A 121896-nucleotide genomic window follows, 5' to 3' on the forward strand; every position below is an offset into this window, starting at 1 on the left:
GAAATCCAAGGTTTCGAGGATAAATTATCTTTTTAAGAAATACCTTCTGGTACAGGAAAAGGAGTATATGGTGAACTATCTCTGGCTTGATTAAATTATAAAAATTTTACCTGGTAAAACAAAAACATGTTTAGATTTAGTAAGAATGCAATACAGTTGGGAAAATGCTCACAGTAGAGTTTCCTATTAATAAAAATTGACCTTGGCAGGAAAGCAGCAGGTCTGAAACTTGCCTGAACAGGATTTTTTGTAAAAACAAAGAGGGAGGTCATGTTTATTTTAAAGCATTGAATAGCTAATATGGGACTCTTACATTTTGACTATGTTTTTGATAGCCTGGATTTAAGTGAAAATAATTGGATCTATAATTGTAGACTCAGAAGTTTGCTATGAACCTTCTAGCATATTTAATTCAATATGACTTTGTTAATTGTTAAACCACATCTATACATGGAATAAAGCCAACCTACTGTGGAGGATGTTTTTAATGTTGAAATGGAAGTATATATTAAACCCAGGTTGGAATAATTCAACAGAGTAGGTGTCATAGATTAAAACACATCTCTCTATATGATTTATTTATGTCTATAAATACTTGTATTGTATTCACTTAGATGCTGTATTGAGGAACTACCAAAAGAGAATAACAGCAGTTGAAAAGTTCACATCACATATTTTGGAAATGTAGGGGAGGTGGACTATGGGATGATGGGCAATTAATCTTATAGAAAGAACTACTGGATGTATTTGAAAATGTTATTCATTTGACAGGAGCTGTCAAGGCATATTAATGTATAAGATTTAATTAAGACTACTGACATAAGAGGCGAAGCGAAAACTCTATAAAAAGCAAAGTAAAATCCTATTGCTCAACTTGATAAAGTTAAGAACATAAGAACATAATAAAGTTTACAAACCTACTACCACATGGTAGACCATTTAGTAGCTTATTGAGCCCACATTCTCATTAAGCAGCTTCTTGAAGGATCCCAGAGTGTCGTCTTCAACAACATTACTGGGGAGTTGGTTCCAGACTCCGATTCTCTGTGTAAAAAAGTGGTTCCTATTTTCTGTTCTGAATGCCTCTTTATCTTATCTCCACTTGTGACCCCTGGTCCTTGTTTCTTTTTCAGGTCAAAAAAGTCCCATGGGTCAACATTGTCAATACCTTTTAGAATTTTGAATGTTTGAATCAGATCACCACACAGTATTCTTTGTTCAAGACTGAATAGCTTCAATTCTTGTAGCCTGTCTTCATATGACATGTCTTTTAAACCCAGAATAATTCTGGTCGCTCTTCTTTGCACTATTTCTAGAGCAGCAATGTCCTTTTGTAGCAAGGTGACTAGAACTGAACACAATATTCTAGATGAGGTCTTACTAATGCATTGTAAAGTTTTAACATTACTTGATTTAAATTCACCACTTTTCACTAATATATCAGAGCATCTTGTTGGTCTTTTTTATAGCTTCCCCACATTGTCTAGATGAAGACATAAACTCCTTAATCTTTTTCATAGATTCCTTCTTCAATTTCAGTATCTCCCATATGGTATTTATAATTTACATTTGCAGTGCCTGCGTGCAGTACCTTACACTTTTTTCCATTAAATGTCATTTGCCATGTGTCTGTCCAGTTCTGAATGCTGTCTAGATCATTTTGAATGACCTTTGCTGCAGCATCAGTGTTTTGCCACTCCTATTTTTGTGCTGTCTGCAAATGTAACAAGTTTGCTTACTATACCAGAATCTAAGTCGTTAATGTAGATTAGGAAGAGCAGAGGACCTAATACTGATCCGTGTGGTACACCACTGGTTACCTTGCTCCGTTTTGAGGTTTCTTCTCTAATCAGTACTTTCTGTTTTCTACATGTTAACCACTCCCTAATCCATGTACATGTGTTTCATGATGATTGCAGCAGTTTAAGTATTCTGTAACTATTTTGTCTAACAGTTAAAAAGTACAACGCTTTAATGGGGCATTTCCTTGAATCTCTACTGGGTTCAGTTTAAGAATTAATCTTATGCAGGAATCTGTCAAAAGCTTCCTAGAAATCTAAATAAACCGTGTCATATGCTTTGCAATTATCCATTGTCAATGTTGCATCCTCAAAAAAATCAAGCAGGTTAGTTAGACACAATCTCCCTTTCCTAAAACCATGCTGACTGTCTCCCAGGATACTGTTACCATATAGGTAATTTTCCATTTTTGAATCTTATTATAGTTTCCATAAGTTTCCATATAATAGAAGTCAGGCTTATGGGGCTGTAGTTACCTGGTTTGGTTTTGTTTCCCTTTGAGTACTATTGGGAGGATCTCATGTGTGGTCCATGCTCTGAAGATCTCTGATCAAGCTGATTGCTGTTATTTTCAGAATGTTTTGCCTTTGAAGACAGTTCCTGTCTTTACATTATATTCTATGCTTCCATATATATTTTGGAAGGTAAGAACTATTTTGAATTTATATCTCTTTTGCATTGATGCATTGCTATAAGGTATAGGATTTATGTTTTAGCTTTGGAGAGTGATATATTGGATGCTTTAGGATTTAGAGGTGGGCGTTTTTAGCTTTTTGCATGCATGGCCTAAGGGCAAAAGTATTGAACTGCTAATGCTATTACACCTGTGAAGGCACTGGAACGCCCAGATTGCCTGTCAGCAGGGATTCAAAGTAGTCTGTGAACTACTGAATACATTACTGAGCATTTAATAAACCGAAGGGGTACTGATTCTACTCTGATTCGTTTAAACTTCAAATCGAATAAGTGTGTGTGATTGTTTAAAAGTCATCTGGAATTGAAATTGAATTGGTTGGTTGTGCAGACCACCGTAAATCCCAAGTAATAAGCAGTCCAGCTGATCTGGTGCCTTTACAAGTTTAACAGCATTAGTACCTCAATATAGTAAGTTAGTTAAGCTAATACACCCACAGCTACATTCTAAAATGTTCAATATATCACTCTCTACAGCTAAAATAAAATTCCAATACCTTATAGCAATGCATCCAATATAAAAGAGATATTAAATTCAAATATATGCTTACCTTAAAGTATATGTAGGAGTGTAGGATATATGAAAAATAAGAACTGTCTTCAAAAGGCAGAGACTTCTGAACAGCAGTCAGTTTTTCAGAGATCCTCAGAGCACGGACCACGTCAGCTTGCAAGTTCAAGATCAATGGTATCAAATGAGGTCTTTCCCTCCATTGAGTACATCAGGAGTCCCAATTAAATCTGATCATCAATCTGCCTTGACAGTTCCTATCTTTGAGTTCACAAGGTGTGAGCTGGGGGTAGAGATAGGGCAGAAGAAGTAGAAGGGGGCGGTTAGTAGGACAGAGTGCCAGCTAGAAAGGACCGGACCTAGGATAGAAGAGCAGGCGAGGCCCACTCTAGTAGCAGACCAGCGAAGGTGGACATGGAAGCTAGGACAGAAAGTGGTCACTGACTGAGGGCGGCGATGCCGACACGAACGCAGGGGCGAAGGACCCAGCAACCGAAGACAGGATACAGAAAGTGGTCACTGACTGAGGGCGGCGATGCCGACACAAGCTCAGGGCCGAAGGCCTAGCAACCGGAAATGGGATACAAAAGTGGTCACTGACTGAGGGCGGTGATGCCGACATGAGCTCAGGGCCGACAGACCTAGCAACCGAAAACATATATGAGGATTATGACTCGGGGAGCCGCCCCTCAGAGGAAGATGGTCCCGGAAGACTGGGACACGAAAGGAGATAGAGAGGGAGAGGTACCCAGCATCTGAGACTTCTGTAAAGGAGCGCTCGTTAGACCCCCAATTGGCCGAGACTTCACGCTGCCTGGGACCTGAGATAAGAACAAGGCATAGAGGTTAGTATGGGACTCAAGCATGAGTAGCCATGTCCCGAACTGAGACAGAGTATAGAACAGCCTTGAGTGAGGCAAGATAAGCGCAGGAGCTGCGAAAGGACAGAGTGTGGCCGGGGGTCCGCTCTGACTCACACAGTGAGAACCCCCCTGAAGGTCAAGGGTTAACTGAAGCCATGCCCTGAGGTCAGGGAAGTGAGATCACTTGCCCCCCAAAAGGATGGACCCCCGGCACTCCACCAAATCACCCACACCGTGAGACAAACAAAAGAGCACATGCCAGCACATAACATAAACAAAAGACTAGAAGGACAAACGGGACAAACAGGAGGATGGTTAGTAAATTTAGTAGGATATGACTATGTGTATACCTGCTGCTCAGTGGAGAGGAAAAAAACCCTTGAAGCTAATTAGAGGGAAACCTCTAGTGGCTCTGGCACACAGGTAGCCCCCACTTCAGGCATACTAGCAATTTTGGAATGGGCTGCAACTATGTCAGAGGGAGACGAATGAACATAAGAATCCACTGCAGAACAGGACCGTGCTCCATGGTCAGAGGCAAGTAACGATGGATCTGGAAGAATTGAAGAAGAGGGTCTGGGAGGGGGGGGCAGGGTTTCCTGCATGAGAGATACCTTGACATTGCTGAAAAGGGCAGAGAGCACACTTGGTCCTTGAAAGCTGAATGAATTGACCGTGCCGGAGTTGGTCTGTCTTTGAAGTGCGCAGCCGAATAGGAAAATAGGAATTGGAAATAGAAGAGAGGTCACATAAACGAATACCCACCGAGGGGAAGCAAGAAGCTGAGGGAACTGATCTCCATGAGTAGATCCTCGTAGGGGGAGAAGCAGCCTTTCCGAAGAGTAGAGATAATTCTAGCATTTTTAGAAGGAGCAGCAACTATATCAGGGAAGGGTGAACGAATGTAGGAATCTACTACAGAGGAGGACCAGTTCCCCCACATTCGTGATCAGGCGGGGGGGTAGGGGAGAGTCAAGGGGGGGAGAGGGTGGAGAGGAGGAGAGGGTGAAGAGGAGGGAGGTTTGCTTGGAGGAGAGGGTGGAGAGGAGGGAGCCATGCAAGGAGGCAAGGGTGGAGTTGAGGAGGGAGGCCTACTCATGAGGCGAGGGTGGACAGGAAGGAGGTCTGCTTGGGGGCAAGGGCGGAGGAATGGAGGGAGGTCTGCTCGAGATGAGGCGAGTAATGATAGGAGTGAGAGGAATCAATGAACAGATGGTCTGAGGAGAGGAGTGGGGGGGGTTTCCTGCTGTGGAGATACCTTGAAAAGGGAGAAAGGGAACTTGATACTTGACGTGTGAGTGGACCGACCGCACTGAATTGATCCGTCCTGAGGTATGCAGCCAAGTGATGGAGTAAGCATGGAAGGTGGCCGAGAGGCAACTGATCTCCATGGGTAAATCACTGTAGGGGGAGAAGCGGCTTTTCAGAAGAGTGGAAATTAGCAAATGGAGTCTGACTTTTGATGAAGCTGGTAGGACTGGAGGAGCAGCACCAGATGAGGAAACACGAATCTGGGAACAGGAATAAGTCACAGGAATGGATATGTGATGCAGGAAAGCAGGACATTACTATGATGGTAGATACTGAGCATCTCAAACAGCTGACTAAGGTTGCTTCATGACCAGGTCCTTGAAGAGGGGAACTGTTGAAATTGGAGAATGTCAGTTGCTACAAAAGGTTGAGGAGGAGTTCTCCTGTAAATCCCTCAGAATGACAACAAACTGCGGGGATGTGTAGAAAAGCTGGAGCATGTGAGCGTCACGGTGATAGCAAACCAGCTTAGAGACTGTATAGAATTTGTGGTGTTACACTGCCATCTAGCGGTTGTGATTAGAATTAACCATTGGCTTGAGTGAAGCCGGGTAGAATTTGGTTATTGTGATTAAAATCCTTGTCGGTGTAGAACAACAAGTGCGTACTCTTTTAGATTTTAATATCTTCGTTTCATGTTTTAGGACAGTCAGTCATGTATATGAATACGTTAACGCAGTATTAGATGTCACAATTCGGAGAGTTGAACGAGCCCTCGCAAGTTGTAAGAGCCCACCAGCAAGCAAGCCAGAAAATTGCAGTACTGAGGTACGGAGCTCGCAGTGCAGATTAAGCTGCATGGTCACCATGGTTACTTACCACTCCCCGCAGTCACGCAACGAGGGCGTTGCGTGGTAGCCACGACCTGAGAAGCGCTGGTGGAAAAGTTGCAAAACAACAGTGTTGTTGAATCTTGTTGTGACGAGTCGAAAGCACAAGCCGCCACAAGGCGAAACGGAGCATGAAACTGAATAGACAGGTCCCTAAAACGTTGAACGTAGCCAATAGAAGTTCAGGGCAGGATCCCAAGAAGGAACGGTAATTTTGCTGGCTCTGGGAGCGGAGTTAGGGTGCTTGATTGCAAGCGAAGAGTGAAGGAATGTTCAGCTGACAGATCTTTATGGTGGATTAAATAGGAGCAATGGCAAGGCAAACGCTGACGACGGGAATGTTGATGTCTTGTTGAAGGAGCTTTAGAGATTTTAGTGGAGGGCCAGTTTGTCTAATGAAGACGCGGACGAGATGAGCTGCGGTTTGAACGGTGCTGTTGCTGGGCTGGAGGCTGGAAAGAGCAGGAAAGACTAACGCTGGAGCTCCTGCAGCCGAATGGAGAAGCTGAATGAGAAACAGTACCGGAGCAGATAGGAAAATATTTGATAATATCTTGGGAGCGCTGCGCAGAGAATTGACCTCCGGTGAAAGGCAACGAAGTGTAGATTAGCGGAGAAACACGAAAAGACGGCGTCTGAGCGTGTGCTACAAAAACGAAACACTAGACAGCAAAGGTGCAAGTGATCAGGGCTTAAATAGTAAATAGGAACTAATTGACAGGAAATTGGAAAGCCCCTGCTACACGCCTCCTGAACTTACTTTATGCAAGCTAACATTTAATGATACATTCTAGAAGGATCCGGTCAACTCCTTTTAAAACTACAAAAAACTACTTTTCAATACTCTTTATTTCAAACCAATATTCAACTTAATGTTTTAACACATCCTACTCTTTCCATTCCCATCTCTTCCTGCCAGGTTCTAATTCATTTATGTTATATATAGAAAATGATTATTGTAAGATAAACAGCTATTTTCTGTTATCCGATAGGTATTTCCTATCATTAATATTAATGAGAGCGCTCATTATAGAGAGGATCTTGGCTGTTAAATCGCTGATCATCTGAAAAAATCCCACTTCATCAGCCAACACCAATGAGTCATCTCCAACACTGCCTGTACCACAAAGGTGGGAATCAAGGTTACAACATTAGCTTGTATTTCTTTAGTAAGTTTACTGTTAGAGTTAGAGTTTATACTATTTTTATTTTATTGTCTTGTTTTTTTAAATACAACATTCTAATAGCTGTATTATTGAAATCTAAATAGAAGACTTACTTCTAACTCAGGGGCTCCTTTTATATCAAATATTAATATTTTTTTCAAATAAGATACATGACTGCCAGTCATTTAAACTATGCATTTGTTTAGCTCCCAGAAGTATAGCGGCAGTTCTGAGACTTTAAATTGTTGATTCAATTATTCTGTTTTCATCACTGTAGAACACTTGCTTTTAAATCAGAGACTGTCTTTAAATCAGACTCACTCCTTTCTTTAAAAAGAGACCTGACTATAAGTCTGCTCTTTTAACCGGTTACCCTGTACACTCATTTTCTAAGTCTTTTTAGTTTTTCCATTACAAGATTTGTATTATTTTTCTACATTAAACATCTGCACTAACAGAACATGCATATATTTATTTCACAGTATGTTATTCCTTTTTTTACTCAGCTCAGCAGCTTTCTCCAGAAAGTTAGCTCCCGGGGTAGCCGAGGTAGTCTGCCAAGAGCTGGTCAGCCCACCCTTCCTCTGCATGCTTTTACACAGACTGTACGTAACAGCTACGTAATATTTTCTACCTATTTGAAACAGAGTACATACAGAATTACCATGATTATTGACTAAGAGTATATCATATTATTTAAATCAATACATGTTGATTTAGACCATCCAATTCATGTCTAACAAATCAGCCTGTTCCAAGCAAGATTCGAACTCTGTGCTAGGCTCAGCTCGGACTGGTTCTGCAAACACTGCAACAGGCCTTTTCATCCAATTCTTCACATCGCAGGTGTGAGCCACCAGGGTCTTCACTTGATACCTGCAAAGCACTTGTACACGTTTGGCAGGAACACCCTCCTCGCATTCTAGCTTACCCAAATGAGCCCATGCCACTGGATGACCACTGTCACAACCCACACATTCAATTCTCTCTACATTCCGTGGGTCTACATTCAACTGTGAAAATGACATCCCTTCAGGACTATTACATTCAAACAGAATCCAGCAGTGTCTGACTAAGTGACTACAGGCTGTGTAAGACTTGGACCTAGTCAGGGGTCATTCACCTCTGCCCTTATCACATCTGCACTGGTCACATCCACACTTTAGAAAAGGATTGCGTTCAGCTGCTGTTCAAAGTCAGCTCTGTACCACGAACAAAGGTCCTGTCTATATAACTGTTCTCTTGATACATTTCATGTTGCTCACAGAGGGTAATTTTAGGAGGAACTCTCTCCATCCAAAATACAGGAGTGGGCTAGAATTTACTAATTTTCAGCAGTTGGTTTCCAGCCTAGGTTCTCTTGCACATCATTAGTGGGCAGACTCATTCTAACTGAATCTGGGTCCATTAAAGAACCATTTACTTTGGCAAGGGTCCCAGTGATTTATAGCACAAAAATCTATGCCAAAGCTAGGTGTGACAGTCCAAAACATCTTTATGTCCTCCTTAAACGTCTCCCGAGTTTAAGAGTGTGCTTAGAGTATATATATATATATATATATATATATATATATATATATATATATATATATATATATATATATATATATATATACACAGCTCTGGAAAAAATTAAGAGACCACTGCAAAATTATCAGTTTCTCTGGTTTTACTATTTATAGGTATGTGTTTGGGTAAAATGAACATTTTTGTTTTATTCTATAAACTACTGACAACATTTTTCCCAAATTCCAAATAAAAATATTGTCATTTAGAGCATTTATTTGCAGAAAATGACAACTGGTCAAAATAACAAAAAAGATGCAGTGTTGTCAGACCTCGAATAATGCAAAGAAAATAAGTTCATATTCATTTTTAACAACACAATACTAATGTTTTAACTTAGGAAGAGTTCAGAAATCAATATTTGGTGGAATAACCCTGATTTTCAATCACAGCTTTCATGTGTCTTGGCATGCTCTCCACCAGTCTTTCACATTGATGTTGGGTGACTTTATGCCACTCCTGGCGCAAAAATTCAAGCAGCTCGGCTTTGTTTGATGGCTTGTGACCATCCATCTTCCTCTTGATCACATTCCAGAGGTTTTCAATGGGGTTCAGGTCTGGAGATTGGACTGGCCATGACAGGGTCTTGATCTGGTGGTCCTCCATCCACACCTTGATTGACCTGGCTGTGTGGCATGGAGCATTGTCCTGCTGGAAAAACCAATCCTCAGAGTTGGGGAACATTGTCAGAGCAGAAGGAAGCAAGTTTTCTTCCAGGACAACCTTGTACTTGGCTTGATTCATGCATCCTTCACAAAGACAAATCTGCCCGATTCCAGCCTTGCTGAAGCACCCCCAGATCATCACCGATCCTCCACCACATTTCACAGTGGGTGCGAGACACTGTGGCTTGTAGGCCTCTCCAGGTCTCCGTCTAATCATTAGACGACCAGGTGTTGGGCAAAGCTGAAAATTGGACTCATCAGAGAAGATGACCTTACTCCAGTCCTCTACGGTCCAATCCTTATGGTCTTTTGCAAACCTCAGCCTGGATCTTTGTTGCTTCTCATTGATGAAGGGCTTTTTTCTAGCTTTGCACAACTTCAGCCCTGCCCCTAGGAGCCTGTTTCGAACCGTCCTCGCCATGCACTTCACCCCAGCTGCCGTTTGCCATTCTTTTTGTAGGTCACTTGATGTCATCCTACGGTTGCTGAGTGACATTCGAATGAGTTGGCGGTCATCCCGATCAGCGGAGAGTCATTTTTGCCCTCTGCCGGTCTGTAGCTTTGTTGTCCCCAATGTGCGCTGCTTGACCTTGTTCTTATGAACCGCCATCTTTGAAATTTTAAGAATGGAAGCAACTGTATCCCTCTGCCAGTAAAGCCAGAATTGAACCCTTCTTTTCCTCACTCAAAACTATCCTTTTCAACTCTTTGGGCATGGTCAATAGCTATTTTTTTATTCCAATTACTTTTGAGGTACTACTAGCACTGTTTTGCCATCCAGCTGGTCCTATTGCAAGAGGATAGTGATGACCACAGGAGTGGTTTTTATACTTTTCCTCGTTAAATAAGATTTGGTTCAGGTGATCCCCTAATCAGTACCTCATTCAGTAGAATGAGGTGTGCCTGTGTTGGAATTCAACAGACACTGGAATGGAATGGCTGCCATACATGTAGAGATGCTGATTTAAGAAAAATTTGCAGTGGTCTCTTAATTTTTTCCAGAGCCGTATATATGAGTACCAGTCAAAAGAGTACACCTGCTTTAAACCAGATTTTTCATGATTATCTATGCTTTTAACTGTATAAACTTGTCTATAAACACTTAATGTTTCATTATATGATACGTGTACTTATATAAGTTGATAATCATAAGTGAATTGCATTCAAAAATGTAATTTTTAAATGAAAATGTAAATCTTGTCAATTTCAATGAAATGGTCACCCAAAGCAAGGGGATTTCAGTCTGAAACCCAAGTCAGTTAAAAGTCTGAAATGTGTAAAACACGGTGTTAGAACACTGGCCTAAGTATAAAAGTGTCTTTGTTAGATGTTCTCTGAGTTAACCAGCATGTTACCTAATTAACATTTTGTCACCAATTATTGTTAACAGGTGAGGGTCCATGATTACTATAAATATAGGTAGCATAGGTACAAGTTTGTCATTCCTGAATGTAAGGGAGCAGAAAATGGCAAAATATGCTCAGTTAAGCAAAGAAAAAAGAGTCTGTAATTACTTAAAGAAATGAAGGTCAATCTTTAAGACAAATCGCAATAACTTTGCAAGTGTCTGTAACTGCTGTGGCCAAGACCATCAAACAATTTGAAGAAACTGGCACTCATGAGGACCAAACAAGGTCAGGCAGGCCAAGGGTGACCTCAGAATCAGAGAACAAGTTCATTCTAGTCACAAGTCTGCGAAACCAGCGATTAACTGCCCCTGAAATACAAGCTCAGCTAAATGCTACTAGAAGTACAGATGTTTCAACATCAACTGTTCAGAGGAGATTGCGTGAAGCTGGCCTAACTGGAAGAATTGTTGCAAAGAAATAATTGTCGCAGAGAGGGTGAGCGCATGAGTTCTGCATGTGTGGTTCCCACTGTCAAGCATGGAGGAGGCAGTGTCATGGTCTGGGGTTGCTTTGCTGGTGACAGAGTTGGTGATCTTTACCAAGTCCATGGCAAGCTCAACCTGCATGGCTATCATAGCATACTTCAGAGGCATGCCATTCCATCAGGATTACGGCTAGTTGGGCAGGCCTTCATTCTTCAGCAAGATAATGACCCGAAACACACCTCAAAGTTGTGCAAGAACTATCTGGAGAAGAAGGAAAGTGAAGGACAACTCAACCTAATGACCTGGCCTGTCCAGTCTCCAGACCTCAATCCCATACAGCTTGTATGGGACGAACTGGACAGAAGAGTCAAAGCAAAGCTACCTGCAAGTGCCCTAAATCTCTGAGAATTACTGCAGAAGAGCTGGGAAGACATGTCGGGTGATTTTCTGCTGAAACTTGTTAACCGAATGCCTCGTGTTTGTGAGGCTGTTATTAAGGCAAAAGGTAGCTATTTTGAGGAATCCAAGATTTAGAGACAATTTTCAATTTTCTTGAACATTGCTTTGATACTCCTTATGTTTTGTTTTGTATATTGTAACACGTGTTTTCATTTTCAAGTATTTACAGAAACTTATACGACGTAAAACATTGTCAGTTATGAAAAAAACCTAGTTTCCAGCAAGTGTACTCAAACTTTTGACTGGTTATATATATATATATATATATATATATATAAAGAGTACATGCAAATGTTACACCATTTCCCATCTTTATTTGGGCCCTCGTGCCTTATTGGTTTGTGGTTGTTTTGTCCCACTGTGGGATTAATAAACGTGTGCTCTAGTGCTTAAACTGCAGCTTTCCAGCTTCTGAGTCTCCTATTGCTATCCCGGTACAGTGCCCATATTCACAATACACAATAGTGAGGAATTTACTGTAGGAGAAACCTTGGCATAGAAACTATACATTCAGCAATTATTTTATTCATATGCAGTACTTATAATTAACCAGGGCCAGTATTTACGACTGCTTGACTGATTTCTAACGCGCTGGTATGTGCCAGCTAAGCAGACCCTAGATCCTCAAAACAACATTTCTGAATGCATGCTCAGCAGTGCAGGTTGAGGGGCAAAGTCTAACTTATTCAGCAAAATGTCAAAATAACATATAAAACTTAGGCTGATATAAGAATGCAGGCACTGTATTATTCACTTATTAACAGATGATAGCAATTTAATGTTTTCTGTTCATCCAAAGGTAAGCCACCCATAATGACAATATCACACAGCTGGGTATCGTAGAATCCTTAAAAGATGACTTCCAGTTTTAACTGCACCCAAAACCTGGAAACCTTGAGAAACCATGTTTGTCTTGTGGGTGTGATTTGAATACCCATTTTGTTTTGCTGGACAGCTGTCTTAGTCTGGCATCTTCAAAGAGTTTCTCTTCTTCTGTAGCTGGAGAGGTAAAAAAACATAAGTAGCATGTCAAATCTTAAGAGAGGTTAAACTGTAACTGGGTCATTCCAGGTGAAGTGGACCAAGGGAAGTTGCTCGGCCTCTTATATCAGTGAGTTGTGCAGAACGTGGTCTCAAAATGGATTAGCAATTCATATATAGGAGCTGGGAGGCAGCTCCAGGGTTAGCATTAGTTGGTTAATTACTTAGCTTTTTATTAATAACTGCTGCCACCAAGTGTGGAAGGGTTGTATTGCAGCCATGGCTGGCTGGTGGCGAGAATAGAAGAAGCAAGAGTCAGGAGATTGCAGTTTGAACATTTAATTGCCAATCCAGCACATATTTTTTTTGGCTCAATTGGAGGTGGGTATACAAAGTAATTATCTAGTAGAGATGGGTTTCCAAACCCAGTCTACCAAAACAACAGACAATATTAACAATAGTTTTGACTCTCTCCTGCCACAGGCTTTTGTTTTGTAAATTGTATACACTGTCACCATGTGGGACTCTTGTAAGAATATAGGATTTATAATCCATATTACAGGGGGCTGGGCCCATTTGTCTCTCAGCTTTTGTAGAGAATATATGTCTGTTTTGCAGAGCATGGCATTTACTTGTACATTACAGGATAGCAAGTTAATGATTCTGGGCATATTGTCAAAGAGGGGTTATCTTATCATCTTGACCATATAGAATTTGCAAGCGAGGGGCCTAGTTTGGACAATGGTGGGGTGTCTGTTAAGAAACACATGTTTGCTGTGGGTATATAAGGACTATGTTTTGGTAGATAAGGACAGTTAGTTTGATCCTGCTAAGGTTCACAGTACTACTCTGTAATGTTATATCCTAATCTGCTTCAATAAGGAATATGTTATTAAAGCTGCGTGTTCTGGTGTGAAAGACTCCTTACACTCTCCATTACAGGTGATTTATACATCAAGCACTTACTCCATAGTGGAAAGGTATATGTAAATTGGGCTAATGACATAGATCTGTTTCAGTATTCTGTGATAATGGGAATAGCAGTGATTGAAAAAATGTGTTCTAGTTTTGCAACAAAATCGGCTTGTTAGTGTATGCTTTACTTCAACAGTGACCTACAATTGGGCCAGCAACTGTATTTAATACAGACAGTTTCTGAATCTCTTACCTTGTACAGGCGGAGTGCTGCACTTTATGGATTTAACATGTCTCAGAGAAGACACATTAAACAGTTCCACCTGAAGGAACAAAGGAGACCTGCTTTCCTTGATTCTCACCCCAATCATGAAGGACTTTGTGATCAGGGCAAGTTCCCAAGGATTATAACTAAGAAAACAAAATTTAAAGAATGTTAGCATGCGTGTCTTACACCAATAAAAACAACAACAATACCATATTTACAGCTGCCAATAGTTGATTATCTGTGTGGTATTCACAAATGGGCTTAACAGTGCCTCTATGGGCATTTTTGTTACATCATCATGTTCCCCATGCCTGTGCCAGGACAAAACATTCAGCAATCTGGATGAGCTACAGTAAATAAGCCACATCATGTGTGCCAGGCTGTACCACCTACAGTGTTGACCAATGCTTACATTTTATGAAAGTTGGCAGCAGTCAATACTCTTCTTGGGACAATGTGCATCTTGGACTCCATGGTGTTAATATTTAATAGCATGGCAGTTACTTATCCACATAGACCGTTGTTGGTTTCTTGAAGTTTACTTCTCATGCAGTATGTTACCTAGAATTATATATATATATATATATATATAGAGAGAGATATAGAGAGAGAGAGAGAGAGAGAGAGAGAGAGAGAGAGAGAGAAACCAACCAATTGAATGAAGTATTTTCTATATTAATACACAGCAACAACAACTGTATTTTGTTCAGGCATCCAACAAGAGTTCTAACAGCCTCTGTTTGCAAAGTAGGTATGTTAAACATATCCCAACATGACTGTAAACAAAAAAGTATCAACTTGACCACACAACATGTAAAAATGTGACATACCTACACTATACATAGGTGCTCCCATATGCCCCCATATAATGTCCTTCATATGTTTAATCAGTATTGAAAAAGACTTCTAATTTAAAGTTTGTTTTAGTAATAATATACTTACTACCATTGTTTTATAGTTATGGATGAAATAGGTTTGATATGGCCAGTCTACTGAGATCCAACCTAAAATCATCCTGGGGGGTCAGCTGAGAGTTGGAAGAGTTGGAAAGGGTGTTGTGAGATTTGGAAAGGGTGTGGGGAGAGTTGGAAAAGGTGTGGGGGAGAGTTGGAAAGGGTGCGGGGGAGCGTTGGAAAGGGTGCGGATAATCAATGAAAGCAATTCTATTCAGTTCTAATCTATTCAGTGCAGATCTGATAGGACATTAGAAACACTGGGGCAATGACAGTCTTTTCACAACAGATTCACGTGACATACTGGTATTTCATACAAGCAAGAGAAGTATGCCATCGCCATAAATGTATACATCCCCCAGTTCAGGTAATAATATGAAATTGGTACCCCTTGAGTTTACATAACTCAGTTGTATGAACAGTGAACATGACGTGTATAAAACGTTTTACAGTCAATATGACCTCACAGAAGCCATGTCACTAAAAAGTTTTTTTATTATTTATTTATTTGATTTTTTTTTACTTTTTAGGTCACACTATTACTGTGGTAATATTCTTAACATATCCTCCTAATTTAACAACTGGTATCATTTCTAATTTCCAAACAGAAATTACTTTTCCTTATATAAATTTGACTTTTAAGGCAGGCTCTGATTTTGGTTTGTTCCCAAAACACATTAGGCTATAATTAACGTGTTTTAAACTGCCTCAGCTGTGAGCAAGTCGGGTAAAATATATTTTTATCGTCTCTCGAGAACACCACAAATGTAAACTGGGCTATTAATTATTATTCAAATAAGATCACTAACCTTAAAAAATCGCACGTAAACCGGAATATGAATCGATGACTGTCGCGGTTCTGTTGGTGAGGGTGATTCAGTAGTTATTTCTATCTTGAGAGGTGTTCTGAAGATTAAGGAATGGATGGTATGCCGCAGAGCAGGAGTGTTCAGCGCAAAAACCAAGGGCAAAAGCATAGCCTACGTCTAACGTGAAGCACAAGGGTGTGCACATCACAGGAGTGACTTAATAAAGAGTCAACATTGTTTGCTTTGTTTTTTTTTAAATACTCAATACATACCTTTGTAGTGTGTGTGTGTGTGTGTGTGTGTGTGTGTGTGTGTGTGTGTGTGTGTGTGTGTGTGTGTGTGTGTGTGTGTGTGTGTGTGTGTGTGTGTGTGTGTGTGTGTGTGTGTGTGTGTGTACACTGTCTGGTTATATCAATACATGTATTGTGGCGTTGCTGGGTTCAACAAAAAATGGAATCAAACATGGTTGGTAGTTTAAGGCATGAGCCCGTATTTATTTATACAACAAAATAAATATAAGCAAGGGACGGGTACTGCGCGCAAACACAAAATAAAGTGGTGATTCGATATGTCTTTCTTTTCGTTCTTTATTTTCTTTTGGTCTTTAATCTTCACTTTCCACATTCAGCCTTTCTCTAACCTAGCACTTCTACCATTCGCGTTAAGAACGGGGGTCGATGGCAATGCGCCCCCGGTTTATGCCCTCGCTCGACCACTGTCCCCTTCCAATCACTTGCATCTATTTCTCCCTACGCCCCGCCTCCCGCTCCTTTCAAGTATTCACTCAACCACTCACACACGCACACAAGTTAACCCCTGAGGGACCCGCACCCTCCCGGTGATCCTCACAGTATTGTTTCGTTGTGGAAATGAAAAATAAAAATGACCCAAATCAAATATATACACATAACTACAGTATATAGTTCTAGTATAAGTATACATGTATATAGTTAATTTTGGTCATTTTTATTTTGACTCCTTTGCATTTCAACTCTGTATTTTGCTATGCAGTACGTTTGTACAGTTAGAGTTTATATTAGCAAATTGTTATGTTGGTTAAATGAGTTAGCTTTAGCCACTTAACAATACTATAAACAAGTTATAAACATACTGTTTCAGCAAGGCAAAAAGACGTTATTTTATCTGAAAACAAGTAGATATTTGCCATATAATGCCAGACCCTACCATTTACAATACACACAAATATTATATTTAATTTGTACTTTAACTCTGATTCCCATTTAATAAATGTCAAACTTAGTTCCACGTGAAAAAACGTTACAGATTTCCTAAATTCTGAATCGGTTTACAGAGATATTCATTATTTTGACTGTGACGCGGTTTTCTTCCACTACAGAATGGTAAAGCAACATTGTGCCAGTAGATGGTGCTATAGTGTATGTTAATACAGTAGCGATCGGGACTATCTGTGTTATGTGTTATGTGGTTTTGTGCTGCTGTTCCGTTTTGCCAATGTTCTGAGTACCTGTGCATGTGAACGAGTGCACCTGTGGGAAGGGTGGGGGTAACGTGATCGAGTCGTGGTCCCCAGTGTGGTTGTGAATGTTGTCCAATAAGGTGTCTAAATGTTACATGCTTTCGCAGGGTTTTGGGGTGTAAAGGGGCAGCTTGTACAATGCTGTGGGCTGTGTTGTGGTGTGCTGACCTTGTAAATAAAACCTAAATGAGATCTTGCTGCAGTTGTCTGCCTCGCTTTTTACCCCGGAACGCTATATGAATGCCTCCCTGACCAACTGTAACTCTAGTTACACAAGATTGTACTATGTGATAAATAATATTCACAGGGTGATGGTGAGTGGTAAGTGTAGTGCTTCATGACAGCTCGGAGAGCACCATGATACTTAAAGGGAGTTAAGTGGGCCCACTGGAGTGCGTTTTTTTTTTTCCCCATAATTTTTCATATTTACACTCCTCACATCGACACATTTGTTAGTAGGCCTATTAGAAATTTATTACACAATTACACAGTAAATAAACAGAACGAATACATATTAATTGTTATATTTTGTCATAGCGAAAGGATTTGACAAAAATAACAGGTAATCAATAAACAACGATCAGGATCAACAACACGTCCCAAAAAAAAAAATGAGAGAGAGAGAGAGAGAGAGAGAGAGAGAGAGAGAGATCATATCCGGGTAAACACTAGGTGGTGGTGAAGGCAGTGAGGAAAATGTAGTTAAATATATTTCACTGATATTTTCACTAACACCTGATTGAGTAGAAGAATTAAATCAGAATCGGAATTCAAAATAATTTCGAGTACTGCTTTCCCACAGAGCATTTCTCAACGTTTTCCAGGCATTGTTGACGCAGCTGAGTGATTTGGGAATGGAGCTACCTACTGGGACCAAATGGACCACGAAGGAGAGCCTTGAAAAGGAAAGGGACTCTGGATCATGGCACAAAGATTACAAGAGTCCTGGAGCTAGAAAGAAAGAAGTAGAGAGGTTAAAAATAGATAGAAGGGCTGCAAGGCAGACTTTGCTTTGACAGCTGAGAAGGAGAGAGAGAGACTCCACAAAATAGCATAGGGAAAGCACACAAGCTGCGACAGGATAGAAAGTGTGGCCGGGGGTCCCCTGTAGCCCAACGCAGAACATCCAGCTTGAAGGGCGTAGTCCAGGGAGGCTGGAGAAAGTGAGCCTCACTAACCCCCCAAAAATGGCCCCCCAGCCCCCCCGCAGAACCACACCTGTGAGGATAGAAAAGAAAAGGTTGCAGCCACTGCACAATATAGACTTAAGTGGGAAAGAGAGGTTAGTAATGACGACCTAAAGGAAAGCCATCCACACTGGAGAGGAAAAAAAAACTTTTTTAATAGGAGGAGAGGGCAAACCCGCTCAGGGCAAGCTAGCTAGAGACTGGTGGGCAGTTACGATGACTGCTGGGGTGGTTCTGAGATTGACTGCTGATGATTCCCAGCGAACGAGGACTTTGATGGTGTGTTGGCTGAACCTGGCTCTTGCTGTGGATGTCGCTGCTCTTATTCTACAAGAATAGGGTGTGTAGAACAGGCAGGGCAGGCCTGCCTTGGTGACAGGGGAGGAGAGATGAGAGGTGAACCAATACATAATGAAATGTTACTGGATAGGAGGGAGAAGAGTGGTTCAGAGGATGAAGGTTTCCTGGTTGATAGGCGCTTCTGCAGAGATGTGTAAGGGCAGAGAGGAGAGTTGATGTCTGAGAGCTGGATACAGTGCACGGAAGAAAGCTGGTTGGTTTTAAGGATCGGAGAAAAAGAAGGAATAGGATAGGATGGATGGTCTTGTGAATTCTGCACATGATATAATGAAGTGAGAACTCGTGATGCGGGGCTAAGGCGATGATGTTCATGGGTGAGGAAGCTAAAAGGAGCTGCATATGTGGATAGTAGCAGCCTTTGACCAGACAGGCTCCAGTATTAAAATTATTGCAGATCTGCTTGGCACCTGAGAATTTAATAGAGCGGCCGTATTTATCCTGGGAGTGAGATGCTGATGGAGATGCTGAACTGTGAATAGGATTGACGGAAGAGACGTGATGGGTGGAGGGTGGAGGAAAGGGAGGCAGCGGGGTGCGAGAGTTGTAGGAAGCTGCTCTGGGGCACAGAGATGAATGATGGGCTGTAGAAGCATAGATCCCGCAGGCATGGGCTCACAGCCTGCTGAAAATCCAATTGAATAAATCCATATCCGGAATGGCTCAGTTGATGATGATGTTGTCGGCTTCGAGGATTGCAGCGATTGTGGCGGCGAAAGCTTTATGGTAATCATAAAATATGGTACCCCCGTATCTAATGGACAGCTCGGATACATGCAGATATTGATCCAGCTCCTGGCGTCTGTGAGGGTAGGCTGCGCTGAGGAAAAACTCGGTATGCTGAAAAAGCGATGACAAACTCTGAGGGTGAGACTTTTTAGAAGCTGTGGATCGCGAGACTAAGGGTGACGGAGAGGTCACCGCAATACAGTACCCGATGGTCGAGGTACTCGGAAGCTGCAATGAGGATGGATACGAGGTTGACGTCCTTACCCTGGATGATTAGACATCGGAGATAAGAGGAGAGGTTTGCTACTATCATGTCTGCTGGGTTTCACAACTCCAGTCATTTTCCTCATAGTGGAACTCCTTAACTCATAATCAAGACAGATTTCCAGTCTCATACCACGTATCTCACAATGTATTAATGCTGTAATATTTGAGAGGATGAGCTGACATATAAATAGATTGCTGAGGAAGTCAAGTGCCCCGTACTTTGATTAGATGGGGATTAGCGATAGCCTTAGTTGCAGAAATGCTGCCAAAATCTGGGTATTGGAGGAAAGCTGGAGCATTGGAAGCTCTGGATAAGTGCAGATGCAGATTTAAACAGTAAACTAAAGCAATTTTTGCATGCTGCAGAAGTGAGCAGATATGAAGAGGGAGCAGAGATCTGCTGTGTGAGGTGCGAATAACAGTAGAGGGAGGGATCTGTCCAACAGATCAGGAGCAGGAGGTCTGAGGAAGTAAACGATGGAGTGTTGTCAGTAGTGTGCAGTGGTCTGCTGCAGAAAGTAAGGAATCTGCTGAATGTGGTGGATATTGGTTTTTGAGTGTTAAGGCAGATTTAGGAGCCGGAGATGGGGCTGCCTTTGGGCAGAGATGAGACTGCTGCAGAACCTGAGAGGACGAAGAATGTGTTGCTCTGAGGCTTCTGCAAACCTATTGATTCGGTCGTGAGCAGTGTATGAGTCTATTTGGGGTAGGAGGACATTGACTGAAACGTTGATAATCGTAGGACATGGTTCTGTATCTGGCTGGCATCTCGTGATGATGAAATGATGAGTTTGAAAGTTGAATAAAGCGATGAAACTGACTCTGTGAGAGGCTGCAGAAGGCCGTTGATGTCTGAAAATTTCTCTATGGAGCATGGATAGGCTGGCTGCATATTTGTCTGCTGCTGCAGGCTCGTGCTCATCAGCAGCTGCAGGCTTGTCTGTAGGCTGATCCATGAGAAGGTTAGGGGAGAGAGAGAGTTTGGCTGGATTGCACCGAGAAAGTAACTGGCACTGAGATTGAAAGTGCTGGGATAAAGCTGAAAAGCTGGCACAGCTGCAGTGGCTAGAGTTGCTGCTGATGCTGTGGACTGTGCAGCTGAGCGGGGATGTGCCTTGAAAGAGGAAGGACAGGCTCTTGACCCTACTGGGATAGGAAAGACGGATTAGCTGACTGGGACTTGCGCAGGAGGAGAAACACTGCTTTTCTTTTGGTACGTGCTGGTATAGATATTCCAAGATCAAATAATGATTTAAGTAACTTGTTAGTTGGCCAGTCTTTGAAGAAGAGGCTGCTTAGAGATGGATTAGACTAAGCAAATCTTTTACTGTGGCTGGGTGGAAGAATGGTGGCAGCTGCTGCTGAAACTGGAGCAGAGGAGACGTCTGGAAACCATGAATGACCCGGGCTGTCACTGAAATCCAGTGGAGGAGAGGTAATGGACGGAATAGCCATGCTTGATTGAAGAAATAGTTGCTAGTTGCAGTAGGAGGTAGTTTGCGCTCCTTTTTTTTTTTTAATACCTTTGGCTAAGAGTTTACTTCTATTTTTTTTTTTGAAAAGTAGACGCACAGACTATGAATAGATTGGTAGCGTATCGGCTCATACGAAAAAATAAATAACGCTAGAGAGGGCGGAAGAGGAAACAAGAGACTTATATAGAAGTGGGAGAGTAATTGACAGGAGATTAGAGATAGGGAAAGGATAGACGTGACTCACCAGCACCACCCGAAACTCAACCAAAAGGTTTACTCTTAGTATGATTGTATCGCCACTAGAGTGTTTAATTTTTTATTTGTATTTTTTTTTTTTACCATGTTCTTTCACCTGTGACTACTGACAGTAAAATATTGCACCAATTCTGACATTAAAACTCATTAAGTCATAGTGAGACTAACTAATCCTACCTTTTAAAATAATAAGTGTGTTTATAATTTTATTAAATTATTCCTCCTTCGAATCCACTTTGTTACTATTTCCAAAATATATTTGAATACATTTTAAAGAGATAGCAAACAATGAGAAAAAAAAAAACTTGATCCTGAAACCATGACTGCTTCACCTCCCTGTGACTAGTATCATGTCATATTTTAGTTGAGTGCATGGGTGACTCGTATTCCTTGGGCTACATTTTTCGGAACATGATTCTGGTAATTGGTGTGTACAATTTATTTTATTTTATTTTTTTTCCGTTTGGATGCCATGTGGATTATTTATTTATTTATTTGTTTGTTTATTTTTACAAGCAGCGCCATCCGCTTAGAGCCTCTGTCCTCCCATTTGTGGCATGCATACGTTACGTGATCTAGCTAAAGAGCTTTCATTTGGCAAAATGAAATCAAACTAAACAGTCTGTATTGACTCATCTACCAGCACACGTTGAACGTGCTGGCAGTCTTACACAGGTACATTTTTCAAAGCCTTCGCCACGGTGGCGAACTTCGGGAAAAATAGTTGAGCTATAAGGGAAAGCGTTTCGCTTGTGGTGAGCGGCTAGCGGGAACGTAGCACAACAAGCTGGGTTAAATAAATAAATCGTTCAGGCGAAGAACAGTAATGTGTATTCCAAACAGTTCTGAGATAGGCAATCTTTTTTTTTTTCAAGGTCTTCAGAAAAAAAATCTAAAGTTCCACAATTTTACAATAATCCTTTTGTATGACTTCAGTTTCCCACAGATAGATCTTCATATAGTATGTAGGTTTTAAAATATGAAGTTTGGGACACAGTACATGTCCGGTTTTACTTATGATAAGTGGAAAAAAGTCTATGTTGTATATTCCTTAACTATGGAACAACAGTGACAAATACGTTTTCCACTTATTCTTGCAAGCACGTGTGATCAAGTGTAAGTTACGACAACAAAAGCAAAACTCCTCAATCACATGATCACAGTAAAGTTTATTAAAATATTTAAAATGTGAGATGATGCACGTTGTTATAGCTTTTTTTAGTAATCAATAAGTAGCCTATATTATTTTAACTACAAATAATACAATACAACTCACATGCAGAAACTACTACTATGCAGTAGGCTACAATTGAGAAAAAAACAAATTTATTTATGCTATTTTTGAAAGAAGAATAAAAACAGCACTAATTACATCCACTTAAGCGTAGGCCATTTTAATGTTTTGAAAGGTAAAAACAGGTTACTCAGTCGGACAGAAATGATAACACTATGGCAAAAATCTAGTTTCCCCTCCATGGAATGGCGTCCATGTGTTGCTAGGGATTACGTCATCCTATGACGCAGACTCTGCATCTACCTACTGACAACCATAGATATAGAATATTAACCTGAAACTACTTCCACAAAGCGTAAGCATATGCAGGACTTGTCCTGCCTTTCCTGCAGGGGGTTGCAAGGATCTTGTTTTTTTCCCTGGCCCGGCCCCAGCCCCGCTCTAGCTCCCGCCCCCCACTACCACATGGTGAAAAATTCCTAGTGAGAACCCTGGTCCAGGGCACGCCTCCGGAGCACCAGCCACCAATCCCAAGCAAGCACGGCTTCCCGCTCTGGATCCCCTGATGGTTGCAACATCTCCTCCCTTGGTTTTGTCAACGATGTTGCAACTGGGTACACTCAGATGGCAAACCGAGCCCGATTAGTGGCAATGCTCCCGTCTCTGGCCTCCTCGAACACCTGCTACATTGAACTGTTGACCCTGGGTCACAGAACCTTCCCTAACACAGTTACAGCAGACAGAGTTACACAATATATGCACATGTGCTGGCTTCATTCAGATTTCCGTTTGGTTTTGAGCGGAGAGCACTGGGCATCTATCCCACAATATTTATTTGAATGAAGGCAATGATTTACTATAGCCTCAAATCATACATATTTATTTATTTTAAATTGGCGACAATGACTCAGGCATTCATTCTAACACCAAAGTCTGGTCAGTTTTTTGTTTATCAATTTTTAATTAATGTAGGCCTACACGTTTTATGTTGTTAATTGTGTATTATAATATGGAAGAGCCCAAAATTGCAAGTTTTTTTTAATTCTCTCATGGCCCTAGGACTCTTCAATACTCTTCCATATTATACAGCGAACTCTGAAGGTAATGACTTAAAATAGGTGTATAAAGTTTAAATTAAATTTACATTTAAATTAAATTTGTTTTGTTTTCAAGAAAGGAGGAGGGTAATTAGCAGATGTTGCAGGTGTCACAGCCTAATTCTCACCCCCCGGCTACTTTCACCCCCGTAAATTTTCGCCTATAACTCTCCCCACTGTGAATCTTAGCTTAGGGTGAGAATTAGCCTAGGCTATAATTCGTAGGCGTGAAAGTGAGCATTAGGCTGTGGCACTGGCCACGTACCTTAGAACTCAGAGTATGATGATGACACAAGAAGGTTTGCTCAACAGACAAACTGTTTAAAATCTTTGTGTGGATCTGGAGGCACAGGCATTAGGGCTCTTTCATTATTGCCGTTTTCCACATTATGCTAGCGTTCATTTTCTTATTAGATTAACAATCTAATTAACAAGCTTTGTGCTAACTATGAACTTTAATTATCTCACGTGTACTTAATGTAAATATGTGCCATGCCCTACTTTCATGATTGATTCTTTATTTAAGTTGCTCTAATATACTACTATTTTACAAACTAAATATATATTGTATTTGTAAACCACCACTTAATTGCCGCTATGCCTGTCACTTTGTTTACAGGCATTTGACTGATATTTTGCTAAGCTGAAAAGGGGCAGCGACTCATTGCTATTACACTGAACGATAAGGAACAATAACTGAGGCAGACGAAGAATCTTTAGACAAAGAATATATTTTATAACACCAGATGAAGAGATAAAAACAGAGGGTCAGAATGATTTAAAATAAACAAAAACAAAAATAACAAACCCACATACTTCTCTGGCGTGTTATTTATTCAGACATCCTTCCACAATGCATCCCAGGAAAATACTTTTAAGAGAGTCAGTGGAGTGCACATATTTGTTAGAGAGTTAATCATGTTCTCAAACTGATTTCTGTGATTGGATATGTGTGTTACTTTCAGACAGTGTGGATTCGATGGTTCTATGTGTCATACCATTTTTCATTGTTAGCTAGGAATTTCTAGCATCATGGTGCACTCCAGTAGTTCTAATAAATATGGACATGATGCATAGCGTCACATAGTCCGGTAGTACGCTAGGTTAAAGAAAACTCTGTTTAAAAGCCATGCTTTTTAACTGTCTTGTACTTAATGGGTCATTTCACCTGGAGATTGAAATTGTCCTGTCTGTTTAGTGGCTTCTTTTGTCAATAACCAATATTATTTTTATCCAGAAGACATTGCTTAGGTAAAATGACCTAAAGAGTTCAAGTGCAGACAGATAACCCAAGAATAAAGCATAGAAGCTGTTAGTTTCCTTCTATGGTACCAGATATCATGTGGGCTATAACCAGTGGGGTATCTAGGGGGGTGGTTTTCAAAAAAAAAAACTCCATCCATCCCCGTAACAAAATACTGGCTATAACGTGTATGACATATGTCAATCTGCAAGGATCATTGAGCCTTAGCTATTTCAAAAACATTGCATGCAATAGTCTAAGCATGTTCGATTATGCAACAGGAAATATCAAAATAAAACATTAGCAAAAATGTATATATTTTTTTAGTTACACAAGCAGATTCCACTGTAGGCACATTATTGGTATGCACCCAGTAATTGGTGTAATTTATTTACAAACTTTACAAGATTCACTAGAATCTTACAAAAGTAAGAGACGAGAACAGGTGAAGAAAATTTGTGCTCGCTGCATAAAACTTTCTTTAATAAAGCTAGATGTAAAATCCCACCCCAAGTATCTGAAATCCCCTCACCCACTGTATGCAAAAAACAAAAAAACAAGAGTTACCCTTAAAAAAAGCTCTTTTTTTTTTTAATAAACTTGCAAAACATTTGACTGCAATAAAATACATAAAGAAGTATTAAAATATAAAAAAATACAACATTTCCTAAAACAATCATTTAAATGAGGTGGACAGTAACCAATCAATATTGACTTCAAGTGTTTTGTTTTTTTGTTGTTGTTGTTGTTTTTTTTTTACAACTGTTCCTAGGGAAAACAAATCACTTATCAGACACACTTCCTGAAAATACAAATAAAATAGAAACTTAAACTGTAAAAGTGTTATAATTTAACCTATACTTGTACTTCCAAGGCTTGTGCTTATTCTTTTGAATTCCAACCACAAGATGTTCCTCTGATCGGGGCTCAACGTGAAGAATTAAAGGCATCCGAGTTGAAGAGTGCAGATTAAATGTTAAGAAATCAAACTCAATGCTATACTGAACATCAAAACAGACATTACTTATTGCTAAGACAACCCCAGAAGGATACTTCCGTGTCAGCAGGTAGAGACATGGTTCATGAATTACACTAGTAGTAGTGTCCTGCCACAGAACTGACCGGTTCAGATATTCATTTGAATCAGCTTCTTGAAGATCACAGATACAAAGCCTGAGATCCACAGCAGTATTTGAACACTTCCGATAAATACTATAGGATGTAATGCGGTCAAACCCCAAAAACAACATCACCTCAACATTTTCTTGGCTGCTGAAGTGAATGCTCACTGTGAATCGCTCTTCAGTGTGGCCAGTAGATTTTGGTGCTCTGACATACAGGTCAAGATTGACCTGTATCTCATTTTCAGACACCTCTTTTACTTTCACATCATCAAACCTGGTAGCTACCAGTCTCTGACAGGCTTGTATGGAATTTTGCTGCTCCTGAGCAATTTGCCGGTTCATGTGAGCCAAAGCAAACTCTGCAAACAAGGCATGATAGGAGTCGTTCAGCTGCGGTGTGTAGTAATTCTGGCAAATGCACAAGTTGGGCTGAATTCTAGGAATGTCCTGGCATGTCCTGTTAGGTGAAACAGGGCTCAGGAGCCCATCCCTGTTCACATTGTATAAAGACACTTTGGTGTCTGTGAGGTGGCTTGCTGATGGCAGCAAGCTCTTAACAGTGTGATGGACGTCAATGAGGCTCACCAGCCTGTGTTGGTTGGTAAGCAGGGACCTCATCTTGTCCTTGCCCAGCAGAATGGCCGCTTGATCTGGGACAATGACAAACAGGTGAGTATGGAACAACTCCACCTGAGATTCTCGGGAGGCAGCCACAAAGCGGCCGTAGTTGTTGCCATGATCTGAGAGAATGAAAGTAACAGTGTTTTGCTGATTAGCCAGAAAGGTGACGTGTCTGGCCAGGTCCTCATCTAGTTGCTTCAGCCTGATCCCAGTGTCTTCATGAGCTGTATCCAGGATAAGAAAAGAAAATGCAGGCTTTTGCAAATAGGAAAAACGTGCTAGGAAATACTCCATGTACTGAAGGAGATAAGTATGCTGATGTACTCCATTGTAGCAAATGGCATCAGGTCCATGGAACATATCTTTAAACCCGTTTTCCTGAAGTATTTCACAGCTGCTGTAGGAGACATCTGTCCTGTCAATTCCAGCCCTTTTGGTTGCTTCTACAAAAAGTTTCATCCTTGTAGAACGTGGCGCGGAAAGATTGAGAGCCCTCTGCTCTTTAACAAGACCCCACTCCCACTCCCAGCACATATCCTCAACATAGAGAGTCTCATACCCAAAGGCTTTGAATTTGCCCAAGGTTTCGTTGAGATCCACTGTCTTCAGGCGAAGAGCATCGGAATCAAAAGCCTTGCCAGCAAACAGGGCCTGAAGAGATTCAAAAGTTCTGCTTTTGATTCCCTGAACCAGTTCGAAATCAAACACCCGACCTGTTTTGAAGGCATCTTCATTTAATGTCCTAAATGTACCAACTGTTTTCTGAAGAATGCGAAAGAAATGGTGTCTGGAGACTGAATCCAGCAGCAAAATGTTGACATTAAGTCGAGCTTGCTTTGGAGCAGCAGTCCTCTTGGCTTCTTCTGTTGAGTGCAAAACTGGAGGGAGAATAAGAAGCTGCTTTACCAGCCTCCCTTTCTGATTTCTGCACTTGAGTAAGCAGTATCCATGATGATAGACCATATAATCCACTAGTAGTTTTGCGTTAATAAAAGCTGTAAGCAGGTCTGCTGAGTTAAATGATTCCCACTGGTAATCTCCTGTGTCTTCTTGGTATAAGCCTAAAAACAAAGGTCCTGTGCACAGGTTGCTGTGACATGTAACTCTGGGGTTACTTGGATTGTATTTCTGAATGAAAAAAAAAACAAAGACAAAAATGTTTTTTGCACAGAGGACTGAACTGACTCAATGAAGTTTAGATTTTTGTTAGGTACCATTTATAAATGAAGTACTGTACAGTACTCTCTCAATATACCACCCTGTTCTGTTTCTAAATAAAAAGGATATGTTTACGACATCAACACATACAGTATAGATTGCAAGATATTACAGACTATAATATAGTACAAAGTATCCATTTAAGACCACTGATACAGTCTCTTTAGTGACCATAATAGAGATAGTACAGTACCAGCACTTTACAACACTTTGAGACTTACTTTAATGGCACAAATAATGTCAGGGTATTTTTGAGAACAGTTTGCAGGCCTGTCAATGAATAGTTTCTTCATCAAGTGGCAAGACCCCGGTATGAAGTCTGCTCTGCGACACTTCACTGCTTCTTTGTCAGGTGCATTGTTGTTGGGGTCCAATTTAAAAACAGGGCAAGTGTCAAAGTGGGCTTCATTCCTGGTTCCTGTTCTGTCCAATACAACTTTATTCTATTAAACACATATGCATATATGTTAGTATGGAAGAGTTAATATGTTTTTTTCTATTTTTTAAATGTTCTCTTACCAGCTTCGAATACCAAACTTGCATGTCATCTCACTGTTGCAACCTATGAACCAGCTGAAATTCAATGGATTGTTACTGTCTAGCTAATGACCTGTTTTCACTCTGTGAAGCTAAACGGTGCATACTGATCCCTGGAGGTGAAAACACAGCACATGGCCTTGTCTGGTGTCTGACCAGGGGTGGCTGTGGCACCGTGAGGCAAACCAACCCTTTATAAACAAGGAGAGTCAATCTTCAATATTAAATACATAATTTTTTTTTTTTTTTTGCTTGACTCACATTGTACAATGCACTGCAGAAAAATGACTTACACTTGTCCAAAAGCAGGTGATTCAAGTCACTTAACTGGGAGGAAATACTTTAAGTAGCTGGTGGAACAGCTTTCTTTACATCATTTAATTAAATACATTAAACCAACACTATATTTACCTTATAAACTTGCACAGGGATCACAATCCTATCTTCAATTAGCCATACATAGATCTGAAAAAAATATATACATAGTTAGTTATTAACAATTTGGATTATTAGATAATTATTTGAAAAGTTTCATTGCTGTATTTTCCACAAATTGGATTGAAAAAGTAAATAACCTCCATTAGCAAATATTTAGCTTCAGTTTTGTTTTGTTCCCATGCTGCCACCTTCTGGTGCACTTTTGTAATACAGTATTTTTTGTTACCCTTTACAGGTTTTAATGTATTTCAGCAAAAACCACAAAACCTGTGCACAGGAACCACAGCCTCTTTCGAAACCTTGAAATTCACACTTTTTTGTGGTAATACTTGTCGTATTTTATTATTATTATTATTATTATTATTATTATTAATTATTTATGTATATATATTTTTAGCTATAACCAAGTAAAATACAAGTCAGATCAGTTCTAACCTAGATTTATTTGGTACAGGTGAAAGTGTATTACAGCAATTTGCAGTCAAAAAACTATTTTTGCAAGTTATTATTTTCATTGTTATGGGTGTTATTTGTTTGTTTGTTTAACGTTTAGATCAGAGTGGAAGGCCATGGAAATGTATAAAGCTGATTTAAAATAAAACAATCTAATATGTTTAGCTGCTGTCCTGTAACATAGCATTTAAATTCTTTAAAATACCGCAGACCAAAGAAACTAAACACAAGCTGATAAAGGTAACTTACACTCTGTGGATCTGCAAATATCTATATTTGTAATGTGAAACAATTATGGTATATATGCATTTATATTAATGTCGGCATATCGCCAGGGTCTTTAATAATGTATGCAATTGGCTAATCAGCAATAAATAATAATGGCATTATTAATTCAAGTTAAAAAAAAAATAATAATTTAACACTACTTATAAGTACAGTCGGCCTATCGCATACACAGTCAGTGTATCTTATACGCCTGTGCTGTTGCACCTGAGCGCAGACATTCCGATTCCAATTCCCTTCCTCTGCTTCCTTGCATCTGTTAAAAATCACAACATACCTAACAGTCATTAACACTGCAAATATATTTTTTGTTACTGGTCTTTGTACCGGTAACAATGTAGCCATAACTTACCAATGGTGAGATAAATGAAAGAAGAAACAGTATCAACAACACGATTTTGACTTGTAAAACGCTTCCGAATTGTCGCATTGTCCAAACAATTTGTTTTCTAGTAATACGCTACTAGGATGGACTTTATTTAAAATGGCATTTTATTTTTATTTAATATAGCACTGTAGGTCGAATTAGTAGGCGGTTTAAATTATTATTATTTTCTTGTTTTCATTATCTCACAAAGCACACGCCTAAACTCTGCTCTACTTTTTCGTTCATTGAAAGAATCCGAACAGGAAGGTAAGCCTCAAAGGTGCTTTCAGATTGTTTCTGCGCAGTTCAACTGCGCAGCTCGCACCAAGATTGGCGTCCCCAAGCTGGCAGTTCTGTGAATCAAACTCGGTTGCAGTTTATATGAGGAATGTATAGTGGTCTGTGCGCGCGTACATACAGCATTTCAAAGACTTCCACCTCCTTTTCTAGTCTGTTGTTCAGACTTGATTACAGTGTCGGAATCCTTGTAAACACGAAACCATGAATAACATTAGAGATGCTTTGTTCTGTTTAATTCAGTATTGCTGAAAACCAAATGAAATATAAACGCTTTTCTAAATCAAAATCATATATATATATATATATATATATATATATATATATATATAGAGAGAGAGAGAGAGAGAGAGAGAGAGAGAGAGAGAGAGAGAGAGAGAGAGAGACACTGATACATAGACAACAATATTTCATATAGTCCAAATCACACTGTTGGTCACGTTACGACAAGGTATACGTTATTTCACAGGACTATTCCCTATTAAACATATACAAAATAGACGCGACAAGTACTCTACTAGCCAGCATCTTCCGTAACTTGTGTGAATGAAATGTGATACATAATGTTACTACGTGCAAATCTCGCACAGCCAGACAAGCAATATAGTTAAGTTCCCATATATTATGTCAACACAAAGCTACTGCGTGTAAATACTGTAATTGTTACACAGTACTGCATTATCATTATATTACTAATGCTGTACATTATAAATATATTACTGTATTCTATTTGCAAATACTATACAGTATTATTATTATTATTATTATTATTATTATTATTATTATTATTATTATTATTATTATTATTATTATTATTGTCTGTGTCGTCATCATACCAAACTAATACTGTAAAATAAATAATAATGCATATACCAGGCACATATAGAACACGATAACATATTAATAGTTTCTGGTTTGATTGAAAAGAGCCTTTGAAGCTGTAGGTCAACTTTTGTCAACCGCAAACAAATATATAATTATATGATGTAAATTATTGTTATTTTTTTTGTCTGATTTCCAAACAGAGGAACAGAAACCCCTCCTAGTCCATTCTTTTGCACTGTAACCTGTGTTTTTTCTTTCTTCTAGATAATAAACAATTGTTTTATTTATTTATTAAATATAATTGTAAATATATAAATTGGTTTTCAATTATCAATGCGAAAATGTTTCAACAAATAGACCTATATGTTCGGTATATGTGATCCTGTATCCTGTACATCAATCAAGAAAACATACCTTTTTACCGCTATCATTTGTTTTGTTTTTTAAATAAGATTTTTTTAAAACGCTTGTTTTAAAAAAAAAAAAAAAAAAAACATCACAACACAGAAAAGGTTGTTTTATATATTTGTTTTATTAGTTAATAATGTAGTACCACCTAAGTTCCTTTTTTAAAAAAAAAAATTTAAAAAAAGGATGTTTTTGTATAAGACAATATCGTGCTAAAATTTAGAGCTGTAAGTTGGATTTGACAAACGTATTAGAGAAACATAGGTTTGTGGGGTCCTATCTCCTGAAAATCACAATTTCGTCTCGAACCACAGTATAAAGCTGTATACAGCTGAATTACCAATTTCTCATAGAAGTACAGATTGTTACACTTAATCACTGGTTGTCATGTGCTGTGTCGATGTGCACGTAGTTGGTCATTGGATTTTCAAAGTGTACTCTCCTATTGCTGCAGTTACCCTTATAAATGTCTCCCACAGTACAACATAGTTTAAAGTATATTTTAAAATAAATAAATAAATACATACACGGAAACCCATTGCAATGTAGGTAAGGCATTTGGTAAACTTTTACAGCTTGACGTTTTAACAGACACATAGCAATCTCAGCACATAACAGGCAGAGGAAGTGAAACGAGGAGCAAGCAAGACTGGGCAAGCGAAACAATAGAGTAACAGGTGCAGCTGATTCAAGAGAATTTACATAGTAACTACTGCCCAACAGTACAAGATACAGCAATTGCATGCAAACATACATCAAACTGCCCTGTGCTCTTAGAAATGTCGTTATGATAGGGTGAGATTTTTCTACTTTCCACTTAAAAAAAGACCCCCTGCAAGGCCTACGTTTTTGGTTCACATAGTTCGTCCATTTCCGTAAACTATCGGCTCCTTTTCGGGTATTTCCCAGGTGTGAGTGCAGCCAGCAAGCGGAGTGAGAGAGAGCAATTGACTGTGGTATCTGTAAATGGAGGAGCGAGCTTGATAGTAAATGAATCAGTTTGAGTCGGTGAATGGTCTCGCGTGCACATCGAAACCTGCTTGACTGTAACAGTACCCGTATTCACTAAGAGAAAACATGAAGCGCGCTTGCTGGTAAGTTTTACACGGTAACAGTTTGGAAAAATTTAAAAATATATATCGTCGTGAGTTTTTAAACATAAGTGAAGGAAAGTTTTTGATCTGGGTAGGTTAAGGATATCTGTAAATGCTGTTGTTCATCATCACTGTTGAAATGACAAAACACGTATCGTGATATACGATTGTATTGTTATTTATTTATTTATTTTTTAAATAGCAGCACACTTTATCCTTGTATGTATTTATTGTTTAATGTAGTATACAAAGTATTTTTAAGATGCTTCATCTTATGTATAGTTAAAACAAACATCTCTGGTGCATTTTAATAAAAACAAACCAGTTCACATTTACGTAGCAAACATTCCCTGCAAAATGCAGTGTTTTAAAATGAACACAGTACAGCAATTTCTTAATTAACTACGCCTGTTTGTAGAATATAACAATAACACAAACTGTTTAACGCGTTTTTCTTGTGCTCGAAGTATTATATAAACAAGCGTACCTGTTAAAATACCTTAAATGCTAATGTTGCGGAAGTGTACCATTGACATCCATCACTCCACCATTGTTCATATCCTAACTCCCTCCCTTCCCCTCATTAATCTACAAATTTGGCTAGAAGGCGACATGATCGTGAAATCTGCATATGACTGGAGACATGCATATATAGTCTCTCACTCTCTCTCTACTAATTAACTAAGATCTTATAGACCATAATTTATGATCTAAAATGTCATGTATTATAGACCCTGATGTTTCTATTATACAGGCATCTTTTTAACGTCTTTAATGAAAATGAGCTACATTGATTAATTTTATATACCAAATATGTGTGTGTGTGTAATATATATATATATATATATATATATATATATATATATATATATATATATATATATATATATATATAATATAATACACATACTGGTCTTTTGAGACAGACGTTTTGCATCACCCTATAGAAGTAACAATTTTGCTTCATAATGTCAAACGAAACCTGCTGAATAATGTTACTTTAACATATTGCTTTACATAGTACTTTGTAGTTAATGAAAGATGTTTGAGATATAATTTAGCAGTTTCTTTGATTTACATGATGTTAAATAAGATTTTTTTTTTCTAAATGTCTCAGTCCTAAGATTCTAGGAGATGCAAAGCATTTGGCTTTAGCTGTGTGTGTGTATGTGTTTGTGTACCATACAAAATATATACATGCTATGAGATACAAGCCACTTTCACACACCCTAAGTTCATGGAGTGGATTGGGTTTTATAGGACAGCACGTTACAATATTCTACATTATATAATTCAAAAGTTTACTTGTTTGTCAATGTGTGAAGTATGTTTTCTGTCAATTTGCTGTACGGATAACCTCAGACAAACATGTGCTAGTGCCAAATAAACTAATGCAACAGCACTCTTAATTGTGTTCAAATTACAAATAACTTGACTTTTATTAGCATTCACTTGCTCGGATGCGTGGGTGTTTCTCATTTATAGCAAAAGCATTGTTAAAGGTTGTGGTTGGGTAATTACATAGTCAGGCAGCTTGATCAAAGAAGAAAATGCAGGAGATCAATTTTACAATAAAAACTGACCAGCTGGTGGTGGCTAACCTTTTTTTTTGGGGGGGGGGGGGGGGGGGGGGGTTGCAGAGCAAGAATCAAAACAAGTTGTTGTTCATCAGTTCCAAACCTAAAGTATTCTAATTGAGTGGCATTATGCTAACGACTACCTGCAGCAGGAAGCTTGGCAAATAGATCTACTGTGAAATTACTCAAGCAGGTAAGATTGTCATCTCAGAAGCATGTGAGCGCTCAGTAAAATGTAATGCAATACAGACACATTTGCATTGGGGTATGAAGAAGAGAACTTTGTGGTGTGTAGAGACAAAGCATTGGTATCAAACAGCACCAACTGTACGTCTGACACACATTACAGTAGATCATATCCATAAATCATTCAGGAGACTGGCAGTACGTGTTACCTCTATTTACTGGCACAATAATGGTTATGAATATGGCCCTTTGTACAAATATTTAGCAAATGTAAAGCATTGGTGTTCAAAATACTGCACCATGTCATTTCTTTTAGGACACTTCCTAAATGCCAAGAAAATTGCTTCTAATGAGATATCTTAACCACAGATTATGGGAAATTATATGATTCTACATTTGCACTGTAAGCAAATTTTATTTCTCTGCCAATTAACTTTATACCCTGAAGGTGTATAAATCTATTTAAGCAAATAATATATTGACCATTTCAGAGGTGTGGCAACAAGAAAAACAGTCCAAATATTAATCTCTTTGCTTAGCTGTTTTATTGTATCATTTTTTTTTTCTAAACATATCATTCCAATTCCAGTCTCTATATAAATTGTTCTTGTTGCTGTGCAAACCCCCAGAATACAGGTGGTTTCACATTTGAAGACTGTTGCTTGCTTTGTCCTTGATCCCGCTAGAACATGTTATCTTTTATATGGTATTTTTTTTTCTTCAGCAGAATGTATTTATGGCCTTTTGTTGAAAGACAGTGTCTCACAATTTAATACAGTAACTATCCTAAACTATGTATTCATTATATCCTTTGTTTTATATCTTATAGAGAAAACGTGTGCAGGGGAATCTCATTTTTTTTGTGATAAGCACTTTGTGAAGAACTTGAACAATAGTGAAGATTTTGTGACTAAAAAATAACTTTGGGGAGTGAATTGCTTCTGGGTCTTATAACAAAATAGAGAGCAGTCACTGCCAGACAACACCAAGGTCTCTGGGGGGCAAGATATGAAAGAGATCTTGCATGTCCAGCCCAATACATAATATGGTATTTTTAATGCCCGTTAAGATGATTAATTGCGTGAGGTTTTAAGAACGCTATAATCATAACTCTGCAAAAAAAAAAAAAAAAAAAATCATCAGTGCTGTGTTTTGTTTCTGTCTTCTTTGACATGACCAGTTCACTAACATGTTCACTTTAGTCAATAGTTAGTTTTTTTCTTTATGAGCTTTTATCTCTTGGCTAGCCTACAAATGGACGAATCACCTTAACTACTAGCTGAGTGTCCCCTGTAATGCTGAGATAAGAAATAAGATGGCCACTGCATTGCATTTTGGTCTTTTCCAAGTTTTACTGTTGTCATAATTATTCACACTTGAGCAGGTGCAAGCAAATATACTGTAGTGATCTTAGAAGTGCTAGAAGAGATATATTAGATTCAATGACAAATGTTTAGTATTTCTAAATTTAACATTAATAGTTACGGATCAAGTACAATGCAACAGGCTCCACTGTGTCTATTGAAGCTCATAGTAAGACTAGTCAGCTTTGCGACGGGGTTCCTCCATCCCTGATAAGAATAGCTTGTATTATGAACTATTGCTTCTATTTGGGCAACTGTTGTTTTCTCTTTAAATGTGCCACTTAATAAAATACACTCCAGGGGAATTTGCCGGGTGACCTTGGCCTCCTTTAAGTGAATGAATGTTCCCCCAATGTTGTGTACCGACTTTCTTTCTTTCTCTGCATTTATAAGAAATCACGTTCTTGCAGTTGTGTGCTTTGCAGTAGTTCCTGATGGGATGAGCTCTATACCTTTTAATAAGTGCTGTATCTCTGGAACCTGTGCCTGAGCATTTCTATATTTGTATTCCATATGACACCTGTAGTGGATTGTTAATATTAGGAGTAGACAAACTCATTCCCTTTGTATTACAGATTTCATACTGCATGTGCAAGTCAATGATTAAGTACTTTATGACCTGGTCAGGGTTACATTTGTTCAATTCAGTAATTAAGGACCTGGCTGCCACTAATGATCCGGAATGGATTATTGGTGTTGCCTACCTGTTGTGTGTGTGGTTTTTCTTTTTTTTGTGTGCTTGTTTTGTGATGTTGGCATTTTTATTTTCTTGACCAGGATTGTGAAAATTGCTCACTTGAGTGACTAAAAACATGCGGACAGGCATGTAGCTAACTGGTGTTGAAGTGACAGTGCTAAGTGCTAAAGCATCATATTACATTGCAGAAAATGTTAAATGCTGTTTATACTGATGGACCCTACTTGTGCCACCACCTGTAGTAAATTGCAATCTGCCCTGCTCCAAGCAGAGAGAGTTTGTAACCCTGTTTAAAACTGCTAGGGCCAGAATTCAATCTACGGTATTGAATTAAATCAAATTAAGTCTATGGTGCTGCTATACTAAGAAAAATGACCCATATAGATATAGTTATAGAGAGAGAGAGAGAGATCATGCACCTAGGTGATAGAGATTTAGTGGGAGTGCTGTATGTACAGTAAGTGTGTATATATAAGTGCTGATGCAATTGGGATGAACAACACTTTAAAATCTCAAGGCATGTGCAAAACAACTGTGTAGCTTTTTCAAGACTATGTGAACTATTATACTGCTTGTCACAATTTAGAGATCGAGCAGGGAATTCGGAGGAAGAAGTCTCATTGCAATTTTTAAGCTCTGCATATGAAATTCAGCATCCAGTGTGCTGTATGGGCATTCTGCCCTTTTCGGATTGGAGATTTTACTAACAGTTGATCTACAGTGTGTTTTGCCTGACTAGTCATTATCATTGCACCGAATGGAAACAACCGTCAATTGAGCTGGCAATTTTATAGTGTCAGACAGCCTCCGCCAAAAGATTGAAAAATCTTTTCTGTTTAGGCAGCCCTTTGAGTTAAATGAAAGAGAAACCAACTGGAAAATTGGTCCAGAAAACATTGGGTAAATGAAACTGGAAGAGGGAAGGGTCTTGCTTGACATAGTAATTTAAAAAAGGGTTATCTGTTCAGAATAGTCACCTGTTTCTCTGTAAGCCTTACTTTGTGTGTATATATATATATATATCATATATATATATATATATATTATATATATATATATATAATAATGGTATATACATATATATATACTATATATATATATATATATATATATATATATATATATATATATATATATATATATATATATATATATAATATATATATATATAGATATATATATACTATATATATATATATATAGATATATATGCTACAGCTATCTATGTATATATATATATATTATATATATATAATATAATATATACATATATATATATAATATATATATGTTATATATATATAATATATATATATATATATATAGATGTATACATATATATGATAGGTAATATGTATAGATATAGATATACATATGTATAAGATATGTATGTATATATATATATATATATATATATATATATATATATATATATATATATATATATATATATATATGTATATATATATATATAATACACATACATACAGTGCTGTGAAAAAGTATTTGCCCCCTGTCTGATTTTCTGCATTTTGACACTGAATGTTATGAGATGTTCACCCAAAATCTAATATTAGATAAAAGGGACCAAATAACACAATTTTGATATTTATTTAATTTATTTATTAAAGAAAGTTATGCAACACCCAATGCCCCCGTGTAAAAAAGTAATCGCCCCCTTAGACTCAATAACTGGTTACACCACCTTTTTAGCAGCAGTAACTGCAAACAAATGCTTCCGGTATTTATTGATCAGTCGCTGAGTGCCGTGGAGGAATTTTGGCCCACTCATTCATACAGAACTACTTCAACTCTGTGACATTTCTGGGTTTTTGAGCATAAACTGCTAGTTTCAGGCCCTGCCACAACATCTCAATGGGGTTTAGGTCTGAACTTTGACTAGGCCATTCCAAAATTTTAAATTTCTTGTTCTTCAACCATTCTGATGCAGACTTGCTTGAGTGTTCCGGATCATTGTCTTGCTGCATGATCCAGCTGTACTTCAGCTTCAGCTCACGGACGGATGGCCTGACATTCTCCTGCAGAATTCATGGTTCTTTCAATGATGGCAAGACGTCCAGGTCTTGATGCAGCAAAGCATCCCCAAATCATGACACTACCACCACCATGTTTGACCGTTGGTGTGAGGGTCTTACTGTGGAATGCAGTGTTTGGTTTTCGCCAAACATAATGGGGCCCATGCTGGCCAAAAAGTTCCAGTTTTGACTCAGCATTGTTCCAGAACTCTTGAGGATCATCAAGGTGCTTTTTGGTAAACTCGAGACAAGCATTCATGTTCTTCATAGTGAGTAGTGGTTTACAACTTGCTACTCTGCCATGAATCCCATTTTTGCCCAGTGTCTTTCTGATGGTGGAGTAAACACTGACCTTAGCCGAGGTTAGAGAGGCCTGCAGATCCCTGGATGTTGTTCTAGGGTTCTTTGTGACTTCCTGGACGATTTTACACCTTGCTTGGAGAGATCTAACCAAATTCAAAGTGAAAAATGTGCAAAAAAGTAGAAAATCAGACAGGGGGCAAATACTTTTTCACAATACTGTATATATATATCCACCCCAACTTGCTTTTTGAGACTATAAAAACTGTAACTTGATTTAGCAATGTGGCACTTGGCACTGTTCGGTGAGCCAGTTTGAATGTTAAGTGTCTAGTTTTATAATTCAAAACTGACGAGCTTCAATACCTCCTCGGGTGGTCTGAATCTTCACACAGTGCACATACCTTCAGCTGCCTTGTCTCATCTATAGTCAAGGTCAAGGCATAGGCTTCATGCCACAGTCCGTTCCTTCCTGCGTTGATGGTTAAGAGCAGATACTTGTTAGACTGACCTTCACATTCTTCAACAAAAGGCCTTAAAGAATACAGAGCAGGGCAGAAATGTATATTTGTATAGTATATTTATACTTTTTTTTAAACAAAAGATTAAAACTGTCTACAGGATTACTCTATTTTATATCACATACATCTTATCTTTTGAACTTCTTTGAGAGTTTGATTCTTTCAAAAAAGTGATGTTGTTCAAACGTCACGTACAGTAAAGAAACTGGCTGTTTTAGCCTGGGTATACTGTGTTTGTGTCTGTGTATACAGTTGTACTCAAAAGAATTTTAGAAAACCTCTTTTGTAGCAAAAGTTTTGCTTTTGTGGATGAGGAAAGTTACAAGTAGTAGATGTCTACAGTTATTTATTTCAGCATTTCTTTTTGCTAAACTCCAAAAATGCTAATTCAAAAGTATTCTTACCCCTTGATGCTATGATAGTATTGTCTACAAGGTGCTAGAAATTTCAATATGATAATGCAGAACCTAATTCTAGAAAATGCTGGATTGCAGGTGAACATTCTTAGAGTATAAAAGGGTTAGGCATAGGATGAGTGCTGTCAATATGGGATAAAGGAAAGCGCTATCTGAAGGCAGAACATTATTTATTGTCTTGAAGCTAGAGAAGTATACAAGATTTCCAAGTAATTGATTATCTCAGCTATTGTTTCTGTTATCAGAAGTACAATATTCATCGTACTGTGACAACGCTCCCTTGGTCTGGAAGAAAATCAAGGTTCTGGAATGGCCTAGTCAAAGTCCCGATCTATATCCGATTTTGAGAATCTTTGATTTGCGTTGAAGGCTGTGCACAAGAGAAATCCTCAATTTTGCATTGAAGAATGGTCAAGAATCATGAATCAAACAAATATCACAATTGTTTAAAAGAGGTGCATCAACTAGACATTAATTTTCCACACAGGCATGGATGTGCTGAAACCTGTTTGTTCTTTAAGAATTTCATATGAATAAAATGAACTGAATTTTGACGATAACATGGGTCATGTCTGTCTTTTAAATGACGTGGTGAGCGTGCTGCCGATAATACACGTTTTTAATACAACGTTATTGTCTGTTTTGCTTTGGCCAGCACCTCATTAATTACTAAGCATTGGAGTGCACATATGACTTTTTCCTTTTGCGTGTGTGTAGTGTTGAGTGAAAATAAAAAGGAGCCAGATGACCGCAGTAAGATCTCAAAGGAGACATTATTCAGCAGGGTCAGCACACCACAACACAGCCCACAGCAGCATGTAAGCTGCCCCTTTGTACCGCAAAACCCTGCGAAACATGCAACGTTTAGACGTAACGATAAGTTATTGGACAATATTTGCAAGCACACTGGTATCGTGCGTCAATCATGTGCAAATGGGGTGGCTCACAGACAGGACCAATCACAGGGGGGACACAGGACATGCCCTGCAGGCTGACGGAAGAGGTCAACAATACAGCGGCAGGAAACAGAGTGGGGAAAATACAGTAGACAAACACAAATGCAGAGGCACTTGGTGCATAGACAAAACACTGAGCAGTGACACAAAATGATACATTGTAGCATTTGGTACAAATCGATACTAATATATTATACAGCTCTGGAAAAAATTGAGACCACTGCAAAATTATCAGTTTCTCTGGTTTTATTATTTATAGGTATGTGTTTGGGTAAAATGAAGATTTTTGTTTTATTCTATAAACTACTGACAACATTTCTCCCAAATTCCAAATAAAAATATTGTCATTTAGAGCATTTATTTGCAGAAAATGACAACTGGTCAAAATAACAAAAAAGATGCAGTGTTGTCAGACCTCAAATAATGCAAAGAAAATAAGTTCATATTCATTTTTAAACAACACACTACTAATGTTTTAACTTAGGAAGAGTTCAGAAATCAATATTTGGTGGAATAACCCTGATTTTCAATCACAGCTTTCATGCGTCTTGGCATGCTGTCCACCAGTCTTTCACATTGATGTTGGGTGACTTTGCCACTCCTGGCGCAAAAATTCAAGCAGGTCGGCTTTGTTTGATGGCTTGTGACCATCCATCTTCCTCTTGATCACATTCCAGAGGTTTTCAGTGGGGTTCAGGTCTGGTGATTGGGCTGGCCATGACAGGGTCTTGATCTGGTGGTCCTCCATCCACACCTTGATTGACCTGGCTGTGTGACGTGGAGCATTGTCCTGCTGGAAAAACCAATCCTCAGAGTTGGGGAACATTGTCAGAGCAGAAGGTAGCAAGGAAAACCTTGTACTTGGCTTGATTCATGTGTCCTTCACAAAGACAAATCTGCCCGATTCCAGCCTTGCTGAAGCACCCCCAGATCATCACCTCTCCAGGTCTCTGTCTAACCATAAGACGACCAGGTGCTGGGCAAAGCTGAAAATTGGACTCGGAGAAGATGACCTTACTTCAGTCCTCTACGGTCCAATCCTTGTGGTCTTTTGCAAACCTCAGCCTGGCTCTTCTTTGCTTCTCATTGATGAAGGGCTTTTTTCTAGCTAGGATGGAAGCAACCCAATGCTCGCTGTATCCCTCTGCCAGTAAAGCCAGAATTGAACCTTTCTTTTCCTCACTCAAAACTTTCCTTTTCAACTCTTTGGGCATGGTCAATAGTTGTTTTTTGATTCCAATTACTTTTGAGGTACTACTAGCACTGTTTTGCCATCCAGCTGGTCCTATTGCAAGAGGATAGTGATGACCACAGGAGTGGTTTTTATACTTTTCCTCGTATTATATAAGATTTGGTTCAGTTGATCCCCTAATCAGTACCTCATTCAGTAGAATGAGGTGTGCCTGTGTTGGAATTCAACAGACACTGGAATGGAATGGCTGCCATTCATGTAGAGATGCTGATTTTAAGAAAAATTTGCAGTCTCAATTTTTTCCAGAGCTCTTTGTGTGTGTGTGTGTGTGTGTGTGTGTGTGTGTGTGTGTATATATATATATATATATATATATATATATATATATATATATATATATATTATATATATATATATATATATATATATAAAATTAAAGAAAGAAAGAAAACAAAAGACATTTCTCAATGACTATTAGTTATTAGGAAGTAATGTTTCAGTCTGAAACGAGGAATCTAATGCTGCTTTGCAAATCTGCTTTGAGGTGCATACGGTCAGACCTTTTAAATGTTGCACAAATATCCAGGTAAAATAGACCCACACTTAAATGCAAGAGAAGTGTTCACACTACATACATACCTATTTTACTATGTGTGAAAGTGATTGCAATGATTACAATAATTCAAAATGTTTTGTATTTTTATTTACTACTGTTCATGATACTGTTGTACAGCTTATTAGAATTCTTAAAGATGAAGTATAAACATTAATAGTTCTGTAGAGTTCTGTAAAAAACTGTATTGCAATACTTTGTCTAGGAGCAAGTCAATACTGTACAACCACTTGTGTGTTAGAGGACCTGGCATTGTATTGAAAGTTCACAGCACAAACAGGTAGAGAACCTCTGGGCCACTCATACCAAGTAAAAGTAAGATCAGAGTGACGCATGCATTCATTTGTCCAATGGTAGATTTTATTTTTTTTTCCTTTGGCATAATTATAACATGGCATATATCTATAAAAATGAAATTGCTGCACCCCCATATGGTGGAGATTTTGTGGACCGATCAATTATAGAAAAGTTTGTCACCAATACACTGCTTAACAAACACTCCTACTGTATCAGCGGATGATATATGGAGATTATGGACACGGGTGTGTGCTGATATAATAATTATTAATAGTCACTGACATCCTGTAGTTTAGTTGGCATTACAGGATTGTTAAAATTGTCAGGATGTTAATGAAGTGAGCAGATGTAATGCTTTTCTGTTTGTGAATAATGTTCTTCTGACCTTGCAGATGAGCTGACACCTTGGTTATGTGGTCAACATGGCATGCACTGACGTGCCGAGCAGTAGCAGCAGGTAAGATAATATAGATATTTTGACATAACTTCACAATAGCTGTTTATTATGAGTCTCTGTGAGCCCAAGGGGTATTGCCATTTTATTTATTGTTTGTCCTTTTGCCTTTTTTATGGTGATTTTTAAATTGTTGGTTGGGAGTGTGCTGTTAATCTAATACAGATTTATCTTTTTTTTTTTTTTTTAAACCTGTCTAACTGAACATACTTCCTTAAAGACTTGTAATAAAATGGTCTTTCAACTTGTCAGGTCTTGCCTCCTCACTTTCTCTTTATGTGTAGAGTAGGTTCGGTCAGCAGAGTTGAAAGTTCACATGGTTTGAGGAAGTATGTTTACTGATAACTCAATGTTGAACTAACCGAACCCAGAACCACACCCAATGTGAACATCATAAAAAGACAAAGGAAAAAGTAACAAATCAAACAAAATTTAAAGCTGCTTGTTCGCTGCTGTCCATCGACTTGTTAGCTAATAACGTCCTTCAATATGTAAACAAATCTATATTCAGCCCTCCCTTTAAACCGCACTGCTGGGCTTCTATTGTACGTTTTCACAAGCGTAACATTTCTGCCACAGTGAAATTGTGGTCATAAGAGGGGGAAAAGAGATAGATCCCACACAAAGGGGAAAAAAAGACCATGACCAATTTTCTTAATTGCTGCATTCCTTTGGGATTGTGTATGTACAGCTTAGCACTGCTTTAAACACGCAGTCACTGCTGACGCACTTGTTCAGTACCTCTCTTACTACGCTAGTAAACAAGACAGCTTCCACAAACCTGTGCAGCTGTGTTTTTAATGTCAGTTTTTGGATTTTTTTCTGAAGTGACTGAGTAATAGTAAGCAGCAGCAAGTTTTTATCTTAAAATATTTCCAGGTGCCAATTATAAAACAACAAGCAAAGAACCAAAAGAGAGAAGATAGTCACTAGAAAGTCAGTTAGGCACTACTGTTAAATAAAAGAAAAAAATGCAACGATCGTCGTAACCAGTTCTCCTGAAGAGGCACTGATCCCAGCATGCCTTTTCTGTGAGCAGTCATCAGGCTTCTTTTGCCAGTGTTTGCAGTGCTGTCCATTTCAAAATATGCCAGTGATACATTCTGGACTGACTAACAGTGCATTTTGTTTCCATCTGTTGTGATCCTTCCCATTACCTTCTCTGAATAAAGATAGTAGGACATTTTATTTCTTAATTTCCGTGATGTGTTTATTTAGTAATTTCATCTGTCTGTCTGCCTGGTTATATAGCACTCTACGACTCTCAAATCTGCATTTTTTAAGCTTTTATTTGACGCAGAACTGCAAACCAATAAAAACTGAATCTATCTGAATTTTTATGTGCTTAATTACCCGAGATCCTAGGAATCGTTTGCTGCAGAATAACGTGGGAAAACATGGATTGTCTATGCTGTTGGAGAATATATTTTTTTTTTACACTTGCACAAACCATTCAAGGCTTTTTTTGTTTGTTTGTAACCAAATCGATACATTAATCATATATAATCATCGACATGGGCAATGTTGCTTTAAATTTAGTAAATGTACTTGTTCAATAAAACTGCACCTGGTCAACGAGGCGCACTGTCAGTGTCACATTCATGCAGAAACATAGCTGCAGTTTACTTCAGTATCCAGTGCATTTTTATTACTCAAAGCTGTTTAAAGATCACCTAAATATGGGGTCAGTGAGATAAACTGATATAAATACTAATTTTTTGTTTTTTTATTATTATTAGACGGATGTATTTGTAATGTGTAAAGTAAAATTGTAGGCCTGCATTTGATGGCACTCTGGTGAGTTTGTGGAACTTCCTTCGAATTTGAAACTATTCAGAATACATCAATGTTACCCGCACAAATGCCCAAAACTAGCACAAAAAGTAGGCACCTGCCCAAAGCCATTTTTTGACACAAAATACAAAAAATACAAGCCCAATTGGGCGTGAACCCGCCCAATCTGGCAACACTGGCAGTGAGTGGATTTCATCCCTTTTAATCTTGTTCTATAATCGAGGAGTTCGACTTAACTTGATTGTTTGTTTATATTGGCTTTACTCTACATCACCAACCCACCAAGCTGTTGATATGGAATTCTGGCTAGTTCAACTGAACGTAGACTAAGAGAGGGAAATTATAATATTGCTAGAACCAGTTTGTCAAACTTACATTTTAAGTTATTATAAAGCTAGAGAATATTTGTCAAAGATGTACTGGAATGATTGCCTACATAACTGTTTTTGTTTGTTTGTTTTGTGTTTTTTTTTAAGTTGTGGCTGAATATCCAGAGATGTTAACAAAATAAATCTCTGTCATGAGATACTGGACTTTACAACTTGGGATGCAGCTGTCTAGTTTGGCAGAAACTGTGGATAAGCATGTGAAACACGAATCTCAGTAAAAGAATTAGGCATTGTTTTGTGGTCACTGGTTACGTTTTAGGGTTCTAGATCTCATCAGATGAACCCCGGATGCTTGCAACATTGCATAACACAATAATAGTATGTCATATATGTCTATGACAGATTCATTTATTAAATATGTGTGAGTGTGTGTTTCATTTAATGCTGTATAAAGGCTGCTTTAGGATTTTAAATGCATACTGTATCTTGAAAAAAAGTATTCCAAAAAAATTATTCCATAACCTTGCAAAAATAATTAGGGGTAATACTCGTTCTTTTGTTATTCAGGAAATGAAAGACTTTTTTTTTTAAAAGAAAAAACTTGTGTTATTTTAGAAGGAAGAAGATTGTAGACATTTGATCAGTTTGAATGTAGAGTACTGAGCTTGTCTAGCCTGCTTCCAGTGACTCACTAAACCCTCAAGTAATACCGAATATCCTACTTTTACGCATTTTCTAAAACAAGAGTTGTCTACTTCAGAGAATTACTGTTTTGTTACACGAAGCATAATAATGGCCGTGTGTTGACATCACCAGTACTACTTTTACTTAGCTGACCAGCCTCCTGATCATGAATCAGAATGGAGTGAAATGATAATACAAAAAAGGGGAAGGGAGAGGACATATGAAATGGTTTTTCATGCTGGCTGTTTCTAAATTGTTGTTTTCTTGGAAATAATTTGTACAACATATTTTTATTTTTTTTATAATGGAGTGTATTGTAATTTTCAGATTTCCTTTTTATATTGGTGGTTTTAAAATCACCAACTGTTTTTTTTGTAAGTTTTATTGATTTCATATGGCACTGTAAATAGGCAGCTTTTCACATTGATTTTTGTGTAAATAGGGCCCATTGAAAAAATAAGCTTTTTGCAATGTACCCCTTGAAGTGTTGATGCAGTATTGAATATGTAGCTGCTGGCTGTGGCAGAGTCAATGTTCAAATCAAGGACGGTAATTGTTTCAGGGCTGCTGTTGATCTTTTTTCAAGGTTGGTTGTTTGAACTGCTATGATTCTTTTCTGCTGAACCTTAAGTTGAATGAGTGGAATAAATGTGGCACTGCATTATGTTTACTATCTCGAAGTAACTGAATTGCAGATTGTTTGAAAAAGCATTCAGTCTCCCACCTCTGCAATAATAAGGCTGTTTCTAATATTAGGCTCCCTATTCTGCTGAGCTGTCATTTTAAAAGTTAATCTAATTATAACTTTCCGGTGTGTGTTGGGTTCAAAACCTAGTGAAATGGTCATGTTTTAAAAACTGCAATGCATTTTGGCTTCAGTGAAAGTTCTTAATTAAGGTATGGAAATACAGAGTTACTTGATAAACCACCTTGTCATTCACAGTTAAAGCTTTCTCAATTGGGATTGCTCTAAAGAGAACCTAGATAGAATCACACTGACACTTTACAGAGCTGCTGTAGCAAAGCAATATCTAATCGAGTTAAAGAACACAATCTTTCAAGTGGTGTTGGGTGTCCTTGTAAATTTAAAGCAACTGTGGTTTACAGTACAGTATATGAAGGACAGACATTAAAACAATTATAGGTTGGTTTCAGCACTCTATTTGGTTTCTCCAAGTTTTTGTTCTCGGGAGTGCACATTGTCAGAATGACTTCATAGCTGTTTGTCATTCTATGCCAAATCAGTAGATGGCCAGGATCACCTTCTCAGAATGTGACATTCTGAGACCTTTGTTTTTTGGGGGGTTTTTTTGTACTTTCTGGAGAGCAGAGAACCTTTATAGTGATAAGATTGGCATTCTGCTTTCCTGTAAAATACATCCCAAATCTACTATCTGGTAAAAGCACTTCACTGTTATTATACTAATTTTAGTAGTCTGCCCTATTGTTTTGTATGGTATATTGATTTATTATATTGCATAATCCCAGCTGAAACTTAAGGTCAATCAGCGTTTCAGTGGTCAGTTTTCAACCACCAGTAAATCTTGCTGTAGTAAATGTTCCGTGTGTGTGTGTGTGTGTGCCAAGCATGTGGTTCCTTTTAAATAAACATACAATAGTAAGTATTAAGGAATTCTTTTAGAGATAAATACAAAGCACAGTTTCTGAGCTGGCATCAGTGTAGATGTTACTTAGCTGAGCTTTCATGGCATCAGAGATGATGGTTTTCTTCTGAGCCAACATTTCATAGAGATGTTAGTTACTGAGCTGACCCGACCTGACCAAAGAAATGACTTCGTACAGCACAGATGTACAGCTAGCTTATGTAATTTCCTTGACCAAATTTGGTCTTGTTTCCTTAGCATGAGAAGTTTTGCTCAATTCTCACAGGTAGCAAAGCACTACGCATCACAAGGTCGAACAACAAGACTGGTGATTGCAAACGGCTGATATACAGCTTCATTTTAAGACCTCGTTAACCCTGCGTTAATTCAGAGCTTACATTATACACAGGAAAATCACACAATGTTTACAGACAGTTTCAATGATTTCTTTACCATTTAAATGGGAAGCATAAGTAACATGTTATATAATGAAAACAAACAAAGGCTGATAAAACAACAAGAGCTTGTGCCATTTAACTGGAACAATGTGTACACTGCCCCAGACAAGGTGCGTGTTTATCATAAAAAGCCTACGTGTTCTAATTGTATAGTGAATTATTATGCGTTCTGTGACACTTACCTAAAGTTATAGCATGTCACTTTTAACAAAAGTAAATGGTTTTAGAACCAGTTTCAATTGGTTTGATTATGGGTTGTATATAGGCTCAAAACAGCTTATTAAGCAGAAACAATTGATGTGAATACAAAAGTGCTATCTGTCCCGAGGCCACAGCTGCAATCTAAGGTATGAAAAGCCAGTCACTCCAACATGGGTGTATTTCAGGCCACATGCCAAGCTAAAGAGCTACAAGGTCAGGGAAATACATATACAAAAATCCTTACATAAACTCTGAACGTTTAGTGTGAAGGTTGGCAATGAAGTCACTGTGACACTTTCCAAAATGGTAGGTAATGATACCCACATTGTTGAATTCTCATTACACTTTGGAATGAGAGCTCAAGTGAGGAGATTATATTGTGGGGTTTTTCTTTATTTTTTTTATTCTGAAAAGGAAAACATTAGATCAAAATTCAGTTATATGGGTTTCCCCGTCAGAGATTAAATATCTATTTTTATGACACATCTTTGGTTTATGAGACTGGTATTGAATAAAACCAAAATGCACACGGTAGCGATGGCTTTGATAAATCTAACGTGTCATACAGTGCCCAGTTAACATGATTCACCCCCTCATCTGAAGCATTTACGCCCTCTAGTGTATTTTTATATTTTCATGTTTGTTTTATTAATTTGTTTCTTGATTTTAAACAGTGTCAGAGATATAATCTCTGATGGAAGGGAGAAATTGTAAGAGCCAAGGGAATTTTACAATACACACAATAAGCACACAGTAAACATTAAAGGTGTACCCTTTGGAATCTGCTTTGGGATTAATGTTATTAATGAAAATTAGTATAAAGGCACTTGAATGCAGAGATTGATACTTCAACAAAACAAAAAACAAAGACTTTTAACTACATTTTTGTAATCCTTCCTTTCATCCTTCCTTTTGTTTCGGTTTGGCATAATAAATAGCAACTAGTAATATAAATAGCTTTTCTGTGTAACAAAGTGCATTACAGGGTTAATGTGAAGGCCAAGGCTTTTAAAAAAAAAAAAAAGTTTTTACCACCCATTTGAATTGCAGCAGATTCACAGAAGTGTTTTTGGTAGGCTGGCCAGTGTTATTTTAAAAGTTTTAAAGAAGCATTAGCCTAATGAGTTCTTTGGACCAAGTGGAACAGTCAAATAGCAAATGCTTTGCTCTTGGTTCAAGTTTCATGGAATTACAGAGACTGCAAAATGTGTTTTCTGGGTGTAAGGAGATCCTTCTAAAGAGCAGATGAGATTGAGTGTATTGTACACCAGCCCCTAGTCCAGAGCTAGTCTGAGGTGTCAGGTTCTGGAGGTCAAAGGTGGAGTAATACAGTATTCAAGTCTTCACTGGACTCCTTTTTAGAAGGATCTTTGTGTATATCAGGACACATTTCTTCATGTCGTTTTTTTTGTCATTTTTTTAAAATAACAAATAGTGGGAAAAGCTTTAAACTATTCTACAAACTTCTAAGTCAAATTGATTTAGGGTCATTTTAGCACAAGGGGAGGTTGCTCAACCACTGTCATACATCAATTAATATTTTTTGTAGGAAAGCCTTTGAATCGGTATTTAAAATGACACCAGCTGTATTTATCTAGCTCCTCCCTCAGAGAAACATGTTCAAGGGGCTTCAATATGGGCATTTTTACCACCACCTGACTGACACGTTCTCATGCTGGCCATGAGTTTCACAGCTCTGCTTCTGCTTGCACACAACACCAGTTAAGTTTGAGGTGATCATAAAAACAATTGAGTATAATATGCAATTAGCCTAGTTTTAATAAAGAATTGACAGTAAGCATATTTTGCTAATGCTCCAATATTGATCATGAGGCACTAAAATGCATAAGGTGGAAGAATTTACAAGTCCCTCTTTTACTGAAAATTCAAACTGTTTTTAAAATGTTCTGTGGGTTTGTTGACCCTCCTTTGCTTTGTTATAAGATCTGGGCCTTAAGCAACTAAATACAGTAACCAGCAGCAGTAAAACAACAAAATGGTGTTTACATGTGTTTCGTATCTGCTGCACACTTGCAAAAAAAAAAAAAAGTTCCCAGGGAACTTACAGCTACAACTGTGGAAGCAATGTGTTCATAATAAAGGGCTATGCACCAGAAATCATTGACCATATGAAGAACAAGACTGGGATTTTAACACCTGACCTATCCTGCTGTTTTATCAACAAGCACTGTTGCAATGTGCTGTTTTTAGATTCTACTTCTTGCAATTCTGAACTGTTGATGAATTTCAATGAGGAGAATTGGCTTTTGGAAGCCACACCCTATTTGCCAGGTGAGCTGTGGTATTCAGATGCCAATTCAAATTCCCATGAGATTGTTTGTTTGTTTGTTTGTTTGTTTGTTTGTTTGTTTGTTTTTACTAACTAACCAGGCAAGATTTATCCTTCCCTTGGGGCACACAGACAGCCACTGCAAGAATAATGTACTTGTTTGTTAGCTAAGTGTCCAACATATTAACTAAGCCATTAGGTTGTAATTATTAAAGAAAAAAATTCTGAAAGGCAATACAGTAGTCTCTGTCTATAGGAACACCGCCTAAAAGACTGCTGTAATATGATATAATGTGGGCTTAGTTCAAATCGCACATTAATTCCACCCCAAATGCAAACTGCCATCAAGTATTACCTTTATTTAAGAATTCTAGTCTGATTCAAAACAACTCAAACAACAACTTGCATTTGGAAAACAGAAGGCAGGTAGAAAAGATCAAAAGTACCGTAATCTAGTGTAGAACAGCTGATGACAACCTGTTAAGTTATCCACACCCAAGGAGATTTTACCGCCTCTATTTGAACTAAACACACTTACGTTGCTCAGGGCTGATGTATAGGACCTAAACACATGCTATGCAATGCCTTGCTGTCAATTCCCAGTGACAGTAGAACACAATGATCTAAAACAAAAACAGTGGCTTAATTTAGCAATGGAACCCACCCCAAAGACTAGATCAGATGGTGAACTCCCTTGCTGTTTTGACATCATTCTGCTCTTAGCCAGGGGAAGTACAGTGAGCTCCCATTTGGGATGTTAGCTGCTCTGTGTGTTTAAAGGTAAACCCCAAAACTTTATCTTTTAGATAAATACATGAGTGTTTGGGGAATAATCTGTTGTGTGTGTGGATCTGCAGTTGAAAGTTAGGTTTTGACTTTGGTTTAGCCATTCATCCCAAAACATTTCCTTGGGAAACTTTGCTTCAGTATCTATTTTATATATAATATGACTGCTTTGCCACAGTGATTCAGCAGGACACTAGAGACTTGGAAATTTTTTTATTTATTTTTTTCATTTTGAACAAAAATTGAGAGATTCTTGTATTGCATTATTTTTGAGCCAGGTCTGTAAAAAAATGATGTCTAATCCATTGTTCTTCTGAGTGACTACCTGTGTTTTAGTAGAATTCAGTCAGGAACCGTTTTGGTGCCAGGGGTTTGGATTGGATTAGATGCAAAGGTGCAGTGCAGTACAGTAGTCTTCCGGGGCTTGGCTAGACTTCTCCTTGTTAGTTTAATTGGATTGGGCTGCATAAATATAGACTGAATTGCTACTGGGAGTCAACTTGATGAAACGTTTTTAGACTGTTGATGGGGAACTTGCTTTTGAAATAGAGTAATCTTAATGTTGCGTCTAAAACCGCCAGCTGGAACAGTCACCTTTCTCCTGTCCATTTTTTCCTTTTTATTGTTACTCAGATGAGAGGTTGGTATTTTGACTCCTGTTTTTATGATTAAGATACAAGTTAATCATTACTGGGTTTTGGGTTGGCTCTTGGAAGAAGAGTTTATTACACCTGCCTTTTGTATTCCGATAAAGGAGACGTTTTCTGCTTGCTGTGAATTTTGTTTAGGGGCTGATGATACTCCCATCCTAATAGAAGGTAATCTAAGGTGTATTGGTCCCCCAAAAATGGGTATGTTTCCTGCACCGCCTGAAAATAACTAGGTTTCAAATATGTTAGTAATATTTCTGTAACTTAAAAAAAAAAAAAAATTAAAAAGGTCTGAGGACAAGTTACTTCTTGCTGATTTGGTTGTCTTTAGAGATGGTGTTAAACTGGAGCATAGGACCATGTTTTTACAAACAATCAATTTGTAAGAAACTTCTCTAACATTCTTTTAAATGTCGTTAATATTAAGCGTTGCAGTGACTGTGCAAATCCTCATATGTAAACCTGTAACGCTTGCTGGTGATTGCAATTGAAAAAGATAGAGCGATGCACTGACAAGCTCGCCACTGTTCCTGCTCCACAGTTAAAGGACTCAATCCTCAACCAACTTCTAAGGAACTGATTTGAGTATAAACAGGTTTGCATAACATTACCATGGACTGGAGTACCTAAACTGATTGTTTGATTTAGCCTTTTATTTCAATGCCATTCTGTAACTTTTTGTGAACTGCATAACTGAATCACTTCTTCCCCCATCTAGCTGTTCTGTATTCAATAAACTGCTTTACCAGAGTTGTTCTGTATTGTGATTGATGCAGCTTTGTCATATATTTGAACTTTTCAATTATTGAGGTTGGATTTCCCAGGTAATTTTGAGACCACCATACTGCTTTGCTCAAACTTGGGGGCTGATGGGCTGAAATAATTTTAACACCCTGGATCTTCATAACTGACTTTTCTTTTTCATATTGTAAGTATGTTTAAACAGTCCCTGACTTCAACCCATCCATTTCATGTGTCTATGAAATGCACATTTTCCTAAAACCTTGTTCAGTTCAAGGAATGTTTTAAGGGAAACGTGTTTAGATGTGCATTTTAAAATTGTATTGATTCGACAGCTCACTTGATCCGGTACTGTACCAAAAACACTGTGCAAATCACAATCTAATAGTTCTAGACTTAACAATTTGTAATGTTGATTATTGTTTGCGAACTAAAAAGTTAACATACAGCAGGTTGTGTAGGTGTTGATTAGAATAAAAAATATATTATTGAAGTATTTAGTAACTGTCTTCCTCCTTAAGATTAGAATTTTATTCTTGAATCTTTTAAAAGCAATGTCTTTCTGAGCTACACTAGGTACTCTGACCTAATCTTAACCTGATGTGTTTTAGGGCTAGAAAAACTGACCAACTCATCCCTAATTAGAGTAGGGCCCTGAAAATAGTTGTGCCCAAGCTGAACAGAGTGAATCATTTATTTCCTATGCATCCCATCATCCAGTTTGTGTGGTGTATGACTGTGAATGACACTAATCAACAGACCTAGTGTTTTGAAGTGCTATTAAACCACAACCCCCCGTTTTAGTGGGCATATCAACAAAAGCAATGATGCCCTGCAGCAGGCCTATCCATCTTCTACTTTATCATTGAGTTGCAATGCCGGTTTAGCACTTCAGTGCAAATGGTTCATGGGATAATGGTATAGGTCAACCTGTAAATCCACATGGAGAGAGTAGGTTGTGTAGGTTTGAAGCTGCCTTTTGTATCTGCTGCTTCACAGGCTCGATTTGCATATGAAAAGGTCATCTCATTGTGTTCTGCCTGTTTGCAATCCTATGCTCAATATACATTTGATCCCTACTCTGGCAAATGTAGTGGTTTTTCCTGAGGCCACAGGGAAGGGCTTTTAAGCATATTTACCTCCAATTGATGCAAGAGAATGACATTTTAATTACAGGCTGTCTGTGAGTTAGTGGGAGTGAAGCTACTTCTGGTTTTTCAGTAGCTATATGGATTTTCTCAATTATTATGAAATATATATAAAATGGCACTGGTCATTTTAATTGAATGGGAGCTGTCAAGATATATTGCCAACAATGCAGTTAAAAGTAAATGAAACCATTTATGGTGGCCAGAGGATTATGAAAACCTGACTGACATTTTTGTTAATATTTTAAACAGTGTCTTGCCAACAAGTGTTGCTCCATTTTGTTGAAGAACATTCAATTTATTACCTTTTACTGTTTGCTAATTGCTGTTCTTAAAGTTTTGGTGCAGCTAAAAAACAGCTGTCTTAGAACTGAAGTTGATGGTTGGAAGCGTGCTGAGGCTCTGAATGCTGCTTCTCACTGAGTGTAATTTGACCTGGCCTTACACTGAAGTTCAGATAGACATGAAGTTAAAAATAGCTGCTATCCACTAGGGAAGGATGTTTAAATTGAAGTAGGGCCAGTGCTTGTGGCTGGCTGCATTTGTTTATTAGTTTTTTTGTCAGGGCACTGCAGTTTGTTAAAAATAAGATATTTATTTTTTATTTAAAAAAAAAAAAAGAAAAAATCAAATACATTGAACAGTTTACTTTCCAAAGACTTGATTACACAGTGCATGCCACTATGAGATTGTTGCAGATGTCAGTCTTGGATGTACAGGAAATAAAGACAAACATTAACCTTGGCAGGAATGGGGGTGGGGGAGGGTGCAGTCCAACGACACGCACAGTGCAGCCCACCCAAGTGACGCGCATTTTGCAAAGTGATGTTGATGTTGACTGCAACAATCATTGTAAGATTACTGTTTGGGTGATGTAAAAAAACTGAAGTTTGTTATTATCAACATGATTGTATGTACACTCCATTCATTGATGGGTTATTAATTCAAATTATATAATTTTAAATGAACCAGTGTTTTCTTTTATTGATATGAAATGTAAATAATAATTTTAGGTCAGATTAATCCTTGAACAAAATGTTCAGGAAAGGGGGATATGCAGTCAACTATTGAACCCACACACTAGCGCTATCCAAGGAATCACCTGTTAATATCCATACATTCCTTGAAATTAAGATAAAGAGAAAATGGAATTCATATATTTGATAATTGAATAATTATAATGACAGGGGATTTTTTTTTTTTTTTTTTGGTAGCACCAAGATTTTTGCTGTAAAAGCTTATTAAGACAGCCTTTGTTTTCAAGATTTTAGATTCAGTCCCTAAATGTACCTCTACGGCAAGCTTCTGTGAGCCAGCTGCTCCTTGTTAGGCAGTGTACCTTGCGTTGCTTTCAGTATTGCAGGATACCAGACCAGTCCCCTTTCAGGAGGAGGAAGCCCCAAGCTGGCACGCTCAGGATCTGCAGAGTGAGCTTCTTGCAATCTGAATTGCAGGTCACTGTGTTGTTGATTTGTCATTATTAGTAGAGCTTGCAGGTATTTCCAGCCTTGTCTGGAACACACGTAATTTGCATCCTGTGTTAGAGAACAGCGTCCTACTTGACCCCAAATAGTTGTCTAGCAGAACGATACTGAAAAGATCAAATAAACCATGGAAAAGAAAGAGCGACTGAAAAAATAACACACATCTTTTGAAATCCAATTGTCTTCCTAACTGTTACAAATGCTCGGCTTTTTCAGTGTTTTAATGATATATCTCGCAAGCACATCTCCAGGGTGCAAGCATGAACTTGCTCCTGTTGCACAGAAAAAGACTATAATCAATAATCAGTGTTTATGCACAGATTCATTTTAAAATGTAATTCACAGTTAAGCACTTCAACGTTCCAGCGGGCATCTATGTAAAATAGAAGCCTGCAAAATCTGTTTTTTTGTTGATTTCTCCCCCCTTCCTTTCTAGTTTAAGAGGAGGTTCAGAAGCATTTAAACTAGAAAGGAAGGGGGGAGAAATCAACAAAAAAACAGAAGGGAGACCGCATCAAAACAAGAACAACAACTCAGGTAAGACAACCATTAAATGTGTTTATCTAAATGCTAGAAGTATCAGAAACAAAATTCTAGAACTTGAAGCTACTGCACTAACAGGTAACTATGATGTGATGGGTGTTACAGAAACGTGGTTGTCTGAGAGTGATGGGGACGAATATAATATTTGTGGGTATACACTGTATAGGAAAGACAGACAGGACAGAAGAGGAGGAGGGGTAGCGCTATACATAAGAAACAGTCTTGAAGCCCAGGTGTTAAACCTGGACAAAGAAAATAAAACTGAATCAATATGGGTCAGAATAACGGACATAAATTCAAAGGGCATAATAATAGGAGCATGCTATAGACCGCCAGATTCAGACGGTGAGCACAATAATCTGTTATACAATGACATTAGAAATGCATGTAGCAAAGGAGAAGCCATACTAATGGGGGATTTCAACTTCCCCCAAATAAAATGGGAAAACCCGGTGGGTAGCGCGAAGGATGAAATAGAAATGGTGGAAATGACAAATGACTGCTTCCTAACACAATTTGTCAAGGCGCCGACTAGAGGGGAGGCATGCCTTGATTTAGTCTTTTCAAATAACTAAAACAGAGGTCAGAGAACCACTGGCAAACTCAGACCACAACATGGTCTCATTTGAAGTGTTTTTTAAAACCCCAAAAGTAATGACTAAAGCTAAGGTTTACAATTTTAGAAAAGCAAACTATGAAGGTATGAAACAGAGACTAACAGAAGTAGATTGGAGTAAAATAGAGAAAACACCCACAGAAGAAGGATGGTTGTTCTTCAAAAATGTAGTACTAGAGGCGCAAAACAATTATATCCCTAAAGTAGACAAATCTAAATGTAAAACTAAATTGCCAAAATGGTTTAATAGATCAATTAAAAAAAAATATTCAGCGAAAAAAGGCACTTTACAGAGCATTAAAAAAGGACCAAAAAGAAAGTACGCAGAAAGAGTACACAGAACTGCAAACGCAAGTCAAAAAGGAAGTTAGAAAGGCCAAGAGAGAAATAGAAATGAACATTGCTAAGGGAGCTAAAACCAATTCCAAAATGTTTTTCCAATATTACAACAGCAAGAGAACATTCAAAGAGGAGATTAAATGTTTAAGAGATACAAATGGCAAAATCGTAGATGAAGAAAAAAAAAATAGCAAATATATTAAATGATTACTTTTCACAAGTTTTTACAAAGGAAGATAATGACAACATGCCCCACATGTCATCCAGTTCCTATCCAGTTTTAAATAACTTTAGCATAACTGAGGCAGAAGTGTTAAAGGGACTAGGAGCTCTTAAAATAAACAAATCCCCTGGGCCGGATGAGATCCTCCCAGTAGTACTCAAAGAAATGAAAGAAGTAATTTACAAACCGCTAACCAAGATCATGCAGCAGTCTCTTGACACAGGGGTGGTACTGACAGACTGGAAAATTGCAAACGTAATACCGATCCACAAAAAGGGAAACAAAACTGAACCAGGTAACTACAGACCAATAAGCCTGACTTCTATTATATGCAAACTTATGGAAACTATAATAAGATCCAAAATGGAAAATTACCTATATGGTAACAGGGTCCTGGGAGACAGTCAACATGGTTTTAGGAAAGGGAGATCGTGTCTAACTAACTTGCTTGATTTTTTTGAGGATGCAACATCGATAATGGATAATTGCAAAGCATATGACATGGTTTATTTAGATTTCCAGAAAGCTTTTGACAAAGTCCCGCACAAAAGATTAATTCTCAAACTGAACGCAGTTGGGATTCAAGGAAACGCATGTACATGGATTAGGGAGTGGTTAACATGTAGAAAACAGAAAGTACTGATTAGAGGAAAAACCTCAGAATGGAGTGTGGTAACCAGCGGTGTACCACAGGGATCAGTATTAGGTCCTCTGCTATTCCTAATCTACATTAATGATTTAGATTCTGGTATAGTAAGCAAACTTGTTAAATTTGCAGACGACACAAAAGTAGGAGGAGTGGCAAACACTGTTGCAGCAGCAAAGGTCATTCAAAATGATCTAGACAAGATTCAGAACTGGGCAGACACATGGCAAATGACATTTAATAGAGAAAAGTGTAAGGTACTGCATGCAGGAAATAAAAATGTACATTATAAATATCATATGGGAGATACTGAAATTGGAGAAGGAATCTATGAAAAAGACCTAGGAGTTTTTGTTGACTCAGAAATGTCTTCATCTAGACAATGTGGGGAAGCTATAAAAAAGGCTAGCAAGATGCTCGGATACATTGTGAAAAGTGTTGAATTTAAATCAAGGGAAGTAATGTTAAAACTGTACAGTGCACTAGTAAGACCTCATCTAGAATATTGTGTGCAATTCTGGTCACCTCGCTATAAAAAAGATATTGCTGCTCTAGAAAGAGTGCAAAGAAGAGCGACCAGAATTATTCCGGGCTTAAAAGGCATGTCATATGCAGACAGGCTAAAAGAATTGAATCTGTTCAGTCTTGAACAAAGAAGACTATGTGGCGACCTAATTCAAGCATTCAAAATTCTAAAAGGTATTGACAGTGTCGACCGAAGGGACTTTTTCAGCCTGAAAAAAGAAACAAGGACCAGGGGTCACAAATGGAGTTTAGAAAAAGGGGCATTCAGAACAGAAAATAGGAGACACTTTTTTACACAGAGAATTGTGAGGGTCTGGAACCAACTCCCCAGTAATGTTGTTGAAGCTGACACCCTGGGATCCTTCAAGAAGCTGCTTGGTGAGATTTTGGGATCAGTAAGCTACTAACAACCAAACGAGCAAGATGAGCCGAATGGCCTCCTCTCGTTTTGTAAACTTTCTTATGTTCTTAAAATCTGGAAGCTGATTGGCTGTTTGCACTCAGTCATTTTCTAATATGCAGTATAAAGTGAATTGTTCAAGATTGCTTTAGAGAATACAAGGTAAGTTGATCTGCTTTAGGAGTCCTAGCCCCCCCCCCCTCCCTCAGGTATTTAGAGGAAATCTTTGTGGCTGTTAGTGCTAGGCAATTTGCAAATAACACTGCAGGTAATTGCCTATTAATCGTACTGTCAGCAACTGGAATATTAAAACCATGTGTGTTTAGGAGGGTTTAATTTAAACATAATTTGCAATACCCTCAGTTTTCAAGACATTGACCACTAAATATATTTTTCACAATAGGAGTTGTATTAACCCATAATCCCCCATGAGGAAGCAGTGGAGTCCACTGTCTGTAAGTCACACTGTTAAGTTTGCTGAAAACAATGGTTTATCGAGTTGTGATGAAGCTTCCTAGCGACCACAGGGACTTGGGGCACCCTTACACTTCTATTTATTGGTTAGTTGTCTTGAACAAGTTAGTGTTAGAGTTTGGGGATTGTGGAATCTGTATCTAGACTGATGCTTTTACAAGGGCATACTATTTGATATACAGGTAGCTGCTGGATACAGTACTTAGTAAAAAAAAAAAAAAGTCTTTTTTTAATTAAATATTGCAAAGCTAGGTTCTTGCAGTAGTTTTAATTTTGCATTGTATCCTTGTTACTTTTTGTTTTCAATGCGATATTCTTGTTACACCTCAAAGGCAAGTCAGACTTTTTTTTTAAACTGCTTTTTGGCAGTACCTGGTGTCCAAACAACTCATGGAGAAAGGAAGTCGTTGCATTTAGTTTAGCCACAGGATGCTAATGGCTTCGGATCTTGATTTATATTTTTTGTTTTCAAGACTGGAAAGCTTTTTATTTTGTTACAAATGTAGGCATTTTATTTTGGCCTCTACTCCAGTGAACTTTGTCACTAAATGACCGGGGCCTCTTGACTACGAACTTTTTGAACTTTGTCAAATAGTTTAGACCCTTTCCCCCAGGGGGGGGGGGGGGGGGGGGGACGGGGACGGGACATCAACGCTTCAGTACAAAGACAGCAGTGTGGTTTGCACTGGGCCTTGGAGCAAAGAACTAAACAGCCAAGATGGCCAGGTTCTGTTTGCTCACTGTTGACACTCTTGTGGTTCCCAGTGTCAATTATACCGTGTGCCAGTGAAGGAAACGAGATTCCCATTGGACAGCAGCTTGAACCATTTCTGTTCTGGGAATGTTAAAGCTGACTATTTGGTTTAAGGGCCTGGTGCTTTTGATTTTGCAAACTGAGCCCCTGCAATAACACCCTACAATTGGGGTAAATAAAAACACTCAAGGACCAGGTTTTCTTCAAGATGAAGGGTAAAGGTAACTCTCTCCCCCGAATGCCTGGTAATGATGCTCATGCAAAATATCAAGCATTGCTCATTTGGTGCAATTTGGACCTGCCCTTCAAAAAAGGTGGTTTAAAACATAATGACAGACACTATTTCTTACTAAACACAAGTTTTATACAATACATAAAAATGTTAGCGCCATCAGTAATACATCCCACCAATGCAGAATGACGACTGTGGTGCCTTTGAGAAAAACCAAAAAATTTGGTTTGTGCAGTGGGATTGAGTGCTTGTCACTACAAAGCATACATGTATGCATCAAATACTATCAAAATATAAAATATTATAATATAAAAATAAATGCATGCATACATACATACTAAATGTTTCTTAAAGTAGCAGCCATGTAAAGCTATTAAAAAGTGCCAAGTATGCAGGAACTCTATGGCCTACTGGATTTTTGTACGTTGTTAAGGATTTAGCACAATACGTCTGAGCGTGCAGGTTCCCTGGCAAAAAAGGGCCATTCAGTTCTCATGCATTTTCTGATAGGCTGACGACCACACCAAAGCTTTTCTTTTCTGAATACACCATTGGGTTTTGCTTGCTTAGATAGAATAACATGCCCATAATAGGAGTTAGTGTGGCCATACCACGTGTACTTTTATTGCAGGGGTGTTTGTGTTCAGCAGACAATCTAAAAATAAATAAATAAATAAATGCAATCATTGATGTGATGTTGTCAAATACATTTCTTAAAGCAGAGTATAAATGGTAGGAGTGACAAAGTTTTATGTTTTTTTTTTTATTTTATTTTTTTTATTAAATGATGGATTGACTAGGGTTACTCGCCTCTTTGGATTTTACCACTTTAGAGAAGTCCGAGTCCCCGGATGGTTATCTGAATTTGAGTAAGCAGTACTGTCCCAAGGATCCAGCTGGGGAAGCTACGGTTTAGTACGGGGAAGGAATTTAGTTTGTGGTTACTGTTTTGTTGGAAATTATGTGAAGACAGAAGATGGACCCATTGTAACGGAACTGTTATACAAAAGCTCATGGCAAAACATTTAAAATAAGGATTATAAATTTATGCCTAATGGCTGACACGGGTCCCGACGAGCAAGTTCCATATAATATATATATAATACTATATATATATATTATATATATATTATATATATATATATATATAATTAGTCCAAGTTATTATCAAACAAAATAACTGTTTAAATGAATGTAAAGTAGGATGTACAAATTTACTTTGTATTTTTTAATTAAATTAAATTTAATAAAATAAAAATCGTTACAAAATCGATGATGTCTGGAAAAGGACAGATAAATATACCTGGCAGCTGGCTGTGAAGTTAAATGTAAATAGTAATTCACATGCTACTAGTACTACTGGAGTACTAATTGGTAAGTTGTTAATTTCGTAACACTGCGTAAATCATTTAACTTATTTGCAGTCTTATTTATGGCTCTTTTGGGTTAATTTCTGGAAGAATCCTAGGTTACCTACGGCGTGCGTACTACGATATATCTTAAAATGCTGTTTATGTCAAACACCACTATTTACAAATGCACAACGCTGAAAAAACAAGTGTTTCTACTCCTAGTCAAACGTTTGTACAAACAAAAAGTAGGTGATTTTGACTTTTATTATCAGTAAGGTGTGTGTTAACTCTGCAGCATTCAGACAGGCTATGTTAATGATTCTGCTGACGGAGCAAGAGAACAGTCGGCGTCGCCTAATCGGGATACTGATAATCGGGATGTCTGCTTGGGTCACAACTCTGGAAGATGGTTCTTCCCAATGATATTCATGTCGTTTAATTGGAGTGCCACCTGGTTTAGTTGGGATACAGTATTTTCAAATGATGAACAGAGATCATTTTTTCAGAGCAAGACTGTTTCGCTAGCACGGTGGAGTGATTACCGTGTGACTTGCGTAAATTGCGTAAAGCACGCTGAACTCTAGGAGCTGGAGTCTCCTGGTCTCTCAGGCTGCTGTTGCAAAGTAGTTGGCTTGTCAACATCGCAGGTGCCTGGCCTTGTGATTAAGATGTGATTTTAGTTTTTTTTTTTTTTTTTTTTTTTTTTTTTTCACGTAGAAAAAAAAGTTCCTTGGAATTAAAAAAAAAAAAAAAAAAAAAGATAAAAACCTCGTATTATGTATTTTAACATTTAATCGTCATGTGATGTCATTTTATTCTTTCTGCTTTCCATTTAGAAACAAAAAAGAATGACTAATGTCTCTCATGCTTGTCATTTAATTGGGACGTCCGTTTATTCGGGATGTTTTTACTTCTCCTGGGCATCCCGATAAAGCGGCGCCGACGAGCACAGTATTTAAAAACAGATTTCTACCTAATTTTTGCAGTTACAAATCCTTAACAGGAACGTATGAAAGGATTTAGCCGTTATATTGTAATTTTTTGAGATTTTAAAATTCGTCAATTGTCAAGTAGGCTTAGTACTGTGAAGTGTCCATTTATTGCAGAAGTTCGTTTTAAGAGCAGTATGAACAGTACTGTAAAATATATAAATTCCAGTGTGTTAGAATTTGAAAGATCTGTTCAGCCCCACCATTGGATACAGGCCGTGTTGCCAGCCTAGCGATTTTGTCGCTAGAGCTAGTGACTTTAGGTTTTCTATAATGACAAAAAACATTGTCAAATGGATTAGAGACAGATCTAGCGACTAATCGACAAACGGCGATTTTCAGTGAAAGAAGTCGCAAACAAATTGTACAGTGACAACATCAGTCGCAAGCAGCTCAGTACACCACGCTTCTCCCGTCCTGAAGTAGTACAGTCTGCTGCACGCCACGGCGGCGTCATCGCGTCTACACAATGTTACGCACCCTGATGATTAGGCACGCTGTTGCGTTACTCACTCGTAGTCGGTAGTTTACGAAAGGAACGCGCGAAAAGCAGTAGTGGTCATTGTTGTATTTTATTAATCATTTTTGAGTCTAATAGAGATGTCAAAAGACAAAGCACAATACCCACAGCGATTCTGAGGGGAGCGGCAGTCTCAGCAATTAAAGAGATGGATAAAACTGTTGAAGCAATTTGACCAAGGCCCATTGTAGTTTTATTGTAAAGCTGAACTGTTTGTAAAGATTAGTGATATAAAAAAAGCATAGTCTTACCTTAAAACATGTATGAAGGTTCAGACGTTTTCCAACCCGAAGCAGAAGCAACTTGACTTAAAGCCCATTGACAATGAAAAGGTAACATCGGCACGTAAAGCATTGCTCTATTCTGACACGTGATCATTTTACCGAAGGCTGCACAAAAAACATTTGGTGACTCAAAAGCGGCCTCCGAGTTGGCACTGCACTGTACAGAAATTATAAGGGAAGTACTGGCACCTCACTTCAAACAGGCTGCGTTGAGTGGCTTAGGCAACAAAAAAAATACAGCCTTAATCTAGACGAATCCACAGTGTGTCGAAGCAATTAGTACTACTTTGATATTTCAGTGAGACGCAAGACAAAGTGGTGTCGACCATCTCTGGAGCTCGTCCCACTATAATCTGTGGATGCAAGAGGCATATCGGTGGCCCTCGTTGATGTAATTGAAAAAGCAGGACCGATACCCCCAAAACCTTGCAGGAATCGGAACTGACACCATAGTAAACAACAGGCTTCATAGAATACTGAAAGAGGAGTACGATGACCTCCTCTATTTCTTGTTCACTGCATGTTTGTTTCTCTATAGTAGGGACCTTGGTTAAGACTGCAAATAGTAATCGATTATTTGGCACACAATTGAATCGTTCAAATAGATATTGATTGTACTGCGCACTTACATTGTCGCCCCACACTCTGACGTGATTATTTTAATGTCATTGTTGGCAAGTAAAAGCTTGTGCATAAGAATTGAATGTGAGGGGTAATTACGCCTTGGTAGCTTCAGGAGAAAGAAGAAAAAAAAAACCCACAACATTCACAACAAGCCTAATGCAAGTTTAACAGACTACAGGGGTGTTACTAAAATATTTATTCCAAACAGATTACAGTACTCTGGAATGCAATCTATATAAACTATACAAGTTTTTTTTTTTTTCAGTGACTGCTGGAGCATCACGCATTGCATCTTTTTGCACTATCTGAAACAGGAGGAAAAGAAGAGCACGCCCACTGCTTGTCTTGGGCTGAAATACTGTAAATAGCAAGGCAGGGCATTCGGTGCATTTTTGTTCGTAAGCTTAATGCGATTAATTATGCTCATTGTAAAAATGAAATTCTTGAATCGATTTATCCAGTATTTATATAATGAGGAATGGAATCGATCGAAAAATCGATTTTCGATTTAGTCGAGCAGCCCTACTCTACAGCTTGCGGTGTCCAATGCATCTGAAGAACCTCTTCCAAGAAACAGAATTCCTTGTAAGGCAGACATACATCTGGTTTTCTTTATCGCCTAGCAGAAAAGAAGCATACCGCCAGGTATATGAAAATACCACCTACAGAGAAGAACCGCTGACGATTACCAAAATGTGCTCTGCACGTTGATTTTCCATTCAAACAGCTGTGAGTTCAATTCTGAAGCAATGGGAGCAGCTGAAGCGCTCTATGAAGGACAGCTGCTACATGACAGAGATGCTTTTTTTTTTTTTTTTTTTTTTTTTTTTTTTTTTTTTTATGTACAGCGATGAACAGAACCACACGTATTTAATTTACCTGAAGTCTATACTAGCGGAAGTGCAATGCGCAGTCAAGGCAATGCAGGAAACAGCAAGCCCTTTGCAGACTTCTTCACTGGCAATAGCAGTACTTTCACTGCCCCACTCTTACGCTGACGTTGAATGTTTGTTTAGTCTCATGAACATTAAGTCAAAGCTTCTTTACGATAAATTAACAAACCCTGTCAATTTAAAGATTTGTTTTACAAGTTTTTTGTACCTTTTTTGATAGACTTTTAAAACCAAGATTTTGTGATGATGCAGGCCTTATATCCGGAATGCCTGATGCCACAGTTGCATCTCAATGGAGGCGGTCACGTCGCAAATAAATCTTTGCGAGTGGGCATCCCACACTTCCCGATTTTTGAAATTGCACTATTTTTGTAATTTCCTTGATGTTTTGACCTTCCCTAGATGCGTTAAGTACAGCAGCAATGGAGCAAATCAATGATAGAGGGCGAAAACATAAGGCTATGGTAGTACAACTTACAATTTTTGTTAGAAGGCGGCGTGATCGTGAAATCCACATATATTCTCTCTCTTAATACACATACACACAAGGTATTCCATTGGTTTCTATATAATGTCTGTGCCGATATCTTTTGAAAACAAGCCCTGACAGCCCCATTTAAAGCGTTGTACTTTTTAACTGTTAGACAAAATAGTTACAGAATACTTAAACTGCTACAATCATGATTCATTTTCTTATTTATGGCATTTTTAATTAAATTATCCCAAATCACATTTTAGAATGTAGGGAACATACTGTGCCACCCAAATGCTTACAATGAAAATATGTACAGTGTTACGTTTCCCCTTCATTGTAAATGAAAACGTGATTAGGTATAATTTAATTAAAATGCTATTAATAATAAATGAATCACGATTGTAGTAGCAGTTTTAAGTATTCTGTAAATATTTCATCTAATAATTAAAAAGTACAATGCTTATGGGGCTTGTTTTCAAAAGATATCTGCACTAACATTATATGCAAACCAGTGGAGTACCATGTGTTTGTGTGTTAATAGAGATTGAATGCATGCCTGTCTGTCTCAAGTCATGTAACTGAAAGCAGTGAACTCATTGGTTGCTGACTTTTGAGACTTGCGAGTGGGTATTTAACACACAGCCCAATGTGATGGAATCGCATTGCAAAATATTAAACATGTTTTAAACTGCTATCGATCGCAAATCCTATGAAATCGCATCACAAAGCATTACGCGTTGATCGCAACGAGCATTGTGTCCAGGGCTTTACTAGGCTATTATCTCGCCATACTGGATGTGAGAAGCTAAATTGTCAGCAATGTTTCCTCCATAGAACCTGTAGTAGAGTACAGTTTGGCACCATTAATTGTCCTACTGTACCAAACTGGACAATTTATTACATATTTTTTGTACTGTTATTCTTTGCCTTTTTAAAAAGGTTCTTGTTCACAAAGTAGTTTGTCCTCCAAGTTTATTGCATGCTTGAAAACATCTATGTAAGAAATACTTTAACAAGGCGATCAATAAAGAATACAGTATTGTCATTTCTTTGTTTGCATTAGTGCAGGTTTTTTTTATATAAGTCTGTCGACTTGGAGAGGGAAAGCACAAGAGACTGTGAGGAAGAGTTACGGAAAACAAAACAACTAACAGCCTAGTACTAACTAGTGTGAAAAGACTCCGTGTTTACAGTAGCTAACTACATCAAGAGTAGCAACTTCTCTGACTGTTTATTATTAAGGCAGGACTAAGTGAGACCCACATTTTTATACAGTAGTTCAAATTAACATTAGTTAAAATATAAGGCTGTAGTTAATGCATACCCCATATGTAGGTCTTGAAGTTTTGGGGTTTTATGTTTTGAATACATGGCTGCCTTTTTAAACGTATTTTGAGCTGATTCTGTTTCCTAATTAAACTTAGAAAAAGCTGTTAATTACAAATCAATGTCACTTGTTTTAACCTTCATATCTTGACTGATTCTGTTTTGCTTAGTCTTGATTTCAAAGAGGTGTGAAAAATTAAGTTGAATTGCTCATTGCTGCTCCTAATTGCATTTCATTCTTGCAGTCTAGCTTATTGGTGTGCATTTGTTATTTTTACATGTTTTAACAGAGTTGCCCTGACATTTTCTTTTCAACGTAAATAGCAAGTTCATCATTTTAAATGTCTTTGATTTGTAGTCCCGGTCTTTTAATTAGTAGTTTTCTCTTTGTTTAGGATGCAGAGACAGCTTAACGAAACAAATTAACATTTAAAGGGAGGTTTTAGATTTGGAAAATATAAACCAAAAAGTTTAAACCCTACCCATAAGTTAGCATTAAAGTATGTTCAGTATTTATTGGAAGTACTCTGACAGTAACTGTATGCAAAGTGCTGAGCTAGCGGGATGACAGAGGTGAAGTTGGCCAAATTAATTAAAATGTGTCTTTCGCAAAAAAATCAACTACTTCAACCGCTGACAAGTGACAATAGCAGTTTGAGTGCCACTGCGAGTACTAGTGCCAGTGGTGAGGATGCATCAATGGAAGAGCCACAACCCAAAAAGTCTAGGCTAGTAAGAAACATTTCCAGAGAAAACCACACATTTCAACCCAATTGGGAAATAGATTTTTGTTTTGTGGAAAGAATTGGCAAAACCTATGTGCTTACTGTGTAACGAGTTTGTGATTTGCAAGACCTATAATGTGAAAAGACATTTTGAATGTTCATTGGGACTTTTTCCAATAAATTTCCGATTGGCCATGATAATTGCAAAGGGAAAGTCAAGCGACTGAAACAACGCCACCAGAAACAAAAAAAACAGGCTTGAGACAATTCATGCAGAACTCGTGCTAACGGGCCTTGCAGGCTACAAAACAAGCTGGATTCTTGCAAGAAGTAAAAAAAGCCTTCACTGATGGAGATATTGTTAAAGACTGCATAGTTACATGTGTGGAGGTAATTTTGGAAAATCTTCACACTAAAGAAAAAGACAAAATCCATCAGATGGCAAAAAACATCCCTGTCGGCGCGAAAACAGTAGCATCACTTATAAAAGAAATGGCAGAGGACTTGGAGAGGCAGCTGAAAGAAGAACTTCGAGTGCCCGTCTTTCAGTGTTGCTTTGGATGAATCGACGGACATAAGACACAGCACAGTTGTGCATATGGGCTAGGTATTTAACAAAAGATGGGGAAATTAAAGAGTAGCTGCTTACCCTGCAGCCATGGAAAGACCGCATGAGAGGTAAGGACATTTTTGATGCCGTCCTTCAAGTTGTGGCAAGGTTTGATCTTGATTTGCAAAAACTTGTCTCTTGCACAGCAGATGGTTCTTCAGTAGTGACGGGCTCTACGATTGGATTTTCAGTGATGTTTTGATTTTCTATGAAGGTATATGTAGGTATTTTTGTTTGTTTTAATTTAAGACTTATTTTTTTTTCCCCCTTGCTGGGAGCAAAATGTACAATTTAATAACCTCATGTAATGTTAAATGGGAATCGATTAAACCTGCTTTTTTTGTGTTATGGCTGCTTTTGGTGAGAATCCACATACCTTCAAAATACTATTTGTGCACTTTTTGTAAATTTTTTTCTCTTGACTTTTTTTTAATAAATACAATATAATTGTACTCCATGCTTTGCCCAGTGTGTTTCTGTAAGTTTGTTATTGTGTAGGTTTTGCAACCTGATAATTGAGTTAAAAGTTTTTGTTTTGTTTTGGCGGCCCATAGGCTGCTTTGTGGGCTGCCACAGCGGCCCTTGGCTACGTTGATGTTGCCGACCCCTGCTTTACAGTACAGTCCATTAAGACCGTTCTGAATCACTTTCCCCTTTGCCCTGGATAGTAAATTGGAATTGCCAGAACTGCCCTCTGATAGTTTAATTTCAGAGTAGACAGACATTATATACAAATAAACCAGCATACAAAACCTGATAACAGAAATAATTCAGCACTGGGGAATTCCTGTAGAGGTGTGTTAGTTGTGAAGTATTTTGCCTTTTTGCAGAATATTATTGCAGTTTAATTAAAGTTGTCATTGTGGTGGCGTGGTATTTTTCTTTTTATTATTAAACAAGTGTCATTAATATTCTATCGCTAAATACATTTTTTATACTCCATGCTGAAGCGCGAACGTTCACATTTCATTTGCCTGTTAACATCCTAATCTCCCCTCACTTCAGGTACTCGTCGTTCCACCGTCCTTATTCGTGAAATAGCTGCATTGCATTACTCCAAGAAAGTTTAGGAGGCTATTCCTCTGTATTTTCCACTTTTCAATATTTAAAATGCCTTGGTATTGAATATTGCAATTTTTTTGTTTGGAAATCTGAATAAAAACTCTTCCTTTCTAATTTTTCGCAAAGCTTTTCATTTTTCATTTGTTAGCATATGATAACCTCATTCTCTTTGCTTACTCAGTGTTAGCAGACACTTACTAGCTGAAGGTTCATTCAAAAAGACCTGCCCTCTTTTTTTTTTTTTTTTTTGGTTATTTCACCCTTCTGGTAACAGTAACACAATACTGTACTTCATGTTCTATTTTCTGTTCCCAGAACAAATCTAAAATGGTATGCTTTCTGAGCACAATAGGCCTACATATTGCATAAGGCGGCACATCTCCGACTGAAATAAGTCAGTTGCATTACCAGAGGATTAAATGCGGCTGATAATTTGAAGTGTCCTAGTAAAAGCACAGGGAAAGAATATGGGGAAATATCTAGATGATCATAGGTCTTAGAGTAATAAAAATAACGGATATTTTTTAAAAATCCGTCCTCTGTCTTATCTAAGCATTCCTTAATGTAACATTGTGATTTTCAAATGTATTTTATAGGAGTTAAGTATACAGTAAAATATCCAGTACTCTGCACTGAGCAAGTGAAAATATGTTTGTTTGTAATGCATTATAAAGCTTCCTCATGCATTTTAAAGGTTGAAGATTTCTGTTCATTAATTGCCGAGAATGGATGTGTAATTAGCTTGTGCTGATTTACTTTCACCGTCACATGGTAGACAAGTATTACTTGTAATAAGTCACTGTCCAGTTTTTTGTCTGCTTAACACTGTGCCTGAAGAAAGGCACCCGTTTATGGCGACTCCCCTTCATTAACTTGTGAAATCTATGAAGGATATTTTACCTGTTAATAAAATTAATAGTAACAGAATGATGAAAATACAACGAGTTAAGGGTTTAAGTGTTTATTTTGCATTATTGACTCTCTATGCCATTGGTAAAATATTCTTTGTACTCCCAACCACATAACTACTGCCATTCATTGCAAACATGATCTTGAGCCTTTTGTTTCGGCTGTAAGATCATGCTGGTATAGAGCAGTGGCATAGGCTTCCAAAAAATTCCAAAACCTGCTGTAGTGTACTTGTAGCTTCTAAAACCCATACTGTAGTAGCGCTGCCGGCTTGAGCGTTCCACAGGAATCAGATGAGGGTCATTGGTGTCAGTTGGGCTTATTTTACCATTTCAAATGAAACCAGTGAAAAAAGCAGGAATCATCACAAATCCATGCAGCTGTTTCTTCAGTTGTCTGTCTTGGAATCGTAGTTAGCACAATCAGCACCAATGTCCCTATGGAGAGCTTGATCCGAATAATCAGTTTGTGCAGCTTTGTACTGTAGCCTGCTGTACATGCGCAAGAATTTCTCAATATAATTGCAGTAAGTCAAAATTTGGTGCACTTGTACTGTAGTTTTATAGATAAATAAAACCAAGGGTGTGTGTGTATACCTCAGTTTAGACATTTGCGCTCTGATTGGCTGAAAGCATATAATTTAATGCTACTGTATGTAACCACAAAAACACAAACATTTGCCCCCCCCCCCCAAAAAAAAAAGGTGCTTGCTGGCATGCGTTGTCTTTGAGCAGCTTTTTTTTTTTTTATATATATATAAAGTACTGCGTGTGCTCTTCTTTTGGAGCACGAACATATGCCTGCCTGTCCAGCTATTGGCAGTCTCCCGCAGTGTCTGGAGAAGCAGAACAGAGTGTTCTTAGAGCTGTCTCCTACCTGGAGTTCTGACCTCCAGGATTGCTGACAGGCTGCAGGAAACACTGGCCTGCGTTCAGCAGAGGTCAAGTGTGAATGCTGGCCTCCAATGACGTTCTAGGTGACATGGGAGCTGCCCGAGAGAGGGCACTTTTCACTTAAGATTAATCATAAGCCAGCCAGCGAGACCATTTTGCTTTAGAATATAAGGATAGTTAGTAGTAAGTGGGTCAGGGTTTCTATGGTTTAAAAAAAAAAAAAAAAAGGTAATTGGCATTTTCTGTTTTTGACACACCGCTCAGTAACCTTTGGAATAGGATAGGGGAGGGTCTGGTTGGTACACATTGGAATTTTACATGTAATTCATTTGCCAGAGCAGATGGCATCAGGGAACAAGCAAATGCTAGTGACTGCTGTTTATTACTGTTCTAAAGTCACTCAAAGTTTTATTGTTGTGTGGTTTTGTTGTGTTTTTTTTAACTGGCAATTAATTTCAAGTAATTCTCAGTCTGTTTAAGACCTGGCTTAGACTCTCAAGATGGATGAACTTCAGTAGCACTCTTGTAGGTTTTTTTCCTTCTGTCTGGACAGCCATGCTGCAGTGTTTTGTAGCCTATAAAAAGCTGAACCAACTACTAATACAGTAACATTGAGCACCTGTTAATAAATAAATAAAAAGCAGGTCTAATAAAATGTATCAAATATGTCAAAGTTGCAGTGCTTGTTATATATTGTCACTGCCTCCTGATTCCGTTAGACGCTAATTCGGTGACATATTTATATATCTATTATTTCAGTCTTTGACTTGTAGTATGTGTCCATTGCTCTCCTGCTAGCCTTGATTTACAGTACCCTATATATTACTGCAACTTGTATATTCCTCTAGTATGACGCTGTGTCATACTGTAGATTCCTGTGTGGTCTGCGAAGTGAACATGCTAGTAGCATTTCTGGCTTCAGTCACGTTTCATTGAACCTCTGCATGATATGCTAGATTTTGGTCAAGGTTTAGTATCCATTATTTCTTGCTGCGGGCTCTGGTGAGCATTGAGGTCAGTGTTTACTTAATGTTTTTCTAGTTCTATGATTTTGGAACCATGCATTTTTCAGCCCCTGTTGGGACATCCCTTGCGAAGGGGATATTCGTGGCATTGGTCTGCAAATCAAGCTTGCATTTTTACATCAACCACTACTTATCCTTTTGTGATGAAGCATGCTAAGGGCATTCTTTAGCAAGCTATTGAGAGCTGGCTGTCTGACCATATGGAAGTGTATGTCTCTCTTTTTTTACAATATTTAAAGAGGGCCAACAAAATATAGGACTTTTTAGTTCAGTTTTTGATTCCAGATAGTGTACAGGTGCACAAAATTAAAAACGTTTGACATTTATCATTTTAGAAACAAAACGATAATTTGAAATGAATACATTTTCTAGAACCCCTGTCAGCTGTCACTTCTCTTTTTGTTGCTTGCCCAGACAGGTGAGTACTTTTAATATGGCTTATAAAATGGGTCTCAAGTACCTGATTGGTCAAAACAGGTCACATGAGGGTGTTGCTATTACAGCATATCACCATGGGTTGGAACTTATTTTCTAAAAAGGGGCCAATCACAAGTAGATATCCATACACCTCTAGCCTTTCAAAATAAAAATAAAAAAATGGCAGCCATTTTATTGCAATAAAAATAACTAATCAGGTTTATGTAAATGTTGACCTTTTGAGAAACCGAAGTGTACGTGAGATTTTGAATCGGACTCATTTGACTTTGACTCTAATTCAGGTAGTGGGGGGTGGGGTGGGGGGGATTCCAAACTCGCCATTCTGAGCGCTCTGCCACTTTTCCCTGAACTGTGCCAGAACTACACCGTTTCCCTATCCCATTTTGAAAATGTGTAGTTTTTAAAAAAATATCTTAAACTTAAGCTTTTTAAAAATAGGTTTGGGTGGCTCATAAGAGTCTCTTGTGGTTAAATGTTCTGTTTTGTTGCTGCTGCCCCCGGTCTTATGTCTGTACTCCTCCATTTGGTCGGTTGCACCCTCGGCACAATTGTGTGATCTGATGCAGAGTATTCATAAAAGCACGTTGTACCTTTCTCTCCACATAAGTTCACATAATATTCACTTCCCCAGATAAGAACAAAGGATAATTAAAAAATAAATAAAATAAAAACATCATTGTCACCTGATACTGTTGCAGAGCTTGTGAACAAGGGTCTGCGTGAGTAAAGACACTCATTTGTGCTGTGTCATGATGAAAATGGCTAGTAATTTTCTTTAAAATGTAATGACTAAACCAAGAATTGCAAGTAAAATGAATCAAATAAAGAAAAACTGCACTTTTCACTGGCAATTTTCACTTTTTTATTTATTTTTTTATATAATACATTGTTGGTTATATTTTTTAAAGTTCTGAGAACTATTTTTTCTTAGCTCAGTTTTAGGCAGAAGGACATGTTATACAAAAATTTCTTTTTTTTTCTTTCAATTTTTACTTACTTAACCTATTTAAAAGGCACTTCAGGGGCAATTTAAGGTGTGTGTTTTTTTTGTTTTTTTTTCCCCAAATTAGTTAGTTTTATAAGCGCAATAAGGCGCTTCACCTCGTGTCTTAAAGTGCACCCGGGGCTTGGTGATGTTAGAGTATATCACACACCCTGTCATGCTTTTATTGTTTAAAAGACTAGCTGTGCAGTCCTGAGACTGAGGAAGTAGTTTTCATACACAGCAACGTTGTATCTGGTGAGAACTAAATTCAGATATTTGAGTCTGCAAGAGGGAGAGCTAGACAGATAGCTTACTGGTGGTAAAGCCTTTTAAATGCGCCCCTTGAGACTGAATGTGTTGGCAACATGAGTGATTAATGGGCAGTCAGCTGTAGTCCAGGTACTGTCAACAATCTAGCCACTAGTTGCTATGGCAATGTCAAGTGGCATTTAGTGATAATGCATTCATCTCTTTTAGCAGTGCCTGGTTAATTAGCTCGTTTGGGTTTCTTTGAAGTTGCGTAGGAGGTTGGGTTGACCAGTTGTTTTGTTCGTCCACAAAGGTTCTTTGCTTGTTTTTATACTATTCTTAAACCCAGCACCAATACTAGTTAGTTGTCATTAGTGAATGCAACTTGTGGAATGTGTAGAATGAGACATATTTTTATAGCAAATAAAATATTATACATTACTAGACAAAGGATATTACTGTGTATAGGGGAAATGGTTTATCTGGGTTGATTTTAAAATGACTCTTTCAAAAGGTTTACTAAAGACAATAGGAAAGGCAGTTCTGTTTATTTTGTCCGGGGGAGGGGGGTTCTATCACTGCTGTGTTACATTTAGAGAAAGAAGAATAAATGAACATTACATTATACTAACCCACCCATAGACAAGTTCCCGACCTAGACTTGAATTCTCTTTTAAGGGATGCAGTAATGAGTATTTCACATGGGTAAGTTGCAAAGTATTTGACAGCACTCTCTACCAAAGCTAGACAACAGTAGTCTAGGCAGGATGCTAGGATAATACAAAAGTACATGGCTGTGTTTAGTCTGTGGCCATCATGAGTTGTCTAGTGCCAGAAAAGTTCAAAATAAAGAGGTCTTAAAAGTTGTAAACCAAACAATGCCCAAAAGCTGTGGAGTGTTGTTGCCCTACAAATGTTGCAAAGCCTGCTGGGTAAAATGGCTGCTGTTTTGATTTCCCTGCAAGGAATGCATTTTATTCCTGATTTGTACAATTCTTTTAAGAGAAATCATTTCTGAAACTTAGTTTAAACCTGGACTTGCTACATCATTTATTGCCATGGGTTACTTGATCCTGTTTATGCTTTGTGGGTGTTTTTAAATGATACTGACAATGTGATACCCTTAGCATGGGATGTACTGTAGAAACAGTGTTCCCTCTAAGCTTTTTAGATACTGAGAAACTTGCCGTTTTGACTGAGGAGAGGGTAAATTCAGTGAAAAACCTTCAGCCGTGTGTTAACCCTTTTTAAATATTATTTTTGTTGCATTATAAAATTTTGAAACAATATTCCAGCACAAGTATCTCAACAGTAATACAGTTTGCTTTAAATTTAAACAAGACATTTATTGTGGCTCTGCCATATAATCTATATAAAAACATCTAGAATTTGTATGACGCATATATTTACCTGTCAGTTATCATACAGTGCTTTTACATAGGAATTCCGATATTTTTCGGAAAACTAAGTTTTCGGTAAACTAATTCCGATATCAAAAGTCACAGTTTTTGGAAAAATGTAACTGAATTTTCCGATTAAATTCCGAAAACTAACAAAATGTAAATCATGTAAACGCACATTTCGGAAAACTTATTGAAATAGCATACTGCGCATGTGCACACTTCGACCCTTTTCTCCTGCATGTGGTTTTAGAAAACAGAAAATTATAATAATCTGCAGTCAGTCTGCATGTGTCCATTTGTCTAGTAAGGGATAAAGTAATGTTAAAGGCTGTATGTATTTGTTAATAGCCCATAGCGAAGCTGCAAAAAAAAATGGTAATGTAGAACAGGATGAGCTGTTGGAAAGGCTGATTGCACATTGTGGGGAATCTAAATAGAGGTATGGTATAGTAGTCTTTGAATTTAAGACCTGACACTTCAATAAATCACTTGAGTTATTGGATTGGTCTCCGTTCAGTCGCAGAAATGTCCGGTCTGTTACAATCGTACTTGGGCTACAACAGTACTTGGCATGCGAAAGCTTTTTCCGAAAAGTTCAATCCATGTATACAGTTGAATTCTAATTATTTTTTCTATCATTAATTATGTAAACACAGAAAAGTGATGTTTAAGAAAATCGGTTTTCTGTTTTCCGAAAACATTAGTTTTTGGAAAATGCTTTGTCATGTAAACGTACTGATTTGATACAGACTGCATGCTTAACTGGTATCCTGCATATAATTGCTTTATACTGCTGTATAAAACACTGGTGTCTGCACTGCCTTTAATTATAACCATCTTTTAGGGCTGTTCATTTTCCATTTTTGGGAATAGCAAATTCTGTTTTTAAATGGCCAGTTTTTCCTTCTACTTTCTATCAAGATGTTAAGTGTGGTATTTCAACATAAATATAATGTTGATAGTTAAAATTAGTAAATATTACCACAATTCTTTATATTTATTAAAGCCAAGATTCTTGTTGCTGCAAGTAAAGCACCTGAAGACACTTCATACCTGTCATAATTTTTATAGACATCACTTGGCTCACTTCTGGCATTAAAATAAGCAGGAAAACCAAGAAATGTTCTGAGAATTATATTTACAGTCTTCCACTAACAGTGTAGTTCAGTCTACAAATAAAGGTGTTTTGAAAAGACCTGTTTCGCTTATGGCTGGCATTTACAATAACAATAAAAAAAATATGGAACAGTTTAGTAATAGTCCAACAATGTCATGTGAGAGTAATCCTATGTACAGTTCTCCACAAATTAAGTTTTACTGACATTACAATAACCAGGATAAAACATGAAACACTGATTTAAAAGAAGGCACACTGACTCGCTCCGTTGCTCTGCACAGGTTCTGTGCTGTGAATCGCCTGATTGTAATTTATAGCTTCTTTTAATGTAAATGCATAATTAATCCTCTCAATTGTTTCTTTGCGATTCTGCTTGTTAAATTTAGCAAATAACAAGACTTGTGTCTGTGGAATGTCTTTGTGAAAAAAACGGTGTAAAGTGATACATTTCCTTTGAATGTGTAGCTAGAAAAATAGCTTTGAGCTTGTTTCTTCATCGTCGGATAATACAATGTAATTTAAGAAACGGCCATGGTTTAATATTGCTAATTAGCGTTATTAAAGGCAGGGTGCATGGAGAGAAATAAATTAAACAATAATAAAACTCACAGTTCATTTGTCTACTTACTTCGGGGAAAGTCCTGCCTGATTTTCATTTAAAAAAAAAAAAAAAAAAAAGTTGTAGATTCTTAAGTTAGCTCTTAGGTCAAGGTTCTGCCTATTGAAAAAAGTACCAGCGCTTTTCTGGGTCGACTACACCACAGCTGACAATATGATCTTTTAATGGTATTGACTCCTACATGATCAATGGAATGACAACAAAACTCATATAGGTAATCATCAGATTTTTTTAACTTTTTTACTGAAGCACTGCACTTTTTTCTTCATTGGAGCAGCTGCCATGCTGAGTTTCAACAGAGACACGAGCGAAGTCACGTGATGAATAAACTCAACTTGCAAAAAAAATGCACATGTCACCTTGAATTACTATGATACAGTTAAATGAATATTTTCGACTAATATTTTGAATACATTTTTACCACACTTTCGCCGCGTTTCAAAATGCTTGGTGAAAACCGATGGTATTTCTGAAATGGAAAGGGAGTGAGCAACTGTTTACATGAATGCTTTTGTGAGCTCTAATTTAGCACAGGGAAGCAAAACGGAGGTTGGGGGGTGGGGGAGTTGTTGTTCTTAAATTTTGTAAAGAAATATTTTAAAAACCAAAAGCGAGTGAACAGTTTGTCCATTTTTCTGAAAGGAAAAAAAAAGTGTAACATTAAAACTAGTCTCTTTTTGCACTTCCATGAACAACTGTACATAGGTCTCATTTTAAAACAAGCTATACAGCAGGGTACTTCACCAGGTTAAACAAGCCCCTGTTCACAAGCAATGCCTCCCAAGAAGTCTTACTACTTCACTTCCTTGGTTTTCACCCAAGCAGTGTCAGATGTTGGTCAATAGGGGAAGCAGCTGATGTGGTCATTGACAGGAAAAACACCAGTAAAGGGGGGGAGGCAATTTCTCCAGATGAAGTGACCCACGAAGTTCAAGAGTTTTCTTTACCTTGGTCTAGTTCCAGATATAAGAAACATGTGTTTCTTTCAAAACTAAACATTTGAGACCTGTATTATGAGTGACTGCGTGACTGAGAAAATGTATGGAACTATTTTGGTAACTGCAATTGCATTAAACTGACTGTACAGTCCTACAGGCAAGTGTTGCTCTTGCACAATTTACTCTACTTCAATGTAATATACAATTTAATACTTTACATTTAGATCTAATGTGCAGTGCCCTGAACATAACATAGTTCCCATTTGTTAACACCCACTTGCTTTAACTGCATTGAATACAGACACACTGTACTCTGAAAACCAGTATTTAGACAGCCATTGTGCATTCAGAGTAGCTACAGTACAGTAACTGTTTTTACATATTGGTCTTTTAAAATGATTAGGGTGTTAACGCCCTTGCGCCTTTTCTCCTGTAATTGCTCTGCATGTTGACCTTGTTGTTGCCACTTTGGCTGGAGCACCAAGGTTTGTAAATGCTATCTGTTTATAGCAGCAGTGTGCAGTACATGAGGCTGATTAGCGGTGTGCCAGTAATGGTGAATGTTAGTACATTTTGAAGAAAACAAATAGTTACTGTAGGCTTCTAGGAGGCAAGCTCCAGCGGTCTGTAATGGAATGTTGTGGAACAGGCTGGCTCAAGTTACATTTGCAAATTAATAGGCTTGGATTATTTACACAGTAGCACACCTTTCCTTTTTGTGTTTTGGTTTACAGCATTTGTGTTTTTAATGTCATAAAAAAATTAGAAACAGATTTAAGGGTCACCTTATAAAAACAACAGATGCTTTTTCTCAACCAGTTGTTAAATGTCATGAACTGTGACAAAAATGACATCACTGGTAGCTGTACTGTTATTGCAGGAAGGCATTTTGAATATTTCAAGCTCTGTAAAAGTGTGTCTCCGTTTTTTTTGTTTTTTTTAAATCAAAGTGTACACTGCCCACAAACAACCCCTCTTCATTTAAAGCTCTGTACACAGAAAAAGATGACAATTTTGGATGGTCCCTCAGGCTGTAACCTCCTTGAAATAAGAGTTATCCGCAGTGGACACTGTCACATTGTTTTGGAGAATTGCAGAGTTTAGCTTCTGAATGTGAAATGTTTTAAATACTTTACAGTTCTGTTGACACATTGGCATTCCTTCTGTATGATACACATCTGGCAAGGCAAAGTGCTTTACCTTCAATAGCTCTGTCACGCAGCACTCTTCATCTTTTGATTTTTAACAGCTTAACCCTTTCATCAGTAGTTTTTTTTTTAGAACCTACAGATCACCCAGCATTCGTGACACATCACTTAACATTTTATAGTGTTCTGTAAACTTGTTAAATTAACACAATCTAAAATCATTGGCTACCTTGTCAACATGAATTCCTTATACAGCAACTGTGTTTTTCAGTCATACCGTTCCCCAACACACAGCACAGCACATGACATCACACTTCAGCCGTGCCTCGTAGCCACAGCAAGGTCGGCTTAGAATTCTCAGATACAAAAACAAGCAAAAAATCTCTACGTGTATATAAATCCTTCTGGGATTAGTACCAGAGCAGTTAAATGCTGCGTGGCCTTTTTCACTTGCTGCCACACAGTGAAATACCACTTAATGCAGATTGTTTGTTTTGCTTCTAAATCTGTTCCTATGCCTTTTTTGTTTTTGTAGAATTTTTTAGATTTTACATAATATTGCCAAATGAGAACCAAGTTTATAAACCAGTGATGAACCAGGATTAGAATATCCAGGTTGAAATTTGTTCTATTTTTTTTTTTTTTTTTTTTTTTTAATTCCACAGCTTTTACAATGAAGACAGAAATTTACTACGCATTAAAGAAAGGGAGCGTCGGAATCAAGAAGTTCACCAGGAGAAGGAGCCTTTCTTGGAATGCGCCCCTCTCTTCGGCGAGCCATATAAGGTAGAGTACTACCTTTTTAAAACCTGCTTTACTACTTTTTCAGATTTTCAATTTCCAGGGTTTACTCAGCTGGAGCTGTGTGTGTCTGTGTGGTTGAATCATTTCAGAATTTCAGCTTTTAGGAGTCTTTTCAGAAGTAGTGTTTTCAGTGTGTTATGATCACAAAGGTGAGTGCTGCCTTTCATATAGTAGATCTCTTCTGTGTGACTTGGAACAGCAATCTTGCAGAGCAGGTGTGATTTATAAACCCAACTACAACCCAACCCCACAATTCCACGTTTTAAAGCGGAGTGGTACCAAAGCTCGGAAATGACTCAAAGTGACTAAGTTACAGAGTGTCTAAGATGGGGATTTGAACTTGATTTGTTGTCTCCTAGCCCTTTCCTCTAGCCATTAGACTACACTCTGGAAATTATTTTATAGTGTTTGTTACCAAGTGCACTGAGACTTTTTATGTATTGTTAGATGGACATTTTAAACCAACAGTATAGTGACAGACTGTTTCCCCTTTTAAATGCAAACACTAGTATTGCATTACATACTGTTGTATCAGTAATAGTGAAAAACAGAATCTAAGCAGGCGAGGGTGGAGTCAGTTAGGGATTACTGGATTTGCATGTCAGTCTGCAGTTATTTTTTGTACTGTAGGACTTGTTAATCCTCCAAACAGGGAGGCAGACAGGCAGTCACCAACTCGCAACCACAGCCAGGAAGGATCAAACCTCCAGCCTCGCATTTAAGCACAGTATAAAGCACAGGTGCGATTAGCTAACGTTTAACTCGTGCATGCATTTTTTTTTTTTTTTTTTTTTTTTTTTTTTTAATATTGGATGCTTTCTTTTATTTGAAATGTCATTGCAGACCAGCAAGGGAGATGAGCTGTCCAGTTGGATTCAGAGCATGCTGGGTAATTACGAGGAGGTGAAGGAGCTGATAAGCAACAAGTCCCACCAGAATCTAATCGGCATTCCCAAAAGTGCCCTCCCCCTGACCTCTCAAGGAAAAACTGACCGCCTGTCACTCCCAGACAGAACACATCCCCCATTCCATAACCCTCAGCGCCCCGGGGGCCCTCCTAGCGCCACAGCCCCAGGAAGCTGCCCTGTCCAGTACCAGAAGAGGCCAACTTTCTCTGGGAACTTGTCCAGTCAGCAGTCCAAAAGCTCCAGTTTATCATCACACAGTTGGAGCCAAGGTCCAGACCTTAACCAAGGTAACCGGGAGATGCAGAGCAACAGCAGCAGTGGTCACCAAAGAAAGAGTGACAGGTGGCCAGATCTGGAGGAGTGTGCCAAGCTCCCCATGCTACTATCTGCTCTATCCCCACCTTCTGAGCCACTGTCCCCCTTACATTCCTTTGAGCCAAGTGATTCTGAAGCTCCAGGCAGGGAGGGCCACAGGAAGTCCCCTCTCGGGGACCCAGTCACTATGTCCATTGATGGCAGCAAAAGGGACATTCAGTCTTCTGTTTCTGTTTTAAGCGAAGCAGGTCCTCTTCCCTCACAGACTTTCCTACCTGCATTGCCATCCAAGATAAATCCAGTCATGCAACAGAAGCCTACAGCTTATGTCAGACCAATGGATGGGCAAGACCAAGCCCCAAATGAATCTCCAGAACTGAAACCTCCCCCAGAGGACTACCACGAGCAGTCCTATGAAAACTTCTCGGATCTGAAAACCAATGCCAAGGTCAAGCTGTCCAAACTGAAAATTCCTTCCCAGCCCATTGAGGTTAGTAATGAAATTTGTTTATTTAAATGGCAGGGGTGAATTAAAGCAGCATGCACACACATAACTGTACGTAATAGACAACATGAAGAGATTTACCTTTACACATTGTGCAGCCTCTATCTTTATTTCACAGTTAATTTAAGCCCCATAAAGAGATTTGTGTATTGTATACCAGAAAGCAAGTCCACATAGCACATACCCTTGAGCAATACCTTTTTATGGACACCTCTTCTAAATAACATTTGTGACTGAAATGCAGAACAGACTTCCCGTGCAAACTAGTTGTACATATATAAACATATCTTCTGCAGATGATAAATTAATAAATATGAGTCCTTGCCCTCCTTCTTTTGTGAAGAAAAAAGCATTGCTTGATTTTCAACAAAACCAGCTTATGCATGAAAAACTACTTTCAGCTGCCTTTGGTAAACTTGTGTAAAAGGTGTTGGACTACCCCGGCTGATTTGTGGTTCCTGGGGTGGTACTGTGTATTCGTTTTACCCTGCTACTCAGACTGAATGTTTACTAGATGTCTTGATATCCCTAAATAGATAACATGCTCTTTTTAAATAAATGCTACTGATTCTGATGAGATATCTTACAAAGATGGTGGTTCTCCAAAAGATGGGACATGGTTTGCCCATTTGTAGCCAACTGCTGTAGGACAAGACGGTGGAAAATGTATTGTTGTTTTAAAGTTTTATCAATGACTTGCATTGATGACTTCAGTTATCATACTAACACTAGTAATAATGTAAAATGTTTACATTTAGTATGGTCAAAATGTAATGAAATCGGTGATCTAACCACATCTTTCTTAGGTTACAATGTATAGCCTATTCCTAACTGGAGTTGTTATTGCTTGTACAAACTGCAGTCCATTCACTCGATCTGGACACTAATACGTGTGAAGTGTTTGAGTTTGGGGTTCACACCAGCACTTGTTTTGTATTGTTTTATTGCTCCAGGTGTTTTGAATGCTCTAAACAATTAAAATCCCCCAAGCTAAAATAATTGGCATATTCCTTACCTTCAAAGTGCTGTTGTCTGTATAGATCACTGGGATTTGCTGACATAGTAAAAGTACAGTAGCAAAACGTGATGCGTACAGTTGGTGGTAAAGGGGCATGATCAGTTTTGACAATATGCTGTGTTCAATCAGTGCATCTGAAAAGGGCAGTACAGTTTAATGGAGGAGGACTGAATCAAACCTAATCTTGGGGATTTTGTAATGCGTTTCTTTGTTACTGAATATTAAATACACTGCTATAGTTGCCTGTGATGTTCTGGATTACTCAGGGATGGATAATACTGCTCTCATTGAAAATAACAAATTTTAAAAAATAAATAAATAAATTCATTGTCCTTTTTCTGGGCTTTTTTATTTTTCCAAGAACATAATCAGTAGCAGTCAGTCATATTTGCTCTGCAGCTTATCTAGAGTTACTGCAGACTGTTTGGTGGACTCCTCAGTGCCTTGACAATGGAGCCCAGTTTGCTGTTTTCATTCGTTTGTAAATTGTGATTTGTATTCCTCCCCCCCCCCCCCCCCCGTTCCTCCTGATAGCCACAAGCCATTTTCCCGTGGTACTTTTTCCTGGCATCCATTTATTAGAGTGTTTTCTCTTTTTGAATGTCTGTCAACTAATTGCATTTCCTGAGCCGTGTGTCACCTGCAGCTGTGAACCGGTCGTTGACAAACCCTGCACATGATAACCCTGACAAGTTAAAGCTTTGGGTGCTGTATAAGCAAGCAGTTTTCACTGAAGAGCAAACTAATCCTGGGCAGATAGCTATGTGGTGACTCGCTGTCCAGTTTAAAAACAGACGCACAATTTAACTGTACTACTATACAATACTAAAGCATTTAATTTTATTATACAATATTAGTAGACAAACACATTTTATAAAACTATCGTAACTGCACTTGCATCCTATTAATCTGTTATAAAATGCTGGCAGCCCCGGCAGAGACACAGAGGCACTTTGCCATGCTTCTGTGTAAAGGCTCATACAGATGTATGTGTCTGCTGCATTGGAAGTCAAATGTTTACTCAGGTCTTGAGTGTTTTGGTCACCTTGCAAGACAAGTTCAGGCAACTTGAAGCATATTGTTCTGCCATGAGGAACACACCCAGGTTAAAGCACTCTGGCTGTGTGTAATATGATAAGGTGTGTTCTAGGCAAATATTATACTTGATTTTGTAAATGTCCTGCCTCTCCCACCTTAGTAGGCGCTGGGGTTGGGAGTATATCCTCGAATGTACAGTCAGCACTCTTATATCCGACCCTATTACATTTTTACTGCAGTGATGGTTAAAAGAGTGTAACGCATATCTGATTATTTCATGTTGGCCAGTTCCAATCCCATTCTTCAGGGAACACAAAAAGATACAATGTCAAAAATGCATGGCTAAAAGGACTCCATGTAGGACTCCATTTAGATGTACTGCAGTTGGTTTTGTTGCTACAGTACTGTATTTTCAGAAGTATTTTAATTTGCCAAGAGTTGGCACTGGACCAACTGGACACCCATGCACAGAACTGCTTACAACATAAGGCAATGTAATTTAATATATATATATATATATATATATATATATATATATATATATATATATATATATATATATATATATATAATATATATATGTATATGTGTATGTGTGTGTATGTATATATGTGTGTGTGTGTATATATATATATATATATATATATATATATATATATAATATAAAGTTTCCAGATTTAAAACAGTATCCAAAGTCAGTATTATTGTAGGATATGGTGCTCGATAAGGTCCTAATGTCACAGTTCACTTGCAAATGAAAATGCACAAAAACAACTAAAGATCAGAGATTAACAAAAAAAAACCTCGAGTAATGAGTAACTGTTTTACATTACAGTAGCTGATCTCGTCTGCATTGTTTTTGCTGCATTTTTGTCTGGTGAAACTGGAGGAAGCGCTGTGTAACTGCACAAATAAAGACAAACTGATTTACACAATGTAAAAAAAAAAATGCAGGCTGTGAGATGGGCTTTGTATGAGAAAACTGGTGACAGTCAGAAATCGCATGTAACAGGCAAGTGCAAGATATATATATATTATATATATATATATATATATATATATATATATATATATATATATATATATATATATATATATATATATATATATATATATATATATATATATATATATATATATATATATATATATATATATATATATATATATATATATATATATATATATATATATATATGATAGAATTGATTTTTTTCTTATATACAAGGACATGTTGACTAAACAAAGGCTGTAAAATGTTGTTGGGTTTGTTTTCTTTACAGTACATGTTTTGTGACATTAGTGATAACCTACTTAGGGAAAGTCTGAAACAAAACACTGAATCACTATTGATGAATCCCCATTGACTACCAATTCATCTCATATAAATAACTACTATCCAATCCTATCCCCCCCGATCAAGGCGGGGGTGGGGGGGGGGGGGTGGCTTGGTGTGAATAGGTTAACATAACTGTGTGTTTATTCTCAGAAACTAAATCAGAATCAAAACAACATCTTCAGTGCGACCTAATTTGGTTGCATATGCAACTAAACATTGCTTGTGCAAACATCAATTTTAATATAGGCGCACACATGCCACTAGAAATTTTTAAAGGTTGACATTAAAAATAAATAAGTAGACCATGATTTTATTTATTTGTTTTTTAACAGTATAAAACAAAAAAAATAATAAATAAATAAAAATCAACTTGTGGATCAATTATATTGTACTCTGGGAATGTGGTTTGTTGGTGTCCACTACCCACTGTTAATCAACCATCTATATGTCATTTATTTTAATTTGTTTGTATTTAAACACATGGATATTTCTAAGCAACTCTAAAGTCTATCTAGGAAGGCAACCAAGACAGTTGAGCCTGGGACTACTTGCAGTGTTGTGTTTGCTCCACACCAGGAGATTAGGAGCTCTTTTCTGCCATGGTTGTTATTGCAGGCCCCAAGTACAATAGAGGGCAGTTTTTTGACACCGATTAGGGCTGACAAGGCAGTTCTGAAACAAGGAATCTTATTGATGCAGGAAAAAATTATTCACCTGGTTGAGTTTTACCAAGAGGATGGTACTTTCTTTAAAAATTCTGTGCACACAATGATATTTATATTAAACTGATTCTGTCCTTAATTATGTTCTTTTGGGTGGTGTAATTGTCTTGGACGGTCTGAATGGTAGTTATTTATCCATCAGATAAAATCTCTCTTTTCCTGTTACAGATCTCCTGACTCTGTCGTATCATCTGCATTCCCCCACCCCCGGAACAGCCTCTATTTGGCTGTATTTGACTGACTTTCTTCCTATCAAAATTTGCTAAAAATCTGTTATTTACAGTGGCATCTTGGAAATGATGTCCTTTTTTTTTTTTTTTTAAGAACACTCTGACACTCACTTTTTTAAACATAATTTATTATTAGAATTGATGTATTTTTTTATGTGTTATTCTATGACCCGAGGAACCTTACAATACTTCCTGAAAGTTTTGTTGAAAAATATTGATGTTTGGGCAAATTACAAGACATTGTTTCACCTCAGGGTCTCTTATAAGCAGTAATGGACACTACTCTTGATTTATTTTCTCAATAAATATTTATAAATAAAACTGTTATTTCATTATTATTATTAATAAGGGGGGAAAAAAACGTACCTGATACATTTAGTTCAGGTGATTAGTATGTGCTTTTATCCACTCGTTTCTTTATATTTATAAATGTTATAAAAACATATATTTAAACACATAGGGCAGAGTAAATGTTCTAATATAATTAAGTCAAATACCTCAGATTTACAGTGTTTCCTGTTTTTTTTTTTGCTCTAAACAAGTTCCTGTGATGTTTTATCTCTGCCTAGCTGCTGTAAACTATCTCAGCGTTTTAGACATAAAATGCCTCTCTGTGAAACGCAGCAAAAAAGGTAAATAATTTAGAAAGCGGAAGTGAAAAGGTTACCATATCAAGCTGACATTTTTTTCTTTGTGAATTCCAATAAACCGATGCCGTCTTCCACTAGTCAAAGCGTAGGGTGCCTAAATAGTTTTGAGTCAACACGAACAGATTTGTTTGTCTGTTGCATCTTTTTAAGCAGCCGCGTCTATCCCAGATATAATGGGTTCAGTTACATTGTTTACTGTCAGGAGTTTGAGAGTGATTAATTGAGCAGCAGCTGCCCCAATTAGGTGATGAGCTGATAATATCTCTTCAGCCAAAGAAGCAGGCATGGTAATTTAACACGTCACTGTCATGAAAAGCAGTAATGTAGCTGAGTTTTATACTAAAGCAGGGTCCGCTGTTCTCAAACTGATTTTAACAACGGTGAGAGCAGGACACATAGAAATACTTGGGACTGTAACTGGGAAGTGTACTGCTGTGAAAAAGAACTCTTTTTTTTGTAATTCCACATTTATGGAATTACAATTAAATGTACTACAGCTTACTTGATTGCAGTAGAAAAACAGTTCACTTAATTTAGCTGTCAGATTGTGGGGTTGAAAAATTGTGGTTTGGATGGAAATATCAAAAAATATGATAATGTGCTTGGTGTAGTGAATTTAATATAACGAACTCACTGAACCTATTTTTTTTTTTCTTTAACTGAAAAAATAAACATGGTAACAAGAGCTGGCCATGTTACATGCTCTCAGATCAGGACTACACTGACACAGCATTGGAGCTGCAGCATGCTATTTCCCATGTTACACTGTACACAATTAAAGGTGCCGTCACCAATTCTAGACATAATACTTGCAAAATATTTAAAATATAAACATGCTGAATTTGTTGTAGTCAGCTGCATTGATTAACCACTCAGCAGAATGTGGCAACAAACCAGTGAGTACAAACCTTTACTGTTTTAGTATTACTTTAGTGTCTTAACGAGTTGTTGTGTTTTTAGCAGTTGAATATGGTAGCAACTAACTTGCTCCTGAAGCGGCACCCTGTAATTAAATTTGGCCACCATTTTTTTGTCTGGAGCCCTGATTTTGTAATTTTGTTTTAAAAGAAATATATTTTTAAAGAATAAACAACAAACAAAAACAAGCTTATTTGGCCAAAAGTGCTTTACCTGTGTTATTGCAAACACTTGCACAAGCAAAGGAGACAATTGTGTGCTACATATTTTCTTTTTTTGTTTCGTGCTTCATTTACTGTATTGTGGTTCGTATCGTGAAGACATTGCTGATACCCAGCCCTGCCTAGGAACCATTGCCTCTCAGGGCAAAGCCGTTCATCTGGAGCACTTGGTGTAGTTGTGCACCATTGACAGTGGTGCTCCATGGGTCTTCTCAGTGACTTTACAGCCAGGATTTAGTGGTCCTGAACTGTAAAAGGAAGTGGTTCAAAATGAGTGATGTTTTTTGTTTGTTGGATGTTTTAAAGATATTTGTTTTGGGAAATGTGAATACTGTGACTTATGGAATATTATTAATGGAAGATTTAAAGCTAAAGATAGTGATCGGTGATCCTGGTACAGTTAATCCTCCAGAACCTGAATATTGATGATTTAATGACTTGTAGAAGGTTTGCTTTGATGAAGGCCTGCTTTTAAGTAACAGGCAGTATTCAACCTTTTAGTTTGCTGAAAAACGCTTTCTTTCACAGTTGCTTTTTTCTCAAATTTACAGTACACAACAAGCAGATTGTAACAATTGCTTCTGTTGGAATTCCAAGTTTCTTCCACAAACCTTATTGTCCAGCAAGGTGGCTACTGCAAAATCAGTAAAATAAACAGAAAAAACAGCAAAACAAAGAAATATATTCAACATCATTATCCTTTTTAAATTTTACAGAAATGTGTTGATCCTATGTGTTGGAACTGCATTAACTGTACATGTGCATAAAGAGTTAAACCACAAAGGCACATTTAATAGAGTGTTCATTCATCACTGACATCAGCTTTTCCAAGCAAATTAGTACACAGTAACTCTTCCAAACATTGTCCTAAAGATTAACATTATTGCATTTTTTAAATAACTCCTGGCCAATCTACAGTACATTGAACTGATAGTGTTTATTAAAGTGCCCTTAAACTTAAGAAGCTGGCTGTTTATTTGATCGCTGGTTGAGTTCTGTATGTGGTGTATTACCAATATAATGTGGAGAGTAAAATTTTACTTGCGGAGGCTCTGATCCAGCATTCCCTCTAAGGCTAAAATGCGCACATTTTTCTCGGCAACTGGAAACAACTTTCGCAGTCAGTTTACTAACTTTCGCAAGTTATTCTCATAAATATCAACCTTAATCGAGACTCCAGCCTGTCGAGGTAAACCTCTTATTTTGAGACCATTTTTACAAAGCATTAACATAAGCATATTTGTCTCTGTCTTGCAGTTGATTCTCTGATTTCCCTCTGTAAAAATGCATGTCACATTAGTGCAGAGCTCGCTCGGGCACCAGCGAATCTACTGTACTGGTACAGGGTGGGTGAAGCAGGCGTCTGGCGATTCTGCCTCTATAGAGAGTGCTGCTCATGAACACTGCAGGTTTTAACTTGTTATACAATCTTCCTGCATTATTTAGAAGTATAAAGACCATTTCGGAACTCATCTCAAGCGTTTTGAAACTGGTAAAAATGTAATCGGCACATTAGTCGAAAAGAAACATAACTGTACAGTAATTGAAGACATACCATGTCCATTTTATTATTTTTTTCTTTGCAAGTTTATTCATCATGTGACTTCACTCCATGTCTCTGTTGAAACTCAACATGGTGGCTGCACCAACGAAGAAAAAAAACAATATTTCAGAAGGCAGAGCTAAAAGAAATCCGATTATCTATATGAGGATTGTGCGATAGTGTTCTTAAAGTTTTTGCTGTAATTCGCGTGATCGCCTACTATTAAATATCATAATGCCAGTCGTAAACACATAGAGAATAAGAAAGCAAATAAGACGGCAACAATGGCAAAGCACTGCATTCTTCTATACTGAAAACTAAGACCTAATGTACTGTAATCAAGGCAGATCGTTCCCAAAGTAAGTAAGCTAAATTAATTGCGTATTTCATTATTGTTTAGTTTTTCATTCCACGCTACCTGCCTTTTAATGGAGCTATAATTAGCAATTTTAAACCATGGTCGTTTCTTAATTAAATTGTATTTACTGACGACAAAGAAATTAGCTCAAAACTATTTTTCTAGCTTTAAGGAAATTGATCATTCTACTGTGTAAAGGATGTATACACTACATACCGTTAGTTTCATAAAGACATTGTCTGGAGACACGCCTCTTTTAAATCTTGCAAATAACACTGCAGAATTAGGAAAGAAACAATTGTTAAAAGGGGCGCTATTTAAATTACAATCGGGTAATACATAGCAGTGAACCTGTTTTAGAGCAACGAATCAGTCAACACACCTTTATCACTGTTTCATATTTTATCCTGGTTATTATCATGGCAGTAAAACGCTCAACTTAATTTGTGGAGTACTGTACATAGGATTACTCTCATGTGACATTGCTGGACTGTTACTGAACTGTTTCATATTGTTATTGTAAATGCCAGCAATAAGCTAAACAGGTCTTTTCAAAACACCTTTATTTGTAGACTGAACTACTGTGTTAGTGGAAGACTGTAAATATGATTCTCACAACTGTGCTGCACATTTTAGTTTTCTGAACTGTAATATAATTCTTAGTTTTTCCTGCTTATTGTAATGCCAACAATGAGCCAAGTGATGTCTATAAACATTGACAGGTTTGAAGTGTCTTCAGATGCTTTACTTACTATTACAGCAACAAGAGCGACTTGGAGGGGGGAAAAAAAAGATTTGTGGTAGTACATATTAAATTTACTTTTTAACTGCCAACATTATATTTATGTTCAAGTGCCATATTTAATTATTAGTACATTAATAAAAAGTGGGAACAAATGGAAGTGGCTATTTTTGAAAAACGGAATTTGATATTCCCAAGAATGGAACAATTAGTAGCCCTAAAGATGGTTACAGTTGAAGGCAGTGCAGATGCCAGTGTTTTATGCAGTAGTATAAAGCAATTTTTGATAACAACCGACAGTGCTGCATAGGATCAGAGGATGATTTAAAATCAGAGGCAGAGCCACAGTAAATGTCTTGTTTAAATTTTTTTAAAGTAAATTGTAAAATTGTTGAGATACTTGTGTTGGAATATTGTTTTAAAATTGTATAGTGCAACAAAAATATATTAAAAGTGTTAATGCGTGGTCGAAGGTTTCTCACTGATAATTGACCCTTTCTCAGTCAAAACGGCAAGTTTCTCAGTATCTATAAAGCTTAGAGGAAACGCTGCTCTGAGCCGGTTAGTGAGTGCAATATTTACACAAGGCCTTTACACATGGGTGCAAGTGGAGTTCTTCTACAGTACCTACCAATGGAAAAAAGGTGTAACTTTATTGGAAATATGTTCTATGTTTTTAAAACTAGAAGTGAAAATAACTCTAGGTCTGTAAAAGGACAGGACACAGACTAGTTTGGGGTCAAATTTAAAAATTACTTTAAGTGGCATTTGTTGTTGGGTTTGGTTATTTTGTTCTTTCCCAATTTCTATGGCTTTCCTTAGAGATTTTAATTATCAAAGTTGCTCACATAAATGTTTTGGGGTATATGATAACTGTCAAATTAATCACTTGAATTGGGAATAAGTTTGGTGGTCATCTCAACATACCAAAGTCTGAAGTAGATGAATTCAGTGGTACTTATAGTGGTTTTCATGTGCTAAGGTAGTATTCCTCCAAGCAGAAGTACTTGTGGTGCACAAGCAAGAACCTCAGATTTAAAATATCAGCCCATCAAACTCGATGTCTTCAACTGTCACCATCTCCTGACAACTGAGTCTCTTCCACAATGTCACCATTGGTTAACTACCAATATCAGTTAATTAATTCTACACCATATTGTTACCAGCTTTGTTTACAGATACATTTACTGCAATGTCGTGATGAGGAATTATACCAATACATATCTTACCAGCTGCAGCATATTTTAGTGCAGGCAGGTAGCTTGCTATCAGAATTGCAGTAGTGTACTTTACAATCAAAAGCTACTGCACATAACTTCAGACTCAATGACCTTTCCTGTGTACTGTTTTTCTTTCTGTTGATAATCTGGGTTATGCAGTTCTTCTTTAGTAGAACATACACAGTTTACTTGTAGTGTAGCGTGGGCTAGTTCACTGGGCTTACTATAATCTGATAAACCATAGTCTATTTTAGAAATGTATCATTCATGTAACTAATGCTTTCTGAGAGGGGGACTCTCTGCTTGTAAAAATAGCACGATATGAACATAATTTTAGATCTTTTATTTAACATCATATAATCAAAGAAACTACAAAATTATATTGTAAAAGTCTACCGGAAGCCGTAATAGTAGTACACTATTTCATGTTGGGTTTCAAAATGTCACATTTTTCAATTTGTCAGTTTTTATGTTAAGTAAATGGAAAACTACAAAGCGGTAAGTAGGGTGCTGCAAAACTTTTGGCTATAGTTGTATGCACATTTAGTACATAGCAACACAAACACAAGAATACAGTGGAATTCACCCTGCCTTTTGTAATTGAAATTGGCCAAGCAAAGGGAGAATTAAGCCAAGTCACAATTGTACTGGATTTTAGCCAAGGCACTGGGATATACAAGCCTGCTATCCTTTTAAAATGGTGTCGTGGAGTTTTTAATTTCCACAGTAGAAAGTAAGTAAAGACAAGCATATAATTAACCTGCATGTAATTAACAGAACTCGCATGTTTACGCATGTCCTACAGAATTTAACTTGGTGATCAAAAACAGTAAACAGCTTGGCTTCACACAGAAGTCAAGCATTGTCAATTGTTTTGTATGCAAAAACACTCCTGCTGAAACTAATTTAACATTTTTAAAGATAGGTACAATTTCTAAATAAATCAGTTGATTTAAACTTAACTCCCCTTCATAATCACAGAGGTAGCTATGTTATTTGCATGCTGCATAAGCACCATTGGCCATTCGTTTTGCATTATTTTGAGACATGCGCATGCTTCAGCGGTTCATTTCTTATGTTATTATTAATGTATTTTTAAAATGTGAACTTTCGGTATTATAAATTATGTACTTTTAAAACCTTGAAACATATCTCAAAATAATGCAAAATTCGGCATGACACCGTACTTAGTACTCTCAACCTGACGATTCAATTACTTCCGGATTGGCTAAAGTCTGTGTACAGTGAAGTATAGAAATATTTCAGTTTTATGGTGGCTGATGAGGAAATAGTAAAACAATATAACAAGACCGTTTTTCTCCATGGATATTGTGAAACAAAGCACCACAAGTTAAAGTTATTGCTTTTCATATGTAAATATCAGTTCATGTCCTATATATATGTGATATTGCAATTGGGTTATTATATTTTTGTGTTTTGGAAGACATCGATATTATCGATCTCGAAATACATGCACAATATATAGATGTACCATTTTCATATCGTTGCCCATCCTTACTAAATACCATTGTTGTGTGAATGATTAAAAAAAGCCCACTTGCTAGAATTTGGTGAAGCTGTTTCTACCACTTTTGATTTTGTTTCTTTTAACTACTGTCTGTTGACCTAAAGTTTATTTTTTTTAATTTTGTACTTCTGTTTTTCAGACACTGTCCAATGAAGCCCACTGCGTAGAAGACATTTTAAGGGTAAATATGTGGCAGTAATCCATTTCTTCATCCTTGCTTTGTGCGTTCAGTTTTGAAAGTTCAACAAATCATACTGTAACTGTTAAAGAAACTATCTCAAGTAAAGACTATGGTAAGCAAAGTGAAACTTCAACAAAAAAGTGACAAACAGAGATATTATGCACATTATACTGTGTGTGGTGGGGGAAGGCAGGGTCAACATAAAAGCAAAAAAAATAAAAAATTGTTCTGCAAAAGCAAATGCTGTAAAATTGGGTCATTCCTGCCTACAAGACTGACTCAGTGTCCTGCATAACAAACTAAACCAAACCACATTACACCAGCCTGCTTTAAACTATTTGCATCCTTGTATATGAAAATGTGTGCATTTATTTTACTTAAATTTTATTTCATTATTTTAAAGTTTTTGGGGGTTTTTTTTTTGTATGCAGAGAGATGAAAAAGTATGTGGGATTGTACAGCTTCATAAACTAGTCAATATAGACCATGACAGACCTCTATATTGCCTTGCAAAACACCTAATTTCACAGAACTGCCTTCAAATATTTTGATACTACAACTTGCTGACCTGCCCCCCTCCTTCCTGTGTTTTTGGGTTTGTTTTTTTTTTTTTCTCACCCTGGATATTGACTGTTTTAACTGGTATCCTTACTTGAGAAAACAAATCCTTCCCACAATGGTAATCTACAGTACATTTGGATTTACAATATACTTCTAATCACATTGTGTTGAAGATGCACTGTGTCCTATGATGGTGTACTGTAGCCTCAAGTTACTGTGTTTTGAAATTGCTTTCAACCCACTGCAAAAAATGTGTCCTTTTATAATAGAATACAGAATCACGCTACAGTACACGGTCAGTAAGTCTTGTTTTACTTTGTCAGTATCTATCGTGTTGATTATAAACCACTGGGATCATGCATTTGTTAATGCAAATAAAACTCTAACCAAAATGACCTTTGGTGACAAGTGTGTGAAGTGATGCAAATTATTACACTGCTGGCCCCTGATGATTTGTCGTCTTTGTAAAAAAAATCTATTGGATGTCCATAGCTGGAAATAAGGGGCGTAGATGATCAGGGTGAACGATGAAATTGTATCTCTTGTTTGATATTTTCTCATTCTGTCTGTCTTCTGACTCATTGTTATTATAGGAAATGACCCATTCTTGGCCTCCACTCTTGACAGCTATACATACACCAAGCACAGCGGAGCCTTTGAAATTTCCCTTCCCAGCAAAGGTGAGTAAAGCCGCAGGATTATTAGTGGGTAAAAAAATTTAATAAAACACATTGCTGAAGTTTTCTATACTTCCTTGGTGATGTAGCAATTTGTTAAGTTGTGTATGTTTTGTTGCTTTTGATTGTAGAGGGTTTTAAAGTATTTGCGTCTAAATGCGTCTAAATATCCATGCCATTCTAGTAAAGCTCATTAATGATGAAGTATCTAATTAATAATAATTTATTTTGGCTGGATATGAAGAGGACACTTCGGTACGCGGTTTCTGTAAAATGGAAATCTTAATTCCTGGGAGGCCAATTAGTTGAAAGAAAAAACCGGAAATGTGGAGATCCTTTTTAGCCTCAAACACTTTTCTGTTTTTTTTTCTAGGAATCTCAGCACGTCCATTCTGGTTTTGTGGGACAAAGTAAGTTTAAACAAAGACTTAATATATAGATGTATTTCATTATACACCACACCCATATCAGGACACTCAGGCTGTTATTGAAAGACCCTGGGATTTCAAACACTTAGCAGCAATGGAACCTCAGCTTAGATATATACATCATTGCTGCTCCCTAACCAGAAGTATTGTATTGTTGTAATTTGGCATTTCTTTACTTCCCCATTTGCTCTGTCCATTTACAGCACAATGTGGCAAAATGAAAACCAAGATCGGTATTTGCTTTGCTGAAATATTTTTAGTTTTGTTTTAAATGGCAAAAAGAGGCTATTTTTTTCAATTGTATGCATCGCAGCAGCACTTCAGAAATAATGCATTTATTATAGCGCATAAGGGATTGAGACTCATAGATCTTTTACACTGTTACTTTTTTTTTTTTTTTTAGAACGCTACGATTCATCTTCAAAAGTACCGCCATCAAACTGTCAACAGGGATCATCGTAAGTACTGCTTGTCATTGCTCCCTGAAATAATATAAAGTTTTAGTATAAAGTTTACTTTTACAAGTACGCTATATTCATTCTTTAGCATATGAACAAAAACCAAGTGTTTAGCTCAAATTATTGATAGTCTTGCAAGCTAATGTAATTTTGTATTTTTATTTTCAATATTGACTGTGGCACTGTACTACAAAATGGTCTATCATTGAAATGACCATTTGATCTTTTTATGCATCATACAAGCAGCCAGTCAGGACCACCACATGTATTGTGATGCATGTACTATCCCGACCTGCATGTCATGATACATAGTGTATTGTTACACCCCTATCTAGAACCAGAATCCCCCCCCAAGTGATCTGATTTGATCCTTTATTTACCAATTGATCATCTCACTTATAACATATAGTAGCAGTACAGAATCAATTTCTGCATCATTTGGTATTCACTGAAAATGCAAGCTTGGCTTGTGGATGTAATAACAGTCTCAATTAGTGTTTGTGAAATGGGTCTTGAGTTCCCACTGTACCTGCAGCGTGAGACAGAAGACCTGCTGCAGTTGGAAGCTGATTTTAATGTACTGGTACTTTTTTTTAGCACAGATGACAGTCCAAGTTATTTTACCAATGTTCTCTGGGATTAGCAAAGTTGTGAAAGAACTTACAAGCACAGCAAATCACTTGCTTTTTTATAAAAAGATGATTTTTTTAAAGGTAGACCTGCAGTTTCGTGGTGCAAGAAGCACAAAGGGTAAGATTGTGAAAGGAAGGTATTGGTGTGTAGTTTTTACTTCTCGTGGGGTCTTATTATATGCTGATAGAAAAAGCATCTCTTTGTCTGTAGGGGCTAGCTGCACCATGATGTCTGGGCCACAGGCAGTTTTTAATGAGCTGCTTGTCCTCTGTAGATGTAATTAGAATAGTATATAATTGGAAAGTGGATTTTATGTTTAATATAAACTATATATGCACACAGAACAAGCATGTATACAATGTATTTTGTGTGTGCCTACAGTATAGGGAAACACAGTGGCTCATAGAACAATATGTATATATTGTATATTTAAAAAAAAAAAAAAAAAGAAATTTAAACTAAATGACTGTAAACGCCTCTTTTGGGAAGCAGTCAATTATTTGAACTAGAAGTATATAGAGACATTTAAACAGTTTCTCTGGTGTATTTGGAACACCATGTTCTGGTTTCTATGGATCAGTAGAGAGCTTCCTATAAACTTCCATTAATAGCTAGAACAGTGGTGTTGGGTGCACCGGTGTGATGTTCAGAGCTAAATTGGCTCCAGTCCCTAGAGGGACAGACTGGGATAGCTAGGTTCCAATATGTGCTTGTCACAGGTAATTAGTGTGCTTTATTTTCTTTTATACATTTCTTGAACAAAAATAATAAAACAACTTAATATGAATAGTTTTGGAAGGCACTGATACTGCAGTACCATTGTTGTTGTTGGATGTCATCAACTACGAACCTTGTTTATTGGTTCATGTTGGTTCCAGTTCCAGCGAATCCCCTTCACTGCATTGTCTTTCTAGAAATCTGTGATTTCTACTTGCAGTAGGTGATAAAGCTTTTTTAGGGTTCTGTCAGAAATACTTAGACTGTGCTTATTGTTCTTTGCTGTGCAGTACAATGCTGCTTTTTTGCGTAGGTGTTGTACAAGCAAACTGCAACATACATAGGAGGTAGGTTACACACCCAGAGCCAGAACAACAACACCACCACTTTTATATGTACAGTACAGAGATGCCAGCTACTATTTTGGAGGTAATGTATACTCCCTGAACATTTATGAAATATTTCAATACCATGTGTGTGTGTTCCTGTTTTAATGGTTCTTAAATAATACTGTATTTCACTGACAGTTTATTGTGGCATTTTAACTGACATACTAAAGCCGGGTTGCTTAGTAACCAGTTTTACTTGGTTGATTATTAGTAAGACACCGATTTAAGTCACGGGTGTCACAGATTCTGTAATTTTAATAGAGAACATGGAACTTTTACTAAAACAACTTGAAATTCCACTTTAACTAAAAAGGCGTCATGTCACTCTCATAGGTACAAAGAAACACCAGCAATACTCTGCATGTGACACGCCTCATTACTGTATGTTGTGAAAATGGGTTTTGAGGTTTAACTCGCTTTTAAATAATGAATAAAAAATGTATTGGATACCACACGGCATTTTGTGTTTTGATATTTGCAGAGCAGTAACAAGTTAAATAAAAAAAAAAAACATTGTTCAATCTTTGAAGTGCTGTTATTTTGATAGTGATTTTTATAAAGTTTTGAGTTTGAATATTTCAGTACAGGTTTGATAGCACTTATGAGATCCTAAAACTCTACATTAGTAATATTTAAATTCAGAATAAATAGAATTCCAATTTAAAAATAAAAACAGCAGCCCTAGGAGTTTGCTACCACAGGTCCAGGGCATCTTTTCGGGGAAGCCATCTGGACTATTGGTGTCCTTGAACCACAGACATCTTGGTGCTTAATACCGTTTAGACCGGCTATTCCCTAAGATTCAAGAACGGTCCCCTTCCCTTTCAGGGCCTGACTACAACATTAGTCACAGACCCACAAGACACTGCTGCAGTGGTTCAGGAGTTGACAGCTCTGCTGCAAAAATGGGCTATTCACATGATAGACCCCATCGAGTTGAAGGAAGGGTTCTACTCCAGGTTCTTTTGAGTGGCCTCAGACCGATACTCGACCTCAGATGGGTCAACCTGTTCTGAGCCGAAAGAGGTTCAAGATGTTGACAATGCAGCAACTGTTACCATCAATGAGACCAGGCGACTGGTTCACCACGGTGGACCGCAAGGACGCCTATTTCCACATCCACAAAAAGCCAGAGCACAGGAAATACCTGTGGTTTGCCTTTCATGCAACCACGTTAGAGTTCCATGTCTTGCCATTTGGCCTCTCCAGGTGCATTCGAGCCATCTGGGACTTTCCAACAATGTTTTTGACACCATACAGAATGCCAGGGAAGCGTCCACACGTTCTTAGTACGGGTGCAAGTGGGGTTCGACCCCACGACTTGTCCCATGGCAGTTGTACTGCAGTTTTGCAGGGCCTTTTTGGACAAGTGGAAACTCCCCTCCACATTTAAAGGTCCATCTGGCAGCTATTTCAGCTTGCCATGTCAAGATTGGCTCTGTCTCCCCAGGAGTTTGCTTCTTGGAACGGCAGTTTTTGAAAGGGGCTCGGCGGCTTTGGCCGCCTATGAAGGACATTGTTCCTTGCTGGAGGCTAAACGTGGTGCTTAGTGCACTCGTGAAGCCTCCATTTGTAACCCTGCATTCAGCTGCTATCTTGCTGCTTCTTGCTGGCTATCACCTTCACAAAGCGGAGGAGTGAGATGCAGGCATTCTCTATCGCAAAAGCCTAGGACAAAGGTCACGCTCTGTTCCAATCCTGAATTCTTGCAGAAGACTGCCTCGGCTTTCCATTTTAACCAGTCTGTGGAATTGGAGGCTTCAATCCACCTCCTTTCCAGCCTGACGGAGCGACAACTCCATACGCTTTGCCCAGTTCACCCTGCCCTGGTTTATTATGTTGACAGGACAAAAAAGTTGGAGGCAGTCTGAACGTTTTTTGTCTGCTAAGGGGCAAAGTCCCATGGTCAAGCCCTGTCTAAGCAGTGGCTGTCCATATGGGTAGCAGACACTGTCAACGGCCTATGAGCTGGCCAACTTCCCCCCTCCAGAAAAGCTCACGGCCCTTTTCAACCAGGAACCTTGCAACTTCATGGACTTTATTCCAGGGTGCATCTGTCGACGACATTTGCAATGCAGTGGTGTGGGCTACTCCCCATACCTTTACAGGCTAAGTGTCATGGATCCTCAAAACCCTCGTTTTGGAACTAGAGTGTTAAGGGCAGCTTCCCAGTCGAATGGTAATGCACAAGGCAGCCTTTGGCTTAGCCTTGTAGAATTACGGTTGTTCTGCAATCTTGCCCTTGTGATGGCTTTGGTACTATCACCCATTTGGTAATACTAGCATTTCATACTTGAAAGGGAACGTTCAGTAATTATCATAACCGTGGTTCCCTGAAATAGAAATATACCCATTAACCTTCAAGGGTACTGCGTACCAAAGAGCAGCTTTGGTATACAATATTAAGGATTCAGGTCTTTAGGAGGTAAATACCCATTCAGTAATGGTTACATTTCAATGTCAGGGAAACAGGGATAATAAGCTAATGTTAGCCTGTGTGGTTATTATGTGGTTAAGTTCTATATTTCAGCCTTTTTTTCTTATTTACCGTATTCCTTCGAATTTAAGACTTAAACCATTTTTTTGCTTCTCAAAAATAGCCTGCATATTAAATTCAAGTACGGTATAGTGATGTGTGTATTAAAATCGCCAACAAAAGACGTGACTGCCCGAGTACACAAATAGCAATGTGACTGACTGCCAAGAAAAGACAACAGACGTCTGCCCAAATACACAAGCAGTAACGTGACACTGCTGAGAAAAAAACAAACCAAGCTTCCTGAGGAATTCCAAGAGAAATGTTTACAATTTCAGCATTTCTAACACAGTACCAGCTTGGAAATGCTGATCAGACCCCCGTATTTTTCGACATGCCAAGCAATGCAAGTGTTGTGTCATGCTTGCTGTTGTGTGTGATGCCGTAAGTGAGTGGTGAAGTGTGTACAACAGAGACGCCATCTTGAGTATTATACAGTGGGCAGCACAATAAACAGGCTTCGTGGTTAATCTACAACAGCAGCACTGTTTCGTGTTAGTTTTGTGTGATACAACAGCGTAATTGAGGTTGTATCTTTGTAAATACATTTATTTGTTTTATTTTTTCCTCAATTTGAGGGTGGTAAATTTGGGATGCGTCTTAAATTCAAAGGAATACATTAAGTAATAATAAATCCAACTATGTAATAATTTAACTGTATTAAAAAAAATACTGTTAATAAAATACTTACTCTGGCTTATGCAACAGTGCAGGATGGCAGCACTACTCTGTTCTTAGCAGGGGGGTGAGGACTGCACAGCTCATGTGATGTTCTGCTACACTCTGATTCATTTCGTATGGCTGGAGACTGTTAGCTGTTTATGTTTAAGGTGGATAGGGAGCCCATCAAATACAAAATATTCTTCAGGACTGAACCTCCATCCCTAAATAAGTAGATATAACTGATTGTGTTTTATACCATCAAACCAAGTGTGTATATATATATATATATATATATATATATATATAATATATATATATATATATATATATATATATATATATTTATATATAATATATATATATTATATATATATATATTTTCATGGTTAGACTAAATATTATTATATTCTCATTTTCTATACATTACACTGGCAGTTGTTTCAATTAGACAATTTTGATTAGTGTCTTCCAGTATATCACAATCCTTTTTACCAAACAAAAAGAAAAAACTGGTATAAACTGCTGTTAAACTTTCTGTTTGAGTTGTTAGTAAAGTAGAACTGGTTTGCTAGTTGGGAGTGGGTGTTTCTCCCTGTGTGATTTGAGGTTCTCTGCCTTGCCCATCCAGTGCCCCACAGAGCAGCGGTGTGGCGTCGGCACATTCCAGCGGCGGCGAGTCCGAGAGCTTGAGTGAGTCAGACAGCACGTCGGGCTCCGAGACTGAGAGCGAGAGCAGCTCCAGCGAGAATGAGGAGGAGCCAAAGAGCCCGCCAGTGACCGAGGTGAAGGTGAGCAAGTTTAAAAATTGATTTCCCATTAATGTCAGATTTTTTACTACTGGCCCCTTGGGCCACCTGAGGTAGTGTTTTTATTGGCCCGGACATAATTTTAACTGGCCCAATAATGAGTACAAAACTCTATCACTCTGCTCAGCAAGTTAATAGCAGAGTTATATATTGGGTTGTGTGTTAGCGCCATTCAGAAATAAAATAAACAATCTTATGGATTATTTGTTTAACCATTCTGATTATGTGTATACCATATGTTTAAATGGTAATAGCTGATCTATTTTTTAAATCTGGCTTTTTGTGTGTTTTAACATGTTTTGACTAGGTGACAATATAAAAATAAATTGAGTTATCTGGATTCACCCGATGTTTCATTTTTAAACTATTACAGTGTTATTTTATGTACTGTTATTGTTGGCTTCAGAGTTGCTATGGCGTCTTTTTTCGCTGTGCAAATCTGGTAATCCTAAACTACATTGACAGTGCGAGGAACTGAAGTTCTGGTAGAAGTTTTGGTCAGACACCAAAATCTTGTCGAACTTGACAAAAAACTCACAAAATAGTAAAATACATTCAATCTTTTCTCAAATTACTTTTCTTAATGCCAACAGTAGAACCATGCAGCATTGTGTAAACCGCATTTTCCGACTAAGTATTCAAGAAATGCATTCATTAAATTAGCGAAGTGCTCCCCCCAGCGCTTTCTTCCACAGAAATATATAAAAATCTAAAACGTGGTATATTAAAAACTAGAGCAAAACAGCAATAGCTGCCATCTTTCAATGTGCCTTGCAGGATATTGTAAACATCCGGTTCACAGACCATAATGAGCTGCATGCATTTGCAAACTGCATTGTGAACACAAACTTTAGTTTTCATGCATATTCTTTCATGATGGTTTTTCATTTCTGTATGTTTAGTAGTGTGTACAGTAACCAAAGAGAGCCCACATCTCAAAAAAAAAAAGAAAGTGGCCAAGCCTTTCAATATATGCTGTTGTATTATTTAAGCCATTTAACATGCACACGTTGTCCTGCTTGTCAGAAAATGAAAATAATCTATTCAAGATTTGAAGGTGTGATGATACTCGTTTTTTTACAAGCAAACCCGCAACCGAGTTGTTACCATAGTGACAGCAATGCTAAAAGGTTAACGGATTTATACTAGTCCTAATAATAAACACTATTCAAACAGTAATCGTAAGCCTCTCTCAAGTCAGCACCAGTCTTGCTGCTGATACGAACAAGTTCTGTAAAGATTGTGCTTGGCTTTTTTGTACCCAAATCAAAACATTAGACAATTCTATCCCGTTGTCCAGCTTCCAATGCGCGTACCTGGGTAACCATCTGTGCACAGCAGCACACAAACGCCTGCTATCTTGCAAACTGTTACTGTGAGACTGGATATGAGGACAACTAAATGTTGAATTCCCAACCAAAAGCTGCTGTTTTATCTGCAAGTCTGGGAAACTGACATTTGTTTCACTGTCATCATGAAGCCAGATTAAGTCTTTCTTACACTCCACTCTGTTTTCGTCTTAATTTTTTTTCATAATTTCTTTCTTTTACCATTTATTGGTTTAAATGCTTTACTTTTGGCTTGTTGGTGAAATTGGTTGCTTAGTTGTAAAAAAAAAAAAACTGCCATGTCGAGGTAACAAGATTCCCAGCAACACTTCAGTACGTAGTCTCAGATATGGATTGTGCAACAAATACGACGTGTGGCGGGAAAGTTCAGGCAACTTCAGTTAACATCGTTATCGGGGGTTGAGTGTGTTTTTTTTTTTTTTTTAAATAGGTTTGGTTTAAAAACCAAAAGTCGTAAACCGTGTGACATGACCATGAGGCACTATATATATATATATATATATATATATATATATATATATATATATATATATATATATATATATATATATATATTATATATATAAAAAATGTTACCGGCCAAGTCGGGCCTGTGGTGCTTCATAAATACCGGCCAAACTACGCGCTCTACCGGCCACCGACATGATTAATATCGAACCTTGAATGTACGATTTTGTGCAAACTTTAATAACTCCCACTCAAAACTACGGACCGGTAGACTAAGTTACAGTAGCGCCGGAGGAGTCTTCTGTGTATCAACTACTTTCCATAGTCTGTAGTGAAGAAAAAAATATGTATTGCATACGTAAGAACTTGGTACCATTCTGCATGAACTTACAAGATCATGTCTTAAACCCAAGCAGGCTGGTGGAATTTATGAAGCTTTGTCATTTCATGATGAAGAAGGTATATTAATAAAGTATCAAAGTACCCAATCTAGTTATAAATATGTGTTCTGCATTTGGCCAGTGTTGTGTTAATATTTGAACTGAAGCAGTTGTAGCATTAAACTGCAGCTCTTAGGACACAGAATACACAATAACTGATGTTCCACCTTAAAAATCTGCTGTAGCTGAATGCACATAATATTAAAAGTCAACTCTTGGCATTATGTCTGGAAAATCAATGGAAATACAATCTTGCAAGGAAGTTGACAGCAACCATAAGACAAAGTTGTGGTAAACGCGTAGTCTTCTCAGTTTTATCTAGATGCTGCTGCGCTAATGTAAGCCCTGGAGTATGATGGCAGATTTGTGGGGAATTTTCAGCCTGCTTATCAGAAAATGCAGCCAGCAGCTCTTTGAGCTCTGAGACACGGTACATTTTTGAGAATATTGTGTGACAGAAAGAACTAGGTCAGTTTGCATGACATTGTTCTGAAGTAGAGAGTTGGAGAGACTTGAGTGCTGTCATTTTAAAAGAATCATATTCCAGTGTCGGGAAATTAAATTCTGGTTGAGGCCCTGTTTAATCTGAAGGTAGTTAGATTTCAGCTGCTGTGGTTATACTAGCTTTTGCCATGTAAGAGTAAATGTCTGCTTTATTTTATGTTCCTGAAATATTAGAAGTTTAAAACTCACTGCTCAAACTAGCTGTTGTCCAGTAGCTGTCTTGCTGTAGATTAGATTGTGGTCAGAGAGAAGCACAAGTAAGTCATGCTGGAATACAAATGCTTGACCTTTCTCATGTAAATGAGTGTCACAGCTGCATTAGCCTGCTGAGCTTACAGCGTTGACAGAGGTAATTCCTTCATATGGGCTGTGATGTATTAATTAATTTGCCAAAAGAAAATGGCATACAGAGAAGGGGAATTTTTTTTTCATTGATCTGCTGTATTGTTCTCAAAGCAATTGCATACTGTAAGGTGAAATCCGTTTTTAAGCAGAGATCTTTCTTTTTGCATTATACAATAAATGTTATGCTGAAAAAGTACAGCAACACTAGAAAAGAATGGCAATGGACAGCCAATGGTAATGAAAAGCTTTTGTCCAGAGTTGTTGTTTTTCTGGTCTGTGGTATGACTGTTCCATCATAACACTGCTGAATTAGTTCTCAAATAGGAGGGTTCTAGCTCGCAGGCACACAATTTGCAGGTATTGCCACAGGAAATGAGTTCCTTTATCTGTCCACATTTGCAAAAGTGAAACAGAAAATAAACACATGCACTATATATTGCTACATTTTTTTTTTTTTTTTTTTTTTTTTTTTTGTTATTACAGCCTGACGCTCCAACAGCAAATAAATGGCAGCTGGACAACTGGTTGGTCAAGGTTAACCAACAGTGTTCACATCCAGAGAGCCAGAGCGACCCTGCTCAGAGCCACATTGAGAAGAGCAGAGTGCAGGACAGCAATGGTGACAACCCAGAGGAGAGCATTAAATCGAATGAGTCTCGCCCGCCTCATGAGGAGAGCAGCAGGGAGTCTAGGGTTGTACAGGACATCTCTCACAGCAAGGGCAGCCGGCAAAAATCCCCAGCACACAGGCCTGGCATTATCCGGAGACAGACAGTTGGCAAAAAGCAGCCTTGCAAATCTGCCAAGGTACCCAGGCCGGAGGAGTGCCGGGGGGACATAAAGGTGGAAAGCGTACCTGCCCCTTCCAAAGGAAAAGACCAGTCCTCCACAGAAAAGCCGAAGGTTAAAACGAAAAGTGGGCACGAGAAGCCCAGTAAGAAAACAGAGACAGGCAAGCCCCCTAAACTCGTCCCTTCCGAAAAGAAGAAACGGAAAGAACCAACGGCTGCTCTTAAGCCTGCCTTGGATTCGGACTGTGAGAGGGAGGGCAGAGCTGTGTGCTCTCAGCTTCCCCAGACTGAGAGCCAGCCTCCCTCTGCAGTGAGGACTAGTGCCGTTAAGGCTGTGAACCAGGTAGAGGACTGCCTCAGGAAGGGTGGAGCGCTCTCCCCAGTCGGGGATGGGAAGCTGCTGTCCCCGCTCCGAGACGCCAAGGTCCCCCAGGCTCTGGTTGTGAAGATCCAACTCAGCCTGTTGTCTAGGGTCCCACAGCCACCCGGCAAAGGCAACCACCACAAGAAAACTGCCCTCCCAAAGCCATCTGTGGAGAGGAAAAAGGAGGCAGGGAAATTGACTCTTGACAGTGGCCCTGCCAAGGTTCACAAAAAGAGACAGGTTGGTTAGATTTACTTTGAATTTGTCTTCTGTGTTTGATGCTTGCATCTACCAACTGTTAATCATTATTATACTCAAACTTATCAATCCTTAAATGTATTTAAATGTATTTATAATTGTTTCTCTTCTTGTCCATTCTCTTTTCCACTAAAAGTGCACAATGTTTAAAAATGTCCCCCTAGTGGTGTGTTAGCTACATGACAGCTCACTGTGAAAGGAACCACTATGACACCAGTGGTATTCATTCTAAAATGAGAGGATTAAAGTAAACCTGAACACTTGTAGAGGCTTATTCATTAGGTTCATTAAACTCTGCCAGTTGAACTCCCAAAGCAAAAAAATGTTTAGTATGTGATGTTATGATGGACACAAATGTTCTCATGTCTACAGGCAGCAATTAAACATAAAGGTACAAGGAAGAGTCCCGCAGATCCATGTTCTGACCCGAAGGGTGCTCCCTGGGATGATGATTATTATTATTAGTGGTAGTAGCAGTAATTCTAGTGAATCTTGTCCTGATTTTATAAGGCACACCTTTACATCAGCTAGTAGTGGCTCTGATTCACTGTACAAACCTTGCAGTGAAGTGGCACGGATTATAAACCAGTGATTCTGGTTTATAAACTCTTATAATTCAGAAATTTTCGATTTTATGTATTAGAAGTACCTTTTTTATATCAGAAGTACAACCAATGATTTGATTTGTAAATCGGGACGGCTGTTGTACTTCTGATTTTGTAAATCAGAACAGCCTTTTACTGGTTTATAAATCAGATTGTAAATAACCTAATTCAACCAAAATAAATGTGTTTTTATGATGTGCACATTAAACTGAAGCTGCGATTCAGGCTGTACAATCTACGGGCAAGTCTTTGGTTTTCTACCCCATAGGAAAAGGTCCATCATTAAGGGAAGCGGTAAAAGGCTGGAGCCTTGCAACATTTTCTCATCCAGTCACATATGTTTGTCGGGACATTGACCATCCTTTGTGGTGTAACTGCATGGCAATTCTGTGCATATGCTGTAATGTTCAGTTGCCTATTTTGTATGTGTTTTTTTAGGCTGTGGAGAATGAAAAATCTCTGGGAATAAAGAGGCCAAAGCTAGATACAGAAATCAAACCATCATCTTCAAATCCTAAAAGTCCAGGAAAATCCAAGTAAGTAACTACAAACACACCGGATGCAAATGCATCTGCAGTGCTATTTAGATACTACTTCCTGGTACATTTTCTGTAGTTGACATGGTCTAATTGTAGCTTGATTGCAGGCGCCAGACTGATCTACATGAACTACCAGCACATGGCAGCAACTCCATCTAATAGCACTGTAATAGTTTGTGCATGTCTTACGTGTACATGCCTGAATTCCAGGTAATTCCCTGAAAATCCAAAGTGCAGCAAGCGTTTTAATGTTATGTGCATGTGCACATCCCCTCTCATTACAGATCAGCGGTGCCCTTCTATTCTCTCCATAAGCACGTTATGCAGGGGGCAGCAGAAAGTATCTGGTTTCTTTTAGAACAGACTGATCAGTGTAATATTCGTGTTGTCCGCTGCTCTTGAACTTACCAGCTTGATCTACGCTATGTGTTTGAAATGTCGATTGGGGAAAGCACTGCCATTAGTCACTGGTCTTAAATGTTTATGCCTAAATGGTGCCATGTTCAAAGTCTCATATCTCGGAAAACATTTGAAGTAGTGACTTTATATTTCCAGGGTTATATAAACCTCCACGGTGATTTCATGTGTCACCATATTGCGGTCATGTGAGTTTTTTTTTTTTACAGTTCTGCTGCATGGAGACAGTTATTTTCTAAGTGTTTGGTACACCGTTGTATTTTCTTTTCTTTAGTTAAGTTGCCACATTGTTGTAACCTCTAGCTATATCAATGATAAAGACCACATGCTTTGGCATAGTGTTTTTGTAGTTGGCAAACTGCTGTATTCTACGATTCATTCAATAAAGATGAATTACTGGTGGTGTCCACTAGGGATGGGTCATTGTACCGTTTTGTTTACCGCGGTTTAGGTACATTACGGTATTAATATTGTTCCTTTTATTCTACACTGCAGTTATCATCATTCGTTTATACAATGGTTAACACATTTTTCAACTGCAAACACGCTTCTAAAAATCAAGCAATGGTACTTGCAGCCTTAGCAAAGTGTCTGAGGAAGATCTTTTTGTGATCTGATACTGTATTTTGAGAATGGTTTTGATAGAAACTGTCAACGACATAGAATACACGTTTCAGTTGCTGTGTTCTGTTACCCAGGGCTTGGCTCGGCTGCTCTTAGCTGCTGTCTTTCTGACATCATACACAGCTTTTTAACATTAACTTTTCACAGATTTAGTACATTGTTTAAATAATTGATTTATTTATTTAATATAGCGTTGAAAAGGCTGTTCACAGCTTCATTGTATAATGATAAAATGTTGTTCGCCTCCGCTAACAAGGTGGCAGCAGTAGTTTTATGGTTATTTGCATTACGATTAGCAGGTGACGCGTGATCTTTGCATCATCACTTTGTTTCACAGCCACAGCCGGCCTCCCGCAGTAAAATTTCAAAGCTGCTCTGGGCTATGCAGAATCAGCACAGATTTCTGTGTGTGTTGAGTGACGTCTACAGAGCATCTCCACGATTCTGTGCAGCACTATGCAGAACTGCAGAAATCTGCACTATAAGAACACGACCAATGTCTCAAATAAAATTAGCACAGACCAGCGACTGCAGCACGATAGCCTGCTTATTATCAACGTAGTTTTGTTTAAACAAGTTATAACAGTATTCCAATTTTCTTAGGTAAGTGAAGAAATTTTTTTTTTTTTTTTTTTTTTTTACAAACTCCACATGTGTAATAATCATTGGAAGCTTACTTGTGTAATGTCGTGATGTGTAGCTATAAATCCAATAACATGTTTTAGTATTAAAAATATGTTTTTTTGCTATACATATTTTTATTTAAAAAAAAAAAAAAAATTATTTGAAAAAATAAACAACTCGTCTCTGCTCTTTAATAGTAAGTAACCTGTGGTACATGTTTGTGTTTTAAGCAAAAGACCGATCATTTCCCAATTCTATTTAACATCAGCTAAAAAAAATATTTATTTATTTATTTAATTTTGTACGTTAATGTTTTAACAGACTACAGCATCACATCATTTTGAGCAAATAAATCTTAATACTGTTGTAGTGTAACACTGACAGTGTACAAGTTTAGTTTTGTCTTCATAAATTAGAAACGTAGCAAGGTATTTGGCATAGCAAAATACTAATTGGTTTTATTTTTGTGAATTACAGTAGTTTAGTGCTTTACATTAGTCATTTTATAACTTTCATGATGTACTGTTTACCATGATATTAAGGTTCCCACAGTATTTTTTTTTTTTTTTTTAACGGTTATCATACCGTGCAAATTTTATACCATCCCATCCCTAGTTTCCACTGAATATTTTAATCTGGCCATATACAGACCACACCCTTAGGCATAGTGTCTTTTATAACTGACACACAGCTGTATTACATGATTCTTGCAATATGTGTTTCAGTAGTGAACAGATCTAAAGTGTGTGTCTAATTTTACTGTACTTGTATGCTGAAGAAAATGCCATGCAACACTAGTTCATTTCAGTACAGATTTACGTGGCTTTGCTGTACAGTTATATAATGTTTTAAACAATACTTTTATTAGGTCAAGTGTTATCGTAATGCAGTTAGCAGGTACCATGCGAGACAGAATTCCCCGCTTTACAAAAAGTCCCTTGTCATTACCTCCCACTTTCAGCTGCTGTGTGTATATATGTTCACCAACAAGTAGTGAAGGATTATTCTGTCACTGATACTCGATTGCACTTTATCGTTTTTGTTCGGTTTAATTTTTTTAGGGTGTCCAAGAGCGCCAGTAAGAAGGTGAAGAAAGTGCTTCTGCCTCCTCCAATGTCTCCGGCACAGGAACCCCCGAAGGGGGCCAGGCACAAGCGGTGCAGTAGTGAGGGCAGCGCAGCCAGTGCCTGCAATCCCATGAGCAGCCACGTCGGCCCTTCACCTGTCAAGCACAAGAAGACCCAGCAGAAACACATGGAGCACTCCAAGAGCAGCAAAGTGAGTTCACAGATCTGCCACTGCAAGATTTTGTTCGTGGCTGATGATAGTAAACTAGCAACAGTGATGGTGGAAATGGTTAAGCACTAGTTGTGGCCAGAACCAGAATACGTTGAAATGGAAGCCGAGTGGGCTGTGCAAAGTGGGGTTCTTTTCTTTGTTTAGCAGGCTTTGTGCTTTTGTAGTGCTTGTACAAAGTGTAATTGGGTAACAGGAAAAAGATGTTGGAATGCCAAACGTATAAGGATTTCAGTGATGGTTTGATATTTCCTTGCACAACAATATTTATGAAATCATTCTACCATCAGTTTCACGGGTAACAAAATATTTGGTATCCAGTTGTCAATATGTGTTTACTATACAATTTAGCTATAGCCAGCTATTCCACTTGCATATATTTCATGCAAAATGTTCTGTTTATTGTTTTTAACACAGAAATCTTCACAGAACTGCCCCACTCCTTTTCCAGTGCCTTCATTGACAAATAGCTCAAAGCCAGCAAGACCATTACAAAAGTTTGATAACAAGTAAGAACATTTAATGTATTAAGTTAACAAAAACAAATTGATATGAAAATGTGGTCGTTTTTTGATTTGCCTGGTTTTTAATCTAGCAAAATTGTTTTGCTCTGGTGTATTCACAGATTGAGCAGATTTGTTGCGCTAATAGAAGTATTTGACTTCATGCATTATGGGCACTGACACAATTAAATGTTTCACAAGTTTTTATTCATTAAAATCGAAGTGATCGTGAGCAGATGGAGATCCTCCTTCATTTTAATACTGTATCTGGTTTATTGCAGGCAGTATCCTGTGGAGCATCACATGAAGGAAGCCAAAAAATTAAAACACAAGGCTGATGTCATGGTAAGTACTGTGCACATTAATTCACACGTGTGCTGTATTTGTAGACCTCAGAGAGTCTGCTAAAATTCAAAGGTTACTGCTGGTGGCTGACCACTAAGCTTAAATTGGAACACGTTTAAATGCGGACGCGGAGCACAAGCAACAGAAACTTCCCATGTTCTTTTTTGGTACATTACAGCAAATTTAATAATATACAGTATTATAAAATTGCAAATCAGCAGTACTGTCTTACTTGGGAATAAAGTTTTACCCATTTTGGCAGTTTCCCTTAAGAGAAGATAAAACTAAATTTAAAAAAAAAAAACGTCTTTTTATTTTTTTTTTTAAAGAAGTACAAATACGTAGTAACAATTATTTATTGATTTGAAGTCGGACAAAGTTGGAAAAGCTTTCAATTACCTGGATGCTGCTCTGTCGTTCATTGAGAGTGGAATATCCATGGAGTCCAACCCCCAGACACCAAAGTCGGCGTATACCATGTTCTCTGAAACTGTGGATTTAATCAAGTAAGTAATAAGAACAAGAAATAGTTTAACCTTGTTGTTACTTCACTTTTTTCCACGTTTGCTTATATATAAATCTATATCTCTTGGTATGTAACAAGGTAATGTGCTATAATTGCTGTACTGTTAGGTATATAATCCACTTGTCTGTTTTGCCAAGAGGATATGAATGCTGTTTGTAAAAAATAATGTTTGGTTTAGGTATTACAAATGCATTCTCTGTTTTATTTTCAGATTCATAGTGAAATTAAAAAACTTTGTAGACCCTTCTGCTCCTGCACCAGAGAGGATCTTTGCAGTTTTATGGTAAGAATTTCTCCATTAAACATATTAGAAGTGTAATATAATTCTCAAGCACCTTCAGTGTAGCAATTTGCAAAGAAAAAGTAGCTTATACCTCTGCGTGAAGGATGTTGCTTTGATTTAGTAACCCTCAAGTTATTTCCATGTCTTAAAATTCCTGATTTATTGATTTTAAAGAGTATGTAGTGGGGTTACGAAAAATATACTGTTTAAATAATGTACCTGTATTTTTTCTTTTCATTATCATCCTGACAACTTTTGTACACTTATAACTTCAAACTCTGTTTCAAAGCTATTTTCAAAATGGTCACTCGAGCACTATGGTTGGATATGTCCTTTTTAAATCTGTGTTTCTCAACTCTGGTCCTGGGAACCCACTGTGTCTGCTGGTTTTCATTCCAACTGAGCTCTCAGAGAATTACTTAACTAGAACATTTGCTTAATTAGACCTTTTTAATTGTTTTCAGCTGTTAAACAGTTGCAGAATTCAACTTACATTTAAAATGTTATAGCTAATTTGAAATAGTGCTCTGGCTTTTCTGTTCCATACCCCATCATGGATTGTTATTGCTGTGTTACCTATTTGACCGTTTGGGTAATAATCCTTACGCTATCAGTGCACTAGAGCAGAAAGATATTTTTGAAAGACTTTAAAGTTAAAGTGTAAAAAGTTGTCAGGAGGTTAACAATTAAAAGTAAAATGACAGGTGTGTTATTTAAACAGTTGTAGCAACACATGGGAACATGTAATGCTGTATTTTCCGGAAACCGGCTACTTACTATTTAAGCTATGAAAAAATGAAAGGGAGCCATGGTTATCTTTCAATCTGACTCTTTGTAACTTTCAGCATGCGGTGCCAGTCTCTTCTCCACATGGCAATGTTTCGCTATAAAAAAGAAGCTGCGTTAAAGCATTCAAGAACGCTCACAGAACATTTCAAGGTAAATATTTTGAATATTTGACCTATTCAACATAATGTATTGGTCTCTCCCTGAGTTGCCTACTACTTTTCCTCCTTATGCATCTTCTACTTTTAATTACAGAATTCTTCCCGATCAGCACAAGCTCCTTCCCCTTGTGTTGCGAGGTAATTGCACAGTTATAAATATTACTTTCATGAAACATTGCTATTTTAAATGGGGAATATTAATTTAAGACCAGCTACATTTCTTGGCCTATAAGCAGCATGATTTACCTACAAACGTTGACCTACAAGCTGCAAACCTCCTTCATAGATGAAACGTGTGTTTGTTTCTATCAGAAGCTCTGGCACGCCTTCCCCAATGTCCCCGATGCCATCCCCTGCCAGCTCTGTCGGGTCCGTGCCCGGATCCAGCCTCAGCAATGGGGGGAGCACTGGAATGTCAGTCACCATCCCTCAGATGATTAATCAGGTGGCCTCATCCTACATCAGCATCACTTCCCTCTTCCTGACTGCCCACGATATCTGGGAACAGGCGGATGCACTAGCAAAGAAAAATAATGGTAAGGAAGGGAAGGTGTTAAACATTCCTCCAGGGGGGAGTTCTGTTCAATATTTATTCTGATATTCATTTAATTGTTCCCTTTCAAGTATAAAATGTAACCCGAAACCTGAAATAAGATTTATCAAAGTTGCTCATAGCCTGTGATGCAATCATGGCCCGCCCTCGAGGGCATAAAAGCACGCCATTTTTCCTTTCAAGAACTGACAGGAGAGTTGGTTTAGATAAGTACTTGTTACTTTTTCTTCTATATATTTTGCATATATTGTGTTTTTACATAAATTATGTGATACAAAAAATAATTGTTGTATTAGTTTTACTAATTACTGGTATTTGTGCACTACTGCCTGTTTGTTACGTCCCACTGTGGCCTTGTACCCCACATGAAGCCAGCGGCTTGAGTTGCTCCTTCCCAGGGATCAAGCAACATAAGTCAGCTGACTTTGTGCTGTCCGCCCAGGCTGCAGTAGCTCCAGCTGGGAGTTTTTTCATTTTGGCTTTGGCTAAAATTACGAGATGTTTTATATCATTGATGTAATTGTTAAATTACTGTATTTTGTTGAAGTTTTCTTTCTCATTGCCTTTTTTCCTGTTTTTACAGCAACTACGCGCAGGCCTGTTTGCAACATGGTGCTATGGCACACTGCGTAGGACCAAGATACTTGCTTTGGTTGTGGTTGCTTGCAACCTCTCCCACAGTATCTTTATGCCATTTTAGTGACCGCTTTAGAGAAGTGGCTGCATCCTCACCCCATGGCTCAGTGCCAAGGGAGACCCGACAACGCACCCAGGAAAGTAGTCTCAGGAAACAGTCTTCACAGTCTTCCTCTGGTTCTCCTCCCCCAAGGAAGAGGTTGTCGACATTCAAAGCGATCGGTGGACTCTGAGCAGAGATGTCGTTGTTAGATGTGGTGTATTTAGTTGTATTATTTTTATTACGTGTTGTTGCTGATGAGAACCACATCGGCGTCCATCTCTGACTCGGGACCCGCTGCCATTCTGTTTGTGGAATTACTCCCTCACCGCACACATGCTGCATCTGCTGCTTATTGTGTTGTGTGTTGTATTGCTAATGAGAACGGCATCGCTCCGTCTCTGACTCGGGATCCGCCACCGTTCCTCTCTGACTCGGGAATTGCTGCCTCGCTGCTCACACACCAGACCTGCTGCCGATGAGTTGCATCGCCACCCATTCCATCTCTGACTCAAGAATCGCTGGCTGCTCACACGCTGGATCCGCTGCTACCGTTCCTTTCTCCACCGCTCTGTCTCTGACTCAGGAAACGCCAGATTCTGGAACTCTGCTTTGCACGCTTGCATTTAATGTAAAGCTCTTTGTCTTGTCTGTAAAATGCTTTATTCAAATAGTAAAAGGTACACAAAATAACAATCTTCAATACAGGAATCCAAAGGATCCCTTGGTCTGACTGCAGGCACCGAGCTCGGTACAACTTTTCATTCACATTTCCCGGGGTTAGATAGCACTTGTTCCGCCCCTAGTCCATGTAGCAAGCAACCTATAGAAGGTCAAACTCCTACAGAGCTTGGCTCCCCTCAGTCTGGGCTCAAGCTGCAACTAGATGGTTGTCAAGTGTACCGCAGCATGTGTGACAAATGCTTGTGTGTTCTTACATTCAATCTTATTGTACATAATTATAACAAACTAACATTCAATAGTATCTGACTACAACATCATAGATCAATTATGTTCAAGGATTACAGATAATACTGCATATATTTGCCTTTTAATATAGCAGAATGGCCATACTGTCCATCGCCACCTCTGAGGTGGGCAAACAAGAACTGGTGTTCCCATCTGAGGACATGGAGTCTAACAGCACATCCCCTGCAGTTAAGCTATCCCTGTCAGGGATCAAGAGGGCCACTGCAATTTTGCAGCTGCCCTAGCCTACAGAGGCAAAACAAGGCAGGCTATCTTTGAGCCTACCATCTCTCCCGTGTGTCCCGTCCCCCCCTAGTGCACCTGGAATTTCTTTTGAAATCCAGTCTCCTGCTGTTTCCCGGTCAATGGACACCCTATATAGGGTGCATGATATGGAGAAGCTGGGCCTGGCCCATTTTCCGCCGGTAGAGGTTTCAATCATCACCTTGGTACAGGTGCCTAATTCAGCACTACCTGCCCCAACAAGCAGTGCTGGGTCTCAGAAGTGATCCTCAAGCTTGCCTGCTTGCCTACTTGGCCAGTGCATTCACTTCACGGTTAGGCAATTTATTATAATAGTATTCTAGTAGCCTACTAGTTGTACTTGCTGAAGTCCCTTTCTTAGTCACAGGCCCTCACCATAACAGCTGGATGAGCTGCGGCTCACTTTTCAGGCAACAGCGTACGAGTTTCCTGTCTTTGCATTTAGCCTCTCTGTAGCTCCCTGTGCCTGTTAGAAGTACAAGTGAGCTATCATGGCCCCATTAAAACTCAAAGGCATCAGAGTGCTCGGTTATTTCTACGACTGGTTCATTTGTGCCCAGTCTCCAGCACAGGCCCAAGCCCACACGGAACTTGTCACCAGCCACCTTCTACCGTTGGGCCTTAACAGTGAATCTTGCGGATAGCCAGCTCACGCCTTCTCAGACAGCCTCCTGTCTAGGAGTGTGCTTGGACTCCATTGGTCCACTCTGTCGAATGACAGTGCAGAGAATAGTTGCCTATTTGGTCAACAGAGCACTCACGGTAGTGACGTTCCAGAAACTTCTGGGCTTGAAGACAGCAGCTTCCCAGACCCTTCCATTGGGTCTACTGCGCATGCAACCTCTTCAGGCCTAGTTCAACAGAAGGTTTTTTTTTTTAGCCTGTGTTGAACCACGACCACCTATTGAGTGTTACACCACTGTCTAAAGGCACTCTCTTGGTGGAAACAGCCTGCCCATCTGTGCCTCGGTGTAGCACTGGGCAGTATTTCAGAAGGGAGGGTATCACCACTGGCCCACAGGATGAGAGGTTGGAGGCAGTCTGAACAATTTTTTGTCTGCTGTGGGGCGAAGTCACATGGTCAAGCCCTGTCTAAGCAGCGGCTGTCCAAGTGGATAGCAGACATGGTCAAACTGCCTATGAGCTGGCCAACTTTCCCCCTCCAGAAAAGCTCACAGCCCATTCCACCAGGGGCATGGCAACTTCGTGGACTTTTTCAGGTTGCATCTGTTTAGGACATTTGCAATGCAGCGGTGTGGGCTACTCCCCATACCTTTACTAGGTTCTACAGACTTAATGTCATGGATCTTCAAAACCCTGGTTTCTTGAACGAGTGTTAGGGCGGCTGTTCAGTCGACCCTTACAACACAGGCATAGAGGTGAATTTCTCCCTCAGTTTCTTTTTAGCTCTAGCTACTTGTTACTGGGGTTCCATGTCGTAATGCGCATAGCAGCCTCTTGGGTTAGTCTTGTAGTATTCCAGTCGTTCTGCAATATTGCCCTTATGACAGCTTTGGTACACTTACCCATTCGGCAATGGTTACATTTTTTACCCTAAAATATAAATGTAGCTATTAACCTTCAAGGTCACTGCGCCCATGTTTGCAGTAGGCTTGAAGGTAAAATGATGTTGAGGTCAGTGCTTTCGGGGGCGGGCCTTGACTGTGTCACAGGCTCTACAAGCAGCTTTGGTATGTCTTATTGAGGTTTAGGGTCTTTCGAAGGTAAATACCCAGACAGTAATGGTTACATTTTCAAGGAGCCCAGGTTTTAATAATAACCTAATGTTTTCTTTCTTTCCTCAGAGTTCTTCGTGGAACTTGACTCAGTGATGGGCCCTCTGTCCCTGACCACCAGCATGAGTGCTCTAGTACGCTTCACAAGACAGGGTTTGCATTGGCTCAGACTGGACACGAACACGCCATAAACAAGGGCCCAAGAATTTTATTTATTTTTTTGCTTTTTTTTTCCTCCCTCCAAGAAAAAGCCCTGCTCTGTTTGGACTTTAGTAGCCACAGAAACAAGACTTGAACTTTTTTTTCTGAATGGAGGAAGGAAAAGCTCTGTTACCAGCTTCAATAGGAGATTCAGAGATACAGCAAAGTTGCCTTGTACAAACTGAACAGAGTTGCAAGAATGCAACCCTTGAGTCCAAAAAAAAAAAAAGTACAATTTGTTTTATTTCCCTTTACGATGGATCAGTGTATAGCGGTCTTGATATTTATTTTGCTTAGCTGGTCTGCACATTAGGACAGAAATACCAGACTGGAAAAATCTTATCTCATCTAAATCTGGACTGCTTCTCCAACACTAACTGAACTGAAAAAAAATACAATTTAAACAACTCATAAGCAACACACATCAGACCATTTTAATGGGAGCATGGCTACATACTGCAAGTAGCAAAGTGCATCTGATGGCCCAAAGGTGCCCATGCATGGAAGGTTTAGGAACATATCCTGCACTACTACTACTTTTTTCCTCACCCTCACACCCATTCAACATTACCATTTTCCTTTTTTAAATTATTTTTATGGTTGTTTTATTGTTAATGGAGATCACTTTAATATGCTGAGGCTGTTTGTAACAGTACAGGTAAACAACAAAGAGGGTCTGTGAAAATGGGATTTGAAAGCAAACCGGCCAGTGTTGTTCTAGTACTTACAAGTTGCACATCTTCTTTCACAACTTATCAACTTTTCTGATGTCTGGAAATCTCTCCAGAATTCTGGCTGGCTAGAGGTCCATACATTTTATTCTGAACTGTGTGATATAATCGGAGCTGGGTATTAAATCTTTGGGGGGGGGGTTGGGGTTCAGGCACTGCTCCTCCTGCTGGTGAAGATAAATAGTCTTATAGCCTGCCATACAGAGCTGATTGTTGGGGAACCCTGACTGCTCTGCTTTGCATATGAAGTCAAAGACAAGAACCGCCTGTTTCCTTTCTTGTTAAAATGTGTTCCTAAAGCATGCCTCCCATACATCGCCATCAGTTCAAAAGCACATCTGTACTTTCACTTTCACAGCTGCTATTACATTGTAGTATTGGCGTCCTAAAGTATCAAACAACAAAATAGACTGGCCATTATTCAAATGTAATGTCTTGGTCAGTATCACCTTTTCAGTGATTTATAACTTTATGTGTTATTGAGCAACCCCCAGCAAACCATCCTGATTACCTTTGGCAACCTCTCCATCAAAAAAAAAGTCAGCAGTATTTTTCTCCGAGGGAGTCTGTTTTGGTCACAGCACATTCCAGTGGGGTAAGGTGAAAGTACAGGTGAACTCTAACTAAAGCTCATACCTGGTAACAATGTATTTTTGTTCCTGTTGCTGTGTTTTCTGTTTTTTAAATAGGTGCAAGTTTAAATTATTTCTGAGAAAAGACAGATGTATCGATCCCCTGCTTGCACTGCAATGCATTCTGCAGCGAGTTCTGATTTCAACATGAACATAATGTTTATATGGGGTTACATACAAAGCCTTCATCTTTAATGGCTGGTAGTGTTGGCACTGAGCAAGTCAAGAGTTATTTGATTCACTGTGTGCAGTATGTCAGGAAGCATTCATCTTCGAGTCGCCATGTATGCTGACAGAATTGGATAGCTCTGGTTGATTTTAAATATGAAACAAATCACAAAGCTCTTTAAACCCAGTCTTAAACATTGTGTGCCTTAGACAAGTAGAGCTGTTTTGGGTTGCTTTTTGTGAATATACCCTTTGTATTCAAGCCAGAAAAGCAGCATGGAAGGATGGTGTGCAGAGACAAAGCAGCAGATCCTATTTCTCGGACATTGCTGTTTAAAACGCTATAGGATTGACTAGTTAGCTATTAGTTTCTTGATTTTGAAGTGCAGCATTGTCAGTTTTTTTTTTTCTTTTTTTTTTTTATCATGTAACATAATCTTATAACATCCCTCATAAATTCTGAGACTTGTGTAAACAAGGGTCATTCCCATAAACTAGAGGTCATCTGGGTGTCGGGACTCGTACAGCCTGTTCGTGTCTGGGTCCTCCTGATCCCTTATTTAGGATTTAATTTTAGCGATTATAAATGACTAACAAATATATATATATATATATATATATATATATATATATATATATATATATATATATATATATATATATATAATGAAATGGTTTGCAGTTGAATCGAATTAATTTATAAGGATAGCATATTAAAATAGAAAAGTCTATTTTGGAATAAAAAGCATAACCATGCCCAATGTGCAATTTTTGTTCTGTTTGTACTTTTATTTAATGAAATGTTGTTTTTTGTTTAAGAATGTTGCCTTTTCTGTTTTATTTCTTTTGTTTTTTAGTTCAGATATTTAAACATAAAATAGGATTGCATTGATCACTAGTGTTATACAGAGGTGCAGAGTTGTATAGTTCAGAATTAATATAAACTGTGTTTATAAAGCTTTGTCTAAAACACTAGATTGTTCTTCTAGTTTTTGCTCAAATTGATCATCTTGTTTAGGTTTTCCTATTTTTTACACAAAGGTGGTGAAAAAACAGTGTGGCCAAAATGTCAAAAGCCCATCATCCAGATATGGTAAGACTTTCTAGCACAGTGTTACTTCTTATTGGATATTTAATAGGCATTTGATATATCCTTTGGTCTTCAGGATTGCCAAATTCAAGAATTGAATACTTAATAGATAATACTTATCAGATAATACTTATCAGAGGAAAATTCAGGTACTTGATTTTTGTGTGCGTGTGCTTTTTTTCACCCCTCTGTTACTGAATGCAGTTTCAGTGTTCCCATATTTTAACTATTATTCTGTTGCTGGCTAGATGTCTTTAGGTTTCAGTTTCAGAAGTAGCATTCTCATGGTAGCACTCTCATAGGTGTTAGCCAGGCTGCCAATGATGGTTTCCTGTGCACTGTAAACCCTAAGATTTAAGTTAAATAACAAATGATTCACAGTTCTATGTAGTCATTCTTTGCTAGTTACTAATATATAATTTTCATTGTTAGGCATATGCGTGAAATTGGATGAATGTGCTTGTAAAACGACATACTTCTTTACTCATGTTCTTACAAGGAACTCCAAAGACAAACTAGCTAAAGCCTTTCTAACATGTTTCATTATAACCCCAATGCACTGTATTTCATGCATGCTGTATTACAATATTTCAAAGCACTTGCCTACAAGTGGATTGGGAATCTCAGCTGCCCTTTTATAAGTTTATTCCGAGCAACTCCTGGTGTCAACTGCTGCTTACTTGTTTATGTCCTGGAGGAAATTACAATGTTATCCACCTATTCTTATAATCCAGAACAGATGGCATTTTAATCGTCTATTTTTTCCACCGCAGCTTTTGTTAGCTGTTGTCTGTGCTGCCAATTGAAAAATAATCTGGTCTTTTTCAAATCTGGTCATCAGGGTACCTATTGCTTAGTTTGTTGTGCTTCAATAATGAAGTCCTTCAAACTTGGCTTAATCATCTGTGCCTTTTCTCTCTTCAGCCTGAACGCACAGCAGCTTTGTGTGCTGTTTTCTATTGTACATGCCTAATTCAACACATGAATGTTTCACAGGGAAGGCAATCGACCCGTTTTATTTAAGCTTTAGCAAGAATATGATCATTGTTTGCCACTCCTGCTGCTATTTTCAAATTGTTCAGCCTTATGCTAGTTCTAATTAGATATTCCCTTTTTTAAAAAAAAACATTCCTGTTAGTATCCCTTACTATGAGAAGACATGCTTGATTCAGCAACAAACCCACGATTTCTAACCCCCAAAGAGATGCAATTCTCTCTGTTGCCAAAGAAGGCTAGTCCCATGCCAGCACACTTAGACACTTGTTACACTGTCGAGTCACTGATTTACTCGATATAAATGTATAATATGATACTCTTTTTCAGGAAGATTTGTGTGAAAAAGAAAAAAAGTGGTATATGCAACAGTTTGATTTGTGGTTTCTATCTGTGGGTGACGCAAAGACCTAGGTTTAGGAAAATTGCTAGGAGATAATTGGATGTATTTATTGTCTTTTTTTTGTTAATCAAACAGAATTTTTCATTCATTATTTATTATTTATAATTGTTGATATATTCTTCCCTATAGTAGCTACATATTGCTTTTTTTCTGTTCTCCAGTACTAAACCTGGTTGTCATGCCTTAGTTTCCAATAGAATACAAAGCATTGATTACTACCTGGTCCCTATTACCTTTTTTTTTTTTTGTTTGTTTGTATCTGTTGCACTCTCTGAATTATTAGAACAGTATTTTAACCTTCTGGACATTTAATTAGTAAGACCTCAAACCAAGTCCTTTTCTCTGGCTTTTTTTTTTTTTTTTTTTTTTTTTTTTAAACCTCGCTATGTTTCTATTTAGCAAACAGCTGAGGTGTTCTGAAGAAAAATTATTTGTGTGTATTTGGAACGCTAAGTCTTTTTTGTCATTTAAAATTAGTGTAATGACCAAAAGACTTCAGCAAGCCAGTAAAGCGTGTGTAGCATGCAAGCTCTGTATTAAAACTCCTGAATTGAACTAATTGCTCATTCATGCTGAGGCTTTGTTTTAATAAGAAGCTAAACTCTTCACAGGGTTTACCAGGAGGGGGAGGTAATTTTAAAAAGTGCTATTGAACCACAAAAGACGGAAATATGTGATTTGTTTTCATGGTATATATTTTTACGGAATGACACTGTATGGTATGAAATGGTGTTCACATATTTGACGGCATTTATTCAGATTGCATTTTCTTTTTAATCTTCACATTCTTGGGTAGTTGGTGTATTTGTTTTGTTTTGGTTTTGTGCATTACTTGCTCATTTATTTATTTGATGGTAAACACACTGCTCTTGGCTTTATAGACCAGCCTCTAATTATATATATATAATTAGAGGCTGGTCTATATATATCCTACATGCCATAAATCACTCAAGAGTCTAAAGTTGGGATAAGACTAATGGCTGCATGTTTAATCTTATTTCCTTGTAGCACACTCACTTTCTTGCTAGTTCTTGTACAGGTTTTAGCCACACCCTCATCTATTGGTGAACCATAGTTGACATATTAAGTAATAATCCAATTTTAAGTTTAAATGGAGAAAGGGTTGCGAAGTATCCGCTGTTTCAGATTCAACAATACTAAAATGCGTTGGTTAGGCAGATTTTGAGGAATTCCAGATGTATTTGACAACCTGTTTTGCCAGTTTTGTGCACAGAGGCAAGTATATGAAGTACTTTCTGTGTATTTGCAGGTATCTGTATGTATATATAAATGTAAATGCTTTTGTACACATAGAGACGTGCACACACATGTCAAAGGGCTTTCGGTGTCTCGCAATTACTTTTATTACATAGTGGGGGAAAATGTGCAACTTAAGTTTTGTTTTTGCTTCTTTCAGG

At 38.0% G+C, this 121896-nt stretch overlaps 2 protein-coding genes across 4 annotated transcripts; one reads left to right on the forward strand and one right to left on the reverse strand.

Annotated features, from left to right (window-relative positions):
• Window positions 1–24496: 24496 nt before the first annotated feature.
• LOC121316174 lies at window positions 24497–30272 on the reverse strand. The gene is made up of 4 exons (XM_041251043.1): window positions 29995–30272; window positions 28878–28931; window positions 28151–28372; window positions 24497–27839 (listed from the first exon to the last, which is right to left on the reverse strand). The coding sequence occupies exons 1-4, from the start codon at window positions 30070–30072 to the stop codon at window positions 25794–25796; spliced, it is 2400 nt and encodes a 799-aa protein (XP_041106977.1). The 5' UTR covers window positions 30073–30272; the 3' UTR covers window positions 24497–25793.
• Window positions 30273–32518: 2246 nt separating this feature from the next.
• Window positions 32519–118385, forward strand: LOC121316180 (AF4/FMR2 family member 1-like). Of its 3 annotated transcripts, none has more exons than XM_041251065.1 (20): window positions 32523–32633; window positions 43181–43245; window positions 79413–79533; window positions 80395–81264; window positions 92946–92987; window positions 94142–94228; window positions 94599–94635; window positions 95057–95111; window positions 100678–100837; window positions 104424–105335; window positions 106397–106494; window positions 109224–109440; window positions 109876–109967; window positions 110243–110306; window positions 110676–110812; window positions 111044–111115; window positions 111961–112054; window positions 112157–112200; window positions 112378–112598; window positions 116330–118385. In XM_041251065.1, exons 2-20 carry the CDS (start codon window positions 43211–43213, stop codon window positions 116449–116451), a joined length of 3480 nt encoding a protein of 1159 aa, XP_041106999.1. In that variant the 5' UTR covers window positions 32523–32633; window positions 43181–43210; the 3' UTR covers window positions 116452–118385. The 3 variants fall into 3 exon arrangements, with proteins under 3 accessions (XP_041107009.1, XP_041106999.1, XP_041106990.1); XM_041251056.1 differs by having other exon boundaries at window positions 32524–32633; window positions 112375–112598; XM_041251075.1 differs by lacking the exons at window positions 110676–110812; window positions 112378–112598; window positions 116330–118385 and having other exon boundaries at window positions 32519–32633.
• The last annotated feature ends 3511 nt before the right edge of the window (window positions 118386–121896 follow it).

The sequence above is a fragment of the Polyodon spathula genome, chromosome 1, assembly GCF_017654505.1.
Source record: "Polyodon spathula isolate WHYD16114869_AA chromosome 1, ASM1765450v1, whole genome shotgun sequence".
Lineage (NCBI taxonomy): Eukaryota > Metazoa > Chordata > Actinopteri > Acipenseriformes > Polyodontidae > Polyodon > Polyodon spathula.

What these genes read in the sequence shown, in the direction of transcription:
- LOC121316174 (XM_041251043.1), bottom strand. Translation starts at nt 30,072, where the DNA reads ATGCGACAATTCGGAAGCGTTTTACAAGTCAAAATCGTGTTGTTGATA. An exon ending in TTTCATTTATCTCACCATTG is followed by an intron (nt 28,932 to 29,994) that starts GTAAGTTATGGC and finishes TATTTTTTTCAG; the next exon opens with ATCTATGTATGGCTAATTGA. An exon ending in TCCCTGTGCAAGTTTATAAG is followed by an intron (nt 28,373 to 28,877) that starts GTAAATATAGTG and finishes TGTGTTTAATAG; the next exon opens with AATAAAGTTGTATTGGACAG.
- LOC121316180 (XM_041251056.1), top strand. Translation starts at nt 43,211, where the DNA reads ATGGCATGCACTGACGTGCCGAGCAGTAGCAGCAG. An exon ending in GAAACTGTGGATTTAATCAA is followed by an intron (nt 110,813 to 111,043) that starts GTAAGTAATAAG and finishes TTTTATTTTCAG; the next exon opens with ATTCATAGTGAAATTAAAAA. An exon ending in CCTTCCCCTTGTGTTGCGAG is followed by an intron (nt 112,201 to 112,374) that starts GTAATTGCACAG and finishes TGTTTCTATCAG; the next exon opens with AAGCTCTGGCACGCCTTCCC.